Source organism: Peromyscus maniculatus, chromosome 6 (assembly GCF_049852395.1).
Source record: "Peromyscus maniculatus bairdii isolate BWxNUB_F1_BW_parent chromosome 6, HU_Pman_BW_mat_3.1, whole genome shotgun sequence".
Lineage (NCBI taxonomy): Eukaryota > Metazoa > Chordata > Mammalia > Rodentia > Cricetidae > Peromyscus > Peromyscus maniculatus.
The window spans coordinates 41,341,256-41,444,085 of NC_134857.1; the positions used below are offsets into that span (position 1 = coordinate 41,341,256).

Here is a 102,830-nt window from a genome sequence, read left to right on the forward strand (position 1 = left end):
CCTTCTTCATGAAGTTACTCATAAGGCTACTTTCTTCTGCTTCTTCCAATTTTTGGTGTTCAGGTCTAGATGTTGGAGGGGGGGTAGGTTCTGGTGATGCTGTATTGCTCTTCATTTTGTTGTATGTACTTCTGCCTTGACGTCTGCCCATCTCCTCGTGGTTCCTTCTTGGTCTTATCAGTGTACTTGTTTCAGAAATAGCTGACAGATTCAGGAAGTCTCTCTCTCTTGTCCAAAAGGGAGTTCTCTTGTCCAACTCTCTGGTCCAGAAGGGAAGTCGGGGGCAGGATGGGAGCTGGGGTCCAGTCTCTAAGTCTCAGGAAGTGGCTGGGGTCTTGGGCAGATGGGCGTGGGGGCAGGGCGCGGAGATTGCAGGGGCTGCGGGGGGGGGGCTTGGAAAAGGGGATCCCTCCCGGTGGGGCTAGAAGGGGACCCGCCTGGTGGCCAGAGCCTGAGGCCAAGTTGGGCAGGTCTTCCTGGAGTGGCTGGTGCCCAGGTATGGGGTCTGGGTTGGACCTGGATACTCACCTCTGGTCCAGAAGGGAAGTCGGGGGCAGGATGGGAGCTGGGGGCCGGTCTCTAAGTCTCAGGAAGTAGCTGGGGTCTTGGGCAGATGGGCGTGGGGGCAGGGCACGGAGATTGCAGGGGCTGCCGGGGGGCTTGGAGAAGGGGATCCCTCCCGGTGGGGCTAGAAGGGGACCCGCCTGGTGGCCAGAGCCTGTGGCCAAGTTGAACAGGTCTTCCCGGAGTGGCTGGTGCCCAGGGATGGGGTCCGGGTTGGACCCGGATACTCACCTCTGGTCCAGAAGGGAAGTCGGGGGCAGGATGGGAGCTGAGGGCTGGTCTCTAAGTCTCAGGAAGTGGCTGGGGTCTCAGGCAGATGGGCGTGGGGGCAGAGCACAGGGATTGCAGGGGCTGCCGGGGGGCTTGGAGAAGGGGATCCCTCCCGGTGGGGCTAGAAGGGGACCCGCCTGGTGGCCAGAGTCTGAGGCCAAGTTGGGCAGGTCTTCCCGGAGTAGCTGGTGCCCAGCTTGTGATAGTATTTTTAAAAAGAGTTCTGGATTTTTAGAGTAGTTATGAATAAAATATATGATGTCTAGAACTTGCCACAAACAATCCTGCTTGTCTCCTGCTGTTAGCTCTGCTTTCCAGAGCAGAGAGAAGGGAAAAGGAGGAAGGGTATGCACCTTAAGAGCATGACAGGGAATTTACATATAGCAGTTTTGCTCATTCTGTAGACCAGAATCATGCCGCCACTAGTGTCAGGGGAGGTTGGTAGAGCAGCCTAGTAGAGCAGCTATCCATTTCAGTTAGAATGTTTTTACTATCCAGAAAGGGGAGGGTAGACGTTGAGGGACCCTAAACAGGTCCTTCCATGAATTCTTAAGTGTTTTCTACAGACTGAGCCTGTTTCTTGCCTTTTCCTCTCCTGCTGTTTTGTGCCCTGTTTCCTGTCCCCTTCTTCCTGCCTTGTCAATGACTTGGTTCACAGCTCATCCAGTCCTGGGAGTTGTCCTCTCATTGACTGTTCCTGTACTCTACTCATTCCGCGACTGTCTCCCCATCCACAATAACTTCATAGGCCTGGCTTACGTCATCTGTAGTACAGCTGTGGCCATTGTAAGCCTCATCTTCCTCTCCTTGAAGAAGGCTTTATTGCCTCACACAGTAGACTGCTTTACCTATCTTAAAGCACAGTTGTGGAGATCCTGCCAGAGCCATGGAGAAGAAGGGTAAAGAACCGAGTAGTGGAAGCAATGGGAGTGTGGAGGAGGTGTGGTGTATTGAAAGGCCCAGCATGTGGTCACACTGCTCTCTCTCTCTCTCTCTCTCTCTCTCTCTCTCTCTCTCTCTCTCTCTCTCTCCCTCTCCCTCTCCCTCTCCCTCTCCCTCTCCCTCTCCCTCTCCCTCTCCCTCTCCCTCTCCCTCTCTCCATTCTTCTGTTTTATCCTCCTCCTCCCTTCCACCCCCTCCTTGAGATAGGGTATGGATGCTGTGAAACTTACTATGTAGCTCCATTTGATCCTTAACTTGGGGTCTTCTTGCCGGTAGCCTCTCCAACCTGAAGACGCAATCTCTCTGATAAGAACCTTAACTAACAGGGGCCTGAGAGGTAGTTCATCAGTTGAGAGCACTATTTGCTCTTCCAGAAGTCCCTGGTTCAATTCCCAGTACCCATATGGCAGCTTGCACCTGTCTGTAACTCCAGTTCCAGGGCTTCTAACACCCTCACACAGACATACATGCAGACAAAACACCAATGAACATAAAATAAAAATAAATTATATATATATACCTTAACTAAGCAACTGTTTTATTGGTAGAAGAAGGATAAGAAGAGAACAGCTGAAACAGTAGCTTAGACACACAACTCTGTGCCCTTTTCACATGCTCAAGGTTAAAGGGAAATTGTGGTTTCTTACATTCCATGTTCTGGCAGCAGTCAGAGCTAGTGATTAGAAAAGGCCCCACCAGGAAGCTGGAGAGTTGGCTTGGAGGTTTGGAGCACTTGCTGTTACTATAAAGGCCCATAGTTCAGTTACCAGTAGCTTACAACCACGGGCAGCTCCAGCTCCAGGCATGCACACACACATACATATGCACACATAGGAAAATAAAACAGGAAGAACAAAAGGTCCTGCCAGCAATCACTGGCAATGGTGGGGAAAATGTGCGTTTATAGATGTGTGTGTTTACCAGACTGACTATGGAGTAATTATTCCATAACTAATTCTGATTATGTAATGAAATGTATTTTGCCTTGATAAAGGAATTTTGTGTATTATGATCGAGATGAGCAGGTAGGCTTTCTGAAGACAGTCTGTAGCAGGAATCTTAAAAGTTCTTATTGATAAAGGCAAACCCAAGGCCAGTTATTGGGGTGAATGCTGGAAGGTCAGAGAAGCAGAACAAGCCACAGCTACCTCACCTCATCAGTTTCTCAGCTGATCCTGTTTCCTCAGACTGGAAGCCTCTGTGTCCTCATGCAAATGGATCTCGGCTGAACTGCTTCTAGAAGCCTAAAAGCTGAATCAGCTAAAAGCTTCTAGTTTCTGGTCTTCATGCCTTATATACCTTTCTGCTTTCTACCATCACTCCCTGGGATTAAAGGTTCACTTTCTGGGATTAAAGGCATGAGTCATCATGCTTGGCTGTATCCTTGAACACACAGAGATCCAGGTAGATCTCTGCCTCTGGAATGCTAGGATTAAAGGCATGTGCTACCACTGCCTATCCTCTATCTTTAATATTGTGGCTGTTCTGTTCTCTGACCCCAGATAAGTTTATTAGCATGCACAATATTTCGGGGAACACGATACCACCACAAGGGTCCACTCTCTGCTTCTCCTCTTTACAACATTAGAGACGTCTCTATCATAATCCTTCACTTGTGTGTCTGTGTGCCTATGTGTGAGCACATACCTTCCAATACCATGTTGGGTACATGGTGATTTGGAAAGCCCAAAAATGCTCCATACTGAAACTTCTCAGTTCAAAGTAGTTTTAAAAAATTTCAGATAAACCTTACACTGATTTTTAACAAAAATAAGATGTGGCATTTATAAAAATAAAGGAAAGCAGAGGATGAGGGCAAAGGATTAACCAGAGATAGGGAACAGAGGTTTGAGGTGTGTCTTCATGTCTCTTTATTTATCTTGGGGGACTATGTGCAGAGCCCAAATATCACTGACCTGAGATTGCCTGGGTAAGGCAGGCCTGACCCCTCATACCCCTGTGTGGCTGAAATAAATGCTCCCAAGGAAGCATACACCATCATAGTACAGTTTCTTGAGGCATCATTAGCCATGTCAACTCTGACAGTGGATCATCTTGTATGTTGTAGATAATTCAGTCATGATAATATCAGTGGATAATATCATAACTCCTAACTATACAGAATATGGGCTGAAGAACCTTCTAGATGCATTATCCAGATGTAAATGAAAACTGATAAGATTGAGACTTCTCCTTCTTGTCAGAAAAGAAATGTTTGCACCTGCATTTGGAGAAGAGAAAATGGACTTGTCAGGAGAGGCTGTAAGAAGACATGTGGCATCCCAGATGCTAACAAGGCTAGTTAGGACACTGGTCAGAAAGTACCTCAGTGCCAGGAGGGCTCTTCTGCCTGACTCCACTCCATCACAGGTCTCAGGACTTTCAGAATGGGGAGGTAGCACAGCATTCCCTGGGAACAGTTCCTTTGTTGTGGTTGTATAGGTTTTTTCACAGAGATCTAAGGTTGGCTGTGAGCTGTGCTGATGTAGAAACTGGAATAACATACTTATTTCTGAGGACCCAGAAGGACTTAAGAACTTGCAGATGAAATGTGAGGGGCTTGAGGGAGAGGGAATGGGTGAGGAGCAAAGAGTCCATTCTCTGTTGGGAGAGATTATTTAGAGCCATGAAAGCCTACTATGATTGTATATGTGTTTATATCCTACAGAAGCCAGGTGTGATGGCTATTCTTGGTTGTCAACTTGACTGCATATGGAATGAACTAAAACTCCAAAATGGAGGAGAACAGATGTGAGGGATTTTTTGCTTAATTTGAAGTGGAAAGATCCACTTCTAACCTGCATCTTTGGGGTGTGAAGACACACCTCTAATCCAGACCTTTGAGTTTAGAAGACATGGCTTTAATCCAGATCTTTTGAGATAAGAGGACCTAGCTCTGGGCCATGTCTTCTGCTGGAAGCCTATATAAGGACATGGAAGAAGGAGGATTTTGCTCTTTGCCTGCTTGTTCTTGCCTTGCTAACAAGTCCATTACTTTCATTGGTATTAGAGCCTATTTCCTTAGGATTCCAATATATATGGAAGATCAACTGAGACATCCAGCCTCATGAACTGAATAATTACTGGATTCTTTGAACTTCTGTAGATAGGCAACCATTATTGGATTAACTGGACCACAGCCTATATATCATTTTCATAAATACCCTATGTGTGTATGTATGTATGTATGTATGTATGTATGTATGTATGTATGTACCTACCTACCTAGAAATTCATTCTTTTAAGTTATGATACTGTAAAGAACTCTAACTAATACAGATCTAGAGTAACAGAACTATAAGGATGGATCTTGTAAGTATCTGGAATATGCTGTCCAATTTGCCAACATTTACAGTTGCCTGAGATTCTCCAGTTACTGAAGCCTCTCTTTACAGCTCAGAGAGTACTGAAAAACCATGGTGTGAGCTATTTTACAAACCTAAGAAAATAAATACATTTGCTTATCTTCGTTCACCAATTGTGAATGACAAAGAATTTGATGATTCTGCATATAAAACTTTTGACAATTTGTGGGAAAATTATGATGCTGGTTGGTTGATCCTAGCATCTCTGGATAAATTAACTAAGGAAAAGAATGAGCTCTGTGATAAAATTAATTAACTTTTACCATCTCAGAATATAGTAAAGGACAACAAAAGAACCTAGTGATGAAATTGACAGGACCCAGATGCCTAGAAACAGTCTAAATGTTTCTAAGTATACCCTGGAAGATAATCATCTCTCTAGCAGCCATAAGCTCAAGTTGTGGAAAGTCAAACCAAAACTGTTGTTATAAGGTTGGCTGAATTACAGCAAAAATTCAAGTCCCAGTCTCAGAGAGTGTTGGGAGTTAAAGGAAGGGCATTAATTGGTGAAGAATGGAATCCTGTAATGTGGGATGGGGATGTGTGGGAAGTCCCTATTGAAGCCGAGAACATTGAACCCTCAGGTTCTCAAGGGTTTATCTCACCTGAGGAAGTAGTTGCTTCCTCCCCAGCAGAAGAGGTTCTCTCCCAACCCCACCCCCTGAAATATTGCCTTTTGCACCTTTGACTGAGGAAATTAATCCTTCTTTCTCTACTAAACCAGCAGTGATTTTATCTGAAGGAGATGACGGGCAAGGCAATACTGATGTCCCTCAGTTGCCTCTAGACCTATATCCAGGCTTTAGGTAAACAAACTCCTAGGCTTTAGGCAAAATAAGCTCCTAGAGGAGAGGTAGAGAGTGTAGTCCATGAGGAGGTGTGCTACACTGCTAAAGAACTTAATGCATTTGCTGGTTCATTCAAGCAGAAGTCCGGGGAATATGTGTGGGAATGGATTTTAAGGTGTAAAACAATGGTGGCAGGAACATAATCCTGCTGGCTGAGTTTATTGATATGGGCCCACTAAGTGGAGATATTAGGTTTAATATGGAAGTTCACGCAGTTTAAAAAAAGGTGTCAAAGGTCTGAATAGTTGGCTGAAGCATTTGTCAAAAGATGGTCTACTGAAAGGTAGTTGGAGATGCTTGATATCCCTTGGCTTAGTGTTGATGAAGGGATTTTAGGGCTCAGTGAAATCTCAGTGCTAGAGTGGGTATGGTGTATAAAACCTAATCTTTCACAATGGGAAGGCACAAAAGACATGCCCTTCACTAATCCTATAAAACATAAAACTGAAAGGGGCACCAGCATACTTGAAGATCTTTATTGTCACTCTTTTGCTTATCCTAGTCCTTAGCATTGGAGATGCTGGAGCTCAATTTGATTAATTACACATAATGGGTTATAATTAGGCCCCAACATAGCAGGGCCCAGGTGGTATCACTGAATCACCAAAAAGCAAGGTGATTGTAGTTAACATAGTGGGCAGTATAGACAAAACAGTGTCCATAATGGCATGACCAATAATGGTCAGCACAGGCAAAATGAATTTTATGGTGGCATGACTCATATGGACCTGTGGTACTAGCTAATCCATCATATTATCTCCATGTACAAAGTAGATAAGAAGCCTACTGAATTTTTTTTTATCTGTATGAGCAGAAAAATCCTCAGACTAATGGGGAAAAAGGCTACATTGGATTGAAACAAAATAAAATTCCACCTCATGAACCAATTTCCATACTTGAGCCAGTCTGCAAACACAGAATGAAAGGATGGCCAGGTTACTCTGAGGAAGGACTTTGATAAAATACCTAAGAGTTTTACTATTAGGCTTTCTCCAGTCCTTCCCCACAGGGTACTACAGCATTTTCCAAGGGTAACTGTGCACTTGTGGCGGAGGGGGGGGGGGCGGGGCAATCACAATTTCCAGAGTATGTTGGATACTGCTTCTGAGTTGCTGCTGATTCTGGGAGGTCCCAAGAAACATTGTGGCCCTCCAGTTAAAGCAGGGGCTTATGGAGGTCAGGTGATTAATGGAGTTTTGTCTGAAGTACGACTCACAGTAGGTCCAGTGGATTCCTGAACTCATCCTGTGGTTATTTTCCCAGTCTCAAAATGTATATCTATCAATAGATATACTTAGAAGTTGGCAGGATTCTCACATTGGTTCCCTGCCCTGTGAAGTGAGGGCTATTTTTAATTGAAAAGGTCAAATGGAAACCTTTAGAGTTATGTCTGCCAAAGAAAAAAGTGAATCAAAAACTGTATTTCTTCCCTGGAGGAACTGCAGCAACTGTTGCCACCATCAAGAACTTGAAAGATGCGTCAGTGGTGTTTCCCACCATACCTCCCTTTAACTCTCCAATTGGGCCAGTGTAGAAGACAGATGGATCATGGAGAATGACACTTAACTATTGAAAACTCATTCAAGTAGTGACTCTGACTGCAGCTGCTGTACCAGATGGGGTGTCCTTACTTGAGCATATTAACACATCTCTCAGTAAATGATGTACAGCTTTTGATCTAGTAAATCCCCTTTTCTTGGTACCTGTCCATAAGTACCACCAGAAACAGTTTGCTTTCAGGTGGAAAGGTGAGCAATACCTTTACAGATTTACCTCTCCAGCCCCGTATCCTAAGTTAGTTAGAAGAGATCTTGGTCGTCTGTCTCTTCCACAGAATATTTCGTTGTTCTACTATATGGATGATATTATGTTGATTGGATCAACATAATAAGTAAGTAGGGTATAGCATTCACTTGGGACTCATTGGTAGCACCTATGCACATCAGTGGATGGGGAATAAATCTAAGCAAAATTCAAGGACCTTCTGCCTCAGGGAAATTCTTAGGAGTCCAGTGGTATGGGGCATGCAAAGAAATTTCTCCTAACATGAAGGATAAGTTACTTCACCTGGCCACTCCCACCACTAAGAAAGAAGCACAGTCTTTAGTGGGCCTATTTGGATTCTGGAGACAGCACATTCCTGGCTTGGGTGTGTTACTCCAGTCTATATACCAAGTAACTCGGAAAACTGCTAGTTCTGTGTGGGGCCTGGAACAGGAGACTCTGCAATAGGGCCAGGCTGCTGTGTAGGCTGCTCTCTGGCCTTATGATCCAGGAGACCTGATGGTACTCGGGATGTCAGTCACAGACAGGAATGCTGTATGGAGCCTCTGGTAGGACTCTATAGGTGAATCCCAGAGGAGATATTTGGGGTTTTGGAGCAAGGCTCTACTATCATCTGCAGACAGCTCTTCTCCATTGGAAAGACAGCTCTTGTTCTGCTATTGGGCTGTAGTGGGAACTGAACATTTGACAATGGGCCACCAAGTTATCAAAAGACCCGAGCTATCCACCATGACCTGGGTGTTATCTGACTCACCAAATCATGATGCACAGCAACGATATATTTTCAAATGGAAGTGCTGTACAATGGGCCAATTGAGCAGATCCTGAAGGCACAAGAAAGTTACATGAAGAAGGTATCCAAATGCCTATGTTTTTGTTTCCCATTACAATACTACCAAGCATGCAACTATAGCCTCTTGGAGTGTGCCCCATGATCAGTTCACTAAGGAAGAAAAGAATAGGGTCTAGTTTACTGATGGTTCTGTGCATTAAACACGCAACACCAAATGGACCACTGCAGCATTACAACCCTGGGACAACCCTGAAAGATAACAGTGAAGGGAAATCTTCACAGTGGGCAAAACTTCAGGCAGTGCACATGGTCATACATTTTGCTTGGAAGGAGAAGTAGCCAGATGTGTGATTGTTTACTGATTCATGGGCTGCAGCCAATGTATTGGTTGGATAGTCATTGGCTTAGCTAGAGCATGATTGAAAAATTGGTGAGAAAGACATCTGGTGTCTTAGAGTTTCTATTGCTGTGAAAAGACACCATTACCACATCAACTCTTATAAAGGAAAATGTTTAATTGGGGCTAGCTTGCAGTTCTGAAGTTTAGTCCATTATCATCATGATAGGAAGCACGAAGGCACACAGGCAGGCATGGTGCTAGAGAAGTAGCTGAGAGTTCTATATCCAGATCAGCAGGCAGCGGTAAGAGAGAGGGACACCGGGTCTGGATTGGGTTTTTGAAACCCCAAGGCCTGCTCCCCAGTGACACACTTCCTCCAACAAGATCACACCTACCCCAACAAGGCCACACCTCCTAATAGTGCCATTCCCTATGTGCCTAGGGGGGTAATTTTCATTAAAACCACTACATTCCACTCCCTGCTACTCATAGGCTTGTAGACATATCATAACACAAAAAGACATTCAGTCTGACTTCAAAAGTCCTTATATTTGGGGACTGGAGAGATGGCTCAGTGGTTGAGAACACTGACTGCTCTTCCAGAAGACCTGGGTTCAATTCCCAGCACCCATGTGGCTGCTCACACCTGTCTGTAACTCCAGTTCTAGGGAACCTGACACTCTTGTACAGACATACATGCAGTCAAAACACCAATTAGCATAAAATTAAAAATTTTTTAAAAAGTCCTCATAGTCTATCATAGTATCACCACTATTAAAAGTCCAAAGTTCAAAGTTTCTTCTGAGATCCATCCAAACTCATAACTAGTTACCTGTAAAAATCAAAATAAAAAAGCAGATCACATACTTCTAAAATACAGTGACATTCTAAAAGGGAGGAAAGGGAGCATAGTGAGAAAATACTAGACCAAAGCAAGACTGAAAACCAGCAGGGAAAACTCCAAACTCTGCATCTCCATGTCTGATGTCAAAATGCTGTTCAGATTCCTAACTCCTTTCAGCTTGTTGACTGCAATACACTTCTTTCTCTTGGGCTGGTTCCATTCCTTGTTAGCAGCTTTCTTTGGCAGGTATCCCACGACTCTGGCATCTCCAACATCTTGGGGTCTCCAATGCAATCCAGGCTTCACCTTCACAGCTTCACGGAATGGCCTCTCTAGGCCTCCATGCAGAGACACTCCTGACACATGCCTAGCCTTAGTCACTATCTTTAGTCATGGAGGGAGATTTCATAACTCTTTTCCTGTATCCCTGACTCTAAAGCCAAAACCATGTGGCCAAAGCTGCCAAGTTCTGCTGCTTTCTGGGGACAAAACACGACCCCTTCAATCAAATACATTTTCATCAGCTTTCGTTTTTTGATGGCTTCCTTTACTCCCTAACCTTGCCTGTCCTTGAACTCTGTAGACCAGGCTGGCCTTGAACTTTGAAATTCACCTGTCTCTACCTGAGTGCTGGGATTAAAGGCAGTCACCACCTCACTTGAACCTAAACTTTTCTTTACTTTGTTTCTACAAGTTGGAATCTTAGCTGGATGGGGTCTTGCCCTTGAGGTCCCATTTAACACCTGGTTTTCTTTAATCTGTCTATCTCCTTGAACACAGGACTTAGTTCCTTTACACTCCCTGGTGTCCTTTTTATCCTCAGCTTGCTCCTTTTCATTATAAATCTGCCTAAGTGTGGCCACTAATAACCACACAACCCAGTCAATAGGAGGCGGTCTGGAAATCTCCTCTGGCAAACTGTTAATCCATAACTCTTCATTTTAGCCTTGGGTAGATTTCCTGGATAAGGGCATAAAGCATCCACATTCTTAGCCAAAATATCACAAGATTGGACTCTAGGCCCCATAATAATATTATTCTGCTCAGAAACCACTTGAGACAGCACCCCACCCCACCCCCAGTTCAAATCATCGCCAGCACCATTGTCTTCCATGCTCCTACTGGAATAGCCCATTAAGCCTCACTTAAAGCATTCAACTGCGTTTCTAGTCCAAAGTCCCAAAGTGTTCCATATTCCTCCAAGCAAAAGCATGATCCGGCCTTTCACAGCAGCATCCCAGTCCCTAGCACCAACTTCTGTCTTAGTTAGGGTTTCTATTGCTGTGAAGAGACACTATGACCATATCAACTCTTATAAAAGAAAACACTTCATTGGGGCTAGCTTACAGTTCAGAGGCTTAGTCCATCATCATCATGGCAGGAAGCATGGAGGCACACCGGCAGACATGTGTAATGAAGAAATTGAAGAGATAGCTGAGAGTTCTACATCCAGATTGGCAGACAATAGGAAGAAAGAGTAACACTGGGGTCTGGCTTGAGTACTTAAAACCCCAAAGCCTACACCCAGTGACACATTTCCTCCAACAAGGTCATATCTACTCCAACAAGGCCACACCTCCTAATAATACCACTCCCTATGGGCTTATGGAGGCAATTTTCTTTCAAACCTCCACATCTGGGGAAGAAGCATGTGGACAGATATCTCCAAATGAGCGGAGGATGTGAAGCTATTTGTGTCCCATGTAAAGGCTCGTCAAAAGATGACTTCAGCTGAGGTGGAGTTCTGTAGACAGTCAGCCTCTTTCCCTACCCATTCCTATCATTTCCCACTGGGCCCATAAACAAAGTGGCCATGGTGGCAGAGATGAGTAGTATGCATGAGTTTGACAACATGGACCGCATTCACTGAGGCTGATCTGGCTACAGTTACTGCTGAGTACCAAATATGCCAACAGCAGAGACAACAGCAGATATGGCAGTATTCCCTGGGGTGACCAGCAAACAACCTGGTGGCAGGTTGACTACATTGGACCACTTCCTCCATAGTAAGGACAAAGCTTTGTCCTTACTGGAGTGAATACTTATTCTGTTTGTATAGTTACCTTTCCTGTACATAATGCTTCTGCCAAAACCACCATCCATGGGCTTATAGAATGCCTTATCCATCATCATGATACTCTATATAGCATTGCTTCTGACCAAAGAACTCACTTCATAGCCAGAGAAATATAACAGTGGGCCCATGATCATGGAATCCACTGGTCTTACCATGTCCCTACCATCCTGAAGCAGCTGGGCTGATAGGAAGGTGGAATCGCTTCTTGAAGACACAGTTAGAGCCCCAGTTAGGTGGTGGCAGCCTGGAGGGTTGGGGCAGGGTTCCCCAGAAGGTGGTATATACTTTAAACCAGTTCCAGTATGTGGCAAGCTTTCTGTCATGGCCAGGATCCATGGGTTCAGGAATCAAGGGGTGGAAACAAGGATGATTCCACTCACTATCACCCCTAGTGACACACTACAAAAAAAATTTTGCTTCCTGTTTCCATGACCTTACATTCTGCTGGCCTAGAAGTTTTGGTTCTATTGGGGAGAGCACTTTTGCCAGGAGCCACAATAAACATTCCATTGAACTGGAAGTTCCGATTTCCCTTAAACCAACAGACTAAGAAAGGAATAACAATGTTAGGAGGGGTGATTGGTCCAGATTACCATGGGGAGATTGGATTGCTTCTCCACAAAGGTGGTAAAAAAAAAGATGATGTCTGGAGTGCAGGAGATCCTTAGGGCATCTCTTGGTGCTACCATGTCCTGTGATTAAAGTCAATGGGAAACTACAACAGCCTGATCCAGGATGGCCAAGGGCACAGACCCTTCAGGAAGGAAGGTGCGGGTCACTCCTCCAGGAAAAGAACCAAGACCTGCAGAGGTGCTTATTGAAGGTGGAGAAAATACTGAATGGGTAGTGGAGGAAGGTAGTTACAAATACCAGCTAAGACCATGTGACCAGTTGCAGAGACAAGGATTGTAATTGACATGAGTGTCTCTGTCATATTTTGTTAAGAATGCATTTGTACAGATACTTATATTTTCTTTCCTCACTTTCTTTATTGTGTGATATAACATCAATTAAGAGAATATCAATGGTTGTCATATTTAAGTTTGAAATACTAAAAGAATGACCCACCTGTTCTAAATTTATAATGTATTTGAAGTTGTATGAGGGATAGTTATATCATATTAGGTATAATTATACTCCGGTTAAATATGTAGTGCATCTGCAGTTTTCCCATGGGATAGTTATTCCATGTGTAGGCATAATTATAACCTGATTATTGTTTTTATTTAGAAATTAATCATGAAATAAGGAGATATGATTTTATGTCAAGTTGGCAAGGGGTGAGTTTGTGATTGCTATTCTTGATTGTCAATTTGACTATTTTAAACCCCAAATTAAACTAATTAAAAACCCCAAATTCTTGTTCTTGACTTGCTAGCAAGTCCATTTCTTCACTGGTATTGAGTCTACTTCTTTATGATTTCTATGTATACAGAAGACCAGCTGAGGCATCTAGCCTCACAAACTGAACAATTACTGGATTCTTTGACCTACCATACATGGCAGCCATATTGGATTAGCTGGACCACATCCTACAGCCTATAAGTCATTCTGATGCATCTCCTCTCTCTCTCTCTCTCTCTCTCTCTCTCTCTCTCTCTCTCTCTCTCTCTCTGTGTGTGTGTGTGTGTGTGTGAGTGAATAAGAGAGATATTTATTCTATAAGTTCTGTTACTCTAGAAAACCTTGACTAATAAACCAGGTGTCCTGTGGACTAGTTTCAAATAAGCAAAGGAAGTTGAGAAGTCAGGTAACAGCCAGTGTGGAAGAAGAATCTGGGCATAAACCTAGCTCTCTTCTTGCTTTATCAAGCCGGTTCATTTTTAATTCAGTTCCTGAGAGGAGGATCTGCAGTTTCAGAGGGAATGTAGTCTCTGTGACCTTTGGAACTGATTTACGAGCGGGTGGGAGGCCTGCACTCCCCTGTCATGCAGGACATGTAGCTGAAGCTCCACCAATATCTTAAGAGCTGTTTGATTCATTCATTAGAACCAGCATCAGGCATGTTCCTCGGAGTGCTGTATGCAGCTACGGCCCTGGGAAGGTCTGGTAGTGATGAAATGCAGTCTCAAAATAGTTCCACTCCTTCAAAATTCCAAGGCCTGGTTAGAGGTGGAATGAGATCAAGTACAATGAAAGGGTAGGAAAGTGACCTGGTTTAGGGTCGTTAGCCATGGTGAGAAGCAGTCAGTTCTCTGGAATAGAAAGGATTGGGACTGACAGAGAGTCATTCCAGAGATAATCACCAAGTGCCTCACACAGGGCTTGGGATTCTGAACTGGCTACAAGTTGATACATTTGAGCACCTGGTTACATTTTATGTTTACGTTGACCTTAGTTCTGTGTAGGCGGTGTATAGTGGCAAGGTTTGGATTTGTTAAAGGTACATCACACCCTTTTCTAAAAACAAAGCCAAGTAAAACAAAACAAAACAAAAAAGCAACTTACAAAGGTGTAGTTCACAAAAATACTGTAAGTCAGCAGTAAAAAGGGAGAGAAGAAAGAGTAGACATGGTGGCCCAGCCTGTGATCCTGATTCAAGAAACTCAGGCAATGACGACACCATGGCAAATAATAAGAAGGACAAGAGCTCCTAGTGGAGTTGGGAGTGAAGTCAGTTCTTTGTATACAAGATGCGCCCTTGCGATCCTCAACCCTGGTTACATTTCCTGTTACTAAGCTACAGTGGCTCATCCCTTAAAACAAGCAGCAGCACTAAAAGCAGTTATTGGGAAGAACTAATCCTGGCAATAATCTACGAGTGTTGGACCTTTCTTCTACTTGAAGGAACACCCCAGGACCCTTACCTAGACACTTATTGCAACTCCCTCCAGGCAGTGTCACAGCCTTGATATTCTGGTGTCTGGGAACCCATGAAATGGGTCCTAACCTTGGCAGGGTGCTTGCCAGCCCAGGGCCAGCAGGGGGCCCTGAGTCCTCATGAGAATGAAGGCCACCAACAGCGAGAGAGGCCTAGCTCAGCAAAATAGAATGGCAATTTCAAGGCCTTTGATCCTTAGGAAGGAGCAGACAGAAGAGCATCACACCAGAGGCCCCCCTCAGGGCAACCCCAGGCATTTCATCTGTTGGAAGAGGGACAGAGAGTGTGAACTGTGTGTTCAGACTGATTGTGTGTGTGTGTGTGACAGGATTTTCATGGACGTTCTGGTGTCTTTAAGGAGCCTGGTTTCTGCTCCTGTCCAGGCAGAGGGACTATTGTCAATCGGTCTGTGAGGTTCTCGTTAGATTTCAGTGCCTGTCCGAAGCCTTCCTTTTTACAGAACAGAGAGCAGCCAAACACTTGTTTTCTAAAAAGAAAGGAAAAGAGAGAGAGAGAGAGAGAGAGAGAGAGAGAGAGAGAGAGAGAGAGAGAGAGAAGAGCTTGGTGCTACAGGAAGTTTTCCAGGCCTGAGCAGAGGAAAGAGGTGGAAAGAGAGCCCTGGGGTGGGGGTGGGGGGGGATTCACTCCGTCCTCTGGCCCTCAGGTCCCCTCCCTTCCCCTCCTAACACAGCTCTGTGCTTGAGGATTTCAGCGGATGACTTCCAGGCCTGGGCATTACTAGCCCATCACCAAAGCAAGTGTCTGCTCCTTGACAGTCTAGCTGCTGGGCTTCTAGAAACTTTCATGTATCGTGATTTAAGGTGCAAGGACTCCATCCTGAAAACGCAGAGTGTGTTCTGATGTCTGTGTATAAACAGTACTTCACTACCAGAGCTAATTATTTCAGGTGTACATTAGCTCCTTCCTTGTAAATTATTTAAAAATGAAAGTGTGTGTGTGTGTGTGTGTGTGGTGTGTGTGTGTGTGTGTGTGTGTGTGTGTGTGTGTGTGTGTGTGTGTGTAGGTTTGTGGAGGCCAGAGGTGGACTTGGGTGTCTTTCTCAATCACCCCCACCTTATTTTGGGGTCTCTCACTGACCTTGAAGCTCACTGATTAGGTTTGACTGGCTAGCCAATGAGCTTCAAGATCTCTACCTTCCCAGTGCTGGGATTACAGGCATGTGCCACCAGGCTTTTTGTGCAGGTGCTGGGGATCTGAACTCAAGTACCCATGCTTCTGAGGCCAGTAAGCTATCAACTGAGCTGTCTTCCTAGTTCCCAGGTTTGTTTTGCTAAGCATTGCCAAACTCTTTATGGGCTCTAGTGTTTGTGTCCAGGGCACAGGCATTTTTTTTTTTTTTCTCATTGCTGAGTGCTTTCCTCGGGATAACCCACTGAGAGTTAAGAAGGGTCAGTTTCAAGTTCACTTGTAGCCTTTGGTCACCAGCAGATTAATTTGGTGGGTAATTAAGGGGAAAGAATTCACTTGGATCATGCTTCATGACGGCCCTGAAACAGTGCAATACCACCTTAATTCTGGGGTTATATGCTTTTTGTAATTTGGATTTCATTAGTGCTGAGACAAGTAGGCTGGAAAGAGTCTCTGTGGGGTGCTTTCACCAAGTTGTCTAGTAGGGATCATTTTCGACCATGCCTGTGTGGCTACAGCAATGCTATCCCCTGTAAGCACTCAGATGCAGAAGGGGGAAAACCTTTGATTCCCCCCTTTCTCTCTTTCTCTCTCTCTTTCTCTCTCTCTCTCTCTCTCTCTCTCTCTCTCTCTCTCTCTCTCTCTCTCTCTCTCATAAAGTTTTCCTAGTTTTAACCATCATAGTAACTATGCCATGGCTTAACCAAACTGACAGAGAGTCCTTTCAAAGATCCAGTGCACTGTCACTTTAGGACATCAGTTTCACCTCTGCTTTCTGGGATCCGTGACAACAAATGCGTGGACAATTAGAAATAACATCTGTTTTATTAAAATATATTCTGTGTGCCTGTGGAGTTCTCCTTGGTAGACCATGAGTCTTATCCTTCAGTGAGTTACATGGAGTAACCATCTGTCCATCTAGTCATTTTCCCACTAGGCTAAACAACTTTCTGAAACCACCCTCTGCCTCCACTGTTTTCCAGCCGGAATCCTGTTACCATGACTTAAGGGAGGAGGGGCAGGCTTGGTGCTTAAGGAGTCCAAATGTACTGATGAAATTAACCATCTCTAAATGTGGCCAAAGCAAGTCCCTTCCCTTACTGAGAACTTATGGAGATATTGGCTTTTCAGTACATCAAGTCTGCGGCCACATTAGTAGTCTCTGTATCTTTAGATTTTGCGAAAGGGAACTGGAACCCAGCAAGTCGGATCAGGAGCCCATTCAAAAAATGAACAAAAAAGCAAATGAAAACAACCCAGAATGAGGTGGTGTAGTTTTCGCTTTGCGTTTTGTAGGCGTAGGTCCCTTCTTTAAAGTTTGCAATTTTTTCTGAGAGGTGGTGGATTTTCACTTCAGAGGCAAACAATATCATGACAAGACAGCCACAGGAGCCTGTAACACAAGGAACAAACAACATGTTAGGACAAATATCACCTGATTGGAGGAGGCAAAGAGTACACCAACGTGCCAAGCACACAGAGTGCATCACCACTACCCTCATTTACATTCTTCTCCAAAATCACACTATTGAAAAACTGCAGTCAAGAGCTTGATTCTCCAACCTGAGATTGGTAGCACGTGGGGTGTGGCTGTGAATAAGGAAGGTTCGTGCAGGGAGGGGACATTGGTGGCTTGACCACGGCAGTTAGAATCAAGCTGACCTCACTGCGGCCTGAATTGCTGGGCACCTTCAAAGCACAATGATAAACTTGATGGCTGAGCAGCCACCGCGGCTTCAAGAGAACACAGTTCTCTGTACTTCCCAGGTGATATGGGATAAATGTCAGTTATGCAAACCCTAGTGAAAAGCCCCAGGTTTCCCCACAGAAGGGGTACCACGACCCTTCCAACTCTCAACTGGCCACTGCTGTCCAGAGGAGTACCTGGGGCAAAGGCAGCTGTGGATAAAATGTTGTTGACCAAGAGCAAATCTTTTCTTTCTGTAGCCAAATTCAGATTTTTTTTTTTCAGCTGGGCATGTGCCCGCCTTTTTATAAAGTTAGCATTATTCGGGTGAGGTGAGGGTAATTGAGGTAGAGATGCAGGAAGTTCCCGCCTCACTCCCTCCTTCGCATAGCTGAACTATGGATGCAACGTCTTCTGGGGCTATTTTGGTCCAGGTGGCATCAGAAATGGAAGCCATGGGGCAGGAGAAAGAGCTCTCTGGTTAAAGTACTCACCGTGCAAGTGTGAGGACCAGGGTTCAGATCCCCAGAACACACATAAGTGCAGGGTGGATGTGGTGGTTACCCTGTAATTCCAGCTTAGAAGGTAAAGACAGGGCATCCCAAGCTTGCCAATAAGGCTAGCCATATTTGACAGCCTTGGATTTAATTGACAGGCCCTACCTCAAAGACTAAGATGGAAGCGAGATCCAAGTTGATTCCCATCATCAACCTTGAGCCTCTACACACATGCATGCACACATACTCAATCAAAAAGAAATAGAAGCCATGTACTATTGCAAAACAAGAAAGGCAAAATCTGGATCCCAGACACATGAAGCCACCAGGCTACCCCTGGATTTTAACCTCTAAATGTCAATGTGTGAAGGGATTTTCTGTTTATTTTGCCCACCTCATTTCTATGATTCCCCATCACTTATCACTGATGGTAGCCTAGTTTAAAGGACATGGCTGTAGGCTGGGTGAGACCTCTGCAGGAGAGGGCTGCTCCATTCTAACTGGGTTCTGGAAACTGATCCATGGTCATTTTGTCCTGAGGACGAAGAATTAGAACCTGCCTCCCTATCCTTTTCCCCCTCCCTCCTTCAGCTGGATGGCCGCAGGAACAGAAGCAGGTAGCCAGTGGGCTGGGCCTGGAGCAGGATGGATGGCCAGAACTCCTGAGAGCTTCTACAGCTGCTGCTCTGTTCAGGCCGCCCCATGCAGTTCTTACTAGCAGGTGACTGCCTGTAAGATTTCTGACTTTGTTCAAACCAGTTGGGTTCGAAGCCAAATTCCTTCCCTTAATACATGAGAAATTAGGTGATTTGAATCCCCCACTGCATCTTAAGTTACATAATCTGTAATAGGTAGAGATTTCATGATTACCTTTTGACATTAAAACTCATATATACAAATGATCAATTAATAGCTTGTTCTATGGTGTTTATGTATTCCCTTTTGTTTCTTGCAAGCTTTTTAAGGATTATTTATGTCTTATATTTTATGTGTATGACTGTTTTGCTCACATATATGTCTGTTCACCAAGAACATGTCTGGTGCCAGGGAAGGTCAGATGAGGGTGTCAGATTCCCAAGGACCAGAGTTCCAAACAGTTGTGAGCCACCATGTGGGTGCTGGGTATTGAACCCAGGTCCTCTGCAAGAACAGGAAGCACTCTTAACCACTGAGCCACCTCTCCAGTCCCTCTTGTTCTTAACCAAAGCTGCTGCCCTGTCCTACCTCACACCACAAAAACCTTATTACATTCAAAACTATAATAAAGTGTCTTGTTCCCTCAAATGTCAAATTAGCATATGACTCTTTTTATTCTTTAATTCAGTTACTGCAAATACTATGGGAACAGCAACATAGTGGTCTCAGTTCCCACTCATTAATTAATTAATTCCTTTTATTTTTTTCAGCTAGACATATTATAAACCAGGTACAGGGATAACAATGAAGATCCAAACTTGAAAGAAACCATACATAGTCTCTGCTCTCAAAGAGAATACGATGAGTTAGGTGGCCTAGCAGTAACTGTAAACTCACTCAGTGAGTCTCACAGTAGGGAATGCAGGGCACTGTTACTGAGGGGGTAGGCAGCATCCTCAGAGGTATTACAGGAAAAGTGAGCTCCCAAAGGGAGGCTAGACTGTGTAGGAGAATCCAGGGAGTGTGAGCACAGGACCCCATGCCTTCTCCAAAAGCAGGACTGGATTGCTGCACAGATAGAGACTGAGAACTGAAGGCGAGGAAGAGGAGCAGGCACTAACAGCAAAGGTGAAGTCCTGTTTCTGCTCTGGGACTTCACAGAAACGTATCTGTCATCCTAGCACTTGTGAAGTTGAGGCAGGAGGATTTCATGAAAAAATAAGAATAAAAAAGGCAGGAAGACAGAAGGAGAGAGGGAAGAAAAAGAGAAAGAGAAAGAATTCCACCCAGGCTGGCCCCATCACATCGGCCATCATCATACAACAACACAAATAGCCAATGGTATCGCTTTCCTGACACTTCACTTCCCACCCCGCCCAGCCTAGCCGCGAGAAGATTCCTTTGTGAGATCTGTCAGCCTAACTATTTTTGTATTCCAAGCTTCAAACCAGAGCTCTCCCCTCGCAAGCCATATTATTCCTTTATTGTTAGATGCTGACAAAAAGGCCGCAATGCTGTTTTCTCTTTATCTTTTATTTGAAAATTGTAGAGAAAATGCCATTGCTGTTACCATAAGAGCTTTCTTTGTCTGAGGAGATGGTGAGTTTCAGACAGGAGAGAAACACTATTTCCTCAGTGACTGAAGGGAAAATTCAAGCTCAGTTTCCTTTTCACGTCGTTAAATATTTTAAAGGGATCCTTTGTTAAAGCGACAGCATCTTAGTGAGCCTGCATTTCAGATTTCTCAAGTCAAGTCACCGGCACATCTTGAGACACACACAGTAGCTCATCATGGAGATCAGCAGCAGCCGGGCCAGAGGAAATGGCTAATAACGTGGTCTGGCACTCCCCCTCGAGATTCCGGGCTTGACCACAGTCAACTTTTCTTATCTTGAAGTCAGAGGACAGAAACCAAGCCCGAGCCCCAGCCAACCTGCCTGCGACCGCTAAAGGCAAACAACTCAGTGTGAATTGGAGATATTTTTTGCTTCTCTTTGTCCCTATCCATAAAAGAGATGTGGGATCAAGGATAACTATTTATGACTTACCGACCAAAAGATACACATGAAGGCTTTCGCAGTGTGGCCTGGCTGCTTGGGATGTGGAGGAAGGTGGGCTGAGAGATGTGAGAGACAGAACAGGGCTTGTCAGGTTTCCAAAATGAGTCTCTATTCCAGCAAGAAGGGCTTCTACATCTTGTTCCCTATTTAGAGGGGCAAAGATCTCCCTCCCACAAAGAGTGGCGTACTTGAAGTCTGTAGAACAAGTCGACCTGGAGAACTTGCCTGAATTATAGACTATACTGCTGGGACCCCAGAATTCTTGTCCCCATAGACCTGAGCCCATATCCAGGGCTGCATGGCCATCTGGCCAGGGTTAGTCCTCTCAAGATTGTGTTGGTGGCTGCCGTTTCATATCCCCAAGCACTGTGAGTGTCTCATGAGTAGCCATTTGATAGGCAGCTCAATGACACCCCCTCAATATATACTCAAAGCCTTCCCTGAATGGGATGAAGCCGAATAGGGAAGAGAAGTAGACTAAACGGGAACCTATGATGCTTCTGTCTCTTACTCACGTGCAGAGTTCATAGCAGTCAAGAATTTTAAATTGAAAACCCCTCCTAGGTCCTTCCGGAGGGAGCCTTCTTGGGGCAGAAAATTTCAGCCTATTGTAGTAAATGGTTTAATTCACTTCAAACTTAAACCTTTAAACACATGACATACGGATTTTCATTTGTATGCTCCCAAGGCCTCACAAATGTTAGCATTAGGCCTGCATGTCTCTCTCCTCTTTTATCCTAGTGAACAGGTACATCCAACTCCCTAGCTCAGCTGGAGCTACTGGGACAGATCCCACACACACACATGTCTGTCCATCTGACCCTCATTGCCATACTTACAGGAAGTTAGAAAGAAGCAGACTTTGGAAGCCTGCTGAGCCTCACTCACATTTGGAAAAGAACCAGGCACAAGGTCCACATTTGCAGCCCAGCGTCACACTCGGTGACCACAGCCTCTTTCCCTGTCGCCTGTCTGATTTCCCCACCATCTGGATGGTGCTGCTGTTGTGCTCTCTGCCTTTAATGGCTTTGATTACTGAGGTAATTTCTGACTCAATGAGATAGCTGAGTTATAGGGCTGTCACCCCGTGAATGATCAGACATTAACAAACAGTTGTGATGTGCTAGACACTGCACACTTGCGACTCTCATCTGGCAGCTGCCCGGGGGTACGGAGTTAGGTGTCTGTCTCCTCAGGTCCAACAACACAGGGAGGTTAGGGTTTCTATTGCTGCAACAAAACACCATGACCAAAAAGCAAGTTGGGGAGGAAAGGGTTTAGTTGACTTACACTTCCAGATCGTAGACTATCATTGGAGGAAGTCAGGATAGAAACTCAAGCAGGTCTGATTCCTGGAGGGAAGAGCTGAGGTCATGGAGGAGGGCTGCCTACTGACTTGCTTTCTCTGGCTTGCTCACTCTCCTTTCTTAGAGAACCATTGACCAGCAGAGGAATGGCACCACCTACAATGAGCTGGGCCTCCCCTGTTGATCACTAATTGAGAAAATGCCTTACAGCTGGATCTCATGGAGGCATTTCCACAACCGAGGCTCCTTCCTCTCTGATGACTCTAGCTTGTGTCAAGTTGACATACAAAACCAGCCAGTACAACAGGTCATAGCCAGTAAGAAAATTGTTTTTTTCTGTCCTGGTTGGGCCTGAGCTTAACTATGCTTTTGGGTGGGAACACCTGCCGGGGTGTGTAGGCCTCCAGTGTGCTGAGGGATGAAGTCTTCATGGGGGAAGAAATTCTGAAATTAGCACTAAGCTCATATTTTCGAAAATAATAAATTAGAATGCCAGTTCCTTTGAGAGTAATAGCCAACATCTTCAGAATGAAAACACATTTCTCAAGTCTCTCTTAGGTGACAAATGGTAGAGGCATTCTCTGTCTAACAGAATGACAAACGGTCTTTGCTTCTTTAGAATATTGAAAGACGCAAAATCAGGGTGGGGAACTCATAACTTCATAGGTGAGGTGTTGATCTCCTGTGACTTTCTACAAACCCACTCACTGAAGGTGAGATCCCAGGGATGGTTTCCTTCCCGGGTCAAATCCCAGTTCTCTGATTCCACATTGCTTCAGAGACCAGTGCTCACCACACAGAAAGTGAGTCAAGGGACAAGGAGGTGGAGTTAACACCACAGAGGGAAATCTGAGCTTATGATAGCAAGCAATATGATTAGGTGGCTCCACAAAACAGGGATGCAGGAAAAGGAGCAACATCAGTTACGATAAGCATCCCGTCTTATGTAATGGCTGGCTCAAGAGCCCGCATTTCCCCCCAGTTACCCCAATGTCATCTGATTGAGTAGGGTCTAAAAATCGCAATGCTTAACATAAATAGTGTTTTAAAGAAGAATGTCATTGTTGCTAGTGGATATGCAGAGCTGGGTTTGTTTTATTCATTTATCCCACAAATATTTTATAGTTACTGCACTATTCTGGGTACTAAGGATACATGACTAAACCAAACAAGATTTGAGACAACTTTCCTTCACAGGGCCCTCAGTGGTTGGTAGACACCATGGGGAGAGGCAGTTAGAAAGTAAGCCAGTGTTTGAGCAGAGTATGACATGTAGCAGGGAGAATAAAATAAAGCAGGCAGGCAGGATGGAGATGTAGAACGGGTAGTGACTGCTTATGAAGAAAAGTGTCCAGTATGTCCTGAAGGGAGTGGGAGAGAGAAAGGGAGTAAATACGTGGAAGGAAGGGTATTTCAGAGAGAGGGTGATCATGTGTGAAAAGGGACTCAGATTAAGCAGAGAGGAGAGGAAGGCAAAGAGTGGTGGGAATCAGCCATAGTACGTGCCCTGAGCCACAGCCGTGGATTTCCGTAGTGCACACAGCAGTGATGCTTTGGGGGCTGTGGTATGGATTTGGGCTGTGATGTTCAACCAATCAGAATGGCAGACATGCTTTCTGAACAGGACAAGAGTCCCAGTAGTTGTGACGGGAAAGACGTTGAATGCATCCTTGCCCATGGTCCTTGACGTTGGTGATCAGAAAGCAAAATCATCTGGCAAGGCTGGCCCTCCCCTGCTCTCCTGTATCTGAAAATGAACTTCCACGCCCACTGCCATTGCGGACTCCACCACCACCTTCTCTTCCCTCCGTTGGTTCTGTTTTGAGGTCTGCCAAGAACCTAGTAGGATATTTTCAGTCTTGGCTTTTTCACAGCTAGACCTCCCTGACTCTTTCTCAGACTCCCGAAAAACATCTCCTCCATGAAGACTGAAATAGAAAAAAGTGCAAATAGTTTTCCATTTGCCAATTGCAGAGTAATATGTCCTACAAGCATTGCATATCTTGGTGAGGCTAGGGTAGTATTAATACTGAATCTGTGTGTAATGTAAGAATCCTTCTATTTTTATGCTGTTCTTTATTTTCCCTGTCTTCATGTTTCACATATAACTGTGTTTATTTTTGTTCTGTGCCATAGCTGTAATCATAATTAATTGGGCCTGTATTAGGAGCATGCCTTCTAAAGAAAGGCATAAATTATATCTGCTTGTCTTGCTTGGTATAACTCAAGACACATGCCATCAACACAACTGCAGTAAGTCCAGATTTGGGTGCTTTTCATCTACCCACAAAGGCCTCGTAAGTGTCATGACAACCGCAGAGAATATCCCTAGACCACTGGGGTTTTCTGCCAATGGTCCACGGCAGGTTTTCCACACGAAGGGCTGGCCAAGGCTCTCCACGCTCACTAGGCAGCACTGAAAATCGAATATATATGAATGCAATATGCTCAACTCTCAATGTGCAAGTATGGGGGTAGTCACCTCCAGCTCAGCTCCCTCTTCTATAGTTCCTTCTTCTTCTCCACCTCCTGAACTTGGAGTCATCTTTCTACCTCCCCCACTGTTTGAGCAGGTTTTCTCCATTGTTTATCCCCAGCTTCTCCCACAGGGGGCTGCCTTCATTGGAAGCTCATTGGTGACTGCTGTCTTGAAGCATTCCTCTGGAAGCCTTTAAGCACCACAATTTCCCGGGGTTCCGTCTCTCAATATTCCTTTCCTAGACCCTTCCTCCTCAATTCCAAAAGCCACTCATGGTGTTCTTGACCAATGTTTTTTTTCTCAGTACATTCTCCCTGCAAGTCACCCTGCCCATTTTCATTCGACATAGTTTCTGTACCCTGGCAACACTTAAATTGAAGTCTTTCATCTAGACCTGTTCTCAGAACTCTAGATTCGTATATCCAACTGCCTCCGTGACTTGGATAGCTTGTACTTGGATAGCTCAGAGCGTCTTAGAACCGACACACTCCAAATGGAACATTTGATTTCCAGAAATAAGTGCCTCTCTCTAAACTGTAACCCTCAGCCCCCCTTTGCCTGTCTACCTCACTGAATGCCACTGCCAATTTAATTGTGTAAGCTACCTGCAAAATGTTTTGAATCTGCTTTCAGACTTTTTTTTTTCCATCTCTATCCATCTCCAAGGCAGTAGCATTGTTTTCAACCAGACATTTCTTAAAGAGGTAAGTCTATCAGATATCTTAAAATTTTCAAAAGCTTGCTGCAATTAAAATCCACTCTAAAACACTTAACAGAGATTTTTAAGCTCCAGTGTGAACTAGATCATGCGATCTCTCTAGCTCCAATTAAACGTTTTAATGAATGAATGTGCATTTCTCCTTGATGGCTGTCCCTCTAGCTGTTCTTCCACAGAGCTAGTTCTCCTTCCCCCAGGGTCTTGTGTGTTTTCCCTCTGCAGCTTGGGAAGCTCTCTGAGGGTTCTCAGCAACTCAGCCACTGGGAGCAGAGTCTTCTCAAAACCCAAAGCCTGACCCCTGGTCTCATTGTCAACGTAAGCTATTTACCACCTTTAGAAGAATGGCAATGTGCGGTTATTTAATTATTTGCATATACTTTTGCCTGACTCTCCCAGTAGGCTGCAGGCTCCACAGAGGCAAGACCCTGTGCTAGCTTCCTTGTGGAGTCACCAGCACCCTTTACAAGGACTGGTGTGTCAGGAGTACTCTGTCTACCAAATAAACTAAATGAGTGCCTTTGTGGCACTGATCCTCAACACAGGCTGCAAATTAAGATCACTTCATTTGAAAAAGCTAAATCCAAATCCAAACCAGTGCCCTAGCTCCAACCCCCATAGCCTCCAGCTTAATTAGCATGGTAGGGAGCTGGCTTCAGTAATTTTAGAAAGCTTTTGGGGGATTCTTATGGCTTGGGTGGGGGAAATCACTGCCCCAAATAGACTATGGGGGCCCATTAAGGTATTTCCTAAATCTTACCCTGGGGAAAAGACTTCTTAAAACTAGTTGTAAATGACTAGAGGAGAAAGCAAATTAATAGTGGCCAGGAATCTTGTACAGAGAAGGCCGAGGCATACAAATCACACTGGAATCTTTAAGGAGCGAAAAGAGGTGTGCAGGGTCTTGGGCTTTAAGCATCCCATCCGCAAGCTGCGGTGGTGATGGCAGCCCTGGGCGTGGTTTTCCTTTTCTGCTTCCTTTGTTCTACAGAATTGACAGACTTTAGAGAACTAGAAGGCATCATTTTCTCTCTCTCTCTCTCTCTCTCTCTCTCTCTCTCTCTCTCTCTCTCTCTCTCTTTCTCTCTCTCTCTGTCTCTCTCCTTATGGTTCTGGACACAAGGTATGGGTCCCCACCTAGCTAGGAAGTAGACATCTGAAGGATGGCCTCAATGATGAGAGAAATGGGAAGGAAGCCAGTGAAGGGAGAAGCCCCTGGGTGTCTCCTAATGGAATGTGACTCACCTAAAATTAATGACCTCTAATACAGTCGCTGTTCTATGAACATTCATGTTGACTCCTATTTAAAGGGTTTGTGACAAAGCAAACAAACAAACAAACAAAAAACAAACAAGAGCACTCTAAAAACTACCTTGACACAATCAGGATTTAGGACTGGGGTCTGAAAGAATACTACAAATGTAGGTAAACATTTCCCAAACTCTAGGGACTCTTGGGTTCCCTGTTAAAGGGAATGAGGGGGTTTATGCTTCAAGAGTGACCTGTTTACCCCCAAAGGCTGCCACCTGTCAGTCCATCTGATCCTTGTTTTATTGTTGTATACAGCTTCTTTTTAATTACTGACCATTTTTTGGTGTTGAAAATGAGGACTGGGGTTTCAGATGCATTGACTGCTCTGTGAACACTGGGTCTTTGCAAGGCATTGTTCTGGATGCTCCTGCCCTTCTCCCTCAGCGCTACCCCCACCCCATGTCCTTCCTTTATCAAAAATACCTGCACTTCCAAGTTCAATATGAATTAAGACTCAGCGTGAGCTTGGGACTGATTGTTCCATTGTTCCGGTGTATACTTGTGTGCCCAGGTTCTCCTTTACATCACACTTGGCCAGAGGCCAAGCATTAGGTCTGGGACTTGGATTAAACCCTGCATTCTTGGAGTCATCTTGCTTTTCAGACACTGCTAGTTAGGCTGTCCATCAGAACTGTCAATTTGTCTCCAAATGGGCTTTTTCTTCTGGATTTCACCCAGAGATGGAGCACCAGGTGCCTGAGTTTGTTAAGAAGCTCCAATGTCTCCCCTGCACACAGCTTTCTTTCCTCTACTTTGCGAGGCTAGGTCAAGATCTCCAAATTAGTGTTGACTTGTCAGCAGTTTAGTTAGCCTCTGCTCAGGGTTAGAATGAACGGGGAAGGCCTGCTCTTTCCAGGGGGCTTGTGACTCCTGGCGGTAAGGCTACGGGAGCTGCACTTTCCCCGTCCACAGCAGACATCATTCCAACACTTCCAGAACCCTCTGCTGGTGCTCTGCAGAGAGGCAGCTCTTCGAGGTCTGAGGCCCAGGAGTGCTCTAAGGGCCTCCTTAGTTCAGATGAGTTAAAGAAGTCTTGAGTTTCTTCCTCTATCCCCAGGAACGGTAGGTGCTTCCAGAAATTACCCTCCGAGCTTCCTCAGGTTGCACTGTGATTTTTCAGTCCTCCAACCCCAGCTTAGTCAAGTCCTTCTAGCTTAGTGATTCTCAACCTGTGGGTCAAGACCCCCCTCTTGGGAATTAAACAACCCTTTCTTTCACAGGAGTCACCTAAGACCATGAGAAAACACAGATATTTACATTAGGATTCATAACAGTAGCAAAATTATAGTTATGAAGTAGCAACAAAAATAATTTTACGGTGGGGGGGGTCACCACACCATGAGGAACTCTATTAAAGGGTCACAGCATTAGGAAGGTTGAGAACCACTGGTCTAGCTGCACCTTGAGCTTGCAGCAGAAGGCCTTCACCTGCAGGCAAGCTAAAGCTCAGATGCGTGTCCACCCCAGCATCTCCCATTCAGTCACTCTGGGGTTGTGGTCTCAGAATTCACTTTGCTGACGAGTTCCCAGATGATGTGGATGCTGTCCACCTGAGAATCCTACCTGAGCCACGGCCCTGCTTTAAATCTCGGTTGAGGGCTAGAGAGGTGGCTCAGAGGTTAAGAGCACTGACTGCTTTTCCAGAGGTCCTGAGTTCAATTCCCAGCCACCATATGGTGGCTCGCAACCATCTGTGGTGAGATCTGATGCCCTCCTCTGGTGTTCAGGTGTACATACAGATAGAGCACTCGTACACATAGATAAATAAAGCTTTTTAAAAAATTAAATCTCTGTTGAAATCACGCGTAGTTTGTCTACTACTTGGATGCTCACAGACTCAACTGGCTGTCTACCAGTTTGGTTTGGGATGTTTAGTGGGTGACATAATCCCCAAACGCTTAAACCTTGACCTTCCTGTGAGGCTGAGTTGCTATCTTGGCTTGTGTAGCGCACCCTGAGCCTGTACCTTTTCCATCTCATTTCAAAGCCCATCCTTACTCCTGCCTGTTGTTCTCTGGCACAGGCCCTCCTGCTTCTTTGGACTGCATTGCTAATTTTATCCCAGTAGGGTGTAGATCTATGGCATCTAGGTGATCAAGTTAGCAGCATTTCTTCAGGCTTGCTTCTTAAAGTCAACAAATGCATGTGAAATGTTTTTATTTATTTTATTTTATTTTTTTTACTATAATATATGAACAGCTTCATGGTGGATGCTTTTGCCAGAGACAGATGGGAACTCCTTGGATTACCCTCATAGAGTAGTCATTACTGGAATAAAATTGTATTGTATATATATAAAAGATGTGGAGGAAATATTAGCAGAATCCCTACTGGAGAATGATCTCTTTTAGTTGGGTGAATATTTTGGTTAGCAAGGTGTGAGTGGGGGAATACTCTGTGTGTGTGTGTGTGTGTGTGTGTGTGTGTGTGTGTGTGTGTGTGTGTGTAATTTGACAACAGGGCTCTGTTTTCCAGGCAGGCTCCTGTACAAGTTGGTGCTGGAACTGGGTTGTATGGGAGAAGGGGGATGAGTCTGTGCTGGCTGCCACAGAGCTAGCTGCCAAGGGCAACTTCAAAGGAGAAAGACATTGTCCAACAGGGATTTTCATTAGATTTTTGGCTGGTGTGAGCTGTAATCTCCCAGAAATTATCAATAGAACATAATAGAATGTTGAACTGATCTGTAAGCTTGGAATGGTGTAAAATTAGAGACCACATGAATTATGTAAATAGATTTCATTTTCTCATCTTTCCTTTCCTCCTTCAAAAAATGTATTATAGGCACTTTGTAGCACTGACTAGATTTTTACATCTTTTTCATTAACCCAGTTATGAAGTGGGATGTGTTTATCAAAACATTGGTCTTTTGGGTGGAGAGTGCATCCTTACCCAGATGCAACCAGCATTAGTCTACACGAAGCACCAACAGTCCTGAATACAGTCATTCATCTGTAGTCATTCATTTTATGATGAAAATTTCTTATTTTTCTGATTATGAATAAATAAATGCACACTAGTTAACATTTAGAAATATTGATAACCATGAGCAAAAATAAAACCATCCATAGTTTCAATCCTCAGAGATAACCACAACTAACAAAGTGTCTCCATCCATCTCTCATATATAAATATAGCCTCTATATTGGTGTGTGTGTGTGTGTGTGTGTGTGTGTGTGTGAAAGAGTGTATGTCTATATAAGCAATTCCATCAATATCTTATGTGTATATTTTCTGTATTTATAGTCCAACAGGTTCATAATATTTGTAAAATCTTACTGCTGTTTTCATTTAACATCTTGATAAAAGCATTCATCCTTTTGATTACATCTTCAAAATTATAATGTGAAGATTGGATTCACTCATATAGACTACTGTAATGTACACAATGAATTTCATATTGTTAGATAATTATAGTATTTCTCCATTATTTGCTGTCACGTATAACACTACAGGAATATTACTGCATGCATGGCATAACTACACTTAGGGAGAGCATCTTTTGACACATTGAAAAGCACTTTGGAGGCAGAATTTTGTACTTGCCTGAAATGAAGCTCACGAGATACAGCCCCAGTGGGCCATGCAGAGTTTCAAAGGGCTTGCCAAAAGCGTTGTACATGAAGAAGGCTGTCCCCACCATGGTTAAGACGACAAGAATCATGGAGAAGAGAATGATATTGACGTGGATGCTCACGGGGATGGCTTGCAGCAAATCTGGGAAGACTGAGGACAAACCAAGGATTAGAGGAATCTTATGAGCAGTATTCAGCAAGTGTAACTTAAAATTTAAACCCTGAGTCCTTTACATGCTTTCAAAAATCACTAAAAATCATTTTTATGAACACATTTTTTCCCTCGCCTCCAATTTACAAGGGGTTTACCCAAAGATCTAAAGAGGGGATTATTTCATAGAATTCACCAGTAAAATATGGTACTTGGGGAGTATGGGAGATTCTTCAGTCTTTGATTATACTTCAGTGCTGGATTAATAACTCAAAACTGTACATTTTGATGACCCAAGTTTCAATGACAGTTCCCAATAATAACTTTTAAAAAACTGATCTACATTTTATAATAGTATTTTAAATTTGAATGTACCTGGGAAAATTCAAACGTCCAAAGGTTTTTATACCACCTTTGTTTGTTATAATACAAAAATTAATTTCTAGGCCACAACAACAGTAGAGAATTGGGATTTTTCAGTCCAATATTTTGTTGTAGCATGAGGCTGTGGGAAAATTATTTCTGGTACTACAAGAATTATTTTTCCATTTAGCAAACATGCCAAATCTATTTCTAGATTTTGTATTCAGGGCAAGTTCTCCTTGTCTGCTCAGGAGATGAAAAGCCTTACAGATGTCAGCTATCAGTGTTCTGTCAGCACGCTCGCCTTCAGCAAATCTGGACAACAAAGGGAAGCTCAGATCAACACGGTTTCATTTCCCAAGCATCTAACCAATGCTTCACTTATTCAGTGAGCATCTACTATGCATCAGCTATTGCTCTGGGAGCTGGAGGTAGAGCCATAAAAGGAGATGGAGAAAGACCCAGGTGTCTTCCACAGAGCCTGGAACCTAACGAGAGTACACAGACAACCGGCAAGGGAGCAAGCATATTTGATTGCTTGTTTTCAAAGGTGTTCACTATGATTGTCCCTCTTTACATGTTAATTCCCCTTTAAGAGGTAGAGTTATTTCCTCAATGCCCTTGGGAGTAACTACATCGTATAGCTTAGTTGTTCCCCCCCCCCTTTTTTTTTGGTTTTTTGATTCAGGGTTTCTCTGTGTAGTTTTGGTGCCCGTCCTGGATCTCGCTCTGTAGACAAGGCTGGCCTTGAACTCACAGAGATCCACCTGGCTCTGCCTCCCGAGTGCTGGGATTAAAGTCGTATGCTGCCACCGCTAAGTGCTTAGTTGTCCTTTATTGTCTTATGATTAAAAACTGCATCTGCTAAGTCCGAAACATTTAGCAGTGACTCATGTTAGTCAGGGTGTAGGAAAAGGGAGCCTCTTGTGCACTTCTTTTGGGAGTAAAAAGTAGAAAAACCTCCTTGATGCTGGGCAATATCTCTAAAGCACTGAAATGTCCATTCTCTTTAGCTCAGTAACTTTCCTTATTTACAGGAGTCTCTATTAGGCATATTTGGGTATATGAGTCCCGGGAAGTATTATAAATATAGTCATTGCTGAATCTTTGGTGATAGCCAAAGCTTGGAAGGAGCTTGTATGTCTAACAATAGTGCATACAATCCCATACAATGGAATTTCACAGAGATCAGAGCAATTCTATAGGAACAGATGTGGAATTATCATCAAAATGTGGAGAGAAACAAATCACATCGAGAGAAACGTGCATTATCCATTATCCTGCCACTGCGGGTGGGGGGGGGTAAGGTGAGGGGGGGGGGCGGGGGGGGTGAGATGTGCAGAGGGATGTGTTTATGATGATTGTTTAAGTACTCTGCTCTCCTGACTGAATTCTCTACACAGGTGAGAGAGGTATATTATTAAAAACTGAGGCACGAGGGGCTGGGGAGATACCTCAGTGAGTATGAGCACTTGCTCTGCAAGCATGAGGGCCTGGGTTCAAGTCCCCAGCACCCAAATAAAAGCAGGGCGTACCAAGCATTGAAAGGCAGAGTGGGGTGGGCCCCAGGAATTACTGACTAGCCAGCCAACCTAGTAAAAGTCGTGAGCTTCCCCTTCAGAGAGGGAGATGCTGCATTTTCTTAACTTCTTTCTTTCTTTCTTTTTTTTTTTTTTTTGTATTTTTATTCCAACAGGGTCTCACTATGTATCCCTGGCTGGTCTGGACCTGGACCTGGACCTGGACCTCACTCTGTAGACCAGGATGGCCTCACACTCACAGAGATCCACCTGCCTCTGCCTCTAGAATGCTAGGATTAAAGGCATGTCCCACCAAGCCAGGAGAGACCCTGTCTTAAAGGAAGGCAGTGGAAAGTGAAGAGGAAGGCTTCCTCCTTTGGCTTCAGCATTAGCACAGATACCTGCACCTGTACACACACACACACACACACACACACACACACAGCACTGAGTCTATGTACTGTGTCCCAGATTTATAATTGGTGTAATGGCAATGTGTGTGGTGAAGTGCACACACACACACACACACACACACACACACACACACACACACACACGGCACTGAGTCTATATACTGTGTCCCAGGTTTATAATTGGTGTAATGGCAATGTGTGTGGTGAAGTTCATAGCTGGAGGGCGCCTCATGTCAGCATCCCAGTGGTCCACTCCGCCCCGCCTCCCTGGGGTATGGGAGTCTCAGACTTCTAAGGGGGAAAAATGGTCTTGTGCTACAATAACCTGCCCTCTGGAGATTCTAATTGTGGAGACAATTCTAGCAGCCCACCCTGGTATTCCCACACTTGCTTTGGCCAGCTGTTGACTTGGTTTTGACCAGCAGTTATTAAAAGCCAGCTTCTGGCCGCCAGGCGGTGGTGGCGCCCGCCTTTAATCCCAGCACTGGGTGGCAGAGCCAGGCAGATCTCTGTGAGTTCGAGGCCAGCCTGGTCTCCAAAGTGAGTTCCAAGAAAGACGCAAAGCTACACAGAGAAACCCTGTCTCGAAAAACAAACAAACAAAAAATTGCTTAAAGCAGGGTGGTGGTGGCGCACGCCTTTAATCCCAGCACTCAAGAGGCAGAGCCAGGCAGATCTCTGTGAGTTCGAGGCCAGCCTGGGCTACCAAGTGAGCTCCAGGAAAGGTGCAAAGCTACACAGAGAAACCCTGTCTCGAAAAACAACAACAACAACAACAACAACAAAAAACAAAAAACAAAACAAACAAACAAACAAAAAGCCAGCTTCCATTCACCTCTCTGGCAGCCTCATTGAGTGGATAGGGGAGGTGGGTTAACCCTCTTCAAAAATGTAAGGTAACAACTGACTTGAAACAAACGCAGAAAGAAGTTGCTCTGATTAGCCTCAGAGGGGAAAAACAAGAAGCAAAAATACACGACCATGAAGAACTTTTAATAGTCCTACCCTGTGAGAAAACAGAATGAAATGAGGACATGACCACTCCGGGGTGTGGTTAAGGAGAAGGTTTTTATTCTAGATATGAGGGAGAGCTCAGGCAGACAACTGGAACAGTCCAGAGCCGGAAGAGAAAGGAGCAGCCTAAGCATGATCAGTATACTGAACTGGGCCATGACAGGAGGAGATGGAAATATTTATATACAAAAACCGACCATCATGTCCCATTTGCTATGCTACCAGATAGTGCAAACACTAACGTATTTACTCTTCTTTAGTGTGTGTGTGTGTGTGTGTGTGTGTGTGTGTGTGTGTGTGTGTGTGTGTGTAAAGCAGAGAACAGTTTTTGAGAGTTGACTCTAGCTGCCTGTTTTAACAAATGACTCTGTTCCCGGTTTCAGCCGCGGACTAGTCACGGTGTCGCTGATCAGAGACTGGGTTTTTCACCAGTCCCAGCTCTCGTCCTCCACAACGTGGGTCACAGGCATTGAATTTAAGTCCTTAGCCTTGGCAGCAAGCTCTTTTACCCACAAAAGCTGGCCCAGCATATTCAGTTCTTACAAAAATAGGAGGGAAATATTATTTTGCCATATGTGTAGAGTAAAATGACCTAGGCACAGAGAATTAATTTACCTAAACTCACAGTGACATACCTTGCCTTTGTGGCCACTCTCTACACCCTTTAGTTTTCGGATAATATTGAAATTAACATGGGGGGAAATGTATCCCTTTTTGATTCTGTAAGTTTTTAAAATTTTATATTATTATTGTTTGTTGTTGTGTGCATGCCACAGCATGTGTGTGGAGGTTAGAGCACAGCTGTGTTGAGCTGGATCTTCTCTCCTGTGGGTTCCCGGAATCAAGCTCAGGTCTCCAAGGCCTGTGCAGCAAGTTCCTTGACCCACTGAGCCGTCTTGCCAAACCTCTGCAAGATTTAACAAAGGTATTCAGTTTGTACAACTGCTACCACAATCAAGATGTAGGATGTTCTATCCTTCCCAAACCTTCCCCCATTCTCTCATTGCGACGTCTCAGCTTCTGCAGGTTATAATTCGAGAAGAGGAAGTCAAATGCTCTCCGAACTGTAGGGGCCATCTGCTTTCCCACCAGTAATGCAAGGGCCTTGTTGTCCCACAATTTTTCAGAAGGGTTTTAAAAACTGCAGCCATTTAATAGATGTGGAGGCGATCTCACTGTTTTAATCAGCGTTTCCCAAATGACTGATGAGGTGGACCATGCTTGATGAGCTTGTTTTGGATGTCTGTGTTGGTTTTGGTGATGTGTCTCTTCATACTTTCTGTACGTTTTTCATTAGGTGGCTTGTAATTGAGTTTTGAATCAGCTTTATGCATGCTGGATGCAAGCTCTTTATCAGACAAGAAAATCAAATATTTTCTTCATGTTTGGGGCATGTCTCTGTGTCTTTGAGGAATGGTTGTTATTTTTATGAAGTCCAGTTTATCAATTTTCTTCTTTTATGTATCAGGGTTTAGATGTCAAATCTAAGAAGTCTTTGACAAATGAAAGGTCACAAATATTTCCTGATGTTTCTTTCTTTGAAATTTGTAGTGTGTGTGTGTGTGTGTGTGTGTGTGTGTGTGTGTGTGTGTGTGTGTGTGTAGACAGAACAACCTTGGGTATTGTTCCTCAGGCACTGCCTGCTTAGTTTGTATTTTGCAGCAGGTCCCTGCATTAGTTTAAGGCTCTGAAATTATGATGGGGGGTGTTGTGTGACAAAACCGTTTGGGGGGGGGGGAAGACAGCACACATGTCTACTCACCTCAAGCAGACTAAAGTATGGTGACCACCAAAGTCCAACCAAGGAGTTGGACCAATGAGTTTTATTGGGGTTACTCACAAGAATACGGGTGAGGCATTACTTACAGGAACAGAAATGACTCAAAGACAGCTGCATCATTAAAGCCCACCCTGCATGGGTGACAGCTCACAAAAGCTGGAAAACCTGGAGCACCCTGCACAGCCTGCAGGCAGATCAACAGGTTGGACTGTCCTTTCCATGTGGCTCTGCTCTAAATTCTCCCAGGCAGCTGGGCTGGTTTGTGCTTCTCCCAGGCAGCTGGTCTGGTCTCAGAGTCTTCTTTGCCGCTTTCATTGCTCACCCTGGTAAGGAGGGGCCTAGTGAATATGGTCGATTTCAGGGACTTCCTGAAGCTCGTTTGAGTGTCTACCTTCCTGCTTAAGGAGCTTCCCTGAAGGATGGAATATTTCAATGTGGGAGGAAACTGTTACATATCAGTGGGTTTGCCAGCTGGCCCCTGGATCTGATTGTCTCACCTTCTCTAGCCCTGGGATTATAAACTAAGCCTACCACATCGAGTTTATTTAGTCATTATTTGTTAGCATGGATTCTGGGGATGAGAGCCAGGTCCTCACACTTGCATGGAAAGCGCTTTACCGACTGAGCCATTTCCCAGACTCCTTGGTGTCTATTTTGAGGTTTTTGTACACGGTACAGTTTGGGGCCAAGGTTATTTTTGCTTGTCTGCACATGGCTGTACCTGGCTGTTCCAGAACCTAGCTGGACTTAGATTACCAATGCACACCATTCCGATTCTTAGGAACTTACCTCAGAGAACACAAAAACACACTTCACCCAAACCTGCATGCAGGTGTTTGCATGTCTTCATTCATACTCGTCAATTAAATAGCATCAATGGGTAGATGGCTAAGCAAGGTGTGCATGTGCATATAATACACTCCAAATCAACAACAAAAAGAAGCAGATGACTGCTGCACACAGTAGCATGGATAGACCTGAAATGGTGACTAGACACCGGTCATTGGGTTCACCCGTCCGACAGACAGCAGAACGATGGCATCTAAGTACCAGAAAAGAGAGGGTGAGGAAGAAACTCCAGGCTGCAGAGCTGACATGCAAAGAAAGGCTGTCGCACCCTTGTTCCGGCAGCCTGCTGTTATGAAACAGAGCTGAGTGAGTCGTCAGTTAGTGACTTGCAGTGCGAACACAGCACAGGGAAGCACTCTGTCGGAAATCTGCTCTCATGAAATCATTCCACAGGGGCTGTGCTCCCTGGCCTCTGTCTCCTGCCAAGATGGAGACACTTCAGGCCTCTCTCCTCTCTGCAGACAAACCTGTAAATGCCTTTGCAGTTCTCCCTGCTCCTGCCCCTGTCAGGGGGTCCCACCTGACTTCGTATTTATTTATTTATTTATTTATTTATTTATTTATTTATTTATTTGAGACATGATCTGTATGCAATGCAGGCTAACCCCGAACCTATTGAGTAACCCAGACTAGTCTTGAACTCAGAATCATCTTACTCAGCCTCCCAAATCCTGGGATTTACAGGCCTGCACTAACACATCTAGTATCCCATATTCTTAGGCACCTGTTGCTCCCCCCTTCCATTTCTTATGGACTTGTTTCCTCTGTATCCAGCTGGCAATTCTGCCTTTCTTCTTCCATGAGGCCACTCTGTCCCCAGAAGTCCTACCTAACCTCTTCCTGACTAGCTATTGGCCATTCATCTCTTTATTAAACCAACCACAATGACACCTCTTCTCACAGTATAAAGGGATATTCTGCAATAGATGGCAAGTGAGAAAATGTGAATTTGGTTCCTGGAGTGTCACAACCAGAAAGACATAGGGTCTTTTATAAAGAAGCCATGATGGAGTGAAGAAGGCAGGTCATTGCAGGAGTTGAAATGGAAACTAGAAGAAAGGATCCTGGTATAAGGACTAGGAAGCCCTGCTGTTCCTTTACTTGGAAAGTCCCTACTTACAGCTAATAAAATACAACTGACCCTTGAGAACTTACCTGCTTTCTCTACCTTGTCCTCATACAGAGTAAGTCTCCTTCATTGAGCTTTCTGAACAAATACAATAATTGTGATAGTGACTACTGTTATTAAGACATTGATAGCTGCACTGCTTCATCAATTTGAATTCCTAGGTAGAGTGCACATGTTGGCCCTTTGGGAGCTTGGTGTGGCTGTGCAACATGCCTTGGCCAAAGTAATTCAAGTGTGAAAATGGCATCTTTGAGTTCCAGGTCAGAGAATCTAATTGCTAGTGTGATGGTCTCCAGAATACTTTCTCTGTTACAACCGTCAACTGCCAACATTCCATATAGCAGCTGTGACCTGGAGTGAATCTACAGCTGACCTACAAAGAACTATGTACTATGATCAAGAAATACATTTGGTTTTTCAAACCTACAGTGTTTGGATTTATTTATTATTGAAACACAACTTAGCTCATTCTGACCAACAAAGTGATTGATTATAAAGACTTCTGATAGATTCTGTAATTGAGCAAGTATCCTTTCTGATGCTTTTCACATCTTCAGACTCCAGCAGAATGCTAAGGCACCAATAGGCATCAAAGAGACTTTTGGAGAGAGAGAAGTTAATGGTACATATCTCTCTAACTTGAAAATTTTTATCCTACAGGTAAAGTCATGCTATTTTCAATAGATCAAATTAAAAAAGGAGATGCAAAACATTTGTTTTTACTAAATGCTAAATATGTTCCTTTATTGCTTGTCATTAATCCATGTTTTATTTGATACCCCCAAATGTATGACTTCCATTTCAATTGCTTCAAAATTTATTTTAGTTCTAGCTGCTGGAATTTTTTGTTACGTTTTACTCAGAGACTTCATTATCCCTTTATCTGTTACTGATTCTAGTCTGTCATGTCTCTTATTCTAGTAGTCTCAGAAACAGGACTTAGTTAATTTAACCTGAGTTTATGTATAATACAGCACTGCCCAGGAGTGACAAAGGACTGAAAGATAATGAATCACCAAAGCAAAAGCTGATGGTGATGCTGCTGGGGTGATTATGAATAGACAGGTATTAATTGAGAGGGGATGTCAGCTTGAGCTGAGCAGTGCTTTTAGGGTTATGAAGATTTTGGACGAATGAAGCGTTACCTTTATTATAGATGAGATCTCTAAACATCTCAGCTCCCTTATCTGTGACTGTGGATAGTGAAACAGCAATGTCACAGAACTGGAGAACTGAACAGTGGTTAGCAGAGGCTGGGCTAGGGGGAGATTGGTCAACAGGCGTGGAGTTCCAATTAGGCGGGAGAAATATGCTCTGTTACACAGTAGGGTGACTCTAGGTAGCAAAATTGCATTGCATATTTCAAAATATCAAAGAGAAGGTTTTGAATGCATCTCTTTACCCAGATTTGATCACTATACAATACTCACGTATTGAGGCATCATAGTGTGCCCCCATGAATATGTACTATTATGTGTCAAAGGAAAGGCAACAAGAAAAGAAGGAAGAAATGTCCCAGAGCTTATGAGAAATACGAATGAGATCGTTTATGTAGAAGCTCTTTGGAAATGTGGAGTAATTGTCTAAATATGTCTTTAACCTGATGAGAACAGCAGGAGGGTTGTGGCGCTGAGGAGAGAGGGATGTGATCATGCAGTGCAGAGTATCTGCATTCTCTAGGCTGAGGACCAACCACTGGGATTGGCAGGGCCATTTGGTCTCCAGGTGATCAGATTTTGTGTCTTACACCGGGACCAAAGAGCCGCCCCCTCCCAGTCTCATCCCTGGATTATGTGAAATGAATTAAGACAAACTTTTCATTTTGTAGTTCAGATCTTTTCCCTTTTTCGTCACCAGGTGGGTGGCTATTACTATTTTTAAAATGCTGGAATTTTGGCTTTCTCATTACTTATCTGATGCCTGTCACACACTCCCTCGTCATCTGATATACTGCTTCCGTTCTTGTTTCTGCTGCTTCCTGTGTGCAATTTTCTGGACACTCTGTAATGTCTCAAATGATCTTCAGATTGATAACATACTGCTAAAGGGGACCCCTGTGAGGCTCTTTGGAAGGACCAGAGGATTTGCATAGAAGACAGGCAGATGTGGATCAAATGGTAGCTTTGTTTCTGCTCCAGTGGTTAGAGAACATGTCTCAGATCTTCTGCCAAGTTCTGCAAATTAGGTGACTTCATTGACACAGACAGGTGGGGTGAGCAGCCAGTAGCCATTCTTGTCAGAGGCCTAGCTGGCTCTTTGGCCCAAGCAGCTGGACCTGTAGCTGGTGGGCAGATGTGCGAAGAAAGACTGTCTCTGGGACAGAGAGGCAAGTGCACTCCATTTCTCACTGGAGATTCATCCACCAGATTGTTCAAGGACATGTACAGTTTAATGACTGAAAGCCAAGGATCCCAGCTTGCTTTTGACCAGAAAAGCTAAACGCTAACTACTGCTTCTCACTCTCCTATGAACTAAGTTTTGACCTCTTAGCCTCACTGGCTGCCACCTGTTCTAACTACCATCACTCCAGTAAGCCCTCAACCTTGATCGTATGTTACAGTCACCTGGGGGAGCTGTGAAACCCACCCAACACTGCAGCCTCCGCCCCACAGAGCCAGATCCAATAGTCCCGGGATGGAGCCTTGGTGGCATCAATTGTTTTAAAGACTCCCCAGGTGATCCTAAGCTGCAACCAGGTTCATGGACCACTGATCTAATAGCTTTGGTCTTGTCAGCCCCTTCCCCTCATCTGCCAGATGTGAAATGCAGATAATGCCTTCTGTGGGACTCGGGACAGAGACGGCCTCTGATAATGATGTCAGCAATGACAAGCAACTTCTGCTCAGATTAAAGCCTCAGAGGTAGTATCAGAGGTTCTGCCTTTCTTCTCAACTTGTCTTTCTCTACATAAAAGATCTTTATTTTTAAAGACCCATTTTGCTTCATGGTGCTCCGCTATTCATTTTCTTGAAAGAGAATAAGAGGAGGAGAAATTTCTTTCTTTTTACAGACATGCTCTTGATCTGACTTTCCCCCAGCCCATCGGCAGTCAGTCATTATGAAAATCTGGTAAAAGAGATTTCCATGACATAAGCTCCATGCATTCACCTTCCTTAGTATCACTCACAGGCTCACAGCCAGGTACTGAGCCAAGCCCCTGATGGCTCTGTGGTCAGACAGAATGAAATCCACGACCTTGCACTTAAAAGGAGGAGACCCGGTGATACGACAGAACAATTTAAAAACGATTTTTCCAGCACCTCCCCTGACTCTTTCTCAGCTGAAGTGAATCCACCTAGCTCAAACCTACTCACAGGCAGCACACCAGTGAATCTTAGTCACCCATGGTGGCTTACAAAGGACAGCTGCTTTGGCACATGTGTGTCTCTGATAACAGAACCCAGGTAGCTGCTCTGAATCCACAGGGGTATGATCACGCTGGGACAATAACTTCTGAGAATGACTTTGCCACCGTGATGTCATGATGAGATGGAGCAGAACACCCCCCCTGAATAAATTAGTCTACTGGGTAGTACGTTTGCTTAGTCAATTCCATCATACCTGCTATGAAAGTGTATCCCACCTACCACGCCTAGCCTGGGTTCTTAGCTGCACATCTATGGGAAGCAAAGTTTTCGACTGTTTGGTGCCCCTCCTCTGAGTATGGGGTCACAGGACTGAAGGTTGGTGGTTTAAAAGATCTGGCCCCAGTAAGGAGCTTCTGAATGGGTAGAAATTAATTCAAAATCAAGTGTGTAATGGATCTGAGGTGTTTTGGGCGGAACTCCATGTTGCATGGCATGACTTTGGTTTCAGTTTTGGTTCTGATGACACACCAGCACACTTTGTTGTCACACTGACAGTGTACACTGCTTGGAACACCTGGGCTCAGTCCAGACTATTGTACGTTACAAATGGCAGTGTTTTCACGGTCCACGCAAGGTTTGTCTGCTCTAGTAAACACATAATGGTTTACTCACGGAAAACAAAGGCTTTTTAATATTCTCCTGCCATCATCTCTCAGCCTGTAAGTATCAAATTAATATTTCTCTGGAGTGTATTGTGTTAGAATGTTTGATTTTAAAAATTGCTGTTTGAGTTGCTGACCTGAGTTTCAAAAATGTTTGTTAACTACATTTTGGCCTGGATTGGGATTGAGTTGCCAACTGTTTCCTGGGATGGCCAGAAGCATCCTTCTTCCATTTTGTAATCCATGTGTCTGCAGAGCAGCAATCTCAGCACTGACAATCATAAAATCAAAATATCCATCGACTTTGAAAAATGTTGGAAATGCTCTGTGTCCTGATGTATTAAATTGAGCCAAGATTTACTTCTTTATGTAAAAAGAAATGACCACACCCATCTTACTATTACGCAAATTTGCTTTAATCATTAATAAATGACAAAATTATGTATATACCAAAAAATTGTTTTAAACTAAACTTCTTTATGATTCATCATCTGCAAAAATGCTGGAATTGTGTAATTATATTATCTACCAATGAACCCAGGGTCCAGTGTCACACAAAAATTTCTTCAGCTAAAAGGAAGTATGCATAAAATTTCCAAGAAGCCCTAGTAAAGTATATATGAGTTTTTTTCTAAAATATGATTATAGCTTTACAAAATACAGAATTTCTAAGGTAAAATGAATTTTTGTTTATTTCACTTAAAACAATGAGACTTTAAGCCAGTTGATGGGTGTTGGGAAGCTCTGCTCTGGCATAACTCCTTCCATTCTGGGCTCTGCCCCTCAGAAAGCCTGCCAAGGGTCAGCTCCTTCCCTAGAGCTGCTCAAAGACCATGCCTACAGGTATTTAAGACCTGGCCTATAGACTTGCCACATGGTTTTCCCTTGTGGTTTCTCCTCTTCCCCTGGGACACCTCCCACCCCCCGGGAATGTTTTGCTCAGATTAAACCTGGACTTATTAATTTGACCTCATCTGACTTATTGCATTGGTGGAGTCACTCATTACCAGGGGATTTTTACTTATCAATGAGTGCACACCTTTAATCCCAGCACTCGTGAGGCAGAGGCAGGCAGATTTCAGTGAGTTCAAGTCCAGCTATAGTGAGTTCCAGCACAGCCAGGGCTACATAGTGAGACCCTGTGTCCGAAGAACATAAGACTTTTTTTTTTATACCACCCACAGATCCCCCTTTCTTCTCTCCTCCCCTCCCCCCTAGTCTTCTCCCGCCACCCAACCTACCCCTCATTCTCTTCTCTGACAAGGTAAGACCTCCCATGGAGGGGAGTCAGCAGAGCCTGGTACATTCAGTTGAGGCAAGCCCAAGCCCCTCCCCCTGCATTAAGGCTGTGCAAGGTGTCCCACCATAGGTAGTGGGCTCCAAAAAGCCACCTCATGCACCAGGAGTGGATCCTGATCCTACTGCCAGGGGGCCCCTTAAGGAGATCAAGTTACACAACTGTATTGCTTATGCAAAGGGCCCAGTCCAATCCCGTGGAGGCTCCACAGATGTTGGTCTAAAGTTTATGAGTTCCCATAGCTTGGTTTGGTTGTCACTGTAGGTTTCCCCATCATGTTCTTGATGCCCCTTACTCATAGAATCCCTCTTCTCTCTCTTCTACTGGACTCCTGGAGCTTGACCTGGTGCTTGGTTGTGGATCTTTGCATCTATTTCCATCAGTTACTGGATGAAGGCTCTATGATAACAGTTAGGGTACCGATCTGATTACTGGGGTAGGCCAGTTCAGGCACCCTCTCCATTATTGCTAGTGGTATAAGCTGGAATCATCCTTGTGGATTCCTGGGAACTTCCCTAGTACTCAGTTTCTCCCTATCCCCATGATATCTCCCTCTGTTATGGTATCCTTTCATTGCTCTCCCACTCTGTCCCTATTCTAGCTCAACCATCCCGTTCCCTTATGTTCTCATCCCCCATCCCCTACCCTCTGTTGCCTTCCTCATTCCCAGTTTACTTATGGAGATCTCATCTATTTCCCCTTCCCTTTCCATTCTGGGCTACCTATGTGTCCCTCTTAGGGTCCTCCTTGTTAGCTAGCTTCTCTGGAGCTTTGGGTTGTAGTCTGGTTATCCTTTGTTTTACATCTAGTATCCACTAATGAGTGAGTACATACCATGTTTTTCTTTCTGAGTCTGGGTTACCTCACTCAGGATGATATTTTTTAGTTCCATCCATTTGCCTGCAAATTTCATGATGTCATTGTTTTTCACTGCTGAGTAGTACTCCATTGTGTATATGTACCACATTTTTTTCATCCATTCTTCCGTTGATGGGCATCTAGGTTGTTTCCAGGTTCTGGCTATTACAAATAACGTTGCTATAAACATAGTTGAGCATGTGCCCTTGTGGTGTGATTGAGCATTCCTTGGGTATATGCCCAAGAGTGGTATCATTGGGTCTTGAGAAACTGCCATACTGATCTCCAAAGTGGATGTGGAGCAAAGGGAACACTCTTCCACTGTTGGTGGGAGTGCAAACGAACATGAGACTGAATACAAGACTTTAACTGATGCTCTGTCTTGTTGCCCCTAGTTGTTAACATGAGTTGGGTGCTGATAACTGGTTCCGTTGTGAAACTGTTGACTCAGGGAAGTCTCCCATTTTGCTAATTGCTGTAGGGCAGCCATTGCTTTAGTCACAGCGATGAGTTAGTAGCCAGACCATAAAGACTTCAGTTAGCTAAACAGTGTCCTCAGATGCCTTTGCCTTAAACCTACACTGTGGACATGAAAGTGTAATTCATAGCTCAAAGCTTCGGCTGAAGCATGTGATCTGCTCAATCTCCAGTTATCAAGCAAGATTAACTATTTTATGTTCTAAAGGTCAAAAACCAGTGTTTGGATATTTAGAGATTGAATTAAAGCAAGCAATGAATTTAAGAATAAGTTCTTGTGAGGTTTCAACATCACCTTAAAAAAGATGCTGAGAGATGTGGATGGCAGCACAGTTCGAACCCCCCAGCAGCACAGAAAAAAATGTTAACCAAGGCCAAAAGAACAAAAACCAAACCCATCAACCAAAAACAAAAACAAAAAACCAAAAGGCAGCTCCCTGTATTTCTTTGATGTTGCTCTTACCAAAAAATGATGAGAGTCTTACTCATCATCTGCATATGAACTGGAATCCAGGTCTGCTACATCCTGGCTCCTTAGATGATTTGGGGAACTTTCTGTGATATCTCAGCACTTCACATTTGACCAAGAGAACTGACATGGTAATAGCAGTTAGCTAGACAGACATTGGACTTTGAGGACAGACATCCTCCCTCCCAGTAAACTTTGAACACCACCTCCTGTTTCCCTGAGGACCTAGAAAGAGAAGCCCTCCTTAGGATTTAAATTTAAATATGAGAAAGGGAAAGTGTCTGGACTTTGTTGAGGCCCACTCAGTGAAAACTGTTTCTTCCTGGCCAAAAATAGTGACTCTGGCTCTCAGTAGAGCCATGGCATTCCGCCCTTCTCCAAAGGTAAGTCCATTACGTACTGTTATCTCCTCCTGTAAGGAAGCGGAGCTTCCTGGTCCTGGTCAGGAGTCTGACTTCCCCAGGAAATCAGATTCTCCTGAAGATATGCTAAGGAGAAGAGAGGACTAATTAGCTCCTTAATGAGATACTGTACTTCTCCCTTCAGATGTGAGCAGTGTTTCCCTTTCTCTTTTCTATCTCTTTTTCTTTCAGATAGCAGCCAGACACATGTGCGTGCCTCCGCTGGCACGCTGGCCTTTCTCGGTCTCCCATGAAGCTCCCCTCGCACTTTCCACCGTCCGGGGCTTGCTGATCTCCGATGCTGAACCCGCCTGCTCTCTGGAAGCCATGACCTTTTCTTTTCTCCTCTATCCCTTTCCTCCTGGTAAGTGCCAAGATTGACACCTTGCTTGCCCTGTTGTTTTCCCCTAAAATTCTCATAAAAACCAACCTTAAATGTGAAATCTGGGTTTATAATGAAGAAAAGAAAAAAAAAATACCTGTTTCCTTTCACCGCCTTTAGTACATGATTTATTCAGTAAGAACTAACTGTACTGAATCCCATGTTGCACTGTTCTGGTTATATCAATCACTCTTTAAGACACATATCCAGCCCAGTGGTGGTAGTAGTACACACCTATAATCCCAGCAGAGGGGAGGCAGAGGCAGATGGATCTCTGTGAGTTCAAGACCAGCCTGGGCTAGAGAGTGAGTTCCAGAACAGCCTGGACTACACAGAGAAAACCTGTGTGGAAAAAAAAAAGAAAAAGAAAGAAAAGAAAAGAAACATATCCACTACACTATATAGGCACTACAGTAATTTTTAGACACGGTAGCCATTGGTAATATACTTAAATATTTTACTGCAGTATTCTGTCGATAATATAGAAACATTAGACAATGCCCCCACAAAAAAGAAGCATCTGTCCTTGAGCCTTCTTCTGAGTCAGTTGATAAACTCTTTCTTTCATAGGAAAACTAAGAAACCAACAGGGAACCCCAGGTCTCCCCAGTAACAACAGCACCTATCATGTAAGTACTGAAGGTAATACCTAGAAAATACTTGACACCTCTGAGGTACTCAATGAATGGGTGCTGAACTCACATTTTTTTTTTCCTTCTGAGATGTCTGAAAGATCTTGGAGAAGATAAAGTCACTTTCAGAAGTTAACAAGAAAAGCAGAGAAATGGGAGATCATGAAGTCACCCTCACTGTGTTAATTTATCTCCGGTGGCTTAACTGAGATCTTTATCTCCTGATGCACAGGTTGTGTGCTGCCAGGAAACTGCACCTGGGTCTTCTGCAAGAGCAAACGAGGGCTCTGGGATGCACCAGGGTTCTGGTCAGGCATCCATTTAGGATCCTGATGATGTTAACTGACAGGAGCCAGGCACAAAAGACAAGTGCTACATGATCCCACTCGTATGCAGAATATAAAAAAGTTGGTTCCTTTTGTGGTTTGAACGAGAATTTCAAGCCAGGCATAGTAGCGCATGCCTTTAATCCCAGCACTTAGGAAGCAGAGGCAGGCAGATCTCTGTGAGTTTGAGGCCATCCTGGTCTACATAGTGAATTCCAGGACAACCTATCTCAAAAACAAACAAACATTTTTTAAAAAATATCTCCAAAAGTCAAACATAGTGAATCATTTCTTTATTCCTAGCACTCAGGAAGCAGAGGCAGGTGGTTCTCTATGAGTTTGAGGCCAGCCTGGTCTACACAGTGAATTCCAGGACTGTCAGGGCTACATAGTAAAACACTGTCCTGCCCCCCATTTCCACAAGAACAAACAAACAAAACAACAACTTCCCCTCCCCGCAAAAGCAGTAGCTTGTCATCCATATTCTTTCCTTCTAGATATTCTGGGACAACAACGGCCCCCCAGTCAGTGTAGGGGATGACTTAGACGGAGGGAAGGCTGGTACCTAGCACTTTTATGCACTAGCCCACATGGCTGAAATTCTGATTCTTTTTTTTTTTTTGTTTTTTGTTTTTTGTTTTTTTGAGACAGGGTTTCTCTGTGTAGCTTTGCGCCTTTCCTGGAACTCACTTTGTAGACCAGGCTGGAAATTCTGATTCTTAAGTAATGCTCATTCTGGTCATTCTTTTGTTAAGAAAATGGGAGAAGAGAGCAGTGACGGGAAAATAGATGTTTGTTTTTTTAAAAAGTCTTTTCCTGACACTTCCCAATGCTTATAGAATAACAGTCAGAACCTCTTCTGGGTAAAGAATACCTTTGAAATGTTAAGCAGACGAATCATTTCTTGCCGTTTTCAGTATAAGAAATTAGATGGGGGGGGATTTTTCATGGAGGACAGACTAGGAATCTGCAGAGAAAAACGAAGAAATGAAGGCGTGCCCCTCTGCTTCTCAGCTTTCGGCGGCTTCTCTTCACTGGCTCGGGGGTTTGGGCGCTGATGAGCACGGGCGCTCTCAGAGACCCACTGGCCCGTTGCCGCTAAGCTCCAAAGCATCCCTTTCTTCACTAGATCCTTCTTCAACTTGCTGCTTTCAACATAAAAAGTCCAAAGAGTGACAAAAAGGGAAAGAAAGATCTCCTCAACAGAGAAGTGAGCCTGGGTTCTGACACACGGTGCACATTTCAGAACACTTCATAAAACACGGCCAGAGGAAAGGCTCACAGAACTCACCACTTCTAAAAATGGTGGCTGAAATCTGTCAGTCAGGGAATACATCAAGTGATGGAGACTAGAAAGACTGGACAATTTCAAATCCTCAAGGACCTCATCTAAACCAACAGACCACTGTATTCATCATAGAACGTTCGAGTTGAAAGGAAAGTTTAGAAACCACCCAGTTCTGCCTCCATTTTATGATAGAAGAAAAAAAATGGACACATGGTCAGAGCGCCAAGAGCCTGAGCCTCAGCCAGGGGCAGAAATTCATCTCCAGTCTTGGTTGTTTGACTCCAACAGTCACCCACTAAACAGTTGTGAACCCCTCTTTGTGCGTCACTCTGCTTGACGCCCCCAAACTGGGGTGGTGCTTTCATGAGCAATATGTAGCCCCCATCTCCTGGGGATGAAGCTCTCTGTGCATGCCCAAATTCATATAACATAGATGTTAAAAACAGTCGAGGAATGACAAGGCTTAGCTGTTTGGCTGAGAGAAACCGAAGGTTGTTCCTTCTCACATATCTGTTCCATTAATTACTATTGTTTCAATGGACAAGAAGGAAGGCTTCTATTTGCTGGACTGTTTCATAGGTGAATGAGTCTAGATAAATGGGTCTCCAAACTAAAAGACAGGAGGCCTGTGCATTCTGGGTAAATATGCAATGGTTCCTTACTCCCATCAGGAAGACTTAGACAAGCCTCACAGGTTTCTCTCACAGGCCCATCTCCTCACGCCAGCATCCCTACAGGCCATGCGCAAAGGAAGGGAGGGGCCAGGGGCAATGTATGTTTCATTAGCAGGACATTAAAGCCTTCAGCTCTTCCAGGAAAGCCATCAGAGAGCTGTAGGGAGCCTGGATGAGCCAGCAGAAGACAAAAGACACACTTGTAAGAGATAGAATGCCAACTCTCATTCATGGTCACAAAGACCCCCAAGTCTCAGCTATTTATACCACAATATGTTCAAGAAATCACCTTCCTGTTCACAGCAGTACTTTAAGCATCCACCCTGCATTTTGGGTCATACACCTCCTTTGGTACAGGGTCTCCGCTTTTCTAAAATATGAAGTACACTGGCGCTGTCAAGACTTTTACAAATTTTCAGTTACAGGGTCCAAATTAAAATCCTTTTCAAAGTACGACTGAAGTTAGAAGCTGGGATGCATGATTGGTTAAACTTTATTTTACATATCAGAAAAAAAAACTCCATGTGTTTTTACCAGCTCATTGAGCTATGTTGGCAATGAACAGATCAGTATATCTAGGAATGATTGATACCATGTGATTCCTGAATATCATATTTTGATAATATTCTGTAGTGTTTTAAACCAACAAAACACATACGGGGAGGGGGAGACACTGAGAGACAGAGCGAGACAGAAAGAGAGAGAGAGAGCTCAAAACTGGCAGTTTCTGTCTTGATGGCTGTATTTGGTATTTAAACATTATCACTAAAATCTGACAGGTGATGTAAAATGAAGAACTATGTCAACCAGTTGTGTTGCCTTCAAAGGCAAATATTTCCTCATTATAATGAATGAAATCATTGTCTGGGCAGGAATGCTAGTGACCTCTAGTAAATGAACCACTGACCCATAGATAGATGAGAATCAGCCTGAGTAAATGAGGCAGAAGTTTTCCCAGCATAACTTTGCATGCTAACAGGACAGATTCTTATTATAGAATGGTCAGTAGGCAATGCTTAATAGGAACAAATATCACTGTGTTGCCAAACTCTTCTTCTTCTTCATTCTTCGTTCTCATGTTAAAACACACACACACACACACACACACACACACACACACACACACACACACACGCTATAAAAGTGACACAAACATTGCACATAAAAATCACACATATAGACTTGGCCAGCAGAGCCAAGCAAAAAGTCATTTAAAATATCGGCTTTGTCAATAGCCAATTTATTCAGAGTAAATCTCCATCTAAATCCATACTGTACAAAGAAGTAGCATTAAAATGAGCATTTGAAATGTGGCCAGTCCTAATTGGTTGTGTTGTGTAAACATACACTAGAATTCAAAGACTGCCCAAGAAAAACAGAAAGATAAAACATTCCAATGATTTTTATATGGCTTATCTGTTTACACAGTAGTATTCTGGATGTCCTAGTTAAGGAAAATTATTAAGTAGCTTTTACCTTTTTTTTTTTGATTTATGTTTTAATGTGGCTTGTAGGGCTTACATTGTAACTCTATTGGTCAATGATGATTTAAGCAAAAAGTCAAGACTGTGGCTCAGTGGTATAGCATTTGCTGACCGTGTGCAAGGCCTAGAGTTAATCCCCAGTACAAGAAAAAGTCTAGACAAGCAGAATACAGGTGGAAATCCAATGGAATTGAAATAGGAATCTATAGCAACTGAAGGGAACATGACAACTGGCCACGGAGTTACTGATACCTTGCTAAGTCATTGTTTCCATACCTCCTCTACAGGAACACTTCTCTAAATCCCAGTGTCTGCTCAATAACTTTCTAAAGAACGCTGAGAATGGGGGATGCTCTGGGAACAGTTGTATTCAATTTTTTATTTGGGTTGTAGAAACAGCGGGACAGAATCACCTCCCTGTAGCCTCTGGAGGCCACAGGAACTTCTATTGAGACTTCCACTGAACTATTAAGAGAACCTGTCAGAAGGCTCTCTTCTTTTAAGCAAGTTGATGAAACACCATTGACTGGGTATGGATGGCATCTTGAATGAGACCATGTGGCTCATATGCTACACTGTGATGGGGGTGGAAATGTGAATTTCAGAAGTGTAGAGTGTTTCAAAAGCGTCTTGATAGGGAGTTTCGATGGTGAGAAGGATGTGTGTTTAAGTGAATTAAAAGTGTGCTTTTTTGAGAATTCCATGAGGGTTATTTATTGCAGTTTTTCTAACATTCCTTCATGTTATACTGAAAAAAAATTTAATTTAATTTTTTATTTATTTTTTGCTTAGGCAGGAAAAAAATACATTATTAGTATCTTTCTCTGGAATTCACTAAAATAAACAAAGTTTTAACATGTGTAGTTCCATGTATTACTTCGTGTTTACTGAATATGTATAACCTACAGTATAGAAAGGACTATCATCACAGGAAAAACAAAAAAAAAAATGTAAGCTCTTCATCACTATGCTGGGGAGAAATATACAGAGTAGGAAAAAGACCAATGCAGTTTGCTAGGTGGGCTGTGGTATTGCAGAAACAGTGCCAACCCTCACAGAATGCAAGCAAATGAGAATTTGATTAAAATAACTTCCCAGGTAAGGCCAGCACAAGAGACAGCCACAAAACCATATGCTGAACCACAAGGAGAACGCGGGTAGCTGTGGGTTCTGAAAGAAAGCAAGACAAAGCATATGGAGTACCTAGTATGCAGTAAGTGACAGGAAAACCTCGTGTTACCGTTCTGAAACGCACGCCGCGGCAGAAGTCACATTTACCTCTCGTTCACTGTCATAAACACAAGGCCTCCGGAATTCCCGGCTTTTGTCTGAGTGCCTTTGTGAGGAGCTTTGTTCAGGCTTTAGCTGCTGGTGACTCACGGGGAAATCATCTCACTCATCGATTCTCCTTTTTTGTTTTTTAATGCAGTTGCACACCACACAGGACTGTGCTTTGTTTCCCCTCCCACCCCCATCTCCCGGGAAGCTGCGCCATTCCCACAGCTCGCTTATCTTAATGAACTAAAGGCAGTCAGAGAGAGTAGCTGTATCCACTTCATCAAATCTAGTTGATGATAATTTCTTGAAAAGCTGAAGACTAATTCTTAGGGATTTTTCTGGAGCCCTATGAAAATTCATATCGCTTTGTAGCCTATGTGAGTTGAAGGTTGGTGCCAGATGACTGCTTAGAAGGAAGATATAAGGAATGTTGCAGAAATATAAATGGGCCAGAGCTGAAATTTAATTAGACACTGCATATGTTAATAATAAATTCAATTAATTTCACCTTCTACCTATATTAGAGGAGAAAAGAAACTCAAGCAAAATAATAGTTCATCTTAAATGCCCCAACTGGGAGTCCCCCTTCCTGAAGAGTGATTTATGCAGTAATTTACTGACTGTGTCTTCATAAGATTGCTCCAAACCAGCCCTTTGAAATAACAATAACTTCTGGATGTGTGTAGTGAGAGATACAACAAATGACTTCTTATTAATTTTCATTTAATGAGTTGCCCATTCTCATGGTAATTTGTTTGAAATTTCTCGTCTCAAGATAAACATGTTATAAATACTGTGGATAACACTTCCATTTTGCAAAAATCACGACAGAATCTCTCCTATTCCCTACCTGAGTTGAAGGTCAATCCGGTGCACGTTTTGTGTACGGTTGGCATGCATTTCTTTGACAGTTATCCCAGTATATCATTTAAAAAAATTTGTAGCCAAGTAATTCCAAACTGGTTAAATACCAACACAGAATATTTACCAACAGCAAGGATTCTAGCAGTGTGGGCAGAGTCATGGGCAGAGGGAAAGGTAAGCAAACTGGTCCTTTTTTAAAGAACAAAAGGCACAAAGATCATTTCTTACTGTGTTCCCAATTCCTCAAGTACCCTTTCTATTTAACAAAGATGCCATGCTGTCTTGCATAATTAGTAATACTTAAGAATCTTAAGGGTTATGCTTTCATTTTCAAAAATTCAGAGAGAACCAGAGAGAGAGAGAGAGAGAGAGAGAGAGAGAGAGAGAGAGAGAGAGAACTCTCCATGGTCTGAATGGAGATCAGAAGCCGACTTGGGGAGCTTGGTTTTCTATTCTCATCATGCAGGTGCCAAGGATCAAACTCAGGCCTTGGCATCATATCCTTAATGCTGAGTCATCCTGTCAGCCCTTTTAAAAGGTTATCCTTTCAAAAAGCTTAACTTCATAATAACTAATTCTATGTGACCTTAATCAAAATAACAAGAATGAAAAATTAATAAGAATAAAAACAAAATAAAAAACGAGGGAGAAGTTGCTAAGAGTCCTAGGTATTTCAAATGGTTCACAGTGGTTTGAATCCTCCACATAGGTCTTTGCTGCAGCCGGAAGAGTGTTCAGAACGCATTAAATAATTTAGACGCAATTGTTACTTACATGAGAACCGGAAAGGCCTTGCTCCTAACCCACATTGCCTTGTGCCTTCTCCGTGGAAAAGCCCATACTGCATCTCGCCCATGAACTTGTTCAGCTCTTCCCCTGAGGCATTGACAAGCAGAGCCCCCGTTTTGCAGAGGATAGTGGCTTTAATCCACAGTGGTGTCCCCACTGCTGTTACAACTCCGAGAGCACAGAGGAAGCTCAACACACCGGCCATGCAGAAGATGATTTTCTTCTGCTGGTTTGGCATGATGAGAAATGGCCTTGGTGAGGACGCAGTTCAAAACCAAGGCCGTTGGGAGCATCAAGAAGGGACTGCCCCTTCAGCTGCATTTATTACAGAAGCTGAAGGCACTAGCTGGAAAGGCAATGTCCTTCCCCACGGTGGCTCCACCCGGCAGAATGCCAGTCCATGACCCGTCCTTTCTCACCCGCACTGGGGCTTTTCTCCTCTTCTTCTGCGTCTCTTTAGATCGAAGTCTTTGGGCTAAGAATTTGTAGAATAAAACTCTTTCAAACTGCCTTCCAGATCCCCTCTCACGTCGTCACTTACTAAGAAAGGTCTAGGGTAACAGATGGAGTCCTCTGTGTAACCTGAGAGAAGCCTCCCCTTCTCAGCCTGTTGTCTGATTGGGTGAGCTGAAACCTTCAGAAACGTGCTTGGCTCCTACGATAAATTTGCAGCAACATGAGACCTTCACTTATTGATGAGATTTCATTTCTGGGTTTTGTTTGCTTTTAGCAGTGGGAGAATGGGAGCATTGGTACAACTAATAGTAATTCATTGATTTTTGAAAACGTTTAATTTTAGATAGACAAAACAGGGCACTGCATTGAGTTTGGTGTAGACACAAAGATCCCAGAGCTGCACAGGCCTGGTCCTCCTCACCCCAGGCCCACATTTTCTATGGGATCTACTTAGAGAAAATTTGATTCAAACTCTTCTTGACACAGAGAAACACGGAGGTGCAGTTGCAGGTATGTATGCTTATAAATGCTTTCTTTTGAAGCATTGGCTATATCAGTATGGCAGCAAGGGCACACACCCAAGGGGCCAAGGAGCTGCATCATCTATAAAGATGAGAGCATTGGCGTAGTGCTGTGGTCAGACCATCCGCCACTAACCATCAGGTCTCCCAGAGAAAATAACCATTTGAGAGACAAGAGACATGGCTGAGCAATATTATGTAGTAAAGTGTATTTGGTTCAGGAATTAAGACCTGAAAACTTAAGCATGGAGTTCAGTGACTGCCTTTTAGCTTCGGGTGCCCAGTGAGGTTCTTCAGGGGGGGAAAACAAATATAATGGGCCCCCTCTGTCTCTTTGTCTTTGTTTCTGTCTGTCTGTTTCTCTCTCTCTCGCTCTGTATGCAAGAAAGAGAGATTGTCTACTGAGTATCTCATGCTATGCTGGCCTCTTACTTTTAGCACAAGCTTGACTCTCGTTCTTTGCTAAGCATTCATCAAATTGTGTTATTAACGCTTGCAAGTATTATAGTGAGAGTGTGCTGCTGCTGTTGCTGATCTTATTCCATAGTACAGATAGAAAAATAGAGGCCAGAGAGACTAAACAACCTACTGAACTAATTAACAGAGTTCTGTGGCTTATGTGCTACTCTAAGCAAAGCTCTGACCTTGAAAAGGGGAAGCGCTTCAGCTGGATTGGGTGGGAAGTAACAGGGCAGGGTAGCCCATTCTTGTTTGCACAGCTTAGGTCTCTGGAGAACACAGGCATTTGCAAAGATGACTGTCCGGTTGACCCATCCCACATGTTTGTGTTAGTTTTTATTCTCTTGATCCACCTGTAAGACTATAGCTTTAGGGAAACTCAGAACTGATTAATTTCATTTTGAGCCAGAGATGAGTCTCCGCACTATGCCTAGTTTGAAGGGGACTTTAGGGTTCCAACCTTGAGGTAGTGGTAAAATGTTCCTGGCACACTATGCTCTCTCAGGAGTTGCTAGCCCCTGATTATTGAGGCTAGACAAGTAAATGTAGAGTGGTTACGGTACAGCAACACTCCTTCAGGGCAGAGCGGAGGGGCCTGTAACATCCGGTACGGCTGTCGAAGAACTGGCATATAAAATCCACAGGGCACTGCAAACAAGGTTTTAAAAATAGAAGTAAGGCCTTTTCTTGCATGGAATTTGACACATATCAAAAAGCTCCTCTCAGATAATTGGGCCCTCCAATGAATTCTCTACTGGATTTAGGGTGTCAGTTGTCCTAGCCAAATAAGGGGAACACAGTAATCCCAGGTAGCACTTACTTGGGGATATGTGTTGTACTTGTTCCAGAAACAATAGTTTGAAAGTATCTAGATATAATCCAGCTTATTTGATCAACGTATTTGGTAACCGGTGGGGGTGGTGTGGGGGGGCCACAAACAAAAAACCAGAACACCCCTAAAGCCTGGGGAAAGAAATTTCAGCTTGTATGAATACCTCCTTAGAAAGAATATGGCAAGAGAGGAATAGTTAGCGTAGGGCAGCGGTTTAATTAGCCACAAACCTGCCAAAGATGCCTAAAGTCTACCGACCGGAAGACAGACCAAGGATGGAGAGAGCAATTTGGTCGTTTAACCTTTTAGGCTTGTTTCAGTCTATAGCAAAGGGAACCCTGTCTGTAGAGACACAGGAAAATAAATACAACATAGTAAGTTAGTTCCTCACCTCCGAATCATGTCCTTCCTACTGCATGTTTCCTATCTTTAATAAACAATGATAGTAAAAATTGTTGTCTCTGCTGAACACATTTAGATACTTACCAGGAGTCACAGCCTTTGTTCTAATCAAGGGGCGCTCAGTTTGCCTGCTCACTGGAATCACTTGCAGAGATGTTTAAAACACTGTGTCTGCACCTCAGCTAAGGCTCAGACATGTTTGCTTTTTGCGTGGCCTTAGCACTGAATCACCCGATGATTGCGATGTGCAGCCAGGGCTGACCGCTCCTGCCCTCATTCCCTCCCTGCATAACTTGCCTCTGATTGTTAGCCAGGTTTCTCAGTGCTGGAGTGCGCAGAAGACTGTCCCAATCCTGGTTGCTAGGGAGGAATATTGTCATGACAAATTAATGAACAGGCACTTGAAATCTATAGCTCTAACCTCCCCACTTTCCTTTCACACCATGTGCATGGATTCCTCTAACTGTCCCCATGAGTAGGACTATCTGGATCTACCCCAGTTACTATCTGCATATCAGTAGTGATGGATCCTGTCATGGAAGGCAGCTCCCCTTGGGACCCACACCCACCTCACCTCTTCCCTGTGCAGCTTCCTTTCAAACCTGAATGTCAACCACCCACAGACTGCATAGTAGTGTGTGATCCGCCCTCTGAGGATGATATAATGGAACCTGGCAGTCATTATGCTGACAGCCTTCTTTTGAAATTTCATCTTAAATGGCCTGACTGACAGTGATGACACTGTCTTCCTTACAGTCTCTCTGAGAATTTGAGTCATTAATGTCAGCAAGTTTTCACCAAGAATCCTACTGAAACCTTCACTTCTTTTCATCTTAACATTTGGTGACATTAAGAGAATGGAAGCAGGCCTAGCCCTCGCCCCTGTGACCCTTTTCAGGGGCTGGATAATGATACGGTTTTTCAGAGTGACTAGAGAACTAGAGAGGAAGGAACACAATTGTAGGCCATTTTTTGCCTCCAACACAAGCATCCACGTCTCTTTTCTTGCTAATTCAACTGCATTGTTTTGATGATGATGATGATGATGATGATGATGATGATGATGATGATGACAATCACCATTGGGGGAGAGAGAGAGGGAGAGAGAAAGAGAGAGAGGGGGAGAGAGAGAAAGAGAGAGGGAGGGAGAGGAACAGAGAGGGGGAGAGAGAAAGACAGAGACAGAGAGGGAGAGAGAGAGAGAGAAGAAGAAAGAGAGAAGGGAAGACAAGAAGACAAGGATCAAATACTCACCATGTTTGCTCCCCCATCTCCCAGCCCCACCCAGAGTATAAGACACAGGGTAGCCTGGGTTGTAGCAGAAAAATATTCGGTTCCTCATTAAACTGAGAATTTTCTCCAACATTCATTTTGTATATTTGTGAACACGGTGGCCTGGTCTACACTGGTGATGCTCACATAATTTCTAAGCAAACTGTGTTGACTTGCATGAAATAGCAATGAAGAGTGAGCTGCTAGGTTGCAAGGGTGGCAGTGAAGGATCTTTCTCCCAGCCTCATGCTGTACACTCCCTGGAGCACCCCATTCCAGCTTTGGGAAGCACACTATGGATGTTAATTCTCTCTGGGGCTAAAATGTGTCCTCCTGGTTATTGCCTTGTTTCTTTCCTGTCCTCACCGGTTATCTATAGAAGCATATCACACTACCGAGGTACCCTGTACAGATGGCTGTTCCAACTATTAATTTGTTGATTAATTCAAAGTTCTGCATTTTATCTAATTTGTCATGGGTAGTATTGATTTCTATTTTCTTCCATAAGGCTCATAATGATCCAGAACCTCTCTAAGAGAAATTCAACAAGGGTCTGAGAAGCGAGCTATTCTAAGACAGGAGGCCTTTGCAAATCTATCCTATTTTTCTCATCTTTAAAGCAAACCTTAGCAAGTTTGATTGACATTCCTTGACTAATTCAAGTTGCTGGTGATCTTCAAGTCGCATTGTAATTCTCTAATGACTGTAAGGGGGAAAAACACTTCATAGAAAGAATTGATTGATTTATTAGAGGGAAAATTACCACATGTGCTAGACCTTGATTGCAGCTAATATTTGTAGAGCTAATTGCCTGAACTAGAGGATTAAAAGGATTATGGGAAAGGAAGAAAAAGAAAGCAAAGTTCTCCTGGAATATTGATGACTCCACCGTGGGTTCAGGCTGGGAGGGAAAACTCAAGAGTAGGGGTTCTCAGGGCTACTGGTGTGGGGCACTGAGAAAGAGCCAGATACAGCACACCTGCCATGGAAAAGCAGTGGGGATGGGGGGAAGGTGCCTCCCTTTGTTCTGCCAAAGAAAATCCCATGGCACCATCAGACTTGCCTTGATTTCTTGTTGGCATATTATACCAAGGTTATGTTGGCATTTAAAACCATAAGCCAAGATTAGAGATGCTCAGCATGAGTACAACTGTGTAGAGAGCTCAAGGCCCTGGGTGAGATCCTTAGCCCTGCAAACAAAACGCAGCAATGACAACCCAAGCAACTCCTTAACACAGAGGGTCTGGGGAAATGTCTGAGTGAGCTCTTACACCGAGGTGGGAACAGTTACCTAATCTAAAGAGCCACTGTGGTTTGAGATGCTTCCGTCAGTTATAGTAAACCAGATTTCTTGTATGAGGAAATAGGTAACAAGCTTCTGTCTTATTTAGGGTTACTATTGCTAAGAAAAGACACCATGACCAAAGCAACTCTTATAAGGGAAGGCATTTAATTGGGACTGGCTTGCAGTTTCAGAGGTTTAGTCCAGTGTCATCATGGCAGGGATCATGGCAGCATGAAGGCAGGCATGGTGCTGGAGAAGTGGCTGTGAATCTGGATCCACAGGCAGAAGGAAGAGAAAGCCACTGGGCCTGGCCTTGACTTTTGAAACCTCAAAGCCCACCTCCCCTGTCATACTTCCTTCAACGAAGCCACACCTCCAGATTCCTCTCAATGTCACTCCCTGATGAATAAGCATTCAAACATATGAGCCTATGGGGCCATCCTTATTCAAACCACCGTACTTCCTCTATGATAATAAAACCTGGGGTAGTTGTGCCAAAACTCCCCCTCAGCTTTATTCTGTCATTGCTAACTATTAAATAATGATAATTTCCTAAATGACTTAATACCAAAATTACAGCAATATTAACAAAACTTTGATGCTTGTAGACCCTGATATGGGTCAGCTCTGTTTGAAGTCTATAAGGTCTGTCACCTCATTTCTTCTCAGGTTCACCTGGGCAATTATTGGATTTCTCCTTCCTACTCTGAGAAGATGTGCCAGGCAACATGCCAGTTTGATCTTCAGTCAGATCATAAGAATTCCTAAAATATCCTTGTGATGAAGAATAATACAATCAGGTGGGTTTGTGTCTTGCCAAATCCCCAGAAACAAGGAAAATGGATTTGTGGAACATGACTGCACAGCTCTTTAGACTAATTCACAAATACATGTTTATCAATGAGTTGGGTAGTTGGGTGAAACATAGACAATATCTTATCCAAAAATATAATTGTATAAAAAAAACCTTTATAATAGAGTACCATGGGTAGAGATAGCTAAATAATAAAAGACCAAATGAGGAGTTGAGATTGTCTTAATAGTTTACAAAGATGGATTAAAGCAACAAGTGTAGCTAGAGTTTTCCTGCCTTGCCCACAGTCAGGACAAATCTTTGTCACCCGCCAGTCCCACAGCCGCTCAGACCCAACCAAGTAAACACAGAGACTTATATTGCTTACAAACTGTATGGCCATGGCAGGCCTCCTGCCAACTGTTCCTATATCTTAAATTAATCCATTTCCATAAATCTATACCTTGCCACGTGGCTCGTGGCTTACCGGCATCTTCACATTCTGCTTGTCCTGGCGGGGGCTGGCAGTGACTCCTTCTGCCTTCCTGTTCTTTCTTTTCTCCTCTCTGTTAGTCCCGCCTATACTTCCTCCCTAGCCACTGGCCAATCAGTATTTTATTTATTGACCAATCAGAGCAACACATTTGCCATACAGAACATCCCACAGCAAACAAGATGCATTCAGACTTTAGAAATGTAATCACTTGCAGAAATCTGGGTCAGCTGGCTGTCATGTGAAAAGACAAATAGACTGCAAGCTTGGCAGGACTCAGCAGTGCAAAATGACTGTTGCAGGTGCTGCTACAGTGTAACTCACACATTTGGGGGGTCGGCATAACCCTTGGTTCTTTCTTTGAGAAATGCCCTCAATGCCCACAAACAGAAACTCTGTGGTGGCCACATGGGATTGATATGATTCACCTTCCCTAGCCTACTTTGATTAGGATTAGCCATCTGGACCAAACATATTGTGTCTCTTGAAAAACTGGAAGTGATACAAGTGAGACAAGAGTCAAAGCACCAGAAACCAGTCTACGGACAGACAGGAGGACACAGTCTCCCATGACAAAGCTTTGGATTTCCCAAGACTGCCCCAACCAATTGCTCATGTTTCCTCACAGCCATCACCATTCTCCTTGGCAGTCCAGGGCACCTCTGTTTTCAAAAGCTTTTATGTCTTTTCAAACTCTTGGTGGTTTCCTCACTTCCCTTTTTTTTTTTTTAAATTGAATTTTTTCATACAATATATTCTGATTACACTTTTCTCCCAGTTCCTCCCAGATCCTCCCCCGCCCATCTCTGCCCCCTCCCCACATAGAAACAAACAAACAGAAAACCAGCCAATCAACCCACCCAAACAAACAAAGCCCCAAGAAACTCATACAAACAAACCCCCACAAAAACACAAAATCAGAAAACGTAACATCCAAGTTTGAATGCTTTCTAAGGAACACATCTGGATCTTGGCCCAGGGGACCGGGTGGACCCTGCTGTGCTGTCCAGGGAAGGCTGCTGGGTGTCACTGGGGCCAGCACTCCCTATCAGTGGCCTCTGTGCTCATCACTGCTCCTAGTGTAGTGGGAGATTCCAAACATGCCAGCCTTCCTTGTTCAGGAATCTGTGCTGTTCTTCCTGGTTGTCACCACCCCATAGGTGTCCACAATCCTGCCCTCTGATCCTGGAGGAACAGGATCCTTGCCTGCTGAAGTTCCCAGTGTTCATTCATGGACAGCCACAAAGCTTGGGGAGGATTTAACTCTATCCTAGAGCACAGACAGGCAGCTCTCCTATTTTACAAAAGCAGGCAACACATGGGCCTCACTAGCGAGCTGTGACAAGGGCCAGGTAGTTGTCTGTTTAGATGTAATGACTTGGGACTTGACTGCCTCTCTGGGCTATAGCTTGGACTCCTCTCCTGGCCCCTGGGCTCCTTTCTCCTCTCTCTCTGGTGTTTTTTACAAATCTTCAAGCAGCATGGCCTCCCCTGTCAGATCAGTCTGTGTCTTTTTGCCCCAGACTCCCAGGATAGATAAAAAAAAAATTAACTTTGAAAAGATGGGAAAACATACAGGAATTAATCTTTCCAATTCTTTTCTTCTACCATATTTTCACTCATGCTCTCTCTTAAGAAGTGGGAACAAAGCCGGGCGGTGGTGGCGCACGCCTTTAATCCCAGCACTCGGGAGGCAGAGGCAGGCGGATCTCTGTGAGTTCGAGGCCAGCCTGGGCTACCAAGTGAGTTCCAGGAAAGGCGCAAAGCTACACAGAGAAACCCTGTCTCAAAAAACCAAAAAAAAAAAAAAAAAAAAAAAAAAAAAAAAAAAAAAGAAGTGGGAACAAATATTTTGCCCACTCATCAGAAGTGGGCAAAGTGTGTATTTACATGCTTTAGAAAAACATTACTGTCATTTTAGATGATAAAATAGAGTCACTAGGGCAGTAAAGTGTCAAAACTAAACATTTTAAGCCCTGTGGCTAAGGTAATTTAACTAAGCACTAGTAAAGCAAGATGATGTTTCTATCTGGAATGCCATTTCTAGGAAATTCAGATTTAAATTATTATGAAATCTTTACTTGAGGCTGCGATATGGCTCAAGTACTGCTTAACTTGTATAACACCCTAGATTTGCTTCTCAGCCCTGAAAAAAAAATCACTTCTTTGTCTATATTCTGTGTGCACATACTTATTAGGAAAAAAAAAAGATTTAAGGACAGACTGGAGCCAGAGTTGCCCAAGGGTCATGGATGCCTGTGGAATATTCCTTTACACTGTGTGAATATATGTCTCTGTGATTGGTTTAATAAAGAAGCTGACTGACCAATAGCTGGACAGGATAAGGTTAGGTGGGAGAACCAAACTAAGGACACTGGGAAGAAGGACAGAGTCAGTGGAATCACCAGCCAGACATAGAGAGAAAACAGGAGATGCAAGATGAAAGAGAAGTAATGCCTTGTGACAAAAATGTAGATTAATATAAATGGGTTAACTTAAGTTGTAAGAGTTGGCTAGCAACAAGCCTGAGCTACTGGCCAAATATTTATAATTAATAATAAGTCTCTGAGTGGTTATTTGGGAGCAGCTGCTGAGACACAGAGAAACTCTACCTACAGATACCTCCTTCTGAAGTCTCTCCCAGGCAAGTAGCAGTGGATGGGGAGAGATGGAGCGCACTGGGCAGCTCTGGTTCCACCAGAGCTTTACATAGACCTGCCATAGCTGGGGCCACAGCTCTGAAACTTGTCCCATCCAGAAATCACCAGTATAGTGGTTCCTTTGCTTGTCCCTGTTAAAAACACATGACAAAGGTAACTGAGGGGAGGGTTGCTTTATGTTGTCTCAGTTTAGAGGGCACAGTCCATGATTGGAGGGGCAGGGGAGATGTGCACAGGAAGGCATGGCAGCCAGGTGTGTGTCTGGGGCCCCTCACATGTTAGAAACAGAGAGATAGAGACAAGATGGGACCAGGCTACAACCTTCAAAGGTTCTATCTCTAAAAGATTACAAAACTTTCGCAAATAACACTACCCACAAGGCATCTGAGTCTGTAAGGGACATTTCACTCTTAAACTATAACAACCAGCAATCCAATCAGACACGAGTGCACCTTTAAGTCATGTAAAATGCCTGGCCCTGAGCCACAGACACTCCTGAGATGAGAAGTAAATACATCTAGCCTGGGATCCTCATGGAGGATCAGATTTAAATTGATGTTGTCTTAGTGATGGTTTTTATTGCTGTGATAAAACACCATGATCAAAAGCAACTTGGGAGAGGAAATTATTTCTTTTGCTTATATGTCCATATCATAGTCCATTTTAAAAGGAAGTCAGGGCAGGAGCTGGAGGCAGAAACTGAAGCATAAGCCATGGAGGAGTGCTGCTTACTGGCTTGTTCCTTGTGGTTTGCTTAAGCCTGCTCTCTTATAGAAGAACCAAGGACCACCAGCCCAGGGGTGGTACTGTCCATGGTGGGCTGGGCCTACCCATACCAATCACCAATCAAGACAATGCCACACAGGCTCAATCACAAGCTGATCTGGTGGGGACATTTTTTCATTTGAGGTTCCCTCTTTCCAAATAGCTTATGTCAAGTTGACATAAAAGTAGCCTTACATATGAAAACTGCATCAAAGGCTGAGGGGTAGCTCAGTGGTGAAGGAGATGTTCAGAATGTGCAATAGCCTAGGTTTGACCCTAAGCATGGAAAAAAAAAGATAACCTTTTATCAAAAAGATATTCACCAAGCTTCATTCAATGCATTACCATCTACTGGAATAAGGTGAATGACTTACTTAGGGTGTCTATCGCTGTGAAGAGACCTCATGACCATGGCAATTCTTTTTTTTTTTTTTTGGTTTTTCGAGACAGGGTTTCTCTGTGTAGCTTTGCGCCTTTCCTGGAGCTCACTTGGTAGCCCAGGCTGGCCTCGAACTCACAGAGATCCGCCTGGCTCTGCCTCCCGAGTGCTGGGATTAAAGGCGTGTGCCACCAACGCCCGGCTGGCAATTCTTATAAAGGAAAACATTAGATTGGGTGGCTTATAGTTTCAGATGTTTAGTCCCTTATCATCATGGCGGGACATGGCAGCATGCCATAGACATGGTGCTAGAGAAGGACTGAGAGTTCTACATCTTGATTGGCAGGCAATAGGACATGAACTGTCTACCATGCTTCAGCAAAAGGAGACCTCAAAGCCCACCCACACAGTGACATACTTCCTCCAATAATGCTACACCTACTCCAACAAAGCCATACCCTCTGATAGGGCCACTCCTTTGGGGGGCCATTTTCTTTCAAAGCACCACATTAGGCTAGCCACTGACTTTTTTTCTTAATTATATAAGACATATTTTATCCTTATGAAAATTTTTATTTTAATAAAAAATTTTAAATGGTAAACCATTTTAAATTTAAATGGCTTACCATTTAAAATATGAAAATTTAAATAGAAATTTGTTATAGACTTTAATGTAAAGCCTAAAATATAACATGTCAAGAGAAGAAAATAAATGTAACAAAATATTTGTAACCTTGAGTTAGATAAAAGACAAAAGGAGTATGAGGTCAAAGATAGCCTAGGATACTAGTGAGTCATTTTCTCAAAAAATCAGCAACATAAAATTAGGAGAGCCTGTCAAAGTCCCTTCAGCTGCTGATAAAATTTCTGGCCTGCAAACTTGGACTGTTAAGTTGCTCATAAAGGGCCATTGCTTCAACAGTGATGGGCAGAGAATGGTGGGATCCCTTTAAACACAAGGCTCTGACTAGATGTCTGCTTCCAGCTGCCATCTGGCTGACTGTAGATCCTGCCTCAAGGAAAAAGTGCTGTCCAAGCCGAGGGAGTAGTTGGGAACTTTGGAAATTCTAGGATGGTATTTTGACTTACCTTTTAGTTTGAGAACCATGCTCAGAACTCCAGAAAACTCAAATTACTGAATGTAATGCTTAGGGCTGGATTCCGGAGTGTGGCATACCTCCCTCCCCCACTACCTTTCCATCTTCAGTGATCCCAGCAGGAAAGTTTGGATTCTGTAAATGCGGTGATCTGGGAGAATTTAATAAATGGGAAATTTACCAAGGTGTGTGTGGGATTTAGGCAGGTGTCTAGGCCTGGCACCCTCCCTGTGAAAACAGAAAGGGACAGGGGAAGGTACAGCTCATCAACCTGAACCTTCTTTCCTCTCTAACCTGCTATTGGTGCTCCCATTGGCAAACCTAGCTCAAAACCCAGAGTCAGTCTTTTAGGGAATACGGCAGAGTAGAGAAGGTGCAAACAGCATCTTGGGGGGGGGGGGTGTAGTTTTAGTTTCGAGGTAGAGGATACACCTGAAGTGTAAAGGCCCAGAGCTGTGCTGAACACAAGTCGCTAAAGCAGGCAACATTGCTTTTCCCCTCATCTTACAGGACAAACACACCATGTCTGCTGGGGTTTTCATATGTGGCCCTTAGCATGATGGGGTCCTGTTCATCTCTTCTTGGTCTTTGGGTATTGAACAACTGAGCTGAAATTCAGAACTGTAAAACAAACCTAAATTTTAATAAATATTTGCCCCAATTCAGATGATGATGTAAGTTTTTGCTTTTTGTCAATACAGTGTATTTGAGTAACCAATTTTCATGGGTTGAATTATCTTGCATTTCAGTAATAAATGTCAGTTAGTCATTATATATGTTTTTTTTTTTTTTTTGGTTTTTCGAGACAGGGTTTCTCTATGTAGCTTTGCGCCTTTCCTGGAACTCACTTGGTAGCCCAGGCTGGCCTCGAACTCACAGAGATCCGCCTGCCTCTGCCTCCCAAGTGCTGGGATTAAAGGCGTGTGCCACCACCGCCCGGCATATATGGTATTTTTAACATGCTGCTGAATTTGTTTTGCTTATATTTTGTTAATTCCAGCACTTGGGAGGCAGAGGCAGGTCACTCTCTGTGAGACTGAGGCCAGCCTGGTCCACATAGGGAGTTCCAGGACAGCCATAGCTACATAGTGAGACTTTGTCTTGAAAAACCAAAACAAATGAAAGAACTCTTTTATGAAAATTTATAAGGCATACCAGTCAGTCTGCAGCCTGCCTGCTTGCCTTCCTTCTTCCTTCTCCCCTGCTGTGGATGATTGATTGATTGATTGATAAATAAAGTGCTGATTGGCCAGTAGCCAGGCAGGAAGTGTAGGCAGGACAAGGAGAGAGGAGAATTCTGGGAAGGGGAAGGCTGAGGAGAGAGATGCTGCCAGCCACCACCATGAGAAGCATGATGTAAGATACTGGTAAGCCACAAGTCACGTGGCAAGATGTAGATGTATAGAAATGGGTTAATTTAAGATATAAGAACTAGATAACAAGAAGCCTACCACAGCCATACAGTTTATAAGTAATATAAGTCGCTGTGTGTTTGCTTGGGTCCGAGCGGCTGTGGGACTGGCAGGTAAGAGAAATTTGTCCTGACCCTGGGCCAGGCAGGACAGGAAAACTTCAACTACACTACCCTTCTTTGTTCCTTCCTTCCTTCCTTCCTTCCTTCCTTCCTTCCTTCCTTCCTTCCTTCCTTCCTTCCTTCCTTCCTTCCTTCCTTCCCTTCTTTACTTGATGCTGGGGATTGAATCCAGGACCTTGCTCATGCTAAGTGAACACCCCTCCACTGAAGTGTATTCTTAGCCTCAGTTCTTTGCAACAGGGTCTCACTATATGGCTCAGGCTGATCACAAACTTTGATCCTCCTGCACTGATCCTCCAGCTTCTTGAATTATAGACATGTAACACCAAGCCCTAGCAATCTTCTTCTTGTTTGGATGGGGTGATGGTTTCATGGGATAATGTTGGAAGTAGCCTTCCTTTTTGGCTATTTTGGAAAAGTTTGAGAAGGATTGTTCTTGTTTCTTTAAATATTTGGTCAAATTTTCTGTAATGCTTTTTCTTTTTCCAGATTGTTATTTTTATTACTTATTTAATTGTAGTGGGTAGCCATTCCAGCTTTGATCTGGAAGTTCCAACCCCCATTGAGGCTTCAGTAACTGTCATGCCTACAAGGCGGGGCTAAGGGAGGACCCTGAAGACCCGAGATCCGGATGTGCCAGCTCTCTTGGTTCCTGGACCCTGGACGCTGGAGGTAGACCGAGCAGAATTCTCAAGAGAACACCGCCGGACTGTGCTACACCTTTCCCAGACCCTGTTACCTATCCCTTCACTTGTGAGTTACCCCACAAAATAAACCTCCCTTTTAACTACGTGGAGTTGCCTTAATAATTTCACCAATATTTAATCTCCTTTCTATTCACAAATCTGTTGGAGTTATCAATTTCTTTGACATTTAGTCTTGATAGGTTTTGTGTTTCCGAGGACTTATCCATTTCATCTAAGTCATCCCAATTATTGGCCTCCAATTGTTCACTTTCCTCTGTTATACTCTTCATTTCTGTAGAATTGGCACTAACATACCCTTTTCCAAGTCAGCTATGCTGGCATATGCTAGTAGCTACTAAGGAGGCTGATGCAGAAGGATCTACCGAGTCTAAAAGTTCTAGGCCAGCTTGGACAACATAGTGAGACTTCCTGGTTTCAAAATAAAATGTCTACTTCCATTTCTGATTTTAGTCATTTAAATATTCTTTTTGTTTCTAATCTATGTAGCTAACATTTTATCAGTTTCATTTATCTTCACAACACCCCCAAAGTAACAGCCTAGTTAAGTAGCCCTTGAATATACAATCCTCAACACTAGCAGTTGGAAGGCATATGTTGAAAATGGGAAGACAGGGTGAATAGTCAGGGTTCTCTAGAGGAACAGAACCAACAGAGTCAACACCTATTAAAGGGGAATTTATTCAACTGGCTTACATGGCACAACTTGGGTAGCCTAGGAATGGTATCTTCTTACCAGAGAGGCGGAGAATAGGTGGCCTCTCAATCTCTAAGACTGGATGCTGCAGCACTTCCACCCGGGGAACTGAACGGCCCCGATGACTCCTAGAGAGCTGCTTGTCTTCAGTCCACGTCGGAAGGTCTGAGAAGCTGGGTTCTGATGGGAGTGAAGGGTGACAGCGGCCTTTGCAGAGGCAACAGCAGCCACAGGGCAGCAGGACAGCAGGACAGCTTTGCCCTCGCACCTTCTTAGACGCTGCCCCTCACGCTTACAGTGGTTTGTACCACTTCAATTAGCCTAATCAAGAAAATCCCCCACAGACATGCCAAGGAACCTACGTCTTAGTTGACTCCAGAGCCCATCAGACTGGCAACAATATTAGTAACCAGCATGGGGGCTTATCATAAGATTGTAAAGATAGTCATTTTGAAAGAGTACCTGGTATATAATGAATATTTAATAATGTTAGTATTTTTATATATATTTTTATATAATACTTCTTATTCATGCTACAATTAGTTTCTGAACTAGAGAAATGCCTCTCTGGAAAGTTATAATATTAAGGATGTTTTAAAAAACCACAATTAGCACTTGCTACATATTAAATAATTTGTATTTGCTTAAGTTTAAAAGTATTAAGCATAAGACTTAAAATTTTAAGGATTTTTTTGCTCAGAGTCCTGCTCTGTCATGACGTTCTGTATCTTGTGATATAAGCTTTTTTTCTGCAATCATACTTTTAAAAGATAACTTTTAAGGGACTATTTTTTTTGTATTTTAGTTAGTGGTAATAACTCCCAATCAATGAATTCTATGTAGGTATATTCACAAATTATTGTAAGCATTACAATATTGTACCATAAAAAAAGCAGGCCTCTTTCTTCTGAAATTTGTATTGGCTTTTATTGTGTGTATGGGGGATGTGTGTGCAGTTGAATAGAGTCCTATTCAACCATGGCTTCACGTGCAAAGTTGTCTCTTCATGTTCCTGTGACATTTTCCTTATTTTTAATTTGTAGAAGTAATATTATCCAGGCCACAAGAGAGTACAGTTTCTGTAACTAATTCCCCAACTACAAGTTGATATACATACAAACACAAGCCTGTTGGCATTTCCAGGGCATTGAATACCAGAGAAAATATATTTTATTTTTCACTTTGGGATTTGAATGTACCTATATTCTTGGAGAATTACCAGTAAAGAAGATTTATCAATTTAATTACTCACACCTCACACTGGGACACTGTGTGGCAATATTTTGGTCTTGTGAAACATTGCCCAACAGCATGAAACACATGGCGAACTGGAAACATTTTCTCTAAAAAGTGCAAGTACTCTATGAGGTGTCTTTATGGAGGAAGAGCTTAGGGGTTTGAAAATTTAACTGGGCTCAGTATGAGAATACCAAAAATATCTGGAGAAATATATCAGAGCTTCAACAGTGGCTGTGGGCTAGGGAGAAATGCTAGGTACAGGGTGGGACTTCAGCTTTCTAGTTCATCTGCGGTAGATATTTATGATCACTATTGAGTTTGTTGTTGTTTATATACTACTAGGGATTGAACCCAGGGCTTTGTGTATGCTAAACAAGCGCTCTACCCACAACTAAGCTACATCCCTGGTTTGTATTTCTGTTATTGTTTGCTTGCTTGCTTTTCTGTTTGATGGGCTTGAGACAGTTTCTCACTCATAGCCCAAGCCAATGTAGAACTACTGGTCATCCACTCTCACAAAACTGGGACTTCGGCTCTGAGCTGCCATACCTGTCTCCAATTGCAGAAAAGAAGCAGGAGGTTTTACTACCTGCCTGGTCTCCTATCTCAGAGACCAGGAAGGCAGAATTGCCTTTTCCTCCTCATTCACTCCCAATGCCTTGTTAGTCTCCTTTCTAAATATCATTCTTCATGTCCCTGCTCCTCTGGTCCCCACTCTGCTGCTGTGCCTCAAATCAGGTGCTCATGAGCTCTGCTCCGACTGATGCTATAGGCCTCTGAACCTGACTCCCTGGAATTCTTCCATGGCTCTCCCATCTTCTTCCCACTCCCTCTAACCCCTCCTCCCCTGACCCAAAGCAAACCTGAGGGAGGCTATATATGTGTGAGGGCAAGGAGTATATCAGAACCCTCCACACCCACCCCTCTGTTCTGCTGTGGACCTAAAATTCCTCTAAACCATCCAGATCTAACTCCACAGACTCCATAAAGCTTATTTCTAATTCAAACTCTGATGAAGAACAGCCATGACCAAAAGAAAGGAAAAACGTCCCTTAGCTTGACATAGTGAGTTCTCATCTATCTATCGGCCCATCCATGTTCGTTAGCTTCCCATCACTGTAGAGAGATGTAATCCATGTGATGAAGGAAAACGTGGTTCCTCTTGTGCCGCTGCTGTCTCGTGGTTTTGGAGGTTGCCGTCCGCGGTTACTTTACCATGTTGTACTTGTGTCTATGCTCAGCTAGTCTGTCATGGCGGGAACATGTGGCAGAAGAGGCTGTTCACATCGAGGCAGCCAGGGTAAGAGAAAAGAAGGGGCCAGGGACTTAACATCTTCTCCAAGGGCACATCCCCATGACTAAAGCCCCTCCTACCAGGCCCCATCTGTTAGAGGTGGTACCATCTCCTGGGAATGTTGCGGTCTGGAGACTGAGCATTCGACACCCAGGCCTTTGAGCGTCACTTATCCAAACCATGGGCTGTCACCCCAGCCTCACCTCCAGGCTCTTGCAGGTCTCCTGTCACCTGACTGAACGTCTCCCGCCACAGCCTCTCCCTGAAGAAGTCTTTCCTGCACCGGCCTCCTGTGAGAGCTCCTGCAGTTTCTCTCGGTGCGTCTTCCTGCTACACCCAGAAGAACTGGCTGATGAGTGGCTGGTTGGATTAGAACATTATTTTTGGTATTTCTTCCCAATGCCACTGTTTCTTTGACAGCAAAGAACTTTTATGTTCTTACATGCCTGTACCATGAATCTCAAAAGTTCTTATGAATAAAAACAAACCTGAGGCCAGTTATTGGGGTGAATGCTGGAAGATCAGAGAAGCAGAACAAGCCACAGCTCCCTTATCTTGTCAGTTCCTCAGCTAATCCTGTTTTCCTCAGACTGGAAGCCTCTGAGTCCTCATCCAGAATGAATCTCAGCTGAACTGCTGCTCGAAAGCCTGAAAGCTTAACCAGCCAAATGCTTCTAGTTTTTGGTTTTCACGCCTTATATACCTTTCTGCTTTCTACCACCACTCCCTGGGATTAAAGGCTCGCTTCTTGGGATTAAAGGCATGTGTCACCATGCCTGGCTGTTTCCAATGTGGCCTTGAACTCACAGAGATCCAGAGGGATTTCTATCTCTGGAATGCTAGGATTAAAGGTGTGAGTGCCACCATTTTCTAGCCTTTGTATCTAGTGGCTGTTCTGTCTCTGACCCCAGATAAGTTTATTAGGGTGCACAATATTTTGGGGAACACAATACCACCACACATGCCTACTTTTAAAATTTAGACATCCTCAGTATTTTCCACATAAAGTAGAAAAACAAAACAAAATCTGCATTGAGAGAAAGGGCTGAGGGAAGAGGAAGGAAGAAAAGACCGAGGATGGTTAAAAAATAGACTTAATGTCTAGTTTTACTTCTGGCACCATAGCTGGAACTATTATTATCTCATTTGTGTGTACACTGTGTAAGGATATATATGTACATGTGCGCATGTCCTGTGTGTTCACTGTGTAAGGGTGTATATGCACATGTGTGCATGACCTGTGTGTGCACTGTGTAAGGATATATATGCACATGTGTGCATGACCTGTGTGTGCACTGTGTAAGGGTATATATGTACATGTGTGCATGTCCTGTGTGTGAACTGTGTAAGGGTGTATATGCACATGAGTGCATGTCCTGTGTGTGCACTGTGTAAGGATATATATGTACACATGTGCATGTCCTGTGTGTGCACTGTGTAAGGGTGAATATGCACATGTATACATGTCCTGTGTGTGCACTGTGTAAGGGTGTATAAGCACATGTGACCATGTCCTGTGTGTACATGTGAAGTCAGATCCTGACATTGAATGTCATTCTCAATTGCACTATTCTTTTATTTTTGAGACAGATTCTCTTGCTAAAGCTGGAATTTATGAATTCAGCCTTATTGGCTGGCTAGCAAATCCTAGAACTGTTCCTATCTCCACCTCCCCATGACTGGGATTTTGAGTGTGTACTGCCACACCCAGTTTTCCACATGGGAATCTGAACTCAAGGCCTTGTGCTTCAATGGCAAGCACTTTACAGACGGAGCTGTCTTCTTAACTGCTTTCACCTCATTTGAATGGTGGACTGGGCATTTTAGTTGGCTTCCAAACACTCTGATTCTAAAATAACACTTTCATTAGGCATTTGGGGACCTAGGGAGAGTCCTGAAGGCCAGGTCTACCTAGTGCTTCTGATTGCTTTGAGAGCAATTCTTTTCTTTAGTTTGGTCACTGTGCTGCTTTGATCAGGCTGTTTAACTGCTCTGTACCTTAAGTTCCTCAGCTTTAACATAAGCTTCATAATATGGCTACTTTGCAGAGTACCGGTGATGAGGATTTGATTAAATAATGTATGTAAAATGCTTAGAGCAGTGCCTATGATATGAGGCATGTACATGTTTAATATTGGCATGAAAATTTTCCCTTCGTGTTTCTGAAGGTACTTTTTCTACACAGGAGTAGGATGAGCTGTGAAGCCCAGTGTGGGTAGTTGTACTCAGTACTGATTATAAAAGTACAGTATGATGGCATTATATAGGCACATTAAAAGCCCATTTGTCTGCAATGAATAAGGCTTTTAAAATGCTCTGAACAAGAACAACTTGAAAATTTTCACATGACTACTGTAGTGCCTACAAAATCCCACCACTAGAAATTTATTGACTATTACATACGTTGGGTCCCTTTGAAATGTATATATTGTAACATGTAAAATGAGTCATGTCATCTTTAGAGTGAGTGAATTAACTGAACCTTTCCTGGAGAACAGTTTGGAGGAAGAGAATTGGTGTTAAAAGCCCGCGGGGTGGAGGACTGTAACCTGTGGGGGTATGTCAGGGGTGTTAGGTGTGGGGACTATAGCCATTCACACAAGGTCAACGAGGTGGGCTGACTTCGAATCCCACTGACCCCGACTAGGAACTGAGTCTGCTCAGGGGCCCTATCAATCAATACCACAGCCTCTGCTCTGCTTGCTGAAAGCTTGCGCCCAGGATGGCTGGCCTCTAGATCAGCTTAGACTCTTGTCTAAGCGACAGAAATGTCCACCCAAACTGCCTTAGGCATGAAAGGAATCGGAGGGGTCACGTCACTGAAAACCAGGAGTAGCACTGGCTTCAGGACTCAGAGGAAGCCATGCACATTCAGTATCATGCCAGCTCTGGCTCAGCCTTTTAGGATACTCAGATCCATCTCAAGTTTCATGGCTTGATGGTGGTGGTAGGAGTTTCAGTCTGCATGTCTCCTCAGGTTAGAGGCAAAGAGGCAAGCCTACCTTTGTTTCAGAAATCTGAAGAAATGTCTCCTTTTATTTCATTGGCTCTTGATGCTGTCCTGAATCCTTTTCTTAATATTTTGCTGTGGCCAACAAAAATGCAGACTTCAGTGAGCTGTCGCTCAGTCTTGTTCCACTCTTGGTGCTGGGGCTGGAGGGAGTCCTCCTGGGGTAATTTGAACAGAGTGAGAAAGATCCCAGAGGCTTGTGATCATTTAGTCTTAGCTGAGTTGGCAAACTCCAGGTTCAGTGAGCAACACTGTCTCAAAAAAAAAAAATATGGTATAATGATTGAGGAAGACACACAGTCTCAACCTCTATTCTTCACATGCATTCACACATGAACATAAATATATACATACACTATGACCCCCCCAAAAGAACACCTACCACTACAATAGAATAGAAAGACTAGAAATAAATCCTTGACTATCTAGAAAAATTATCTTCAGCAAAAATACACATCTACATTTTCAGCAACACTATGCACAATAGTCCAGAGAGGGAAATAACCCAGCATCTGTTAACTAATGAATGAGCAAGATGGGGTATCTACTGTACACATGATGGGGCATGGTTCAGCTGGAGACAGGAAGGAAATCTTGTTATATGCTACAACATGAAGTTAGGGGATATTATGATAAATTAAGTGATCCAGTTACAAAAAGACAAATGCTATGATTTCACTCACATGACTATCAAACCAGCCAAAACCACAAAAAAGTATGGAACATAAGTGATGATGAGAGCCTGGGTGGTGAGAAGATAGGGAGTTCTTGTTTAAGGTGAGCAGAATTTCAGGTTTGGAAGACAAATGTGTTGCACAGATCATTGTCAACAATGTGAGAATATGACTGCCTTGGCTACTTTTCTTTTGCCGTGACAAAAACACCCTGACCAAGGAACTTACAGAAGAAAGTGTTGAATTGAGCTCACAGTTTCAGAGGGTCAGAGTCCGTGATGACAGAGCAAAGGTATGGCAGGAACACCTGAGAGCTCACATCTGGATTCAGAAGCAGGATACAGAGAGAAAGGCACACTGGGAATGGCTTGGAGTTTTGAAACCTTTAAGCCCACCCCCAGTGACACACCTCCTCCAACAAGGCCACACCTCCTAATCCTTCCCAAATTGTTCTATCAACTGGAGACCAAATGCACAAACATGAGCCGTAAGGGTTAGTCTCACTCAAACCACCACAAGGATACTGAGGCGTGTACTCAACAGCAACAAAGATGATAAATTTCCTGTTATGTTATACATTATGAGCCCAATACCAGATAAATAAAGTGAAGTGGGGCTAGGGGCTCATTGTTTATTTATTCATTACTTATTTTTACGTGCTCATCTTTGCAGTATTTAGAATTAAAGCAAAGGCCGCATATCAGGCAGGCACTCTACCACGCATCACCCACCTTTTATTTTTCTTTCTTTTTTTAATTTAATTTTATTTTTTTAATTTTAGACAGAGTCTCATTAAGTTGCCTAAGATGATTTAAACGTAGTCTGGAGCTCAGAAAGACCTTGACCTTTCCATCTTCCTGCCTCACCCTCTCCAGTAACTTGGATTGCGGGCCTATGCCACAAGATCTAGTTGGGCCTCATTATAATTAAAAACTCCAGAGCCTGGGACATGGCACTTCATGCCTGCAATCCCAGTGCTTGGGAGACTGAGGTGGAAGAATTGCCTTGAACTCAAGGCTAGCCTGGACTACATAGTAAGTTGAAGGACAGCCCAAGGTATGAAGTAAGACACTGTTTCAAAACATCAAAATCAAAACAAAAGAGAGAACCTCCTGGAGTAACCCTACTGTTGCCTGTGACTGCTGTAATGCCTAATCTTGCCTATAATTCCTCCTCCTTTTCATTTATAAGCAGCAAGTCATTACCATGTCGCACAGGGTAATATTACATCGATTTATTGAAGAAATGGATAGCAGTTCTGACTCTTGGTGGGTCACTAAATGCTCCCAAATAACAGGCACCATTAGCTTTGATGTTCATGCATATATTTTTTTTATTATCTGAGCAAGTAAAACCTGCAGTTTTTCTGTGTTTCTCAGCAAGAGGACCCAGGAAGCTTCAGGCCCCTTCTGAAGGACAGTTGGTAAAGGAGAGAGAGCAGGGAGAAGGGAAAGGCAGGGCTCTCGTAGCCCACGATCCTGTCCAAGAAATAGATGACCACCATGAGCAACAGGAGGGAAATGGCCACCTGAGATGGCATGATAGGGTTCTACCAGAAGCCAGGGACAGCAAACTGAAGGAAGGAAGATGAGGGGACAATAGAATTATGTCTGGTGTCTGGCTAGAGCTGCTGAATTTGCCTTAAAGCACAAGGTATGAATGAGGAAGGCGCATCCCTGAAATGTGAAGGGGTTGGGGAGCAGGTCGTGGAGTTCTGTGCAGAGCATTTCATTCCGTATTCATAGTCTCACTTTTTAATACACAGTTGGATTGAATTCGGGCTTTAGCATAATTTAATTAAACAGACTATTGTTTTTCTTTCTCGCTGGTTTTAGGGAAAGCAGTGCGAGTACAAGTGAGTAGGATTAGATTCTAATTGAAGCAGATTTATCTGCCCCAAAGCCATGGGGTCCTATCTAAACACACTGAGAAGGCTTTTATTTAAATTTCATATTCAAAGAGTGCAGTGTGCAGACTTCCCCTCCTCCTTGGGTTCCACTTTTAGAAGCGTGAGGGCTGGAGAGGTTTGGGGTGAGTTTAAAAAAATTTTTTTAAATTACATCTGATTGCTTCATAAAACATATTAGCTAGGTGGTGTTGGAATTGGAATGTCTGATTTGTGTTTGTGCAGCACTTTCCTCCAGAAAACATGCTTGGATTTTATTTTCATTTTCAAACAGAGCTGCTAGTTCATGCCTGTTATATGTAGCAGTAGGCTAGGAGTTTTAAATTTAATGCCTGCATTAACACCCACAATCCAATGAAGTCAACGGCATCCCATTTCACAGCTGAAGAAACTGAGGTTCAAAGGGCTCTTACAGCTTTTTTTTTTTCAGGGTTTCTCTTTGCACCTTTCCTGCAACTCACTCTGTAGCCCAGGTGGGCCTCGAACTCACAGAGATCCGCCTGCCTCTGCCTCCCGAGTGCTGGGATTAAAGGCGTGTGCCACCCTCGCCCGGCTTCTTACAGCTTTTCAACATCTCCTAGAAAAAATAAATAGCAGTGCTAGGGTGTTAAGCTAGTCATTTCTGGCTGCAAAATGGATGCTTTCTGGCAGATATCTCAGAATCTGAAGGGAGTAAAGCCAAGATATTTAACTCTTGACTGACTCAGTTTTCATAGAGTTAAACTCAGAAAGCAAATATAAACTTAGTCTTCTAACACAGAAGCATAAAACTAAATCAACTCTGTTGTACTTCCAGCCCTCTGGTGCATCTAGACACTGCTCTGGGGCTCAGCTATCGACTTCTGCTCTATCCCTGGAGCTTTTATTCTGAGGAAGAAAAAAAAAAAAACTTCTTTGATTATTCTTTTGAAGCGGTATTCCTCTCTTCTTTCAGATTTTGGTCTTAATAATGAGTCATGTTAGATAGAGTCTGTGGTCCATGTTGCTGCCAGAGGCCATGCTGATATCCCCGAGGCTGATTCAGGCCATGTCAGTGTGTGTGACTCTTCTGTAGTCAGGAGCTGTGTTGATCCCCATGGCCCATGTTACCACCAAAGTCCATGGGGATGTCCATTCTGTGCTTCTGCCTGAGGCTATGTGGATGTCCCTGCTGCCATGGAGGGCCATGTTGGTCTCTATGGTCTGTGGGGGGGTTGGGGGAGATGTGGGGTGTGAGGTATGTGTGGATGTCCCTGGCTGGTGTTACCACTAAAGGGTATGTGGATGGTGGATGTTTATGGTCTGTGGAGCCACCTGAAGCCATGTTGATGTCCGTGGCTCATGCTGTAGCCAGAAACCATGTGGAAGTCGATGATCCGTGCCGCCACTGACTAGAAAGGGCAAGGAAGCTTCTTCCGAGATGGTGTTGATGACTACAGACTCATAGTTGAGAATGAGAGAATGTCTTCTGTGACAACCTTTCCCTACTTCCCCCCCAAAAAAATCTCTTAAAAATTGTCATACAGATGCTGAAGTGTAGCTCTTCATAGTTGATGGCTTCTGGTGGGGTTGGGGGGTGAGGGAGAACTCAGTTTTCTTTATAGTGCTGGCCACGGGGAGTTTGACCATACTCTAGTTGGTATACAGGCAACACAAAGTAGACTTGGCATTTTTCTTTTCTTCTCCTTTTTTTCATTCTTCTTCTTTTGTTTTGAGGGAGGTCACAGGGGTGTGTGTGTTGGGGGGTGGACCTGGGAGGACTGCAAAGTGAATGTCATCAGGGTGCCTTGGGTGAAATTTCCAAATAATCAATAAAAATATTATGTAAAAGAGAAGAAAACCAGCCTAAGGACAGTTGTTACTGGAAGTTTGTATCTCTAACAGTGGCTTCTTAAACTGCCATGCAGTCCATCTGACTTAGCTGGGTGTGGTGCATATGCCTGGGATCCCAGCAACTGGGAAAACTGAGGCTGGAGGATTTCAAGTCCCTACTCAGCCTGGACTACATAAATAGACCCTGTTTCCAAAAGTAGGTCATAGGAGGAGCAGTAGAGGTCAGTGCCCAAGACCTGGCTTAGCAAGTGTGACTAGGGAGTGAGGGCCATCCAAAAAATAAAACAAAACTTTCACTCAGAAAGATTTTACAGGACCTGAGTATATGGGTGTAAAAAAGACATATAGAGCAAAAAATCCACTGTTTGATGATTTAAAAAAAAAAAAAAAAGGTAAAATTGTGCTGATACTTTATTTGTGCTGAAATGTGATATTTTATTTGTATGTTAATAAAGTTTGCCTGGAGATCAGAGGTCATAGGGAACCATAAACAGAAGTCAGGCAGTGGTGGCACACGCCCTTAATCCCGATCACATGGTAGGCAGAGTCTTTGTGTGGTGAAGGACACAGCCAAGCGTGGTGACCCACGAGCTTTTAATCCCAGTACCAACCACAGAGACCTGGAGGTCTGTATAGACAGCAGTGACGAGGAAGTCATGTGGCTGGGCTTAGAGCCAATGCGAAGGCAGAACAGTAAGGCAATAAAAGCACAGGTTAGGCAGGAAGAAGCTCTCTCTGTGGAAGCTACTGCTGATGGGAAGTTAAGGCTAGTTGTGGAAGCAACTGCTGGTTGGTAAGCTAAGGCTAATTGTGGCTATTAGCTCTGATCTCTTTGGCTATTACTTCTGTATTTGGCTCTGTGTTTCTTACTTAATAAGACTGTTTAAAAATTTGTCTACAAGAAATCTATCTTGGAAAGAAAATCTATCATAAAATAATTCTTTTATATATGTATAGATACTTACTATGCATATATTACTATTTATTAAAGACAAAACAAATTTGTGTGATAATGACATGCACTATTTATTTTTACATAAAGAATTAATCTTGGTTGAATTTTAAAGCTGTGAGGCACAGCATCTTCAACATTATTTAGAGTTGATAGATATTTGATTTTATAATTGTCAGTGCTAAGAATGCTGCTTCACACAAATATGTAGTTCAACATGACAGAAATACATTTAGGGCTATTTAAATATTCTGGCTTGAATGTTCAGCCTAAATGATTTTTAATTATTATTTTATGTGTATGGGTGTTTTGTTTACATGTATGCCTGTCTGCACACCACATGCATGCTTGGTGCTGGAGGAGGCCAGAAAAGGATGATGGATCTTCTTGGATAGAAGTTCCAGCCACCGAGCAATGGGAATGGGATCTGGGTCCTGTAAAAGAGCAACCAGTGTTCCTGACCATTGTGCCATTTCTCCACTCCAGCCCTTTTTAAAAAATGAAACAAGTGAGGAACTCAAGAGGCAGCTTTTAAAATCAATATTCTAACACAAAGAAACCCAAGGATATGCTAATTTGATGCTTATATGCTGAGGAATTACAGTTGAAAAATATTAAGGTCTTTGTTTCCCATAATCAAATCGCATGCTTGTATAGGAGCAGAAAACTTTGTTTGCACAATAAAAACACTGCAGTTCATGACACTCAGTTGCCTTAAATTTGAGTCGAGGTGTTCCAGCTGCATTTTCTGACATCGTGTGGCGTGACGGCAGACGTGGTATGAAATGTGTGTGTTGGATGCAGAGCCAAGGCTGCCATGAAGCTATATGAGGCGATGTAGGTATGCACTGCCAGAAACACCTCTCATTCACTATGCATTTGATTTTAAATTAGGTCTTAGTCATTGCACATTCAAAAACCTTTTTTGTTGTTGTTGTTGTTGTTGTTGTTAACAAATTTTCATGATTTTTCATTTGGTTATGCTACCCATATGGGGTTGCAACCCACAGCCTAAGAGGTTGGTCCTGGGGCAATGACTCAGTCAGTAAAGTGTAAACATTAGGTTTGCACTTGCTCTGTAAACATTGGGACCTGAGTTTGATCCCCAGAAGCGATGTAAAAAGCCAAGCATGGTGCTTGTAATTTTAGCACTGGGGACAAAGACAGGAAGGTCCCTGGGGTTCACCAGCCAGCCAGCCCAGTGTGATTAGCTAGAGACCCTGTCTCCAAAAAACCAAGATGGACAGCTTGTGAAGAACAACACCCAACGCTGATCTTTGGCCTCTGCGTACACACACAGGTGTATAAACACTCCCACACAGATACAGAGACAGATAGACAGACAGGAACACACACACACACACACACACACACACAGAGAGAGAGAGAGAGAGAGAGAGAGAGAGAGAGAGAGAGAATTTATAAAATGTTTAGCTTGTCAGATGTATACCACAGTCTCTTAAATATCAGCAATTATTGCATATTTTAGAATATACTTATATATGTTATTTTTTTTTTACCTGTGGCCTACAAAATGCATTACAAGGTATATTTGTCATAAATTACATATGGGTAATGCTAATATTGGTTTATGTCCCTCTGGCACAAGAATTCTATACAATTCTTTCACTTTATACAATTCCCATGAGAAAGACAGAGAGAGAGAGAGAGAGAGAAAGAGAGAGGAGAGAGAGAGAGAGAGAGAGAGAGAGAGAGAGAGAGAGAGAGAGAGAGAGAGAGAGAGAGAAGTACACTGCTATTAGAATTGCAAGCCCCAAATTATATTTATTTTCAGCATATGTTTGTCAAGAGACAACTTGGACGTTTGTCCAGGCACCACTGATGATTGGAAAAATTCACAGAGACTGGCCTCAGGCTTAATTTCTATGAGGACTTATTCTCCTCCACAGCCACAACCCACCTTTACTCCACTCTGGACCCTGGCTTGGCACCTGAACTTGTGATCAGTCAGGGCTATGAACTGGGGGAGGGGCATTCCTGCAGGCTGTCCCCACACTGTGTTAATTGTAAACCACCCACAGGTAGCCCACTGAACCCCAACTCAATATCCCATTAGCTAGAGTCATAGAATTCTTCCATACAGTAAATGCCGCCTGACAGGGTGACAGTAGGGGAGACAGTCTCAAGTAGCACAGACTAGCTTCAAATTCACTCTTCGGCCAAGTATAAGCATGAGCTTCTGACCCTTGTTCCAATACCTCCTGAGTCCTGGGATTACAGGAGCCTGTGACCCTCCTGGGTTATATTCATTTCGTGAGAGGCAAGCATTCTACAAACTCTGCTATATCCTTAGCCCCAATTCCAGTTTAAGGCAAACATACCTTACGTGTACCACATTTCCAGAAACACATAACTGTAAAAGCTAATTCTGGGGGTCTCTTCAAAGACTCTAGAATGCCTCTGAGTGTGAAGGTGCTCTGAGGCTAGGGGGAAGAAAGAGAGCAAGGAATAGGGTTACTTGTCAAAACCAATGCCCCCATTTCTTCTGTTTTCTCATGATCCTGGCCCTGTCTGTGTATAGCTCTAGACCCTACTGATTGCTTCCTTTTGCAGGTCTATAGTTTTTGCTGGTTCCACTAACACCGCTTCCATATTTCCCTGTCTTCAGGATTAAAGTGGCACGAGCTTCACCTTGCTGTTGGTCTCTGGGTGGCTCCCCATCTTTTGAGATTTCTCTGCATCTGTCTACACCTCTAACTAAAAGCTTAGTTCAATCCTTTTCAGTCCATCCTTCTGAGAATGCTACCTGATTCTTGCAGGATCCTTTACTGATACATTGTTTGCTTTGGCCTCAAAGAACATGCCCCATGGCCATTCATGGCTGCATTTCTTCCTATATGCGTTGGCACTCTGAGACAAAACATATTGCTTTTACTTTCTTAGAGTGGGTCATGACAAATGTCTATGTAATTCATTTCTTCTTCTGCAGTGTAGCCATAAAACTGTCTAAGCTCCCCCTGTAATGTGCCTGTTGACCCTGCTGTTAATTTCCCTGAGGGTGACATGTCCCATAGAATGTTTAGTCTCTCTTTAAAATTTTTTCGTTTTCATGTGTGTTTGTATAACCACTTAGCCCTGTCTTATGTAGCTCTAGGGAAATTCTCTTTACTCACTGGAAGTTGAATTGTCCCTTCATATTACATAAGATGAAAACATGACTCCATTTAGCTGCTAGAGCAATAGTAATAGAAGACATTAAGAAAGAACTGATTTCCAGTTCAGGAGTCCATTCCCATTCACGAGTCCTCCAGGGTTTCTCCAAGTTTGCACGGATGGTTGTTCTTCTAAAAGAATATGATTTCCCCCTTGGGATATACGTAATCCAGTGCTTTCTGAGAGTGTGGAGGAACACAGGGAAGACTCACCAGCACATTGTTCATTCTTACTAAGAAAAAGGGGAAAGAATGAGCAGACACAGACCATCCCTTGCTCTTGTTCTTTATATAGCTGCAAGGTCTCAAGAGACTGAATACCAGTGACCAGACCAGGAATTTCAGTAACAATATTGCCTTGGAAAGCAAAGGTCATGCCCTTGTCAATTCTGATAGTTATGGCCACCCACAATGGACTTATCCCCATGAATACTCTAAGGATATTGGTTTGTTTTCTCCCCCGCCCCATACACCCATATCTGTAAGCGCCTTTAAGGGAAACCCCAGTTGAGGTGTGAGGGACACTGCTTTAAGAAATAACAGCCTTATTCTTGTAGCTCTCTAGTAGAAAATGAACATGTAGGCAACCTAATATGAATACACACATATATCACAATTTAGTTAGCAGCCAGTGCTTTCAGGAGGTGTGGCAAAGTAACTGTGTTATGACCAACAGTGTAAGTGTGCAGGACAGAATTAACACAGTAGTCTGGGCTACAGTAACTACAGAAGCTGTCTTCAATGCTGACTCTTGGCTCGTGTCTGGGAATCTGAATTAATGTAAAATTTTCCCTAAGTGATAGCAAATGCCCCACTATATCTAAATTATTTGTGAAAAAAATGTTTTGTTTTCATTGCTGCTGTTCTGTTCACAATAGCAAGGAAATGGAGTCAGCCTAGTTGGTCATCCACTGGCTGATGAGTCAATAATGAAAGTAGCACAAGTAACCACTGGAGTTTTACTCAGAGGTAAAGAAAAACGAGGTTTCAACATTTGAAGGAAAATAGATGGATCTGAAAAATACAATATTAAATGAGGTAACCGGAAAGACGAACACAGTCTGCCCCCTTTCTTAAGCGGAGCCTAGCTGACTTTCATATATGTGCACAACTGAGAATATATATAAATATAAACATAAACATAAATATAAATATAAATATAAATATAAATATAAATATAAATATAAATATATATTCTAGGACTCTCGAGAGGGCTTTGAGAAGGGAGAAAAGGGGCTTTAGTGACAAGGATATAGTAGAATGAATGTGACCCAAAAGTGGAAGTGGGGAATAGCGGGGGTGGAAAGGTCTAAGTAGGGGTGAGGAGACAAGGGGGTAGAGGGGACAAGCAACCAAAAATGCCATAGGGACACCTGATGCTTTGTAAACTAATTTTTGAAGTAAAATTTTAAAAGAATTTAAGTGGAAGCATCCTATATGACTGGATAAAGCTTCCCCCAGAAGCCATGGGCTAGTAAATGTACATCTCAGCACAAAGGATGGGATATCTCCCTATAAATTATTAGTTAAAGAGACTCCTGCAGACCCCAAAAACAATCCAGGCAATTGCCACTGCTATTGGTTCCTCATCAGAAGTACATGACTAGATCCAATTACTAAAAGAACCATACTTCCTGGATTCAAGACAGAGAGAAATCAAACTGGATCTAGGCTAGAAACTTCCTCTGTGCTAACTCATGTAATGCCAGACACTACTAAGGGGGTTTCGTTATTGACAGTCTTACTCAGCTGCAGATCCCGTGTACAAAACTATCAACTGGCTAGGCAAGATGTGCCCATGGATGCAACAGGACCAACTCTGTTATGGAGGTAACCAAAGACTTTCTAGTTGGATTAAGACTCATTCCACAAGAAGGATCTGACGTCTGTCACGATAAATCTAGGCAAAAGTATGCATCTGAAGAGGTTATATGCATCAGTGGGAAATCTCCTTTGCTAAATGGACATGATATGCTTGTCAAATTGCTTTCTACACAACTATGTTTATGGCTATAGATTAGAGTTGCTGTTAGCTTTGGTCAGGGAAGCTCCTTTTTGTAGTGGGCAGTGGTAACTGAAGAAGCTCAAAACTGGTCAATGGGATAGCCAGATGCTCAGCTATAAATGGGACACTTATATCACTCACTTCAAGTTTCAGGGACCATCACAGGTAATGGAATTTTCCCAAGTTCCTGCCCTGAGAAAATTCCTCAGAGTCCTGGGGAAGATGCTATGTATGGCGTGGCATTATCTGGGGGAAAAGAACCTATGTACACCATGCTCTTTGTCTGTTAACTTTAGTCCTCTATGACAAAATTCTATCTATACAGCTTCAGCTCTGTCCTCACATTCAGCTCCTCTCTGTGCCCATTTTTCCTGTTCTCATAGTTTTAGTAAACTCCTATGCTTTTGACCTCCTCTTCGTCCTCTGTTCCTTCATCCTGCATCTTTCTTTTCTTGCTCCTTACTCCTGGCTCTGAGAAAATTCTACAGGAGATCTGCCTTTCTTTCCTCTCTTGGGCCATGCAGCTCTGCCAACCATGTACAGAAAAACTGCCTTGTTCTTCCTCTCCTTGCCACTTGACTCTCTTCCTGCCTCTGGAATTCTGCTCCAGTCCTTCCTGCACCTGGTTATGCAAAAAGTCCTAATGTCCTCAGTCAATGGCTCTGGAATGCCACTAGGGCTAAAGGCAAGGGATGGTCTGACCTTTATTTGCACAAGAAGCAAAGCTATGCATCTACAGCCTCCTTGTCTCCTAGGCTGTGCAGGGGAGTTAGTTACCTAGAGGATCAGTGTCCAAGAAGCTTACACTGTTTGCCGATATGGTCTAGTAGTATATGGGCCCACAAGGATTTCATAGCAGAAGACAGCTGAAATATCAAAAGTTAAGTAACACCAAATATTCCATGATAAATGGCTTCCTCCAGAAAAATGCCTTGAAATTTCTAGGTATAGCTTTAACACACAGCTGAATCTCTACAATACATTTTTGCGGCTTGCAAGACACAGGCAAAGCAGAGGAAGCGTATGAGAGCCAGATAAGTGGCACAGAGCACTGACTTGTGGACATGGCATGCACACTCGCTCTTCAACTCATAGCAGCAGTGGTTACTTGCAAAGGAACAGCACAAGATTTGGCCTACCAACATCCTGTTATGGCAGGGAGAGGGGGTCATGAGACCCTTCCCACCCCTGAGAGTAATGGGTAGTTGCTAGGATGGGACATTTTCATTAGTGGTATCGCCACTGATAAGGTACCCATACCCTTATAAACAACCTCCTGCCCGTGTGCTTGCCCTAATTAAACTCATTTGGTGCTTTAAAACAAAAAAAAAACAAAAAAAAAAACAAAAAAAAAAAAACAGACATGAAAATAGGAGTACAAATTAGGAAAAGGAATGAAATCAGCTCAGTGGGAATGGGAGGACAAGAGATGGTAAGGGGTGGTTAATGTGATCAAAATACATTACACACATGTATGACCCTGTCCTGATGAAACTACTTATATAATCTGTATATACTAATAAAAAATTAAATAACGAGCCGGGTGGCGGCTGCGGCGGCGGCGGCGGCGGCGGCGGCGGCGGCGGCGGCGGCGCACGCCTTTAATCCCAGCACTCGGGAGGCAGAACCAGGCGGATTTCTGTGAGTTCGAGGCCAGCCTGGGCTACCAAGTGAGTTCCAGGAAAAGCGCAAAGCTACACAGAGAAACCCTGTCTCGAAAAAACCAAATGAATAAATAAATAAATAAATAAACAAACAAACAAATAATAAAAAATAAAAATAAATAAATACCAAAGAAATAAGAAGTATGTTTTATGAGGAATACCTGATTTCCTTCTGGAATTTGGTATGTGCTAGGCAAAGAATGCCTTTATGACCAACCCCTGGTGACTACCACAGCCACCGAGTCTCTAGTGCCTGGTAGATATTTTGCATGTGGCAGGAAGATTTAATATATCCTGCAATTCTGCTGGGAGGCATTTAGGGTCCTGGAACTTCACTCATTGACCCTCTTCCTTTGCTAACTTGGCTTTGTATCCTTTTACAGCAACAAATCAGGAGCCATGTGCTGAGACCTGTGAATTCTTCTAGTGATCATGGAACCTGGAGGTGCTCTGAGGACTCAAGACACAGTTGGAGACCTCAGATTAGTGACAGTTTTCTTATTGTTGTGACAAAATTCTCTGACAAAGGCGACTTAAGGAAGAAAGAGTATTTTAACTCACAGTTCTAGGTTACCATCCAGCATGGCAGGGAAGCCACAGAGGCAAGAGACTGAGGTGGCTGGTCACATTGTATGGACAGCCAGGAAGCAGACAGGGAAGAATGATGGTGTGTGGCTCACTTTCTTCCTTTTTTTCAGTCCATCAGTTAGAGTGGGCCTTCCCACCTCAATCAACCGAGTCTTGAAAGTCTCTTACAGACATACCCAGAGTTTATTTACAAATAATTCTATATCTTGTCAAGTTGACAAGCTGTACAAACAATCACACAGAATTTATAACAATGATAGGATGAAGGAACGCTCATGGAATAGCTTAGAGTGATACCTTAAAGGCAATGGAATCTCAGTAAAGCATACTGAAACAAGATCAAATAATAATGATTAATAATAGTAAAACAGCAACAATAATAAAGTGGCCCTGTCGCTGCTAAGGGGAGTCCTCGGGGCAGAGGGCACTTGAGAGAGCTTGAGTTCCCAGGCATACTTCTATGGCTGAGACTTCCCTTCTCCTTTTATTTTTCCTTTAGATCTGGTCATTGAACCCAGGGCATTGAGTCTCCTAAGCATGCTCTTTGATGCTGAGCCACACCCTGTCTCCGCTGTCCAGCTTTATTCCTCATTTTACTTTTGACGTTTCTTTAGTGAAAGGCTTCAGCTGGTCCTTCAGCAACCTTTGTTCATTCTCTGCACATCCGTTTCCCTTCCCATCAGGTACTCTGACGGCCTTCGCCCTTCCCTCTGCATCCACAGATCTCACGTTGAACAGAGGTCCTCCTTCTAGTTTGTTAACAGTAAGTGGACAGAGAGCAAGCTCACCTCTCCCTGTTAGCGTTCTCTGCACCATTCGTGGGGATAGATCTCTTCCTGTTCAAACTTGGTCCCTTGCCTGTTCTCCTGATCACATCACTTGCTCTCTGTGAGTAATCATCTCTTTCTGCACAGTACCACCAATGTACCCCTTTGTTAGCTTTTCACTTAACTATACTCAAAATGTTCCTTATGCAAAAAAAACCAAAAACAAAACAAAATAAAACAAAAAAACAAACCCAAACCCAAATTGCTTTTTGCCCCTATCTTGCTTTCCATTGCCTCTGGTCACAGGTCACATCGTTGCTAGCCATTTTCTAGCCAAATATCTGGAAAGAAGGCAGGCAGCAAACTTGTGTCCATTCACTCCACACCCCTGAGATTTTACTGTCAACTTCTAATCTCTCTGTAGAAAACGGTGGTGGTAAGGATCTCTAGAGTTCTCCACATTGAAGAACCTAAGGCTTTCAACTCCCATTCTTGAAACTTCCTCAAGGACACTTCTCTCCTCGTTTCTTTCCATTTATCTGAACATAGCTACTCTGTAGTGTTCTGAATAAGAATGTCCCCCATAGGTTCATATATTTTAATGCTCAGTCACCAAGGAGTGGAACCACTTGAAAGCATTAGAAAGATTAGTAGGTGTGGCCTTGTTGGAGGAAGTGTGTTACTGAGGGAGGGCTTTGAGGTTTTCTAAAAGCCCATGCCAGGCCTAGGATGTAGCACTCTCAGCTCCAGCACCTGCCTGCATGCCACCATGCTCCCTTCCATGATGATAATGGACTAAACCTCTGAAACTGTAGGCAAGCCCAAAATTAAATGCTTTCTTTCCTAAGAGTTGCCTTGGTCGTGGTGTCTGTGGTGGTTTGAAAGAAAATTGCCCCCATAGGAGTGGCACTATTAGGAGGTGTGGCCTTGTTGGAGTGGGTGTGGTCTTGTTGGAGGAAGTGTGTCACTGTGGAGGTGGGCTTTGAGGTTCCCACATTAGCTCAATGCCATGCCCGGTCCCTCAGACCACTTCCTGTTGCCTGCAAGTCAAGATGTAGAACTCAGCTACTTCTCCAGCACCATGTCTGCCTGCATGCTGCCTTGTTTCCCACCATAATGATACTGGACTCAACCTCTGAACTGTAAGGCAGCCACAATTAAATGTTTTCCTTTATAAGAGTTGCTGTGGCCATGGTGTTTTTTCACAGCAACAGAAACCCTAACTAAGACAGTAACCCTTCACAGCAGCAGAGCAGTGACTGAGACAGTCTCCCTAAAGGAATCTTCTTTTACATTTAATGTCAAGCAACTAAAAGCTGAGGCTGGAAGTGTGGCTCAGTGGTAGAGTGCTTGCCTAACATAGGGGTTCAAGCCCTCACAATAGTTTTTTTAAAAATGTTAAAATCCAATGCTCAATTGTCTACTAGAGCCAGGCATGCAAATATATATTTCAGACATAATACATAGTGCCAGAGTAATTATTAGGAGGATTTAACATTGACCTTGATGTTCAAAAGGGAGTGAAGTCAATAAGGAACTCAAACACATGGACTTATTCAAAGGAGGACACTAACAGTCTCAGTGGCTTACTGCTGTGTGAAGATGTAACCACTCTAGGGTCAGAACTTCCCATTTAACAAACTCTAGAAATCTTTTTTAGCTGAAAAATTCTCATTTTTTTTAGTTATTGAGCACAAAGTCACATTTAGCTGTGTCAATCAAGAAAAAAAATATGCTGAACTTGTTTGTAAACTTGCCTTAAGCATTGGTGTACCTCATGGCCATAAACTGGCCCCATAGCTATTTCTTTATGAATTCTAACTCTGGCTCTATATTCTCATGATTTTAACTCCCACAGAGGAAGTGAAGGTCCTCACTGTTGGCTTGGTTTTCCCTGTGACAGCCAGGTTCATAAATTCATTACATGTTGCAAATTATGCTTGGATGTTCAGTATGTAATTCAAATTGCACATGCCCAAAGTTGAACTCATGTTTCCTCAAATATCTCTTTCATTCTATCAGTCATGTGACATCTACCTCTTGGCTGGTCCCTCTAGATCTCTGGAAGCTAATTTTGATTTTTGTTGTTATCATTATTTGATACCATTCTTAGCTCTCTCTCTATGGTTAATAATTTTTATCTGTCCTGTTCTACTCCCATTGTTTTAGTTAATAATTTTTATCTGTCCTGTTCTACTCCCATTGTTTTAGTTAAGGGCCAGAATATCTCCTTCTTGAACTTTATATTAGATTCATAAGCATTCCTAACAGAACTGCCTATGTCTGTTTTTGTGGCATTATTTTCCCTGGCCTAAACAGAGGCCAAAGTGATAAACACAAATGTATTACACACACACACACACACACACACACACACACACACACACACACACACACACACTTTAAAACATCCCAAGGCTCCCCAATGCCCACAGAGCTAAGTCCCCATTCAAAAGCAAAGCTTTCAGTTTTGTCCCTCGTTCTTGTACTTGATGCCAAGTAGCCAATGGCTTCCCCTACATTAGCGCTTCCTGCCTCCTTTAACTCTTTCCACTCTGTCTTTTCAGATTCTCCCCAGCATCTTCTCATTTTCACTTACTATTCACAACAGTTCTTTCTGAGAACCTTTCCTTAACTTCTAATTTGGGCCAAGATCCTTCATTTGTATCTCCAGAGTTAATTATGCTTAAGTGGTACAGCTCTCCTGATAGTGTGATCGTGCATTGTGTTTATAAAGTCATCTTCTCTCTCCAGCTGGCAAGTTTCCTGAGGAGAAGAATCATACCTTATTCATCTGTATGCCCTCAGCACACCTTAGCACAGAATACAACTACTGGACATGATAATGACTCAATAAATATAGCCAAATTAAACTAAAACCTCCACAGAGGAAGTAAAAGATGAAGCCCAAATACTTGGTAATGAAAAAATGTTCTCAGTGCCAGAAAGGGACAGAATTGATCCTCAACACACAAAAGAAGGGCAATTCAGGAGGGAGTTCATGTGTGCTTATGATAGCAAAACTATGGGAAGAAAACTGAGCTAAATGGTTGCTGTGAATGTCTTTCTGTATGCTATGAATATGTGTTGCCCTGATTGGTTAATAAATAAAGTGCTGATTGGCCAGTAGCCAGGCAGGAAGTATAGGTGGGACAAAGAGAGAGGAGAATTCTGGGAACAGGAAGGCTGAGTCAGGAGACGTTGCTAGCTGCTGCCATGAGAAGCAAGATGTAAAGATATAGGTAAGCCACGAGCCACTGGGAAGGTATAGATTTATAGAAATGGGTTAATTTAAGATATAAGAACTAGATAGCAAGAAGCCTGCCACTGCCATATAGTTTATAAGTAATATAAGTCTCTGTGTGTTTACTTGGGTCTGAGTGGCTGCAGGAGCCAGGTGGACACAGGAAAACTCCAGCTACAAGTGGTAATACACTGACATCCTGGAAGATGGATTATAACCTCAGTGGACTAAAGAGACAGATGCAGTCTTGGGCTGTGGGATCGCAACATCCTTGTCCAGCTCCACTGACGGAAGTGCCCTGCTGTTCTGCATGCTGCTCAGCCTCCATCCAGAAGACTGTGTCCTGCATCTGGATGTTTCATATTTGCTTGACCAAATGAGGAATGAGAACCAGTCATGGTTGAAGAGATGAGGGTGTGTGATTTTCAAAAACACAAGCTTTCATGGCAACCTGAAAAGAGCATTGAAACAGGAAAGGACTCTTATTTGAGAAAGCAAAACAATCTTCTCATGAGACATTGTCAGATAAAACTGTCATCAATGAACAAAAGCTGTAGGGAAGCAAATGACAATATCCTGTCAAGGACAATTGTCTGAAAACAAGCCTTGTCCAGAAAGTAATGAGGTGATTCACTAAGTAATAAGCATCCGTCCCTTGGGGTGTTTGAGAAGGAGCCAAGCATCCAGCTGCTTAGGAGGTCTGGGAAGGGGTGACAGGCTGAAGAAGGTGACCAGAAGATGACCTTCCAATGTGAAGAGTCTAGAATTGGGAATCTACCTTCTTTTCTAAGGAGGCTGAAGTTATTTTCTCAGGTGAAAATGTAGAGAAACAAAAGAGCTGTTGTTCATCAACTCAGCTCACACACAGCCATGTTTCTTCTACTTGGGAAACCTGGACTTTTGCCTGCCTGCATTCTCCAGTCACATTCTCCTGCTCTCCCCAGGCTCTGATCTTTACCTTCAAATAGATGCTTCAGTCTTCAGTCAGTCCTAATTCTCCTAGTCCCATTGGTATTCATCCTCACTTGGTGCTGCAGGAGGGTGGGAGCACACCTCATCAACCTTGGACACACACACACAATTCTGGAAAGATACACAAGTGTAAGTGACTATCCTGCACAGGAGAGCTGTCAGCTCTCCATCAGCTCCCTCAGGGTTGGATCCATGGTGGGAGGGGACTTCTTGAGGAGGTTAAGCTGTCCTTTTGACTTTGATTTAAGCATTGCTGGGGGGTTGAACCTGGGGCCTCATGTGTATAAGACAAGCACTCTACCACTGAGATATAGCTGCCTTTCTTTTCAGTTAATAGTCTCCTAGGAGAGAGGAAATTTGGAGAGCTGAGCTCTTGAGAACACCAGAATAAGAGATTAAATGCAAAATTCAGAGTGAACATGTCAGTTTAACTAAATTTAGTTACACTGAAGTTCGTTACAAAAGAAATTTTCTAGAAGCTGGAGGTAGGCTGACTCCATGGCCGTGACTCCCATTGTTCCTTGTGAGCTCTCTCTTGCACAGCTCATGTACCATTGGCCACCCAACAAGGATGGTGGGGGACCACAAAGGACAGTGGGTCCAGAAGGAAAAGGGACTGAAACACTCTGAGTGTTCTCAGTGCCCACCTTGGATTCTAACCATCTCCTTCTTCCTGTCATTGTGGGTAGCCGGCCCCCTCATCCTAAGGCCATCACTGACTTGTCACCCATATCCTCCAGCTCTGTAATCCATTCCTATGCCCTGAACTCCTGTGATAGAACGTTGGAAATCAGCAGGCCTGGATCACTGTAAGTCTGACTATACTGTCATCAAAGCCAGGCAGTTTCACCCTGTCCATCCCCACACTGACTGTTCCCAATCCCCAAGGCCCCCTCCTCAGAACTTCTGCCCCCCTCTGTAGTGAGACCACCACACTCTAGCTTTCCTCCTTACTCCTGTCCTGCATACCCCAATGCTTACAGAGGGAGCATCCTCTCAGTCAGGACCCTTGTCCCCTTGGATCTTGATTTGGATTCCTCCTGACTTACTGCCCCATTAATTGCTCTCTTCATCTCTGACTTTTGTCCCTCTAACTAGCTTCAGGACACATTCAGTGAATGTCATCACAGCCCTGGTTGTCTGACTCAGAATTCCCCAGACAGAGCTTGACATTCGTCATAACCCTTGACCCCCTGCCCCATTCTTCACGTGCTTCCTTTCCTCGGTTCTCATTACCGGAAAGTTATGAGTTCCAGGGACAGCCAGGAGCCCCGCAGAGGTAGTCCAATTGCTTGTTAGGCTTCTGCTGCAGGAACAGAAATAAAAAGGATAGTTTGAGCCAACGCAAGTTTTGACTTCTTGTACTCCAGCACAAATGCATTCAAAACTGGTACACCAATCCTGATCAACATTCTTTCTGGCATTGCCTACTGAGACTGATATCAACCGTTAAAAGAGTTCCTGGTATGTGACACTCGAAAATATATTAAATGGGTGAGTGTGTGTCTTTGACAATGAAGGCCTTAAAAAGAAACAAAAACCAAAAAATGAAACATTAACCATTAGAAACCTGAGTAGCTTCGAAGTTTAATTTTATGTTTCATGGAGAACGCCTAAGGGATTTTCTGTCTGTTAACTTTTAAAATAGCTGATTTTACAGGTTTTTTCTTTGCCCACAGATACACTGATGAATAAATCTTGACTAGACTAACACTTTTTTAAAAAGCAGCTTAGCTCCAACTATAGTAAGCTAGGCATTTTCTGGTTCGTCACAGTAGATTGTTAGGATTGAGTCTAAAGCCCTTTTGTAAGCCCAGCAGTCGCTAAATCAGCGCTTGTTTTCCTGGCCTTAGCTGTTAACTGCTCATTTGGCAAAATGCCACGTGGTTAATCATGTCCTGGCTTCCTAAATCTCTCTGTTTTTAACAAGAGCCTTCATTTCCTGGGCTGAGCTGCTGCCCAGCGTTCGATAACTGAGGCGTAAAGCCCCGGTTTTCAGAGGGATGTGATAGTTCCTGAGCAGGTGACCGGAAAAAGATACCTGCCAGCTCCATCTCATGTAGTCACAGGTGGTCACAAAGAGAAGGCTGCTGAGATGTGATAGGCTGGAAGAATTAAGGCTTAACTTCTGCAATGGCTACCACATTCACTCTCAGGAAGACTGTGATGTCTGTGGTTGCTGACATCCATGCAGGGCAGCAAAAAGTTGATTTCAAACCTTTGTGTTAATCAGATGTATCACTACTGTTCTTCTTAGTTGGCCTTAGAGCAAGGAAATGTCATAAAGATTTAAACATAAACATGTAAAAGTTTATACTAATAAAGAATGCTTATGAGTGTCTATCTGTAAGGGCTCCAGGGAAATCTTGAGTGTTAAAAGGCTCTTCTATTTAAAAGTGTTAGGTCTCAAACCTGGGACAGATGGCTCACTGAGGTGCCTATTTAACATATCAAAGCAGACCTGGCCACCAGGTTCTGCCAGCATCCTTCAGTCCCTACCTGTTCCAGGAGGGTATGACTGGTATTCCCTGCCCTCTACCCTCAACTCCAGCCCAGGGGCTGGGCTGTTCTTCCTCCAGCTGCCCATCCCGATATAGTCCAGCCATTTTGGTTGCCTGGCCTTTTTTCTGTCTATTCTTTACTCTCCTGGCTCTCCACTCCCTCTGCTCACATGGCCCAGCTCAGGGTTGTGTTCACTCTGGACTCTTCCAGATGTCCCTGCCTCTGGCTATGCTCTCCCTTTGGTCTACAATAAACCCTTTCCTCCACCATACCTAGGAGCTGTCATGTCCTTTTTTCTTTCTTTCTTTCTTTTTTTTCATTCAAGAAGGATAGAAAAGTACTAGGGGGTCAGCATGATGGTTGGAAGATGTTTGCTGAGGGAAGAGAAAGATTTTCTTCCTTAGAAGTCACAGGGTTAAGTGAGACCATCTAGAGAAAGTGTCTAATATCTTATCTGGCAAGGAAGTTAATAACATTTGATGAAAGGAGGGAGGAGAGAGGGAGAGGTTAGCAAGTGTCTTGGTAACAAACAACCATGATAGACACCTTTGATTTTTTTTCTCAAGCTCCTCCTCTCCATCCTGGCCAGTGAATGAAAATGAGGAGATGACGACTCCAAGGTATGGCTGAGGAGAAGTTTTTATTGTAGATCCCGGGGTGAGACCAGCCAGAGGCACCTGGAAGAGTCCAGACAGAACATGGCCAGCAGAATAGACCAGGCTGTGAGGAAAGAGAGAAAGGGAGAGCGGAGATCGAGAGAGGAAGAGAAGAGAGATGGACATGAGAGGGCATCGGGAGAGGGAGAAGAACCACGAGACCAAGAACGCGTGGCTACAACGGCTAGGTTTTTACAGGCATCAGTAGCTAGGGGAAGGAAAGGGAAGTCCCTGGGCTGGAGAAGGTTAGGGTAGGATGATGGGTGCAAAATGCTGAGAGGAGCCTGGACAGAATAGATACTTGCCATGCTAAAAGAGCCTAGAGGCCTCTGGTATGTTAATTGACCCTGCAGTTAGTCCTTTGTCCTGGGTTTCTTTGGGACCTAACAGATAAAAGGCTAACCCAGCAGAATCCATCCTCACCAGGACTTCCTTACCTTGTGGCTTCAGCTCTGAGCTGTAGGAGGCTCTGGGAGCAGCCTGGAGGGTGTGAGGAGGAACTGAGGTGTCCTCTCCCAGCCCCTGCCTCAGGCTGGCTTTGTTCCCTTATTCTCCCTCTTACAATGATCTCTTTTCTCCGCCTTCCTCCAAAGAGTCCTGGCTCAGGCTCCTCTCCTCCTCTTTGCAGCTAGGGTGTTAACAGTCTCACTGTTGCTCATTCTGGTCGCTGACAATCCCTTGTGGCTTTCGCAGGCCACACTGTTATCAGTAGACATTTATAAATGGCCTCTTGTTGAATTATTGGAAGTGATAGCGTTTGGACTCTTACTTGGGGCATTTGATCCTCTTGTAAGGGAAGTTGCCCCCTTGGAGTCTGTACAGGACACACCCAGACACCAAATTCTCAGCACAAAGGAGACTTATTACTTCGGAGGGGCAAGTGTGTGGGTGCTGCAAAGGCAGACAGCAGCAGCAGCAGCAGCAGCAGCAGCAGCAGGTGTCTTTTGTAGGAGTGGGTTTTTAAGGAGGAAAGGGGGAGTCGGTGCTAGGGTGAATTGGTAAGTCCTGATTGGTTATGTCAGCCAAATAATGAATTTTGATTGTTGGACCTTGCTGTTTTGTCTCAGGAATGAGTCCGTGGCCAAATAAGGGAATGGCCATCGGGGACTACCTTTAGGAGTGTAATCTAACTGTTTTTTTTAGCAAGGGAGAGGGAAAAGAAGAAAGGGGCAAAACCTGCCGACATCATGTCTGCCATGCTTGGGCCTGTGTTCACCATGCTCAGTCCAGCTAGGGCCCGTTCCATTTCTACATCCCTTTACCTTTTTCCTGCCTCGGAGTCCCAGGATACAGCCCTCTAAAATCCCAAGACTTTAGCCGGTGGGATTCCCCATCAGGAAACCACAGGGTGGGAGGAAAGAGAAATGAGTTATTTACTCCCCACCCCAGCTAGGCTTTTGTATGGCGGTTGCTGTGTTCCTCTATATAAGACCGTGGCTCCGGGCTGAGGCCCCTCTCCCAGGGTTCAACTCTTACCCAGTCCTTTATTGTATTTTTCCAACTCTATGGACGGAAACAACTTTGTCGTGTGGTGCTATACTACTGCACCATTTTTACAAAATAACCTTCTCATTAAACTCAGTTCCTCCTAAAGTGTATCCGCTTCATGCCAGGACCCTGACTGGTTTTAAGACTTGTGGCATTATACACAGATTGGAGGGTTCTTTTCTTTTCTTTATATATAATATATTTTGGTCATATTCTTTCCCTCCCCCAATTACTCCCTAATCCTCTCCTCCCTACCCATCCAACTTCATATTTTTTTCTAACTCCCTCAAAAAAAGAACAAAACCACCACAAAACAAAACCAAACAATAAAAAAATGTGTTCATTAACTCTTAATTCTTTAAAAAAAAATTTTTTTTTGGTTTTTGAGATTACAATATAATTACATCACCAGTTCCCCCTTCCCTTTTCTCCTTCCAAGCCCTCCCATATATTTCCCTTTTTCCTCTTAATAAAACTGTGATTGTTTAAATTCAGACAAGTAGCAAGGGCAATGTCTTTCCTTCTTTCCTCTTCCTATTTCAAGATTTTTAAAATGTTTGAAGAGCATTTTTAAAAAAGGACATTAATTGGTCCTTTGTCTAATTCAGGCAGGGTGTATAGCAGTACAAGTAGGTGACAGTACAAAGCAGTGAAAACCTTACACGTGACTAAACAATGAATTAATAACATATGGGAATCTTCCACCATAGATATTTTAGCTCCATATTTAAATCCATAGATTTAAGCTCCAAGAAAACATAACCAGTGCAATTTCCTTCTGGAACATTCAGCAAGTCAACTACTTGTATGGAAGGCAATATGAGTTTTTCAGTTTAAAGCTGAAAGACATGGATGGGGTGAGGCATGAAATACGAGAGCAGAACACATCCTGGCTCTGTGGTCTATGATTTCTATGACCCCCCAAGTGAGAAAACTAGTTTTATACACAATGACTGTCAGAGAACATTAGCTTGTTGGTCCTGACCATCATTGCTTGAGCAACCAACGCAGACCCTCAGCATCTGTTAAGAGTGTGTGAGGCACTGTGCTAGGTATTTGTATGTGAACATGAATGGGTACGATTCAGAGAGATCCACAGCGACTCTGAATCAAAGCAGACTATGATGGATACATAAGCAAGCCTCTCATGCTATAAACTTAAGTGGCTTGAAAGCAGGAACGCAATCCTGTTGCATCCTTTTATCTTACATTAATTCCTCAGGCTGCAATTGAAACCCAGCTCTATTTCATTTCTGAGAAGAGATAGATAGCAGCTATTCACTATCTCTCATGTAATTGCATCTCAAAGTGTAATTTAACCATGACTTCCTCTCTCTGCTGTCACTCCTCTCCGCTAATCTGCCTTTGTTATGCCATGTGGAGATCTCCAGCCTTCTACCGCACCCGCCTTAGAACATGCAGAGCTGCTTCCAAAGCTCTAAGTGGCAGCAAAAGCTACATTCCAGGGCCATCGAGGGATGGTGGAAAGCGTTTGTTACACGCCCCATTGTAAGAGTGCGTCTCATTCTCACTGTCCGTATTGCACGTTGGGCAAAGTGGAAGACATTTCCAGTGACTAAAACAAACAATCAACAAAAACCACCCCCCACCCCCCCACTCCCCCACCCCCCCCCCACCCCCCACCTCCCCACCCCCCGCGCAATAGCAGTACTTGAATGTCTCAAAGTTCTGCCTAATGACTTTGAGGGCTAAAATGGTCAGTGTCTGTGTAGAGCAGTCACTGCATAAAGGTCAGGAATTCCTAACCTGTGGGATAAGTTGAAACACCATAAACTGTCAGCAGGAAACACCTCCAGACTGGACAGGGGCTTGTTACCCGTATGATCATACCCAGCTGGACACCACACCCTTGACTCTCTGCTCAGTGCGGACATCTATATGCAAAGTGATATCCAGAGAAGGTCTTTAGTCATATATGAAAATGGAAGCAAGGCTCTGAAATTAGAACTGGACAAGAGTATGTGTGGTGCACAATTACATGTAGTAAACACAGAGGGGGGTATGTAACATGTGAACTTGTTGCCTTAGTTTGAAGTGGATGCTCACTGAAGACAGAGACTAGCCTTTATCAGTATTAATCAGCATGTCTGTGTGCTTCTCTTATTAGATTCCCACCCACCTGTGTAGGGTTTTTCACTTTTTGCCTGCTCCCACCTGTATTTCTTCACTTCTGAACATTATCAGAAATAGAAAACCTGTGTTAGGACCTCCTGGAGTATGCAAAATCCATGAGGGATCTGCATTAATTAGAGTTATAAGGGGCCAGGAAGCAGGTTGAGACTGGATTGAGTTGTGTGTGTGTGTGTGTGCGCGCGCGCGCGCGCTCATGCACATGCATGTGTGTAATATTACTTCCTATTTGGAATGATTTCTACAATCCAGAAATGTTTGGTTGCTGTAGATGAAACGGTCTTATTAAATAAGAAACACAGAGCCAAATGCAGAGTTAAAAGCCCAGGAGGTCAGAGCAGTAGCTAAGAGTTGAGACTAAAGCCGCCTTCTTACCGTTACCGCTGCCATCCCTCCCCTCAGCAAGAGCCCTACTTTCTGTGTGTCTATCTTTTTATTGACTTTCTGTTCTGCCTTCTCATTGGTTGTAAACCCAACCACATGGCCTCCTCCTCACTGCCTGTCTATACAGACCTCCAGGTCTTCTATGGTTGGTATTGAGATTAAAGGGGTGTGTCTCCATGCTGGTGGTGTCCTTGAACACACAGAGATCTGCCTGTCATGTGATCAGGTTTAAGAGTGTGTGCTACCACTGCCAGACTTCTGCTGTGGCTTGCTATTAGCTTTGACCCCCAGGCACTTTTATTTATTAACATACAAATAAAATCACATTTCAGCACAAATAAAATATATTCACCATAGATTGCTGTTACAATTCCTATGTAATAATATTTATAGTCCATTTTAGTGATAATTTGAACACCATTAATTAATCATCACCTTTTTGAGCTATAATTCAACTCTTTATATTAATTTACAGTTTTTATTTATCTACCTCCTCCCCACCACCTAATCAGACTACTGTCCCATGAATATAGCAATGGTATCCTATAGTATGAGATATTAGCTGGGTCCAGAACATAACCAGGCATGGGTGAGATGATCCCACGAGTGACTGTAGGGGAGGAAGCCTTGCCAGTAGCCCAGGCTAGTTTTGCTTCTGTGGTAAAAGATATGTTTTTTTGTTTGTTCATTTGTTTTTTCTTTATCTGGAGCATTGTTCCTGGTGCCCACTCAAACCAGGTTCATCTAATTATGTGTTAGGTTTTAACATGCCCCCTCAGTTCTTGTACAGTTTAATAGTGGTCTTTTAACTAACTTCTCCCACTAAATCCCTAAGGACAGCATGTGTCCTTTACATTCTTCATCATGTCCTAGTCTTATGAGATACACAATATATAGTCCTTTCTTATTTTTTTTTAAATATTTGATTTAATTAAGTGAAATATCTTTGCTTGATTATTCAGTGATTTTTAAACAAAGTGTAACTAAGTGTGTTGCAGTGTAGAATTTCCGCAGTGTAGACCCAGCTCTTTCAGGTTAGCACAGAGCCAGGTGTGGTAGCTCATGTTTGCAGTCTCAGCACTTAAGAGGTTAATACAAGATTACTGGGGGTTCAAGGACAGCCTGAGCTACATAGATTTCAGAACAGCATGGACTATAGCATAAGATGCTGGAGAGAGGGGCTGAGGAAGAGAAGGGAGAGAGAGGGGGAAGCAGTAAATAATATCAGTTTGTCAAAGGTTTTAGGGGAATAGAGGAAACATTGTATCAATGTAAACTTATAGCAAGCCCTGAAAACAGGAAAATATTTACTCACTATTTTATGTGTATGGGTGTTTTGCCTGCATGTATGAAGTGCACCACCTGCATGTCTGGTGCCTGCAGATTACAAAACAGGGCATCAGATCCTCTAGAACTAGCCTTACAAACAGTTGTGAGAGTTTATGTGGGTACTAGGAATTGAAGCCAGGACCTCTGGCAGAGCAGACAGTGCTCAAAACCACAGATGCATCTTTCCAGGCCCCACTTGCTACTTTTACATATTTGCATGAATGAGAACTAATCTTAGGATTTCAGTGATTCATTTGTGTTACATTACATACCTTAGTGGACAGAGACTTTCTGTTTTACTGACAGATTTGTTTCTCCAGCTTTGTTTCTTGCTGAGTTTGACAGAATAGCTTAGGTGGTTTACACTCTGTCCTTCATTATTCCACAATAATATTTTTTGGAGAGGGGAGGGTTTTCCTAATTCTCAGTCCCACAGAAGATGGGGACTTTGATACAACAATAATCATTTCAGACTAGAAGGCTGAACGGGTAATTCAGAGAAATAATATAAATGCCTGGTGTATGTCACAAAATGTTATAAGTATATAACTTCTGGTCAAGTTTAAAGATACAATGTTCAAAATTTGATGTGCATATTCTTTGGCTGAGTGATTTTACTCATAGGAAGAATCTATCCTACTGATACACTAACATAAAACACACACACACCTTTAAAGTTAGTATTGTGACTTTGTTGTTCGAATGGGAAAAGCCTTGTGCAGAGGTGGGTTGGGTTACAGGAAGGAACTCTGGAGGCTTTCCTGAGAGTAGGCCTTCTCCTGGAGGGTTATGGGAAGCCATGGGGAGCAGCTTTAGGAAGCACTGTCTATAAAAAGAAAAGCTATCTCCTTGAGACTTCCCACTGTTTTATTCCCAAAAGAAATGCCATGGATGTCCCCAAATCACTGGATACAATGAAAATGTCCACAGAAACCTCCAAATACACAGCAAGGGAATCCCAGGTGCAACAAGTGGCCCATCTTACAACCCTTTCCTCCTGCATCCTTCCAGCACAAATGCCTCCACCTTTTCTCTCACGCACAGCGGCCTCCACATGCTTCCAAACTCAGTACCATGTATATTCGATTTCTCTGCCACTTTAAAACTGTTCCTTATTACTTCTTACATGTCTCTACAGGTTTGAAGGATTGCAAATATAATCAATCCTTATTATTATTATTATTATTATTATTATTATTATTATTATGTTTGTTGAAGGCTTTTTTTCCTCTTACTTTCTAGGTCAGTGATTTTTTTCTTCCTTCTTAACCACTGTTCTGTTCTCTTTTTTTCACCTCTGTATTATCTGTTGTGTCAGAAGTCACCACACCCAGGGACTTCTAAAGGTCTGCATTTGTTACCTCATAATTCTTTGGTTTGGGGGTCTGGCTGAGCTGGTCCTTGGCCCAGGTTTCACCAGGATTGCAGTCTCATCCAAACTTGGGGTCCTCTTCTGCATGCACATGGTTTAGCTGTTGGCAGCATGCATTTTCTTGTGGCTGCAGGCCACACAGTGCTTAATTTCTTCAAGGCCAGCAGAAGATTCAGTTTCCCCATGTCTCTGATCTCAGGGAAGGTCTAAAGTTTCTTTCAAGGCTCCACTTGATTGTATTAGACTAACTCAGTTTTGTTCCATCTTTGAGACAGTCTCGTGCATTTCAGGCTGGCTTCAAACTTGCTGTGTAGCTAAAGATGACTTTGAACTTCTGAGCCACATTTCTACTTCTCAAATTTAGGAATTATAGACACACATCACCACACTAAGTTTATATGGTGTTGGGCATCGAACCCAGGGCCTTACTCATGATACACAAGCATTTTACCAGCTGAGTTACACTGCATCTTGCCTATCAACATTCAGCTAGCACTGACTGGGAGAGAGAGTGCTCACATTTGAGAGAATTTCTTAGGCCAGGCTTGGAGGAGTCCTCTTGCTTCTTCTCACATCCTTCTGGGCAGCACCCAGGTATTTGGGAAGGTTGAGAAATTAGTCTAAGTATGACCCCACCATGATGCTATGAAAACAAGGGATAAATTACAAAGATCACCACGGAACCTTACCTTAGGAAAGGTAGGTGTGGCTATACTGACCTGTAACACCAGCACTTTGAAATTTGGGAGGCAGAGGCAGGAGGATTCCTGGGAGTTTGAGATTAGTCAGAGTTAGATAGAAAAACCCTATTTCAAAAACAAAAAAATTATATTTTTTAAAAGAAAGTAAAGGGAAACTTTGGGGATATCAGTTATGTTTTTATACTGATTACAGTGATGGTTTCATGGATGTTCCACATGTGGCTAAATAACAAAAATATTCATTTTTATTGACTATCAAGTTACCTTAATAAATGTGCAGAGCTATGGTGGAGAAAAAGACGTTTCCCTTGAGGGAAAGTCATAATTTTGTGATGAATTAACTAATCTGTCTCATACTCATAATCCAAAATACTGTGGATTTTTTTTCCAAATTTGCCATTTTTACATATTCAAGTAAGTCTATGGAAGAGGGTCATGTCTGGTTTATCAGTCAAGATGGTCTCCCTTGGGGCTAGAAAAAATGTCTTAGCACTCTGTTGTCAAGGACCCACATTAAGAGGTCCACATCTTCCTTTAACTCCAAATCCAGGGGAATGGGACATCCTCTCCTGAAATCCATGCACACATGCACTCCCGTGTGCACATACCCACACAAAGGCACACTCACGTACACATAATTTTTAAAAAATAAAACATTTTTTTAAAGAAGGACTCCCATACCCCTGGGTTATGTTTTTAACTCCCTAGATTTTCTTGCAAGATTCTTAAGATTATACTCAGTTTTTTAGTCTCTGCTTTTTCTGGCTGGTTTGATAAATTTCCTGTTTCAGTCCATTTTATTTTCTCATGCTAATTTGGAAATTCTAGCATTTCTTTATATCCCGTCAACAGATATATTTTATACTCCTGTGATCATAAGACATTTTCCTCCACAATCTGAAAATGAGCTAGCAATTATTTCCACAAGATAAACTCTGAAGTCTTTCTGCGTACATTTGTTTCTTCCCTAGTGCCTCCACCTCTCCCAGATGAGACCCTGGCAGCAGAAGTCAGCCAGCCCCCTCCCCCTGACACACTCCAGTGTCTAGACTTGCTAAGATCATTCCATGCTTTAAGTAACTGGACTAAAATGGTCTCTTCAGCTTGCCGCTTCTGCTCTCAAAGCCCTTACCTAACACCCATATCACATAGAAGTTTTCAGAGATCCAAAATCTATGTAAAATTCCATATCAGGTTTATCAAGCAAGACTGTTTATGTGACAGCCACTGTGTGCTGGGAGCAGCTGAAGATGACAATTATTAATTCATTCAGTATTTACAGCCCTGCGAGGCAGCACCATCATTTTCTCCACTCTACAGATAAAGGAACCAAAGCACAGCAGAGCAAAAGAATAAGTTCACCACGTCAGGAAGAGGGAGAACCAAGGTTCAGATCCCAAGAGCGTCCTGAGCAATGGTTCTCAATCTGTGGGTCGTGACCCCTTGGGGGGGCTCGCATATCAGATATTTACATTACGATTCATAACAGTAGCAGAATTACAGTTGTGAAGCAGCATCAAAAATAATTTTATGGTTGGGGGTCACCACAACATGAACTGTATTAAAGGGTCACAGCATCAGGAAGGTTGAGAAGCGCTGGTCCTGAGAGTCCATGACTGTGTCATACACATTGGCAGCATGGGCACCCCCTGGGATTTTTTCCAAGTGCAGACTCTGATCTCCATCCTGAACTGATGAATTGCACATTTTAATAAGATCCTTGCGTGATGAAACCCACACAGATGCTCAGATTTTGCTTTATAGTTTACCAAAAGTGAGGGTAGACTACAGGAATGATTTTACACACACACACACACACACACACACACACACACACACACACACACACACACACACTCTACACCCTGAATTCAGGAATGTTCACAAACACCTTTGCCTACTTAGTTAAAAAAAAAGAGAGGTTAGCGAGGGTAGGCCTCATGGGCTGCTCTTAATCATCTACATGGCCAATAATTTTTTTCTTTTGCATGCAGATGTCATTTATCCACTTTAAAGAAACCACATAGGCCTTTCTCTTTATCCTTGGAATTCAGAAATTGTAGCAAAACATGCCTTCGTGTGTAAACTTTTTCATCAATCATTCCTGAAGTTAGCGAGCCCTTTCAGT

General features: G+C 43.4%; 1 protein-coding gene and 1 long non-coding RNA gene across 2 annotated transcripts; one reads left to right on the top strand and one right to left on the bottom strand.

Moving 5' to 3' along the window:
* Nucleotides 1-16,607: 16,607 nt before the first annotated feature.
* On the bottom strand, nucleotides 16,608-54,209 carry Clrn1 (clarin 1). Its single transcript, XM_006994647.3, has 3 exons — nucleotides 52,456-54,209; nucleotides 30,034-30,213; nucleotides 16,608-17,191 (listed from the first exon to the last, which is right to left on the bottom strand). The coding sequence occupies exons 1-3, from the start codon at nucleotides 52,706-52,708 to the stop codon at nucleotides 16,926-16,928; spliced, it is 699 nt and encodes a 232-aa protein (XP_006994709.1). The 5' UTR covers nucleotides 52,709-54,209; the 3' UTR covers nucleotides 16,608-16,925.
* Nucleotides 44,956-66,210, top strand: LOC143273734 (uncharacterized). Its single transcript, XR_013051924.1, has 4 exons — nucleotides 44,956-45,117; nucleotides 45,706-45,764; nucleotides 58,367-58,497; nucleotides 65,939-66,210. It is a non-coding gene; the product is annotated as an uncharacterized LOC143273734 (long non-coding RNA).
* The last annotated feature ends 36,620 nt before the right edge of the window (nucleotides 66,211-102,830 follow it).

Bases quoted from the DNA above. Each gene is read 5' to 3' on its own strand.
- Clrn1 (XM_006994647.3), bottom strand. From the start codon at position 52,708: ATGCCAAACCAGCAGAAGAAAATCATCTTCTGCATGGCCGGTGTGTTG. The intron at 30,214-52,455 runs GTAAGTAACAAT...GTTTGTCCTCAG, and splicing joins AAGGCCTTTCCGGTTCTCAT to TCTTCCCAGATTTGCTGCAA. The intron at 17,192-30,033 runs GCAAGTACAAAA...CTTGTGTTACAG, and splicing joins TCTCGTGAGCTTCATTTCAG to GCTCCTGTGGCTGTCTTGTC.